Source organism: Pimephales promelas, chromosome 17, assembly GCF_988280905.1.
Source record: "Pimephales promelas chromosome 17, fPimPro1.hap1.1, whole genome shotgun sequence".
NCBI lineage: Eukaryota > Metazoa > Chordata > Actinopteri > Cypriniformes > Leuciscidae > Pimephales > Pimephales promelas.
The window spans coordinates 34333764-34474203 of record NC_142785.1 but is presented as its reverse complement, the minus strand read 5'-3'; the positions used below and the strand labels follow the sequence as shown (position 1 = coordinate 34474203).

Here is a 140440-nt window from a genome sequence, read left to right as displayed (position 1 = left end):
TTCCCTAACCCTAACCATAGTAGCCCTATGGTCTCTACACCTATTGGAGCTTGGTTTGGCCTAGCCTAACTGGATGTAGGCCGACACCTGCCCTTTCCCTAACCCTAACCATAGTAGCCCTATGGTCTCTACACCTATTGGAGCTTGGTTTGGCCTAGCCTAACTGGATGTAGGCCGACACCTGCCCATTCCCTAACCCTAACCATAGTAGCCCTATGGTCTCTACACCTATTGGAGCTTGGTTTGGCCTAGCCTAACTGGATGTAGGCCTACACCTGCCCTTTCCCTAACCCTAACCATAGTAGCCCTATGGTCTCTACACCTATTGGAGCTTGGTTTGGCCTAGCCTAACTGGATGCAGGCCTATACCTGCCCATTCCCTAACCCTAACCATAGTAGCCCTATGGTCTCTACACCTATTGGAGCTTGGTTTGGCCTAGCCTAACTGGATGTAGGCCTATACCTGCCCTTTCCCTAACCTTAACCATAGTAGCCCTGTGGTCTCTACACCTATTGGAGCTTGGTTTGGCCTAGCCTAACTGGATGTAGGCCTACACCTGCCCTTTCCCTAACCCTAACCATAGTAGCCCTATGGTCTCTACACCTATTGGAGCTTGGTTTGGCCTAGCCTAACTGGATGTAGGCCTATACCTGCCCTTTCCCTAACCTTAACCATAGTAGCCCTATGGTCTCTACACCTATTGGAGCTTGGTTTGGCCTAGCCTAACTGGATGTAGGCCGACACCTGCCCTTTCCCTAACCTTAACCATAGTAGCCCTATGGTCTCTACACCTATTGGAGCTTGGTTTGGCCTAGCCTAACTGGATGTAGGCCTATACCTGCCCTTTCCCTAACCCTAACCATAGTAGCCCTATGGTCTCTACACCTATTGGAGCTTGATTTGGCCTAGCCTAACTGGATGTAGGCCTATACCTGCCCTTTCCCTAACCTTAACCATAGTAGCCCTGTGGTCTCTACACCTATTGGAGCTTGGTTTGGCCTAGCCTAACGGGATGTAGGCCTACACCTGCCCTTTCCCTAACCCTAACCATAGTAGCCCTATGGTCTCTACACCTATTGGAGCTTGGTTTGGCCTAGCCTAACTGGATGTAGGCCTATACCTGCCCTTTCCCTAACCTTAACCATAGTAGCCCTGTGGTCTCTACACCTATTGGAGCTTGGTTTGGCCTAGCCTAACGGGATGTAGGCCTACACCTGCCCTTTCCCTAACCCTAACCATAGTAGCCCTATGGTCTCTACACCTATTGGAGCTTGGTTTGGCCTAGCCTAACTGGATGTAGGCCTATACCTGCCCTTTCCCTAACCCTAACCATAGTAGCCCTATGGTCTCTACACCTATTGGAGCTTGGTTTGGCCTAGCCTAACTGGATGTAGGCCTATACCTGCCCTTTCCCTAACCTTAACCATAGTAGCCCTGTGGTCTCTACACCTATTGGAGCTTGGTGGGGCCTAGCCTAACTGGATGTAGGCCTACACCTGCCCTTTCCCTAACCCTAACCATAGTAGCCCTATGGTCTCTACACCTATTGGAGCTTGGTTTGGCCTAGCCTAACTGGATGTAGGCCTATACCTGCCCTTTCCCTAACCTTAACCATAGTAGCCCTATGGTCTCTACACCGATTGGAGCTTGGTTTGGCCTAGCCTAACGGGATGTAGGCCTATACCTGCCCTTTCCCTAACCCCAACCATAGTAGCCCTGTGGTCCTTGCACCTGGTGGAGTTTGGTGGGGCCTAGCCTAACTGGACGAAGCCCTACACCTGCCCTTCCCTAAACCCAACCATAGTAGCCCTGGGGTCCGTACACCTGGTGGGGTTTTTGGTTTTGTCTAGCCTAAGGGGAGGCGGGCCTAGACCTGGCCTTTCCCTAATCCCAACCATAGTAGCCCGGTGGTCTTTACACCGGGTGGAGGTTGGTTTGGCCTAGCTTAATTGCATGGAGGCCTATACAACAGTCATCCTCCACGCCTGTAGTACCGGGTTAGGCCAGTAGGGGCAAATTCGGGAGAAATGTCTCACCAGGATGGTGGGAACCACAACAAAAAAGCATGGGTCCCGGGAGTCGTCGGGGAGTGCATACAAATAAACGGTTCTGATGGTTTTTTTTCCTCCGGAGGGGGATTTCTACCCAGTCCATATAACTCTGGAAATAACAGAGTACTGTACATGAACTTCCAATCTCTGAAGATCCCCAAAAAAAAGTTTTTTGGATCTGAAAGAGTGGGAAGGATGGCCTTGATTCAAGGTCAAGAATAAATAATAAAAAAGAATAAGCACATAATTAAGAGGGAGGACTCTAAGGTGGATTGAGAGTTTGAGTAATTGATTGATCTATGGAGTAGGCGGGTGGAAATAACTAGGAGGGACTTTGTAGAAACTCATACCACGATCGTGAAGACTACACCTAAAGAATATAGGTTGGGACAAGGCCTTCTAGTAGTATCTGCGGCGGACGAGGATATCTTTTTGGTAAGGATGATTTCCGTTTTGGTAGACTGTTTCTCGCAGGCCTTTTTCTGAGTAACCCGGATACCTTGCGGTGTTAACGAAGGGTTGCTTGGGGGAAGGAGGTAAGTGGACAGCCCCCCGGGTCCACTAGGACAGCACGCGGGGGGTGGTCTGAGGCTAACAGACCTTAAATCGGAGCCAAGTCTTCTATGGGTGATTATCACCCCTCATGCAACAGCACATTATGCAACAACATACTGACACACTGACCTTGTTGGCTTGCCTTGGAGTATGGTAGAAGCGGGGAGTTAGACTGGAACGCAATCCAGGAGCCGAGGCATCCAGCGGTTGTTCTGTAATGGGATGATGTCGGTCTGGTCTTGCCTTGGCTCCGAGGGAGAAGAGCTGGTAGAAGCTTGATGTAGGAGCCGAACGTTCCTCATCCGCCAGTTCCGATACCCGCCCGATGGCAGGGGTCTTTTTCTTGGGAGGTAAAGAGAAGAAGACGGGAGGATTGGTTTTTTGGACATCGATAGGAGTATTGTAGGAGCAGGGAGTTGGACTGGAACGCAATTCAGGAGCCGAGGCATCCAGCGGTTGTTCTGTAATGGGATGATGTCGGTCTGGTCTTGCCTTGGCTCCGAGGGAGAAGGTCTGGTAGAAGCTTGGTGTAGGAGCCGAACGTTCCGCATCCGCCAGTTCCGATACCCGCCCGATTGCAAGGGTCCTTTTTGGGTTATTTCTAAAGTAAGGAGGTAGAGAGAAGAAGACGGGAGGATTGGTTTTTTGGACATCGATAAAATTCCAGAACTGGAACCCAACAACAATTGTGATTGTGGATCTGGTCTAATTCGATTAGTAATTGGTTACGGGACACTCGTCTTGGACTGATCATCCAGGATGGGCCGCCTCAGAGGAGGATGTCTGGTGTTTAAAAGGCCGAAACATCCGGTGAATCTGAGGTACACTACTGATGAGAGTGTCCTGAATATTTTCCTTCATGCATCATCTGGGGGAATAGGAAAGTTACCCCGACGTAGATGGGGTCTCCGGGTACACCAGGTAGTGGTCGGGATTGTGCTTCTCTCAGTACCGAAATTGTTTTTCTATAAACCTACCTAGGACGGAAAGGAGGAGGGGGATGGGTAGATCAACTCTATGTGGTAACCTACTCTTACTCTAAACTTAACCATAGTAGCCCTATGGAGTACAAACCTGTTCGGTTTAAACGGTGTAGGCGAAAGCGACTGTAGGCCTTAAATTACTCTTACTCTAAACCTAACCATAGTAGCCCTATGAACTACAAACCCGGTCGATTTAAAACATTATGGGCTAAAACAACTGTAGGCCTTAATCTACTCTTACTCTAAACCTAACCATAGTAGCCCTATGGAGTACAAACCTGGTAACATTATAGGCTAAAAGCAACGGTAGGCCTTAAGTCACTAGCCCTATGGAGTACAAATCTAGAGGGGCAAGCAGTATGACTAAATCAATTCTTATGGAAAAGGGGCAGTCAACGTAATCAGGGGAATTAGTAAAGTCGGCATGATTGAGCGGGACCCCTGTCCAAGTGTAATGGGGTCCACAATCAATCAAACAGCGGAATCACAAAAGCAGGGTGATTCGATACCCACAGGGGAGATAGTCGTTTCCCATTATAAGTCCTGAAGTTCTAACCCGACAGAGTAGTCAGACAAGCGTCGGCCAGTGCTTTTTCCTCAGTCCCGGAACCCTTTTGAAAAACCAGGAGGGGGAAGGGCTGTTGTAATATCCTCAAAAAACCTAACCTTGCCAGAGCCTCGGACATGACATACCGGGGTGTATCCAGTAGCTGGATATTGGGACGAAGGGTTTTTTCTTGAACTAGTTGGAGGAGAAATCATTTGGATTTTGTTTTCAGAAAAAGAAGATAAATCGGAAGCAATGGAAAGAGAGGAAGAACGTAGGAGGGAAGGACGAGGATACGGGAGAAGGAGAGATGAGGGGGAAGAGAGAAGAGAGTGGAGAAGAGGAGACGGTAGAACGGATTCGAGGGAGAGAGGAGAAGGAAGAAGAAGGAGAGAGGAGGCGGATAGGAGGAGAGAATGGAAGGGGAGAGGAGGCAACAGAAACCGAAGAGATACGGGGGACATGGATATGGCTGGAAGAAAAGAATGGAGGAGAAGAACAGAGGAAAGAGGAAGCAGGAGAAGTCCCAGGATGGAGGAAAGAAGAGATGGGAGGAGAACAATGGAGTCGGAGGAAAGGAGCGGAAAGGGAAGAGGAGGGGAAAGAGGAAGGAGGAGAAGTCCCAAGAGGGAGGAAAGAAGAAATTGGAGGAGGACGAGGGAGTCGGAGGAGAGGAGCGGAAGAGAGGAAAGAAGATTTCAAGACGAAAGGAGGAGAGACTGGAGAGGCAGAGGGATGAGGAGAAGAAATGAAGGAAGGATGGAAGGAGGGAGCGGAAGGAGACGCCCGGAAGAAGGAAGATGGAGACGTGGAGGTTGGGAGACAAGGAGGAGGGATGTGGAAGAGGGGAGACCAGCTAGAAGACAGGAGCGAGGAGAAGAAGGAGGAAGAGAGAGGAGCGATAATGGAGAAAGGAGCTTGCGACAGGGTGGTGACAGACAGGAAGGACGAACGGAAGTGATCAGGAAGACAGGCAACCCGGAGTTCCGGAGTACTGTGAGGGCATTCCATGCTTTTCTGAAACTCTATCACTGTAATGTAGAGATGGAAGGGGGCAGGGGAGGCCCACCTGGAAGGTTGATTAGATTGGCGGCGCAGGCCAACAGAGTCCAGCCGGCCTTCCAATCAGTAATGACGGAGGTGGAATTGCAGGGTAATACGAATATGTGGCTTAAGAAGGGGTTGGGGATCCTCGAGAAGCACTATAGTGTGGCCCTAAGTAAGGCAAGCAAGAAAGTGATTGACAGTAATAAGACGGAGTGGAAGGAGGCATGGAAGGTGGCGGTGAAGTGGACCCAGAGGAGATATAAGGGACTAAAGGAAGAGACGATACTGCAGGCGGGGAGATTGATCCAGGATTTGATGGAGACGAAGCCACGGACGGAGATAGAGGAGGAGGGAGAAACTGAGGATGACACGGAAGAGCGGCCTCAGCTTCAGGGGATGCAGAAGGAGACGGAGGGTGGGGAAGAACAACAACAACGGGAGAGGGAGGAGGTGGTTCCAATGGAGGTGGAGCAACCGGGGGAACAATCTCGCGAGGCACCAGCAGGGAGCAAAGAGGAGCAACAGCAGGGGAACAGGGCGGTCACGAAGATCCCGAAGGCCAAAAAGATGTTTTGTTTGGGAAAAGGGGTAGAACGGAGGCCGGCCTTAACCCCATTTGGACCACAGGGGAAGGGAGTGGATCATCAGGTGGTGGAAATAGTGGAGGAGGAGCTAGGAGATTTGTTGATAGAGGAGGTGGGGAGAACCCGAGAAGGGTCAGCAACAACCTCACGGGGAGCAGATAAATGGAAGGATGGAGAAAAGGAAGAATCCCCGGAGGAGTCCCGCTGGAGCACACATATCAGGCATGAGGGGAGAGCGGGAGCTAGAAATTGGTCCCTGGCTACGGTCAGCCCCATAGTATTTATTGGGGATTCGAATTTGGGCAGGTTGCCGAAAACCAGCGCATGGGACATAGAGATACACAGTTTCCCAGGGGCCACCATCACGGACGGGTACACGATCCTGAAGCACAGGACAAAAACAACAGTGGTGGTGGAGCAGGTTGTGTTGGCTTTTGGAGTAAATGACAGGGAGACAGGCAATATAATGTCCATTGGGAAGATACTGGGGAAGATGGTGGAGGCAGCGAAGGAGGCCTTCCCGGAGGCCCGGATAAGGGTCCCGTTGATAAATTTTGATCAGACTCTGCCAGAAAAGGCCAAAAACAACTTAAGCAGCCTGAATAAATGCATTGAGGAGTTGGGATGCAGCATCCCGATGCTCCCTGAAAAAGACTTCAGGGTGGAGGGGGATAAAATTCATTGGAGCCGGACGACCGCAGCAGCGGTATTGCGCCATTGGCAGCAACAGTTAAAATAGAGAGGGGGCGGTTCCAGCAGGGCCCCGGGTTTTCGTTTTTGTATCCAGGTCGGAAGAGGGAGGAAGAGGAAGAGCGAAACAACCACAAAAAAACGGAACAACAAAAGAGAATGTTCAATAAAAGTTCCATAATTAATCTGTCTCAGAGTTTAGTATTGACATCAGCACAATCTACATTATTAGATAAGGGTCTGTCATTTATCCCTTCCCACTTAATGGGGAAGACTGAGAAAGGGCTGTTGCTGGCAGAGCTGGGTGATTTCCATGATAGGATACAGAGGGCAGTATTTTTCGGGTTGAGAGAAGAAACAGGTAGGCAAGTTCGTCCTTTCTGCGAGAAATCGGGCTGGATGCCTCAGCCTCAGCAGTTACCAGGAGAAGTGTGGGACTTTTTCGACAAAAATGTGGCAGCGGTCCAGTTGACGTTATCAAGGGCACAGACTCCGAGGAAAAATTTAACCCAGGGCGAGGTGGAAGCACTAGAGGAATTAGTCTCTAGGCGGGATATAGTGATAAAACCGGCGGATAAGGGGAGTGCAGTGGTCATTATGGATAGGACATGGTATATACAAGAGGGTAAAAGGCAGTTGACAGATGAGTCGTTTTATTCCAAACTAGAGGCTCCCATTTTTTTGGAATCGGTGCCTCGGATTGAGGGAATAGTCAATACCTTGGGAAGGACGGGCTTCATTGGTAAACGTCAGAAAAACTATCTACTAGGGGAAAAGGCACCGAGACCTAGGCGGTTTTACTTACTACCGAAGGTCCATAAGCCGAGGGAGAAATGGCCTAATCCCTTTATGCCACCGGGTCGACCAATAGTGTCAGATTGCGGAAGTGAGAGTTACAGGATTGCGGAATTCATAGATTTTTATTTGAATCCCCTGTCCACGAGGCATGCGAGCTACATCAGGGACACTTATGATTTCTTGGAGAAGGTGAAGGATCTGCGGGTACCTCCAGGGGTGATTCTCTTTTCGTTGGATGTGGAGAGTCTCTATACAAATATTGAGACGCCCTTGGGGTTGAAAGCGGTGCGGGATTGTTTTGATCGATACCCAGATAGTTCCAGACCTGAGAAGGAGATTTTGGAACTCTTGGAGTTAAGTTTGACCTGTAATGATTTCGAGTTCGAGGGGGAATGGTACCTACAGATCAAAGGGACAGCCATGGGTAAAAAGTTTGCGCCGGCATATGCAAACATATATATGGCTCAATGGGAAGAAACGGTTTTTCCCAAATGTGAGAAGAGGCCCTTAGCGTATTTTCGGTTTTTAGACGATGTTTGGGGATTATGGAGTCATGGACAACAGGATTTTGATCGTTTTTTGGGGATACTCAATACGCATCATGACTCGATTAGGGTACAGGCAGTAGTTAAGGAAGAAGCGATTGAGTTTTTGGATACAACGGTGTATAAGGGACCGGATTTTATGTCCACGGGAAGGTTGGATTTCAAGATGTTCTTTAAAGAGACGGATACTCATGCTTTGTTACATCATCAAAGTTATCATCCCAGACATACATTCAGGGGGATAGTATTATCTCAGCTTCTCAGATTTAAGAGAATTTGTTCAAGAGAGGAGGATTTTCAGGACGCGAAACGTACATTGTTCCGTGCGCTTCGAACAAGAGGTTACTCGAGGACAAGGCTTAGAGGGATTTATAAGGAACATTGCCGGATGCAGGTAAACCCGGGGACGGCACCCTCTAGGGAGGATAAGATTTTGGTCCCGACTATTTTTTCATATACTCCAGAGGCGGTAAGGCTAAATAGAGGGATCAGGGACAATTTTAGGGAGACACTGGCGGACATTCCAGAGGGACGAGATATAGCTCTCTTGGCAGCCTACAAAAGGAATAGGAACTTACGGGATTTATTGGTTCACAGTAGACTTCCTAGGCAAAAAGGAAGCAAGCCACCGGCAATAAATAGATCTAGGACCATTAAGGCACGAGGACAATCAAGGGCGTTTGTTCTTCCCAGAATTCCTTTGAGGACCAGGAACTGTATTTATGCGATTCAGTGCAGTAGATGTGGTAAGCATTACGTGGGTCAGACAAAGAACTCCATTAAGACTCGCCTGTACCAGCACAGATATGTGATCAAGAAGGGGGAGAGGAATAATAGCAGACGGGTACTCATTGAGCATTTCAAACAACACGGGTTACACAGCTTGAGAATAAGGGGTCTGGAGCATGATCCTGGGTGGACGCTAAGACAGAGGCTATGCAAAGAATACATCTGGATTGAGAAGTTAAAAGCATGGTTCCCAAATGGTCTGAACGAAAGAAGAGAGATAACATGAAGGAACAAGATCGGGCAGGAGAGGAAGAATGGATTAGAAATAAATAAAAAAATGGTGCATCCTCTCCGATCCCGTTCTGGTCCATTGGCCCAGGGGGGGACCGGAAGAGGAGGATGAACACGGGTTTAAGCAAACCCTTAGGGGGGGCTGGTCCTAAGCAGGTCAGACACCCTCTGGTTCATTCCGTTCGCAGAGATTCATCTTTCGGGATTGTCTGAAGAGCAGAAAAAGGAGGGGTACTCATTGATCGATAACATGAAGGAACAAGATCGGGCAGGAGAGGAAGAATGGATTATAAATAAATAAAAAAAATGGTGCATCCTCTCCGATCCCGTTCTGGTCCATTGGCCCAGGGGGGGACCGGAAGAGGAGGATGAACACGGGTTTAAGCAAACCTTTAGGGGGGTGCTGGTCCTAAGCAGGTCAGACACCCTCTGGTTCATTCCGTTCGCAGAGATTCATCTTTCTGGATTGTCTGAAGAGCAGAAAAAGGAAAGGGATTCAAGGATGGAGGGGATATAGATGTATAGAAAAAACAAAAACAACAACAAAAAACAACAAAAAACAAAAGAAAACAAAAAAGCAAAATAGAGTGGGGAGCATGAGATGATGATAGAGAAGCATTCTTGGAAAATTTTATTCCAGAATTATTTCTCAAATCTGAGCTCGCTTCTTTATGAATATATAAAAAAGAAAGCCCGCCCTTTCCCAACCGGGTAGGTTTTGAACATTATGGCCGAATCAGCTCTGGGCCTGGGCCGACTCTTACCTTGGACCGGATAGTAGGGATTTTATGGGATACAAATCTGGCCGGTTTAAACATTATGGTGAAATTATGGCTAAATCAACTCTAGGCTTTAAATTGCTCTGACTCTAAATCTAACCATAACAGCCTTATGGAGTATTGACTTGACAAGGTTAAACAATAAAAAATAGGGGCTTAAAACAGCTCTAGGCCTTAACTGACTCTTACTCTAAATTTAACTAGAGGAGCCAACGAGGGAATACAAACTGGGCGGGTTGAAGGGCTAAATTAACTTGATGCCTTAACCTACTCTTATTGAACGATTTCAATAACAATGATAATTGCCTTAACCTACCTTTACGCTAAACCTCTAGCCTAATGGGAAGTAGATCTATACCTGCCTTTTCCCTAACCCCAACCATAGTAGCCCTGTGGTCTTTACACCGGGTGCAGTTTGGTTTGGCCTGACCTAACTGGATGTAGGACTACACCTGCCCTTTCCCTAACCCTAACCATAGTAGCCCTATGGTCTCTACACCTATTGGAGCTTGGTTTGGCCTAGCCTAACTGGATGTAGGCCTATACCTGCCCTTTCCCTAACCTTAACCATAGTAGCCCTGTGGTCTCTACACCTATTGGAGCTTGGTGTGGCCTAGCCTAACTGGATGTAGGCCTACACCTGCCCTTTCCCTAACCCTAACCATAGTAGCCCTATGGTCTCTACACCTATTGGAGCTTGGTTTGGCCTAGCCTAACTGGATGTAGGCCGACACCTGCCCTTTCCCTAACCCTAACCATAGTAGCCCTATGGTCTCTACACCTATTGGAGCTTGGTTTGGCCTAGCCTAACTGGATGTAGGCCGACACCTGCCCATTCCCTAACCCTAACCATAGTAGCCCTATGGTCTCTACACCTATTGGAGCTTGGTTTGGCCTAGCCTAACTGGATGTAGGCCTACACCTGCCCTTTCCCTAACCCTAACCATAGTAGCCCTATGGTCTCTACACCTATTGGAGCTTGGTTTGGCCTAGCCTAACTGGATGCAGGCCTATACCTGCCCATTCCCTAACCCTAACCATAGTAGCCCTATGGTCTCTACACCTATTGGAGCTTGGTTTGGCCTAGCCTAACTGGATGTAGGCCTATACCTGCCCTTTCCCTAACCTTAACCATAGTAGCCCTGTGGTCTCTACACCTATTGGAGCTTGGTTTGGCCTAGCCTAACTGGATGTAGGCCTACACCTGCCCTTTCCCTAACCCTAACCATAGTAGCCCTATGGTCTCTACACCTATTGGAGCTTGGTTTGGCCTAGCCTAACTGGATGTAGGCCTATACCTGCCCTTTCCCTAACCTTAACCATAGTAGCCCTATGGTCTCTACACCTATTGGAGCTTGGTTTGGCCTAGCCTAACTGGATGTAGGCCGACACCTGCCCTTTCCCTAACCTTAACCATAGTAGCCCTATGGTCTCTACACCTATTGGAGCTTGGTTTGGCCTAGCCTAACTGGATGTAGGCCTATACCTGCCCTTTCCCTAACCCTAACCATAGTAGCCCTATGGTCTCTACACCTATTGGAGCTTGATTTGGCCTAGCCTAACTGGATGTAGGCCTATACCTGCCCTTTCCCTAACCTTAACCATAGTAGCCCTGTGGTCTCTACACCTATTGGAGCTTGGTTTGGCCTAGCCTAACGGGATGTAGGCCTACACCTGCCCTTTCCCTAACCCTAACCATAGTAGCCCTATGGTCTCTACACCTATTGGAGCTTGGTTTGGCCTAGCCTAACTGGATGTAGGCCTATACCTGCCCTTTCCCTAACCTTAACCATAGTAGCCCTGTGGTCTCTACACCTATTGGAGCTTGGTTTGGCCTAGCCTAACGGGATGTAGGCCTACACCTGCCCTTTCCCTAACCCTAACCATAGTAGCCCTATGGTCTCTACACCTATTGGAGCTTGGTTTGGCCTAGCCTAACTGGATGTAGGCCTATACCTGCCCTTTCCCTAACCCTAACCATAGTAGCCCTATGGTCTCTACACCTATTGGAGCTTGGTTTGGCCTAGCCTAACTGGATGTAGGCCTATACCTGCCCTTTCCCTAACCTTAACCATAGTAGCCCTGTGGTCTCTACACCTATTGGAGCTTGGTGGGGCCTAGCCTAACTGGATGTAGGCCTACACCTGCCCTTTCCCTAACCCTAACCATAGTAGCCCTATGGTCTCTACACCTATTGGAGCTTGGTTTGGCCTAGCCTAACTGGATGTAGGCCTATACCTGCCCTTTCCCTAACCTTAACCATAGTAGCCCTATGGTCTCTACACCGATTGGAGCTTGGTTTGGCCTAGCCTAACGGGATGTAGGCCTATACCTGCCCTTTCCCTAACCCCAACCATAGTAGCCCTGTGGTCCTTGCACCTGGTGGAGTTTGGTGGGGCCTAGCCTAACTGGACGAAGCCCTACACCTGCCCTTCCCTAAACCCAACCATAGTAGCCCTGGGGTCCGTACACCTGGTGGGGTTTTTGGTTTTGTCTAGCCTAAGGGGAGGCGGGCCTAGACCTGGCCTTTCCCTAATCCCAACCATAGTAGCCCGGTGGTCTTTACACCGGGTGGAGGTTGGTTTGGCCTAGCTTAATTGCATGGAGGCCTATACAACAGTCATCCTCCACGCCTGTAGTACCGGGTTAGGCCAGTAGGGGCAAATTCGGGAGAAATGTCTCACCAGGATGGTGGGAACCACAACAAAAAAGCATGGGTCCCGGGAGTCGTCGGGGAGTGCATACAAATAAACGGTTCTGATGGTTTTTTTTCCTCCGGAGGGGGATTTCTACCCAGTCCATATAACTCTGGAAATAACAGAGTACTGTACATGAACTTCCAATCTCTGAAGATCCCCAAAAAAAAGTTTTTTGGATCTGAAAGAGTGGGAAGGATGGCCTTGATTCAAGGTCAAGAATAAATAATAAAAAAGAATAAGCACATAATTAAGAGGGAGGACTCTAAGGTGGATTGAGAGTTTGAGTAATTGATTGATCTATGGAGTAGGCGGGTGGAAATAACTAGGAGGGACTTTGTAGAAACTCATACCACGATCGTGAAGACTACACCTAAAGAATATAGGTTGGGACAAGGCCTTCTAGTAGTATCTGCGGCGGACGAGGATATCTTTTTGGTAAGGATGATTTCCGTTTTGGTAGACTGTTTCTCGCAGGCCTTTTTCTGAGTAACCCGGATACCTTGCGGTGTTAACGAAGGGTTGCTTGGGGGAAGGAGGTAAGTGGACAGCCCCCCGGGTCCACTAGGACAGCACGCGGGGGGTGGTCTGAGGCTAACAGACCTTAAATCGGAGCCAAGTCTTCTATGGGTGATTATCACCCCTCATGCAACAGCACATTATGCAACAACATACTGACACACTGACCTTGTTGGCTTGCCTTGGAGTATGGTAGAAGCGGGGAGTTAGACTGGAACGCAATCCAGGAGCCGAGGCATCCAGCGGTTGTTCTGTAATGGGATGATGTCGGTCTGGTCTTGCCTTGGCTCCGAGGGAGAAGAGCTGGTAGAAGCTTGATGTAGGAGCCGAACGTTCCTCATCCGCCAGTTCCGATACCCGCCCGATGGCAGGGGTCTTTTTCTTGGGAGGTAAAGAGAAGAAGACGGGAGGATTGGTTTTTTGGACATCGATAGGAGTATTGTAGGAGCAGGGAGTTGGACTGGAACGCAATTCAGGAGCCGAGGCATCCAGCGGTTGTTCTGTAATGGGATGATGTCGGTCTGGTCTTGCCTTGGCTCCGAGGGAGAAGGTCTGGTAGAAGCTTGGTGTAGGAGCCGAACGTTCCGCATCCGCCAGTTCCGATACCCGCCCGATTGCAAGGGTCCTTTTTGGGTTATTTCTAAAGTAAGGAGGTAGAGAGAAGAAGACGGGAGGATTGGTTTTTTGGACATCGATAAAATTCCAGAACTGGAACCCAACAACAATTGTGATTGTGGATCTGGTCTAATTCGATTAGTAATTGGTTACGGGACACTCGTCTTGGACTGATCATCCAGGATGGGCCGCCTCAGAGGAGGATGTCTGGTGTTTAAAAGGCCGAAACATCCGGTGAATCTGAGGTACACTACTGATGAGAGTGTCCTGAATATTTTCCTTCATGCATCATCTGGGGGAATAGGAAAGTTACCCCGACGTAGATGGGGTCTCCGGGTACACCAGGTAGTGGTCGGGATTGTGCTTCTCTCAGTACCGAAATTGTTTTTCTATAAACCTACCTAGGACGGAAAGGAGGAGGGGGATGGGTAGATCAACTCTATGTGGTAACCTACTCTTACTCTAAACTTAACCATAGTAGCCCTATGGAGTACAAACCTGTTCGGTTTAAACGGTGTAGGCGAAAGCGACTGTAGGCCTTAAATTACTCTTACTCTAAACCTAACCATAGTAGCCCTATGAACTACAAACCCGGTCGATTTAAAACATTATGGGCTAAAACAACTGTAGGCCTTAATCTACTCTTACTCTAAACCTAACCATAGTAGCCCTATGGAGTACAAACCTGGTAACATTATAGGCTAAAAGCAACGGTAGGCCTTAAGTCACTAGCCCTATGGAGTACAAATCTAGAGGGGCAAGCAGTATGACTAAATCAATTCTTATGGAAAAGGGGCAGTCAACGTAATCAGGGGAATTAGTAAAGTCGGCATGATTGAGCGGGACCCCTGTCCAAGTGTAATGGGGTCCACAATCAATCAAACAGCGGAATCACAAAAGCAGGGTGATTCGATACCCACAGGGGAGATAGTCGTTTCCCATTATAAGTCCTGAAGTTCTAACCCGACAGAGTAGTCAGACAAGCGTCGGCCAGTGCTTTTTCCTCAGTCCCGGAACCCTTTTGAAAAACCAGGAGGGGGAAGGGCTGTTGTAATATCCTCAAAAAACCTAACCCTAACCCTAACCCTAACCCTAACCCTAACCCTAACCCTAACCCTCTTACCCCTCTTACCCCTCTTACCCCTCTTACCCCTCTTACCCCTCTTACCCCTCTTACCCCTCTTACCCCTCTTACCCCTCTTACCCCTCTTACCCCTCTTACCCCTCTTACCCCTCTTACCCCTCTTACCCCTCTTACCCCTCTTACCCCTCTTACCCCTCTTACCCCTCTTACCCCTCTTACCCCTCTTACCCCTCTTACCCCTCTTACCCCTCTATTTTAAAAAAATTTAAATATTTTTAAAAAATTAAAAAAATATTAAAAAATTAAAAAAATATTAATTACTTTTTTGAAATTTAATTAAAAATAAAATAGAAATAAATAAAAATAAATAAAATAAAAACAAAAAAAATGAAATAAAACAAAATAAAATAAAAATACATAGTCAATCAAAAACAAAAAAATTAAATAAAATAAATTAAAATAAAACAAAAATACAATAAAGCCAATCAAAATTATAAATAAAAAAAATTAAGTAAAAAAATAAAAAATAACAAAAAATTAAATGAAACAAACAAAAAATAAAAATACATTGTCAATCAAAAGCATAAAAATAAAACAAATTAAAATAAAACAAAAATAAAAAATAAAAATAAAATACAAAAATATATTAAAAGCCAATCAACACCATAAATAAAAAAAATTTAAATAAAAACAAAAATACATTAAAAGCCAATCGAAAGTATAAATAAAAAATAAAAATAAAAACAAAAAAATGAAATAAAACAAAATAAAAAAAATAAATAAAAAAATATATTAAAAGCCAATCAACAGCATAAATAAAAATAATTTAAAAAAAAATTAAAACAAAAATACATTAAAAGCCAATCAAAAGTATAAATTAAAAAAATAACAATAAAAACAAAAAAAATGAAATAAAACAAAATAAAAAAATAAAATAAAAATACATCGTCAATAAAAAACATAAAAAAAATAAATAAATAAAATAAAACAAAAATACAATAAAACCAATCAAAGCATAAATAAAAAAAATTAAGTAAAAAGAAAAAATAAAATGAAACAAATAAAAAAATAAAAATACATTGTCAATCAAAAGCATAAAAAATAAAACAAATTAAAATAAAACAAAAATACAATAAAGCCAATAAAAAAATAAAAATAAATAAAATAAAAATACATTGACAATCAAAAGCATAAAAAATTAAAATAAAACAAATTAAAATAAAACAAAAATACAATAAAAGCCATTAAAAAGCATTAATAAAAAAATTATATAAAAATAAAAACAAAAAAATAAAACAAAAAAAATAATTTACAAGTAAACTTACAAAGGAAATAGAAATATACAACAGTACTAGAAGAAATCAAAAGAAATTGAAAACAGTATTAAATAAGAGGCAGAGGATGATTGGCAGCTTGATGATGTGGAGCTGGAGAGAGCTGTGACCAAGGCAGGTGCTGACAGAGGGAATCACCACAGAGGAGATAATGGAGGGAATAGTGAGGCAGGACATGGCAGGAAGCCCCAACAATGACACCAGGATGTAGGGCAATAGCACAGTCGATAAAAGGTGGACCTTTGGTAAATGGACCAAGCAGAAGCCAGGGGACAACAAACTGAGATGGAGCCATTACAGAGATGGGGATGTAGGCAGACCTGAAGACCAAAGACAAGACGACTGCACTGCAGGGCAGATGCAGAACCATAGGGGTTGAAGGAATAAGGCAAGACCCCCGATACAGCTTGAATGATAACTGCCCATGGTGGAACTGATAGGTCGACAGAGTGAAAGTTAAGTCCGGGGATTTGCACAAAGACAGACGATCAACAACTAGCCAGAGCTGGTAATACAAAGGTGGACCCGAGGAGCAATGAATGATGAGCCAAAGGGATGCAAGGAGACAGCGGACACAGGCCCCATTAACTAGATGACATGGGTAGAGGAGGCAGAAGGAGCATCAATGAGAGGCTTCATGCTGAGTGGGAAGGACATCAGACTGGACTGTTTAAACAGCTGGAGGGACCGGCCAACACAGGATAATGGGCTTAAAAAAAAACAACATGACAAGTACTTTTTGTTTTTTTTATTTTAATTTGTAAAAATGTTCAAAATGACTTTAAAGTGCAACAAAATACAAGACAAGTTTACAATATAAGAAGGGGCAAACAATGGCATAAAAGGTAACAGATAATATAAGAAACAAGTTTAAAGGTATTTTTTAACAATATAAAAAATGCTTTAAAAATAAAGAACAAAATTCAACCCAGAACAAAATTCAAACAGGCTGAATGAAATAGCAGCATGAGGCACAAATAAAAATGAGCACAAGAACATATGAATCAAAGCAGAAAAAGTATGTAGTAAGACAGCCACTAATGCTAACATACAGAAGACAGTCAGAATATAAACAGGTACATACATTTATAAAATACAGAATACAAAAGGCAGTCAGAATATAAACGTGTACATACATTTACAAAATACAGAAGGCAGACAGAATATAAACATGTACATACATTTATAAATTACAAAATACAGAAGGCAGTCAGAATATAAACAGGTACATACAGGGCCGTATTAAGAGCTCACTGGGCCCCGGGGCTATGAGTTACTGCAGGGCCCCCCCCCCACCACCACTTTAGGTCACCAACTACATGAGCTAAATGTTATATTATTATAGCCTACGAGTCATTTTATCCATGATATACTTCACAGTTAAGTTATGTTACTTTTAACATGATTTTTTTATCATATCAAAATGTATTGACTAAAATTTCATAATTATTGTGACCAATTTCAATATCACCAAAAAATAATAGTAGCTTAAGAAAATAATCTCAAGCTTACTGATGACAAGAGTCACAAATTAAAATAGAACAAAGGCACAATAAATCGACCTATGAAAAACTTAAAGCACTGAATAATATTATATAAAGTAATCAAATATACAATACATGGTTTTCACTATAAATTCAACATTCATTCTTGTTAATTTTGCAAAAGTAATTCAGTCAAATGCAGTAAATTACTTTCTTTCTGATGTTTGATTAACATTATTGACACACATGGCGACAGCAGCTTTATTAGCGGCGTCTGTCACTTTGAGACCTCAGAGTCGGATTCAAGTGCGCTGTGCAAAACCGTCTCAAGTTCACCACAGTCTATGGTTCACCTTGGTCTTAAAACCAGCATTTACAAAATAAATTCTCCCGCTGCTCACTGTGCCTGAGCAGTTTGAAATATTTTGTATCCAAACCACAACGTTTAAAAACGCGTTTAAATGATAAACTTACATCATGATGGCGCAGCAAAATTTAAATATTTCTACCGGATATATTATCGCCAGTCCTTTAGGCGAATATAGAGTTTAATCAAACACAAAAAGCAAAATTATACATCCATCAAGTTAATATTCAAACTTACCGAAAGTTTGTGAGGTCGATGATGACGCTGTGTTTTAAGAATAGACTAGAATGAAGAGAAGAGTAAAGGCGATTTATTGGTTGATATATAACCTCTAATAAGGCGCAGGCAGCAATCATCTATAGGCCTACGTGCAGCAGCAGCTGGTCGGTCGTTCACAAGTTAAATATAGAATAAATATATTTGTCATATCAAATTAAAACCTGACGTTTCAATTTACCATGCCCTGCTCAGAGCCGTTGGCCCTGCTGCCCACGGGGGTTTGATTGACAGGTGGCCTGGCCAATCATAACGCCGAATACGCAACTTTGTCCGACAACAAAGCTGTCAGTCGGTGGACATGAACTTGAAAACGGTAATGTTTAAATTACTTAAATGACAATATTTGAAAGTTGAGACTTTGTTTCATATCAACAGTAAGCTGCCCTGAACTCTCTCTCGTAATCACTCGGTGTAACGTTAGTCTTTGCCCCGCGAAGTATTTTTCACTGCGTGAGCGCATGAGAACATGATGTGCGTGACTCGCGAGAGCCGCCTGGCTCGTGGCCCGTCCGTCACATAGTACCTAAAAAAGGCGGGTCTTTGCGAACGTCTCTATTAATGATAATGATTCCATGATAAGGCAAAGTGCAACTAAATAACAGGGATAATTTGTGGGGGACGTTGCGTGGTAAGGCTTTGGTAATCAGATGGCTTGCAGTATCTGCTCCACAGCCAATCACGGGCCCCCTCCTTGCTTGGGCCCCGGGGCTTAAGCCCCGCCTAGCCCTATGGTTAATGCGGCCGTGGGTACATACATTTACAAAATACAGAAGGCGGACAGAATATTAACAGGTACATACATTTACAAAATACAGAAGGCGGACAGAATATTAACAGGTACATACATTTACAAAATACAGAAGGCGGACAGAATATTAACAGGTACATACATTTTCAAAATACAGAAGGCAGTCGGAATGTAAACGGGTACATACAAAATACAGAAGGCAGTCAGAATATAAACAGGTACATACATTTACAAAATACAGAAGGCAGTCAGAATATAAACAGGTACATACAATTCACAAAATACAGAAGGCAGTCAGAATATAAACAGGTACATACATTTACAAAATACAGAAGGCAGTCGGAATATAAACGGGTACATACAATTTACAAAATACAGAAGGCAGTCAGAATATAAAATGTACTTTTTAAAAATACATAAACGGTAAAGGCAAACCATTTATAATTAATGTACCATTTAAATAAAAAAAAAACAACTGTTTCAGAAAAATAGGAATGGGCATAATACAGCACAATGGCTTACAAGGCAAGGAGCATAAATTAAAGATATTTAGAAAACATTCAATCATAAGAGCCAATAAAACTAAAGTAGGCTTAAGGAAAATGCAAAGACAAGACCAGTGATAAATACAAATGCAAAGGCAAGATATCAAAATACAAATATGGGAAAGAATGCACAGATACAAAAAGGGCCACTGAGACCACGATAAGAACATAAGTGCAGAGAAAACTAAAATAGCATTAAGGCATAAAGGGTATTACAAATTTAATCAAACACCACAAGGAATAAATATGTTAAAATCATCACTACAACAGTGCACAAAAAAGGGACTTAACTGGCAGAGGCCTAAAAGGCAAACTTATACTTGTGAACTTTTTGTTCCATCTTGGAATAGGTTAGACAAGACCATAAAGGGCAACGAACAAAAAGTTTAAATAGAAGTTTGTAAAAAAAAAACAATTTACAAAAGGAAAAAAAGACAGACCAATTGAAATATAGAGGGCATAAAAAAAAATCCTAAAATTTGCTGAAATGCAAAAAACAAGGTTAAATAATACAAAGTAGCAAAAATAAGTCAATTGGATAAAGCTGCTTTAAGAAAAAAATTAAAAGAATAATAAAAAGCATTAACGCGGTTAAGCATGGCAAAGCAAAAAATTGTCAATATAATTTCATGTGTGACATTAATACGAGTCAATCAACAGCATAAATACAAAATCATGCTCCTTTGACACTTTTGTATAGATGTTAATGATGTTAAAAGTAAACTTAATACTTTAAACTTTTTTGTGGTTTCACTTTGTACAGTTTTGTATTCCTGTTTATGAACAAAAAGGCAAAGGAGGATGTAGAGCCAAAACAAAAATCGATAAAAGGATAGGGGGACCTTTGGTGAATGAGCCAGTTACAACTCGGTGGACAACCAACTCAGATGGAGACCTGGGCAGAGACAAGACCACTGCACTGCAGGGCAATAACTGCCCATGGAGGACCTGATAGAGCATCAACCTAACTTTCACTCTGTCGACCTGTCTTTGTGCCAAGCCCCAGACTTATGGCGGAGCTGGTAATCTGAGGCCAAAGGTGGACTCAAGGTGCAAAGGGTAAAATGAAGGATGAACCAAAGGGAGTGGTCAACAACGTAGCCAACAAACACAGGCCACATTAACTAGATGACATGGGTAGAGGAGGGGGGAGGAGCAGCATCAATGAGAGGCTGAGTGTGAAGGACATCGGACAGGATTGTCTATCCTGTGTTGGCCAGTCCCTCCAGCTGTTTAAGTTTTTGTGAGGTTTATAATCTGTTTTTTGCATTTTCAAAATTACTTTAATGGGAACACAAAATAAACAAAGGTTAGGATTCACAAATGGGGTGTTCCAAATTACACAAAGTGGTATATGGGCACAAGTAAAGTCATAAAAGAGTAGCAACACAGATTATGGTCCATATTTGTTTCTATGTTCTGTTTTTTTAAGCCTTTTGTTAACCTAAGTATAAAAAAAACAAAGAAATTAAAATGAAACAAACACAATCAAGTAACAAAATACAAAAAACTAAGTTTACCAATTCAATACAAAGCTTTACAATATAAGAAAGGCAAACAATAGCATAAAAAGCAGACAGAAAATGTTAGAAACCAGTGAAAGATATATAATTTAAAAAAATGGTTTTAAAAAACCTTAAAAAAATAAAATAAAAACCTAAATATACCATAAATGCAAAGACAGACAAAAGGGTCATAAAATAGAAAGGGATAATAAAAAAGGACAAACTTGATCTTAAAATGGAACAAGAGGCGAAACCATAAATACAAAAATTACATTTAGTACAATATAAATAAAAAATAAATAAAAACTGAAAAAATAAATTGTCTTTGTGAGTGGGATACACCCCTATATATTTTAGCTCAAGTAACTTTGATTTGCACCTGCAGTTGATAGACTGATGAGGTGAAAGGTTGAAATCAACCCCAACACAAGTCAAGATCCACAAGTCAAGATCCAAGTCCTTTGACAAGTCCCTTGTCTTTACAAGTCCCACCCACCCAACTCCAACAGTTAAACACTTTAACAGAAGTTAATGAAAATGAATTTTCTTTTTATGTGGAGAACTAAGTACCCCATGAACCCGATAGCCATACCATCAGGGGAAGAACAAAATTTAAACAGGCTGAATGAAATCGCAGCATGAAATACAAATGACCACAATACAAATGACCACAACAACAACAGAGATGAATCAAAGCAGAAAATGGGCATGATAAGACAGCCACTAATGCTAACATACAAGACAGTAAGAGAATAAAAACAAGTGCATAATTATGCAAAAAAGTACAGACAAAACCATTTGATGCAGTTCCTTTCAATACAAAATAGAACAGAGTAAAGCCTTTTTTATGCCCATTCCCATTTTTCTAAAAGCGTTCTATGTCCCTGTCCCATTGACTAAGACAAGGAGCATTAATAAAAGATGGAAGACCTTAAATCATAAACAAAAAATAGGCTTAGGAAAAAAAGGAATGAAATATATACAAAAGATGGGAAAATGCACAAATACAAAAAGGGCCATTGTGACAATAGAAAAAACCTTAAATACATGAGGTGAAGGCATAAATACAACAGCAGCAGTTTCAGGACTATGGTGTTGTACAAAGCAAATTACATAGACCATTTCACAAGATGTAAACACTGGTCCAGAAGCACTTCCTGTTTCAGTTTAACACTACATAAAAGCTGGGATAAAATACAACCAACCGAACATTTAAAACTTTACATGCGAAATAAAGAAAAGTTACAAACTGAAACAGGAAGTGCTTCTGGACCAGTGTTGTTTACATCTTGTGAAATTTTCTATACAGTTTTATAAAGTATAAATAATAAAAGGCATTAATGTAGTGAAGATTTGCAGTGACTGTACGTACAAGAACGCCATGTTCCTTCTCAGTAAGCACACACACTCTCTCTCTGAACAGTAACATTTAAGAAGTTGGAGATATTTAATTTCAGACCATAAAAATGCATCTTTTTTTTGTTTGTTTCAAACATTTATGTACAGAAGAAAAAGATTGCCTGTTGTATTCCCTTACATTTGTCAATGTAATGCATTCAATCAACAGCATAAATACAAAACATTAACATTTATACAAAAGGGAAAAAAGGAGCATGAAGCATTTATGTATAGAAGAAAATGATTGCCTGTTGTATTCCCTTACATTTGTCAATGTAATGCATTCAATCAACAGCATAAATACAAAACATTAACATTTATACAAAAGGGAAAAAAGGAGCATGAAGCATTTATGTATAGAAGAAAATGATTGCCTGTTGTATTCCCTTACATTTGTCAATGTAATACATTCAATCAACAGCATAAATACAAAACATTAACATTTATACAAAAGGGAAAAAAGGAGCATGAAGCAAGGGGCACAAAAAATAGGGACTTTTTAAAAAAAATTATTTTGGCACTTTTGTAAAGACAATATCAAAAATAACATAAGAAATAATGAACAAAGGCCATCATTTGACAATCAAACTTAAATGAGGGATTCAAATACGATACTAGGACAAATCAATATAAATGATGAAAAGGAACACAAAGGCTAAAATTAAGTGGCATAAAGACACTTTTAAACTATTCTGAGAAGCACTATACAACTACAATTGACTAAGACAAATAGGACAAAGGCATATTTACAAGTAGTTTAAAGGGAAAGGTAACAGAGGTATGGAAGTATTAAAAGATTAAATGAATGCAAAGAATAGCAAACAAGCATAATATCATCAGTGCAAATAGACCAGACCAAAAAAAGGTCACAACACAAAATGAGTATTAAGAAAGGGGAAACGGGCTTAAAAATGGTACAAGTGGCCTAGCCATAAATACAAAAGCAAATGTTGTCAAATCAATTTCATGACATTAATAAATTCTCTTTTTCAAAAAGTGCTCCTGTGCTACAGAGACAATAGAAGGCATTATCCACACAAGTCAAACACAAGTCAAGACCCACACAAGTCAAACAAAAGTCAAGACACACACAAGTCAAACACAAGTCAAGACTCACAAGTCAAACAAGTCAAGATCCACAAGTCAAGACCCACACAAGTCATACAAGTCAAGACCAACAAGTCAAGACCCGCACAAGTCAAACAAGTCAAGATCCACAAGTCAAGACCCACACAAGTCAAACAAGTCAAGATCCACAAGTCAAGACCTACACAAGTCATACAAGTCAAGACCCACAAGTCAAGACCCACACAAGTCAAACAAGTCAAGATCCACACAAGTCAAGACTCACAGAAGTCAAACAAGTCAAGATCAACACAAGTCAAGACCCACACAAGTCAAAACTCACAAGTCAAACAAGTAAAGACCCACACAAGTCAAGATCAACACAAGTCAAGACCTCCAGAAGTCAAACACAAGTCAAGACCCCCACAAGTCAAGACCTACAGAAGTCAAACACAAGTCAAGACCCACACAAGTCAAGATCAACACAAGTCAAGACTCACACAAGTCAAACAAGTCAAGATCCACAAGTCAAGACCCACACAAGTCAAGATCCACAAGTCAAGATCCACACAAGTCAAGACCCACAGAAGTCAAACACAAGTCAAGACCAACACAAGTCAAGACCCACACAAGTCAAACACAAGTCAAGACCCACACAAGTCAAGATCAACACAAGTCAAGACCTCCAGAAGTCAAACACAAGTCAAGACCCCCACAAGTCAAGACCCACAGAAGTCAAACACAAGTCAAGACCCACACAAGTCAAGATCAACAGAAGTCAAACACAAGTCAAGAACCACACAAGTCAAGACCCACACAAGTCAAACACAAGTCAAAACTCACACAAGTCAAGATCCACACAAGTCAAGACCCACAGAAGTCAAACACAAGTCAAGACCCACACAAGTCAAACACAAGTCAAGACTCACAAGTCAAACACAAGTCAAGACCCACACAAGTCAAGATCAACAAGTCAAGACCCACACAAGTCAATATCAACACAAGTCAAGACCCACACAAGTCAAGACCCACAAGTCAAGACCCACACAAGTCAAGATCCACAAGTCAAGACCCACACAAGTCAAACAAGTCAAGATCCACAAGTCAAGATCCACAAGTCAAGACCCACACAAGTCGAGATCAACACAAGTCAAGACCCACAAGTCAAGACCCACACAAGTCAAACAAGTCAAGACCCACAGAAGTCACACAAGTCAAAACACACAAGTCAAACAAGTCAAGATCCACAAGTAAAGACCCAAACAAGTCAAGACCCACACAAGTCAACGTCAACACTAGTCAAAACCCACATAAGTCAAACACAAGTCAAGACCCACACAAGTCAAGATCAACACAAGTCAAACACAAGTCAAGACCCACACAAGTCAAACACAAGTCAAGACCCACAAGTCAAGATCAACAAAAGTCAAGATCAACACAAGTCAAGATCCACAAGTCAAGACCCACAGAAGTCAAACACAAGTCAAGACCCACACAAGTCAAACAACAGTCAAGACCCACACAAGTCAAACACAAATCAAGACCCACACAAGTCAAACAAGTCAGGAGCCACACAAGTCAAACACAAGTCAAGACCCACAAGTCAAGATCCACACAAGTCAAGATCCACACAAGTCAAACCCAAGTCAAGACCCACACAAGTTTAACAAGTCAAGACCCACTCAAGTCAAGACCCACAAGTCAAACCCAAGTCAAGACCCACACAAGTTTAACAAGTCAAGACCCACTCAAGTCAAGACCCACAAGTCAAGACCCACACAAGTCAAACCCAAGTCAAGACCCACACAAGTCAAACCCAAGTCAAGACCCACACAAGTCAAACCCAAGTCAAGACCCACACAAGTCAAGACCCACTCAAGTCAAGACCCACTAAGTCAAGACCCACAAGTCAAGACCCACACAAATCAAACAAGATGCACACAAATCAAACCCCATCGGCATAAAATAGTCAATTGGACAGGAACATAGAACAGCATAATTACTAACAATTAAAATAGCATAAATGAGAGATGGATGGAAGACATTAAATCATAAACAAAACAATGGGGAAAAAAATGCAAAGACAAGAAAAAGGAATAAAATAAAAACAAACGATAGGAATTCACAAATATGAAATTGTAAATTTTGTAAAAGTACATGTCACGGGGTGACAAAATCCAACTTTGTCCCTAACAAAGCGGAACTAATGTTCGCCGTGATTGCCTCCCGTCGGAACCAAAAAAAGGAACACCTGGCTAGTTCCAGGGTAGCGCAAAAGTCCACGAAAATGGGGTGATCAGCCGAACATTGTTGGCAGCTGTGCATGGGGGAGTAAAGCTTTGCGATTGGGACATGTTGCGATTGAAGGAGTATAAAAGGAGGAAGTACAGACCAAACGGGGCATTGTTTTGGGAGCGGTGCTCTCAGAGAAAGTGTGAGCCGTGGTGAAGGAAGCGGGGCCGGCGAACGGGCACGGTGCTGTGAGTTGGGAGAAAGAGCAGGCTGATTCAATGAGAAGGAGGTAACCATGGGACAGAAGATGATTTGTGAGATCATGAGTAGTCCAAATCAATTTCCATCCTCCTCTCTTGTGTCTGTGGGACCTCTTGATGTGAATGCCAGTTCAGAAGATGGGCGACAGCCATAAGCCATATGTGCATTTCCCACTGAGTGCTGAATTGTTGAGATGAAGTGATGCACTGTTTGCTGTGTGAACCTAAACCCCTGGATGTCCACTTCTTACCTGAGTTTATCACATTCTGACTGCATAAGAAGAGGCTAACATTGTTGTACTCCAGACGGTTGAGTGTATTTATCTGGCAGCCCACTGCGAAGAGACACGTAGTGAACGCTTAACAGACTGCTTTTCCAGTGAAACCTCCAGCCATAAGTTCTCTGTCTGTCACATAAAGAAGAGGATTACATACCTGTATGCTCACCTGTCTGCTTAGCAGTGAAGTTCCCCCACTATAAGCTCTATGTCTGTAGACCCTGCAAGTGAACTCAATTCAATTTAAGTTTATTTGTATAGTGCTTTTCACAACACTTGTTTCAAAGCAGCTTTACAGAAAGTGCATTACAGAAATGTACATTTAGTTAATCATGTAATATTAAGGGCATAACATATCGCCAACATTGAGTCGTCTCTCCACAGGCGTCGAGTCATCTTTCACAGGTGTTGAGTTGTCTCTTCACAGGCATTTAGTCTTCTCATTGCAGGTGTTGGGGCATCTTAAGTCTCCATGAGAGGCTGGATACAAACTGCAGCTGACGAACGGCATTTTTCTCGGGACAAGTGTCCCGAGATAACAGCAGAAAACAGATGGGAAATAATTAGCATAGCTGATGTTCATAATGATTTCCATTACACAGGAGTAGATGTTAAAAAAACACACTCACAAACTCTCCACAACCCAACCATACGCACAACCCGTTTGACTAAGGCTGTCGAGCCCCACTGTCGCGGTAATGCGTTTCATTGGCAACGGTTCTGTATGGCATACCACCTACCGCAATAACACAATATCTGCCCAACCAACCATCATTCACACAATACACAAGGAAAAGTAATTTCTGTAAATACTATGCAACCTATACAAGTAACCTACAGACTCTTCAAGTTTTAAAGTATTAAAAGCATTCGATCTGATTCAACGGAGGAATAAAAGGTAAGCAGTATGTGAATGCTTGGCTAAAGAGATGAGTCTTTAGTCTAGTTTTAAACTTTGACAGCGAGTCAGAGCGTCAAACCATATCGGGAAGGATATTCCAGAGTTTGAGTGTAAATAATTTAAGTTTGAGCCTAACTTTTATTTCTGGAATATTTACATTAATAAATAACTAATGTTAATTAAAAGCAATTGTCGAACAGTGTCGTTAATAATCCTTAAGCAAGAACTGACCACAGAGAAGTCATCTGAACAAATTGTAAGTACCATTCAAATGCTTAGGATTTAGGGCAGATTTGACTTACTTGACCTAACCTAAGGATAAAAAATAATAATGTTAAAGGTGTTAAAATTAAAGCGCACATACACCGTAAAACATGGCGCCCAATGTGGGGCTTTAACTGTTCAATTCTGGCCAGTAATTGAACAGTTAAGTGCCTTCCAAATAGCATGTGCATGGATATGCATAAGGACTAAAAATTTATTTTCTTTTTTTTGGAAAAAAAAGAAAAAAGATACATCACCAAATAGAAGACGACTAGACAAACTTAGTCGAAAAAAAAGATACTAATCTAGAAAAGATTATTTAACACCCAAAATGGGTCAGATGTGCACATAAGAAATAAGTTGAAGGGTGATTGAAAGTCTAATAAGTCTATTCCAAAGAGGCTAAGCTATGGCAGCAAAAGCCCAGGGAAAATCCAGCATGACTTTTATACAAGCATGTACATGGGGTGAATCACGTATATTAGAATGGCAAAAGATAGCCTTACAGGCAGAGACATCAGTCCAAGAGATGGAACCAGGAGAAACATTCCTTTCAAAGGAGCGACTATGACTTACTAGTCACTAGGTGTGTAACGTCTTGGAGACGTTGTCCGACAGAACAGGTTAGGGTTAGGGTTCAGAACAGCTCCGACGCGCTCATCACTGTTCAGGATCTCGGGAACCTGTGCAGCAACATCAAGAACATGAGCACCAGGAAAGCAGTGAGTGCGCACCTTATCCTTACCTGAGGTAGCACGGACATGACGGATCATGGATGTGCCGATGATCACAGCGTCGTCACGTTCCGACTCGCGAAGAGGGGAGAAACGGTTCCGGGTCGAGATCTCAAAGATCGGGAGGGGCGGCGGAGAGGTTCTAGCTCTGGTCTTGGCTCGTGTCTTCCGCTGTGTGATCCATGGTGTTTCGTGCCAGAGTGAATGAAGCCAGAGATGATCGCGTCCTCCTGGGCAGAGAAACGCATGGAGTAGACAAAGTCAGAGTCAAAGAGTAACTAACCGCTGCCTTGTGAGCATCGGCGTGTGATGTTTCAAGCACTGACCGCCAATCCAGCAGCTCACAGCCCACAGGCATCAAGTCGTCTCTCCACAAGCGTCACTAAACGAGGAACAGACACAGTTTCAATATAATGTTCCACACTAAGCAAATCAATTAAGTTTGGACAACAAAAACTGATTTGGACTTTAACATACTAGTCATGTCTGTAAGTGGGAAGCGGTCCAGACACGATCGTAGCTTCAGGCAATGTGTTGCGTACCATCTCGATCAGGCTCCTGTAGTCCTTCAGAACCTCAGCCTGATGTCGTTCACTCCCACGTTCAGCACAACAGCTCCGACACGCTCATCACCGTTCAGGATCTCAGGAACCTGTGCAGCAACATCAAGAACATGAGCACCAGGAAAGCAGTGAGTGCGCACCTTATCCTTACCTGAGGTAGCACAGACATGACGGACCATGGACGTGCCCATGATCACGGTGGCGTCGCATTCCGACTCGCGAAGAGGGGAGAAGCGGTTCCGGGTCGAGATCTCCAAGACCGGGAGGGGCGGCGGAGAGGTTCTAGCTCTGGTCCTGGCTCGCGTCTTCCGCTGTGTGATCCAGGGTGTTGTGTTGGTGCCGGACTGAATGAAGCCAGAGATGATTGCGTCCTCCTGGGCAAAGAAACGCATGAAGTAGACGAAGTCAGAGTCAAAGAGTAACTAACGACTGACTTGTAAGCATCGGCGTGTGATGTTTCAAGCGCTGACCGCCGATCCAGCAGCTTACAGGCAGAGTCGTCTCTCCACAGGTGTCTCTAAACAAGGAATAGACAGTTTCAAAATAATGTTCCACACTAAGCATATCAATTAAGTTTGGACAACAAAGACTGTGATTTGGCCTTTGACTTACTATTTATAAGGTGTGTGCAAATAATCTACTGAACCTTTCCCGTCCTTGTCTGTACGTGGGAAGCGGCCCAGACACGATGATCGTTGCTTCAGGCGATGTGTTGCGTACCGTCTCGATCAGGCTCCAGTAGAACTTCTTCAGAACCTCAGCCTAATGTCGTTCACTCCCACGTGCAGTACAGCAGCTCCGACAAACTGAAGTTGACGAACGCCATTTTTCTCGGGACAAGCGTCCCGAGATAACAGTAGAAAACAGATGGGAAATAATTATCATAGCTGATGTCCATAATGATTTCCCTTACACAGGAGTAGATTCCAGAGTTTGAGCATAAAGAATTTAAGTTTGAGCCTAACTTTTTTCTGTAATATTTACATTAATAAATAACTAATGCTAATTACAAGTAATCATCTAACAGTGTTAATAAACCTTAAGCAAGAACTGACCACAGAGAAGTCATCTGAACAATTGTAAATACCAATCGAACACTAATGATTTAGGGCAGATTTGACTTACTCGACCTAACCTGAGGATAATAAATAATAAGGTTAAAAGGTGTTAAGATTAAAGCACACACCGTAAAACATGGTGCCCAGCGTGGGGCTTTAACTGTTCAATTCTGGCCAGTAATTGAACAGTTAAGCACCAGCTAAATAGCGTGTGCGTGGATGTGCTTAAAGATTAGAAATTTATTTTCTTTTTTAAAGACAAATCAATTAGAAGACGACTAGTGAAACTTAGTCGAAAAAAAAATCTAGAAAACATTATTTAAAGAAGACCTAGAAAGGGTTAGATGTGCAAGGCTCGTTGCTTCAGGCGATGTGTTGCGTACCGTCTCGATCAGGCTCCTGTAGTCCTTCTTTAGAACCTCAGCCTGATGTCGTTCGCTCCAACATTCAGCACAACAGCTCCGACACGCTCATCACCGTTCAGGATCTCGGGAACCTGTGCAGCAACATCAAGAACATGAGCACCAGGAAAGCAGTGAGTGCACACCTTATCCTTACCCGAGGTAGCACAGACATGACAGACCATGGACGTGCCCATGATCACGGTGGCGTCGCGTTCCGACTCACCAAGAGGGGAGAAGATCTCCAAGACCAGGAGGGGCGGCGGAGAGGTTCTAGCTCTGGTACTGGCTCGTGTCTTCCGCTGTGTGATCCATGGTGTTGTGTCGGTGCCGGAGTGAATGAAACCAGAGATGGTCGCGTCCTCCTGGGCAGAGAAACACATGGAGTATATGAAGTCAGAGTCAAAGAGTAACCAACCACTGACTTGTGAGCATCGGCGTGTGATGTTTCAAGTGCTGACCGCTGATCCAGCAGCTCACAGCCCACAGGCGTCGAGTCGTCTCTCCACAGGCGTCACTAAACGAGGAACAGACACAATTTCAATATAATGTTCCACACTAAGCATATCAATTAAGTTTGGACAACAAAAACTGTGATTTGGACTTTGACTTACTAGTCATGTCTGTAAGTGGGAAGCAGTACAGACACGATCGTTGCTTCAGACAATGTGTTGCGTCTCGATCAGGCTCCTGTAGTCCTTATTTAGAACCTCAGGCTGATGTCGTTCGCACCCACGTTCAGCACAACAGCTCCGACGCGCTCATCACCGTTCAGGATCTCAGGAACCTGTGCAGCAACATCAAGAACATGAGCACCAGGAAAGCAGTGAGCGCGCACCTTATTCTTACCTGAGGTAGCACGGCCATGACGGACCACGGACGTGCCCATGATCACGGTGGCGGCTCGTTCCAACTCGCGAAGAGGGGAGAAGCGGTTCCGGGTTGAGATCTCCAAGACCAGGAGGGGTGGCGGAGAGGTTCTAGCTCTGGTCCTGGCTCGTGTCTTCCGCTGTATGATCCATGGTGTTGTGTCGGTGCCAGAGTGAATGAAGCCAGTGATGATCACGTCCTCCTGGGCAAATAAACACATGGAGTAGATGAAGTCAGTCAAAGAGTAACCAACCACTGACTTGTGAGCATCGGCATGTGATGTTTCAAGCGCTGACCGCCGATCCAGCAGCTCACAGGCAGAGTCGTCTCTCCACAGGCATCGAGTAGTCTCTCCACAGGAGTCACTAAATGAGGAATACACAGTTTCAAGATAACGTTCCACACTAAGCACATCGACTTACTATTTATAAGGTGTGTGCAAATAATCTACTGAACCTTTCCTGTCCTTGTCTGTACATGGGAAGCAGCCCAGACACGATCGTAGCTTCAGGCGATGTGTTGCGTACCGTCTCGATCAGGCTCCTGTAGAACTTCTTCAGAACCTCAGCCTGATGTCGTTCACTCCCACGTGCAATACAGCAGCTCCGACAAACTGAAGTTGATGAACGCCATTTTGCTCGGGACAAGTGTCCCGAGATAACAGCAGAAAACAGATGGGAAATGATTAGCATAGCTGATGTCAATAATGATTTCCCTTACACAGGAGTAGATTCCAGAGTTTGAGCATAAAGAATTTAAGTTTGGGCCTAACTTTTCTTTCTGGAATATTTACATTAATAAATAACTAATGCTAATTACAAGTAATCGTCTAGCAGTGTTGTTAATAAACCTTAAGCAAGAACTGACCACAGAGAAGTCATCTGAACAATTGTAAATACCAATCGAACACTAATGATTCAGGGCAGATTTGACTTTCTCGACCTAACCTGACGATAATAAATAATAAGGTTAAAAGGTGTTAAGATTAAAGCACACACGGTAAAACATGGCACCCAGCATGGGGCTTTAACTGTTCAATTCTGGCCAGTAATTGAACAGTTAAACGCCAGCTAAATAGCGTGTGCGTGGATGTGCTTAAGGATTAGAAATTTATTTTCTTTTTTAAAGATAAATCAATTAGAAGACGACTAGTGAAACTTAGTCGAAAAAAAAAATCTAGAAAAGATTATTTAAAGAAGACCCAGAAAGGGTTAGATGTGAAAGACTCGTTGCTTCAGGCGATGTGTTGCATACCGTCTCGATTAGGCTCCTGTAGTCCTTCAGAACCTCAGCCTGATGTCGTTCGCACCCACGTTCAGCACAACAGCTCCGACACGCTCATCACTGTTCAGGATCTCGGGAACCTGTGCAGCAACATCAAGAACATGAGCACCAGGAAAGCAGTGAGTGCGCACCTTATCCTTACCTGAGGTAGCACAGACATGACGGACCATTGGCGTGCTGATGACCACGGCGTCGTCGCGTTCCGACTCGCAAAGAGGGGAGAAGTGGTTCCGGGTCGAAATCTCCAAGACCGGGAGGGGCGGCGGAGAGGTTCTAGCTCTGGTACTGGCTTGTGTCTTCCACTGTGTGATCCATGGTGTTGTGTCGGTGCTCAACTGAATGAAGCCAGAGATGATCGCGTCCTCCTGGGGAGAGAAACGCATGGAGTAGACGAAGTCAGAGTCAAAGAGTAACTAACCACTGACTTGTGAACGTCGGCTTGGGATGTTTCAAGTGCTGACCGCCGATCCAGCAGCTCACAGGCAGAGTCGTCTCTCCACAAGCGTCACTAAACGAGGAATAGACACAGTTTCAAGATAATGTTCCACACCAAGCATATCAATTAAGTTTGGACAACAAAGACTGTGATTTGGACTTTGACTTACTATTTATTAGGTGTGTGCAAATAATCTACTGAACCTTTCCTGTCCTTGTCTGTACATGGGAAGCGGTCCAGACACGATGATCGTTGCTTCAGGCGATGTGTTGCATACCGTCTCGATCAGGCTCCTGTAGAACTTCTTCAGAACCTCAGCCTGATGTCGTTCACTCCCACGTGCAGTACAGCAGCTCCGACAAACTGAAGTTGACGAACATCATTTTTCTCGGGACAAGCGTCCCGAGATAACAGCAGAAAACAGATGGGAAATAATTAGCATAGCTGATGTCCATAATGATTTCCCTTACACAGGAGTAGATTCCAGAGTTTGAGCATGAGGAATTTAAATTTGAGCCTAACTTTTATTTCTGGAATATTTACATTAACTCTTTCCCCGCCAAACACGGAATTTTCCGGGTTTAATGAAAAAACGCATCTGCGCCAAACACGGAATTTTCCGGGTATCCGTGTTTTAGGTGGTATACGGTAAGGAAGACCCGCGCGCATGTCCTGAATGAGTGCGCAACTCTTTGATCAGAGAAACAGATTGCAATCGTCTCAAACAGTGGAGTAGTGAGAATGTATCAGACAATGCAGAGGTATATGGCTGAAGTACTGGAGGTTAATGGACTCGGAGTCCGATCACTCTTTATTTGATAATTCTGAATCTGATCTGGACGAAGTAGTCAGTGAGAGAGATGCACATGTTGTCACAGAAAGTTCTAGCCATGGACGTGCCGCAGATAGATCGTATAATATTATGACACTATAATATTTATGTGTGTGTGCAGGCATTTATGTGTGGCTGTCTAAATATGAAGGTGTAATTGTCAAATTATTTCTCTCTTTGTGCACATTTACCACATTGTAATATGTATTTGTGTGTGGGGGTGTGTGTGTGTGTGTGTGTGTGTGTGTGTGTGTCTAGGCTTGTTTATTGTAATTCCAATCATTATTCACAGGTAGAACACAGAGAGGCAGAGGTTTTATTGCAAAAGTTACATTTCCCTTACATCCTGGGAAATTTGGTATATTTTACATTTATTTTATGTTTTTAATTTATTTTGGAAAGTTTTATATATGAAGGAAACAACATCTGAATGGATTCTGCTTTTAAATGCACTTGTTTGATAAAAATACCTTTTTTCTCAGTTTTTTGTCCAAAATGTTGTGTTTTTGACAAAACCTACCTCTGTTCAAGAGGCAATAAAAAAAGAACAGATGAAGATAAAATAAAAACGTTTTTTTTGCCTAAAAGCAGAGGCTCAGATCTTTATTTTTATATATATCATCTTCATATATTCATGGAAGAAAATATTCAGCGGGGCATTCAAATTTAGCGAAAATCGTCAAAAACCCTGGCGGTGGCTGGCAACTTTTTTTTAAAACGCTGGCGGGGAAAGAGTTAATAAACAACTAATTCTAATTACAAGTAATCGTCTAACAGTGTTGTTAATAAACCTTAAGCAAGAACTGACCACAGAGAAGTCATCTGAACAATTGTAAATACCATTCGAATGCTAATGATTTAGGGCAGATTTGACTTACTCGACCTAACCTGAGGATAATTAATAAGGTTAAAAGGTGTTAAGATTAAAGCACACACTGTAAAACATGGTGCCCAGCATGGGGCTTTAACTGTTCAATTCTGGCCAGTAATTGAACAGTTAAGCGCCAGCTAAATAGCGTGTGCGTGGATGTGCTTAAGGATTAGAAATTTATTTTCTTTTTTAAAGATAAATCAATTAGAAGACGACTAGTGAAACTTAGTCGAAAAAAAAAATCTAGAAAAGATTATTTAAAGAAGACCCAGAAAGGGTTAGATGTGCAAGGCTCGTTGCTTCAGGCGATGTGTTGCGTACCGTCTCGATCAGGCTCCTGTAGTCCTTCAGAACCTCAGCCTGATGTCGTTCACACCCACGTTCAGCACAACAGCTCCGATGCGCTCATCACCATTCAGGATCTCATGAACCTGTGCAGCAACATCAAGAACATGAGCACCAGGAAAGCAGTGAGTGCGCACCTAATCCTTACCTGAGGTAGCACAGACATGATGGACCATGGACGTGCCCATGATCACGGTGGCGGCGCGTTCCAACTCGCGAAGAGGGGAGAAGCGGTTCCGGGTTGAGATCTCCAAGACCGGGAGGGGCGGCGGAGAGGTTCTAGCTCTGGTCCTGGCTCGTGTTTTCCGCTGTGTGATCCATGGTGTTGTGTCGGTGCCGGAGTGAATGAAGCCAGAGATGATCGCATCCTCCTGGGCAGAGAAACGCATGGAGTAGACGAAGTCAGAGTCAAAGAGCAACTAACCACTGACTTGTGAGCATCGGCGTTTGATGTTTCAAGCGCTGACGCCGATCCAGCAGCTCACAGGCAGAGTCGTCTCTCCACAGGCGTCACTAAACAAGGAATGGACAGTTTCAATATAATGTTCCCCACTAAGCATATCAATTAAGTTTGGACAACAAAGATTGATTTGGACTTTGACTTACTAGTCATGTCTGTACGTGGGAAGAGGTCCAGACATGATGATCGATGCTTCAGGCAATGTGTTATGTACCGTCTCGATCAGGCTCCTGTAGTCCTTCTTCAGAACCTCAGCCTGATGTCGTTCGCTCCCACGTTCAGCACAACAGATCCGACGCGCTCATCACCGTTCAGGATCTCGGGAACCTGTGCAGCAACATCAAGAACATGAGCACCAGGAAAGCAGTGAGTGCGCACCTTATCCTTACCTGAGGTAGCACAGACATGACAGACCATGGACGTGCCCATGATCACGGTGGCGTCGCGTTCCGACTCACCAAGAGGGGAGAAGATCTCCAAGACCAGGAGGGGCGGCGGAGAGGTTCTAGCTCTGGTACTGGCTCGTGTCTTCCGCTGTGTGATCCATGGTGTTGTGTCGGTGCCGGAGTGAATGAAACCAGAGATGGTCGCGTCCTCCTGGGCAGAGAAACACATGGAGTATATGAAGTCAGAGTCAAAGAGTAACCAACCACTGACTTGTGAGCATCGGCGTGTGATGTTTCAAGTGCTGACCGCTGATCCAGCAGCTCACAGCCCACAGGCGTCGAGTCGTCTCTCCACAGGCGTCACTAAACGAGGAACAGACACAATTTCAATATAATGTTCCACACTAAGCATATCAATTAAGTTTGGACAACAAAAACTGTGATTTGGACTTTGACTTACTAGTCATGTCTGTAAGTGGGAAGCAGTACAGACACGATCGTTGCTTCAGGCAATGTGTTGCGTCTCGATCAGGCTCCTGTAGTCCTTATTTAGAACCTCAGGCTGATGTCGTTCGCACCCACGTTCAGCACAACAGCTCCGACGCGCTCATCACCGTTCAGGATCTCAGGAACCTGTGCAGCAACATCAAGAACATGAGCACCAGGAAAGCAGTGAGCGCGCACCTTATTCTTACCTGAGGTAGCACGGCCATGACGGACCACGGACGTGCCCATGATCACGGTGGCGGCTCGTTCCAACTCGCGAAGAGGGGAGAAGCGGTTCCGGGTTGAGATCTCAAAGACCAGGAGGGGTGGCGGAGAGGTTCTAGCTCTGGTCCTGGCTCGTGTCTTCCGCTGTATGATCCATGGTGTTGTGTCGGTGCCAGAGTGAATGAAGCCAGTGATGATCACGTCCTCCTGGGCAAATAAACACATGGAGTAGATGAAGTCAGTCAAAGAGTAACCAACCACTGACTTGTGAGCATCGGCATGTGATGTTTCAAGTGCTGACCGCCGATCCAGCAGCTCACAGGCAGAGTCGTCTCTCCACAGGCATCGAGTAGTCTCTCCACAGGAGTCACTAAATGAGGAATACACAGTTTCAAGATAACGTTCCACACTAAGCACATCGACTTATTATTTATAAGGTGTGTGCAAATAATCTACTGAACCTTTCCTGTCCTTGTCTGTACATGGGAAGCAGCCCAGACACGATCGTAGCTTCAGGCGATGTGTTGCGTACCGTCTCGATCAGGCTCCTGTAGAACTTCTTCAGAACCTCAGCCTGATGTCGTTCACTCCCACGTGCAATACAGCAGCTCCGACAAACTGAAGTTGATGAACGCCATTTTGCTCGGGACAAGTGTCCCGAGATAACAGCAGAAAACAGATGGGAAATGATTAGCATAGCTGATGTCAATAATGATTTCCCTTACACAGGAGTAGATTCCAGAGTTTGAGCATAAAGAATTTAAGTTTGGGCCTAACTTTTCTTTCTGGAATATTTACATTAATAAATAACTAATTCTAATTACAAGTAATCGTCTAGCAGTGTTGTTAATAAACCTTAAGCAAGAACTGACCACAGAGAAGTCATCTGAACAATTGTAAATACCATTCGAATGCTAATGATTTAGGGCAGATTTGACTTACTCGACCTAACCTGAGGATAATTAATAAGGTTAAAAGGTGTTAAGATTAAAGCACACACTGTAAAACATGGTGCCCAGCATGGGGCTTTAACTGTTCAATTCTGGCCAGTAATTGAACAGTTAAGCGCCAGCTAAATAGCGTGTGCGTGGATGTGCTTAAGGATTAGAAATTTATTTTCTTTTTTAAAGATAAATCAATTAGAAGACGACTAGTGAAACTTAGTCGAAAAAAAAAATCTAGAAAAGATTATTTAAAGAAGACCCAGAAAGGGTTAGATGTGCAAGGCTCGTTGCTTCAGGCGATGTGTTGCGTACCGTCTCGATCAGGCTCCTGTAGTCCTTCAGAACCTCAGCCTGTTGTCGTTCACACCCACGTTCAGCACAACAGCTCCGATGCGCTCATCACCATTCAGGATCTCATGAACCTGTGCAGCAACATCAAGAACATGAGCACCAGGAAAGCAGTGAGTGCGCACCTAATCCTTACCTGAGGTAGCACAGACATGATGGACCATGGACGTGCCCATGATCACGGTGGCGGCGCGTTCCAACTCGCGAAGAGGGGAGAAGCGGTTCCGGGTTGAGATCTCCAAGACCGGGAGGGGCGGCGGAGAGGTTCTAGCTCTGGTCCTGGCTCGTGTTTTCCGCTGTGTGATCCATGGTGTTGTGTCGGTGCCGGAGTGAATGAAGCCAGAGATGATCGCATCCTCCTGGGCAGAGAAACGCATGGAGTAGACGAAGTCAGAGTCAAAGAGCAACTAACCACTGACTTGTGAGCATCGGCGTTTGATGTTTCAAGCGCTGACGCCGATCCAGCAGCTCACAGGCAGAGTCGTCTCTCCACAGGCGTCACTAAACAAGGAATGGACAGTTTCAATATAATGTTCCCCACTAAGCATATCAATTAAGTTTGGACAACAAAGATTGATTTGGACTTTGACTTACTAGTCATGTCTGTACGTGGGAAGAGGTCCAGACATGATGATCGATGCTTCAGGCAATGTGTTATGTACCGTCTCGATCAGGCTCCTGTAGTCCTTCTTCAGAACCTCAGCCTGATGTCGTTCGCTCCCACGTTCAGCACAACAGATCCGACGCGCTCATCACCGTTCAGGATCTCGGGAACCTGTGCAGCAACATCAAGAACATGAGCACCAGGAAAGCAGTGAGTGCGCACCTTATCCTTACCTGAGGTAGCACGGACATGATGGACCATGGACGTGCCCATGATCACGGTGGAGTCGCGTTCCGACTCGCTAAGAGGGGAGAAGCGGTTCCGGGTCGAGATCTCCAAGACCGGGAGGGGCGACGGAGAGGTTCTAGCTCTGGTCCTGGCTCGCGTCTTCCGCTGTGTGATCTATGGTGTTGTGTCGGTGCCAGAGTGAATGAAGCCAGAGATGATCGCGTCCTCCTGGGCAGAGAAACGCATGGAGTAGACGAAGTCAGAATCAAGGAGTAACTAACCACTGACTTGAGCATCGGCGTGTGATGTTTCAAGCGCTGACCGCCGATCCAGCAGCTCACAGGCAGAGTCGTCTCTCCACAGGCGTCACTAAACGAGGAATAGACACAGTTTCAATATAATGTTCCACACTAAGCATATCAATTAAGTTTGGACAACAAAGACTGTGATTTGGACTTTGACTTGCTATTTATAAGGTGTGTGCAAATAATCTACTGAACCTTTCCTGTCCTTGTCTGTACGTGGGAAGCGGCCCAGACACGATGATCGTTGCTTCAGGCGATGTGTTGCGTACCGTCTCGATCAGGCTCCAGTAGAACTTCTTCAGAACCTCAGCCTAATGTAGTTCACTCCCACGTGCAATACAGCAGCTCCGACAAACTGAAGTTGACGAACGCCATTTTTCTCGGGACAAGCGTCCCAAGATAACAGCAGAAAACAGATGGGAAATAATTAGCATAGCTGATGTCCATAATGATTTCCCTTACACAGGAGTAGATTCCAGAGTTTGAGCATAAAGAATTTAAGTTGAGCCTAACTTTTATTTCTGGAATATTTACATTAATAAATAACTAATGCTAATTACAAGTAATCGTCTAGCAGTGTTAATAAACCTTAAGCAAGAACTGACCACAGAGAAGTCATCTGAACAATTGTAAATACCAATCGAATGCTAATGATTTAGGGCAGATTTGACTTACTCGACCTAACCTGAGGATAATAAATAATAAGGTTAAAATGTGTTAAGATTAAAGTGCACACCGTAAAACATGGCGCCCAGCGTGGGGCTTTAACTGTTCAATTCTGGCCAGTAATTGAACAGTTAAGCGCCAGCTAAATAGCGTGTGCGTGGATGTGCTTAAGGATTAGAAATTTATTTTCTTTTTTAAAGATAAATCAATTAGAAGACGACTAGTAAAACTTAGTCGGAAAAAAAAAAATCTAGAAAAGATTATTTAAAGAAGACCCAGAAAGTGTTAGATGTGCAAGGCTCGTTACTTCAGGCGATGTGTTGCGTACCGTCTCGATTAGGCTCCTGTAGTCCTTCAGAACCTCAGCCTGATGTCGTTTGCTCCCACGTTCAGCACAACAGCTCCGACGCGCTCATCACCGTTCAGGATCTCGGGAACCTGTGCAGCAACATCAAGAACATGAGCACCAGGAAAGCAGTGAGTGCACACCTTATCCTTACCTGAGGTAGCATGGACATAACGGACCATTGGCGTGCTGATGATCACAGTGGCGTCGCATTCCGATTTGCTAAGAGGGGAGGGGCGGCGGAGAGGTTCTAGCTCTGGTCCTGGCTTGTGTCTTCCACTGTGTGATCCATGGTGTTGTGTCGGTGCTCGACTGAATGAAGCCAGAGATAATCGCGTCCTCCTGGGGAGAGAAACGCATGGAGTAGATGAAGTCAGAGTCAAAGAGTAAAAAAACCACTGACTTGTGAGCATCGGCTTGTGATGTTTCAAGCGCTGACCGCTGATCCAGCAGCTCACAGGCAGAGTCGTCTCTCCACAGGCGTCACTAAACGAGGAATAGACACCGTTTCAAGATAATGTTCCACACTAAGCATATCAATTAAGTTTGGACAACAAAGACTGTGATTTGGACTTTGACTTACTATTTATAAGGTGTGTGCAAATAATCTACTGAACCTTTCCTGTCCTTGTCTGTACGTGGGAAGCGGCCCAGACACGATCGTAGCTTCAGGCGATGTGTTGCGTACCGTCTCGATCAGGCTCCAGTAGAACTTCTTCAGAACCTCAGCCTGATGTCGTTCACTCCCACGTGCAGTACAGCAGCTCCGACAAACTGAAGTTGACAAAAGCCATTTTTCTCGGGACAAGTGTCCCGAGATAACAGCAGAAAACAGATGGGAAATAATTAGCATAGCTGATGTCCATAATGATTTCCCTTACACAGGAGTAGATTCCAGAGTTTGAGCATAAAGAATTTAAGTTTGAGCCTAACTTTTTTCTGGAATATTTACATTAATAAATAACTAATGCTAATTACAAGTAATCGTCTAGCAGTGTTAATAAACCTTAAGCAAGAACTGACCACAGAGAAGTCATCTAAACAAATTGTAAGTACCATTCGAATGCTTATTATTTAGGGCAGATTTGACTTACTCGACCTAACCTGAGGATAATAAATAATAAGGTTAAAGGTGTTAAGATTAAAGCACACACACCGTAAAACATGGCACCCAACGTGGGGCTTTAACTGTTCAATTCTGGCCAGTAATTGAACAGTTAACCACCTGCTAAATAACATGTGCGTGGATATGCTTAAGGATTAGAAATTTGTTTTCTTTTTTTGAAAAAAAAAACAAAAAAAAACCAAAAAAAAAAAACCAAATAGAAGACGACTAGAGAAACTTATTGGAAAAAAAAAATAATAATCTAAAAAAGATTATTTAAAGAAGACCCAGAAAGGGTTAGATGTGCACATAAGAAATAAGTTAAAGAGTGAAGGAAAGACTCTGCCGATTCTGCTGGGGTTAAGTCTATCAGCACAATACAGCCTCGGTCTCTCCCAGAACAGATTCCAATTATTTACAAAGAGCAGTTTCTGTTCATTACACAATAACATCAACCATTCATTTAGTGCAGATAGTCTACTGAACCTTTCCTGTCCTTGTCTGTATGTGGGAAGCGGTCCAGACACAATGATCGTTGCTTCAGGCAATGTGTTGCGTACCGTCTCGATCAGGCTCCTGTAGTCCTTCAGAACGCCGTCTGCCACAGCCTGATGTCGTTCGCTCCCGCGTGCAGTACAACAGCTCTGACGCGCTCGTCACCGTTCAGGATCTCGGGAACCTGTGCAACAACATCAAGAACACAAGCACCAGGAAAGCAGTAAAGAAGAAAATCAAGGATTGATGAATCAATTCAACAGAGCTACTAACACAAAAATAAAAAAAATAATAAAAAAAACACCTACCTGAGAAGGAGGTAACCACGGGACAGAAGATCATTTGTGAGAGATTGTGAGTAGTCCAGCCTCCTCTCTTGTGTCTGTGGGACTTCTTGATGTGAATGCCAGTTCAGAAGATGGGAGACAGCCATATATATGTGTATTTCCCACTGAGTGCTGAATTGTTGAGATGAAGGGATGTGATGCACTGTCTGCTGTGCGAACCTAAACCCGCTGGATGCCCATTTCTTACCTGAGTTTATCACATTCTGACTGCATAAGAAGAGGCTAACACTGTTGTACTCCACAGACCGTTGAGTGCATTTATCTGGCAGCCCACTGTGAAGAGAGACACGTAGTGAACACTTAACCGACTGCTTTGCAGTGAAACCTCCATCCGTAAGTTCTCTGTCTGTCACTTGAAGAGGATTACGTGTCTGTACAAAAAAAAAAAAAAAGGTTTAAAGACCGTATGAAAAACCTAACTTGAACTAATATATATATATATATATATATATATATGCAAAGGAACATAAGTGCTGTAAAAAAGACAATCATAAATTTAAACAAATGTCACATTGAAAAGGACACAAGTACACAAATACAAAATGAAGAAAATGAGCAAAGGATAAAATAAGGTGGCATAAAGACACTTTGAAACCATTCTAAGTAGTAACTAAAATTGACTAAAACAAATAGGACAAATGCATAAATACAAGTAGTTTAAAGGGGAAAGAGAAGAGTTTTGGCAGTATTACTAGATTAAATAAAGGCAAATAATGGCAAACTTGCAGATTGCGATCCACATTCACACATAGTAGCCTACACGGACATTAACAACAACAAACTTCAAGCAAGACCGATTTAAAAAATAATTATAATAATAAATAAAAGTTTAACACAGAGCTCCAAAATTTCACATTGACAATGGACTCACAACTAACACTTTTCACACACACTCACGCCCATTATCTCACACAGAGAAAAAATCAAAGCAAAGACGACACCAAACAGACTGGATAGAGAAGATTACTTTTGATATGGAACAAATTCTCAGCTCTCGGATTGTTAATTTTATTATGAAATTCGAACAATAAATATCGCGGTTTTAAATGTGTCCATCACTGTAGCAGTTCAAGCGGCATGTGAACAGATCAAATCGCTTTAAACACACTAATGATCAATAGGTGCGCGTTAAAATACAGTAACTTACTGAAATCTATGCCTCATACATACTGTAATGTCGACCAATCAGTGTTTTTCAACTGCGGATAAAAGTTCAAGAACAGCCGGAGTGACTACAGTCACATAACGTTACATTTACCTGAAGAAAGACATTTAATGACCATAGCACGCAAGTATACCTGCTCTCTCAAACCCCTCCAAGGTTTAGTGAAGTTGGTAGAGGGAGGTGGTGTCACTTTGTTCTTTGATCAAATCCAGGTCTACATTTGATCCAATCGTCATACTTGGCTCGTTTTGGGATTGACCAAGTCAGGTTTGGGACTTCTGTAAAACAATGAGGTGTGAGAAAGTGCATTAACAACACATTAAAAATAAATGGGTGATCAAAAAAAACCCTCAAGTGCCTGACCTGCATCCTTGCTCAGACCGCCTCCACACACTCACACAGGACTCAAAGGACAGGCTGAAACTACAGCATCAGAGATAGAGAACAGACGAGGGAACTAGGAGACAGCATCTTTGTGAAAGCTCAGAGGATAAATAACTCGGGTTAGCAGACCGGTGCGTAATCCACATTAAACCAGACAAAGTGTCTGAGGTGTGTTTAAATACTGTGGTGATGAGTGTGCTGATCAGGTGCAGGTGAGGATGATGGCTGGGTAATTAAGTGCAGGTGATGAGCAGGAGGAATTCTGGGAATTGCAGTTTTGAGTGACATATAAACTTGTCTTGTCTTGATATGGCTGGACCATGGCTTTATTCTAAACCACATACTCATTGGGTAGGTACTTATTTCCAATTAACTTGACGAGTGCTAAAAGTGTAGGTACTTTATAGCCTGATCACATTAAGTATAAATGATATCTGGACATCTGCCATGTTGACGTTATCCCAAGAGCAACAACTTAAAAGATATGAGCGACAGGTTTAATTCATGTTTCTGTAAATATCTTGATATTGATGAAACTTGCTCTTGTGAAACTTTGTGGTTTTGTTGAAGAATCAAGTGTCCATTTATTTTGTGATTGTACCATAACCAATACATTCATGGTTATTTTAAGATCTTATATTTTTAACCCTACTAATGTGACCCACAGTTTTATGTTCAAAGATTTAGAGACAAAACCCTTTCAAATAAATTAAAATAATTATAATTATAATTATATATATATATATATATATATATATATATAGGAAATGCCATTAATATAAAACTTTGCGCATTGTGTTATACAGTATATAGCTCTTGTCTGTAGGCTATAGTTTTCCTCCCATAGAACGTTTATTATTAATTAACCCCTTGAGTTCTCCTTGTCCGGACTCTGTTGAGTTCCTCCACACCCCCTCAGCGTTGGACATGGCGGAGCGTCTGGTGCTCGGCCTATCACTCGTCAGCAGTGTGGAACCTGTGTTAGGCTGGGTCTATATGTTGCGATCCCTACGGTGATCCCATATGTGTATTCTTCCACGGTACAGCTCCCTGTGGCGAGTCTGTGTCTTTCGCTGTCATTCTGCCATCACTGTTCAGTGTTCCCAGTGTTATCCAAGTCTAACTGAGTGGGTCTTGTGGAACAGCAGTGATTTCTTGGCCTAAGCCTCTTCTGCTAAAAATGTCAGGAGGATCACGAGGCTTTTGTTTAGGCACTGGAAGGTGGCAGCTTTAGTGGCATCTACGTCTGTATTTAAACCCGCGCCGCTGGGTGGAGTGTGAGATGCATATCTCGAACGCCAATGTGCATTGGCTTGTTTTAAAATACTCAAAGACAAAAGGCTGCCTAGCGTGATCCCATTCCAGTCGATGTCTACTACGTCCTCTGTTCCCTCCTTTTCAAGGGATACGCATACGCAACCAGGACGTTACCTAAATGCCTATTTAAGTACAAACAGCGACTTTTGCTGTGACTAACACTGTCAAAAATTAGCCCTATTTTTTGGTTTGATATTTCTGTTAGAATTTCCTGTATACATTTTATTTGAATATTCTGTCTTAAAGATTTTCTCATGAAAATGCCGTGTAAAAAAGGCACGCTTGCAGTTACTTCAAAGATTCATGGCACAGATTTTGGGCGGCTGTGGAAACCGGTTCAGTTTATTAACAGGACCAACAGAGCCTTTGCACTCCTCCAGGATGAGCTTCATGTTCAAGCCCTCCAGGATTTGTCTGGATTGCATAGCCAGATTTTCTCCTGCTGTTAGATGCCAGAAAAGTTCTTTCTCAATCAACGGCCAATTTTTAGTAGCCCCGCATGTTGGTAAAATAACTTTTTCTGGCAAACAACATAATAATTAGCAAATGGTAATATTCAAGTAGATGTTTTCCCAGGGCCAGCTCCCTTTCTCCCTCATTTTTGTTTTAATGATGTTTTATTAACAAAGTTTGGGAGGAGCACGTTCAGATAATTAACACGGGTGGACAGCACTCAACAATCAATGATAAGAGGTGTATATAGACTCAGCAGTCTCACTTCAATCCATTGACAGTTTAGCAGCATCCCTCCACCACTCCTTGTGGTCCTAAATACTGATATAGGGGGGAGTACTCTGGGTTCGGAGCCACTAGTGAAGGTTAGAGTTAGGGTTAGAGTTAGGGTTAGGGTTAGGGTTAGGGGAAAAATGGCATATTACAAATCTTTTTAGTTGTACAAACCTTTAAATACCATTGCCACATTGCTCTGGGTGAATTTGGTTACATCACCACTGACTACCAGAGTAGCCTCTACAATTGTTATTTGTAGCAGTATTAGATTATTTTGATACAGTAAAGCAATTTTCTAAATTTTGATGTTTATATATAGATAATCATAAAAAATAGTACAAAAGGTTCAAGCAGTAAATGATATAGACTAATATATATGTGTAATACTTTGTATATTTTTTTCTATAAATATTTACTCAGTATTAAAGTTTTCTGTTCCTTGGATTTAATTGTGCATTGCTGAATTTTCTTTTTCTTAATATCCATTTTGTCACAGTAAAGATGTTAAAAGGTCTGAATGCTGAACCCTTGTGCTTTTTTATGTGATTCAGAGGAAACCATCGGGGGGAAAGGAGACAAAAGAATAAGAAAGAAGAATAAAAGAAATATATATATATACATATATGTTATTTATGTATATATGTGTACATATACGTATATATATATACATATATATATATATATATATATATATATATATATATGCGTGTGTATATGAAGAGTTCAGATGCAAAATCCTCTAAGTGCCATATGAAATTTTCTTCTAGAATGATAATTTATCAAGCTTGTATATTTAAGTTCAGTGATTTCACTTAAATGGCAATGATAATTACCTATTAATTGTTATTTAAGTGAAATTACTGAACTTAAATATACAAGTTTGATAAAAATCATCATTAAAGAAGAAAATTTCAAATGGCATTTAGAGGCTTTTGCATCTGAACTCTTCATATATATATATATATATATTAAATAGTTAGTTTTTCTCCTAGTTATTTATGTGTGGACATACTGATGATGGATCAAATACATTCTGATGATGGATCAAATATTTTAAGAGACAGAATATGTTTAATTGATATTCTAAACCATCTATAAAATAGTGCATATGAGGGGGTTCATACAACAATTCATATACATAATCCAACACAGAATGTTCATTACAGTTAGGGTTACATATCCTGGAAAAAGAGAGGCTATGTAGAAGATAAATTGCTATAACAATCCCCAGTGTTTTTGCCGCCTTTTTTCTGACCTGCTGGCATGAGTGACAGAGTTTATGAGCCGAGATTGATATTTTGCTACTTACTGAACAAGGCGCTACTAATGAAACGACGAGGTCTGTGAGAACTTACTCAAACTTGACAGTAACAATACAGTCCCCATAACATCTAATTGGGTTCTTTGTATGAAAAATAGCATTGTATAACATGATAACCGAATGTATGCTTGAACACAGCCAGATTAAAATGATACAAAAAACAGCTTTGTTGGTGGTGACCCTTGTTGAATATTACAGCCAGAGAGAGAATGAGCAGGTTTGTTGGAGTGTGAAGCTGCTTGAAGTGAGAGATGGAGATGATCACCAGCTGGTTCAGAAACACAGTGAAAAAAGTTGCTAAAGATATGAAAACGTACAAAACAAAGTACTCCACTTGAGGTTTGATTTCTTTGATGCATGACAGATTGTTGTTCAAAAGTAGTAGTCAGTTTCTTGATTATCTGCATCTGTCATTACCCTGTTAAGCATTTTAAAAATGTATTAGGAATACCACAAGTTTCAAAAATAAGACCACTTCATAGCAACATTTTGTAGCTGTGGGAGGATTTTCACGCTTGTTCAGTTTTGTGGATTTATTTATATTAAATGAAACCTGGCCACATCATACACAGGAGGGTTGATGCTTTGGTTTAAAACACCCATAAGTTAAATATTCAAACGCATGGGGATGTTTATTCTTATGGCCAAACAAAAAATGAATTCAGATTTTTCTTTAAATTTACATCACACAGTCAGTTTGGTTTGGTTACTATCCAGGTTGCTTGAGCAATTCATATGAGCTACAATAATTATAGACTGTTAGTCACCTATAAATGTTAGTTATAGGAAAATCTCTGTGTACTACCTGCCAACATTTTTACTGCCATTTTGTGAACTACTTTACAGTCCTCACTCTACAGACTATCTTCCACTGATGATCAAGCCATTTTAAATGTGCAAACACAAGAAGTATATTTGACAATGACTTGTGCAATGACTCTGTTTCAAAACCTGCTCCAATCGAGCCTCCTCAAGATGTGGAAAAGAGGGCGTGACGCCCGGAACGCACAAGAGCCGGACATATTGTCAGACAACTAGTATTGACCTGGCCTTGGTAGGACTTGTCACATTGATTCACTCAATCAGCGTTTCAACCGTGGAAAGACGTCAGTTAAACAGCTTGTAATCAATGTCATCGCTAACCCTAACTCTAGAGAGGAGCATTTTGCTAAATATATACACCATATTACATATGCATTATAATCTTAATGTTCTTCAATATTTAATGCATATTTGAATAAATCTGGCAAGTTTTTATGACTGCCACCATTTAAATGTTTATATTTCATATAATCTTCTTATTATAAAAATAAATAAAAGTGTAATTTAAGTGTTTGTATAGCTACAAAACAGTTCATTATTACCTTCATATTAGGCTAATGAAGCCTATTGGCTACAACTAGACTCCCATAGTTTACAGCATTAGTTCAGAGATTTGATTCCCTTGAGAAAAACTGCCATTTATTGTAACTGATATCCAAAATAATCAATATTGAATCGAATCGTAATTGAAATCGAATCGAATTGCAAGCTTGTGAATCGAAATCAAAATGGAATTGTGAAATTTGTCTCAATACCCAGCCCTAGTGCTTACGACGGGATCATTTTCTGTTGTAGATTCCATTTATATAGGGTTCGGATACCACCCATTTTTGGATAACAATAACAAATAAAATAAAACAGAAATAAAAAGGGAAAAGTACTACACTGCCCACCTTTAACCTAAGGGTTACCGTAACCCCAGAGCCCGTCCGACCTTTTCTGCTGCAACTCATATTGCTGTCAGAAATAATAGTGTACACAACTACAAATTAATTTAAGTTATTTATGCACTTAAAAGTACTTCCTCCAAAGGACAGTCACCTGAGAGGGTTTCTACACTGGCCTGTGCAAAACCAACAAACGGGTATTACAGAGTGTTGCACTTTCTGTCCTTTTGATGTAAAGTTAGAAAAAGGACATTTACTGCACATATTTCAGCCACCAGTTCCTTGGGAACAGGTAAAAGTGTTGATGTATTACGTAAAACCGTACAAAAGAGGAGGAAACAATGGCATTACAATGAACTACACTAGGAAAACATTTCATAAATAACAGATTGCAAAATATTTTTACATTGACTTGTGAAGGTGAAAACTGCCTAACTTAAAGCAATTCATCACTACTCAATTTGCATCCGTTGAAATGAGTAGCTTGTAAATAATTTGTAAATAATTTGTTGCTGTATTAAAATAAGTATGCCTATAATCCAAATGGCTGGTAATTTAAAACTCATTTACCAGTAATGAGGGTGTTGCTGTTACGAGTCCCTGGCTTTTGGTCTAAGGACGAGCTGCCTCCAGCGATACCCTCCACCATGGGTCGGTTCACATTAACCCATGGCCCAGCTCTTAGGGTTAGGCTCCCCAAAACACATTGCATTGGTTAGAGGTTTCAGAATAGTTGGAAAAAATAGTTTCAAATATAAAAAAAAACAGGGCAAATTTTCTAAAGAAAAATGAAGAAAGGGTGTAAATAAATACCTTTTGATTAACTTTAACAAATACAAATCAATCTGCTTTCAGTCAGTCTCATCCAGAAACCACTTTCAACTACTGGCAAAGTGCAGCCAAACATGTACACCCATGGGCATAACCATTAGACTAATACTCAAGCAGGTAACCCCAAATGAGCTTCACCAAAAAAAAAAAATTAACATCAGTTTTATTCGATATTTGTGTTTCCCCTAATCAACAAAAATTATTTTTATATATATATTATAATTAATAAAATATGTATTTAACAATCATGTAATTTCATTTTTAAAACAACAAATGATCCCCTTAATCCTCCACACTTGGTCTCTCCCACCCTACCCATGATGCACAACTGCACAGATATAACCTTTCATTTCAGAAGTTGATCTGGGTTTTTAACTGGATCCAGCAGGTCCTAATCAATATTAATATATAACATAGTTATGGAAGAAACAAAGCTTTTTTAAACTCTGAATCAATTGAACCAAATGCTTCACAAAATAATTCACAGTTGCAAAGTTCTCAGAACGGCCACAAGATGGCCTGCTTGTCAAAATGGTTTATCCAATGAAAACGAATAGCAAATTATTAAATACCATTAAATATTAAATAATGGTGTTCCTTAATTAAATGCTTGTTTTGTGTGTTATTAGGCACTGGTTAGAAAACTAGGTCAATCAGATGAGTGAAATATTCTCATTTTTTTATTAATTCATTAAAAATGAACCTAAATTATAAAACTGACAAGATCAGGTAAAACCATTATATTTCATGATTTAGGGTTGGAGTGAGATAATATCAAGCAGCATAACGAGCAGTTTTGTACAGCTGAAAATAAAAGGACGACTCTGGAAGACTTGCACATTCTCATTACAGATGACCCTTGTTGTGTTCATGTGTTGTGTAATGAAACTTGTGTGAGAACGGAAGTGAAAGAGTAAACCAGAAGGATGAAGTTCACTACGTCTGTAGTGTCTAGTACATCTGATACAGCCGTGTCTGCTCTTGAGTTTAAGTACTAAATTACTAAATGAGAGGGTTTAATGAGACACTGATATATCCAGTTTAATAACTTTAGTCCCTTCTCCGTGAGGTCTTCAGTTTGCATGAAGACACTGAAGAAAACAGCAACAAAATATTCAGAGCCTTGTGGGAATCATGTGATGCAGGACATCAGATGACAATGATTTCTCTCTAATGAAAATCACATTTTTAATGTTGTTTATATGTTTATGTGGTGTTTAAAATATGCTTTAAGACAAATCATGATCAATTTCATCAGTCAACACCATTGTTAATATTTTTTCTCCTTAAAACTGCAGTTTAACAAAAGCACCATTGAAATTGTACCTGTATGGACGTCACAAGCATGTTGTAGCCAATCCCGTCGCGAGGGGGGCGGAGCTTTACCATATCATTATCTATTCTCTGAAGCAGGGGAGTCTCGAGAGAAGCGGGTTATTATCCAAGTGTGTGTTTCTGTTGATATGACAGCTCGGGTACATTTAGCAATATAGCGGGAGAATTATGAACATGATTTATATTACGATGTTATGATGAACTATATGCCTTTCTCCACTGACGTTCTCAGTTGTTCAAAGTGTTTCTAAAAATACAGATTGTTAGAAGGCAGCAGTGGCGCCTCCAGAAATTTTTCGTAGGGGTGGCCAGATGGGGCCAGTTAAAATCTTGGGGTGGCACACCAAAACTACAGTATAAACCATAATGTAATTGTAATAAACCAGCCTGTAGAAAACTATCAGAAAGACTTAAGGAAACTCCTACTGATATACTTTGGTTTATTGTGTAATATTTAATGTTATGATATTAGTAGGGCCCAACTAATATATATTACATTGTATATAATGATATATATTATATGATATATAAGGGTCCTTGCCCCACAGCAAATTTCCAGATACTTACATAATTGTGATGAATTTAATCATTTTTAAGTTATTAGTTTGCAGTGTAAGATTACAGTTAACACCTTTAAATATTACATAAATGTATTATGAATTTTTAATACACTTAATGTATACATCAGCAGCAAAAAGTAATTCTTGAAAAAATCTGCACAGTAATTTTATAAAATCTAAATATGTTAATAAAAACAAATTACTATTAGTTCTCTTTTAAAATTCAATCAGGCAATCATGTCACAATTTTATATTTATATATTAATGTCAAGAATTCAGAAGTGCATAGCCTAAACTACAAATAAATTATATACAATTAAATTATGCTTATTTAAAATGTATTGAGCAGGCTAGGTATAACAAAATATATTGGCTTTTAATAATATTTCAGTGCGCAAACCCATGATTGAGCCCGTTCTTGCATGATGAAAAACATCGCGGGTGCAGAATGATGTGCTCAAAGCAACATGGAGTCACAGTGTGCAGCAGCACTGCGCTTCATAAATGTGCATTTAAAAGCTCATGTCACAAATCGAAGAAATGTTGAGCGCACAAATCCAAGTGCGATTTGTTCCTTCACAGTTATTGTGCGTTTGATGCCGAATCCTTGTGATATGTATGTGTGATCGGTAGTGAGTCGCTTAAAAACAGCAACAAACTCCAAGAAAATAAAGTAATTTTATGCGAATATACAGACTTTTATCTACAGATCATGCATTTATAACGTGAATATATCGTATTGGAGAGAGTTTTACCGTGCATCCAAGAGGCGCGCGTGCTGTTTGAATATGAATGGAGAATGATGACAGTCGCAGAGGAGGGAAAACGAGTTTATACTTTAACGATGTAAATATACTTCTGTCCCTCACATTAAGCTATGGAATGACTTCAGATGACTTTGTCACCCAAACTGACGTGAAAAAAGCGGGAGGCGCCGAAAAGCGCGCTGTTTGCATCCCTGCCTGTCCAAACGTGGCAAAAACACACCTAAAAGCTGCTGTACCATTTGGCACTTAAAAAGCACGTCACGACACATAAATTCCCCGTCTTCTTTTACTTAAGAATATTTTTGACTTATTTATAAAATGCATAACTGATGCTACAAAAATTAATACTGGCCATTGGGGTGGCCAATGGGGTGGCCAGGAGTCGGCCAGGGGTGGCCATGGCCACCCCTGGCCACCCCCTGGTGGCGCCATTGGAAGGCAGCTGTCTGCAACACATTATTAGCAGTTTGATAAAGAGCGATACATAAAACGCATTCCCATTCTGATACATCGACTTTGTAGACGACCCTGTATAATTTTTTTTTGGTTCGTCTATTAAAATGAATGCGCTGTCGATTTATTTCACAAAAGACGCGACAGCAGAATCTATACATCTCAATTCTCCAGCTGCAGTCGTCTCTGAGCGAAAACAGTTCAGCGCTCTTTGATAACGTGATGATTACGTCCCTGCAGATCACCTGTCCATCATCGTATAAAGCCCGCCCTGGCAATTTGATTGGTACGATCATTTTTTGACTGATCATAATTACTCCTCAATGGATCGAGTCCAGACTGAACTTCCTGACCGAAAAATGTTGTGGGCGGAGTTCGAGCTGCCATCCAGGCTAGAAAGAAATGTCTCTTTACACAAACTTTGTTGGAGTAGCAATAAGGGAGTGAATAATGTGTGTGTTGGTTCAGTACAAAAACAGCAGTTTTCCAATAGCTCACCACATGGAGTAATTTAGAAAGTTTGATAAGAAAGTTATGATGCTGACCCTGCAAAACTCTTCAGGAGCTCAAACATAGTACAATACACTTATGGAACAAACAAACAGCAGATTCAACACTTTGCAGGGAGAGGTTGTGTTTTTCCTGTGCTTTAAAAAATATTCTAAACTGAGAATTACAGTAACTGATAACTTTGGGCAAGGAGTAGCCACTAACACCAACCAGTGGCATGGCATTTGCCACACACACACACACACACACACACACACACACACACACACACACAAACACAGAGGAATGTGAAATGTTTGCAGAAAAATCTATTCTGGGCCAAAAGACAGACAGAGAAAAGGAGGCAGCTAAAAAATGCCTTGAGGTGTCTGAACAAAAAAAACATTTGTGGTTTTCAAGTCTGATTCCTGTCATTTCTTTTTGCTGCTTTACAGCTTTTCATTCCTTTGGTTAAAACTATACGAAGGGGATGTTTTAACCTGAGGGAAACTCCTCTAAAATCAGGTGAATCAATAGTATTGTTTATATACTCAGTCAAGCTCAGGTACGTGTGGCTATTTTCTCTCTCGGGAGAGAGACGCTCATTCTCAGACGCGGGCCGGTCCTGCGGTTTGACGTCACTCACTGTACAGCGGACGGGGGACCAATGTGGGAATGAGTGAAACTCACTGTAGCTCTTACAGCTGTTCACGGTTGGATCTGTTCGCTTCTATTATGCTTTAAAGGTGCAGTGTGTATTTTTAGTGGCATCCACCGGTTCGGTTTCTGAGGCAGCAGAGAATAGCCAGAGTAAGCCAAGAGTGTGTAACATTGTCACTGTTTCTGAACCACAGTCTATTATAAACCACATCATGGTTAAAGTTTACAAAGCCATAGTCAGGTGAGGATCAAGGGTCTTAATATATAATATAATTACAGTAATCAGCTGATTGTCTCACAAACACAACCAGCACATTTTTCCCCACAGAGCAAACCCATAATACAGCGAGGGAGAAGAACTACATGAAACTATGCAACTATATATATTTTTTAGCTGGATAATTGCTGTTACTGTGTCTGAGCTAAACTCGACGCGTCCGCATGAGTCCAAAGGGGCATTTCTGTTAATAGATACTCCAATGTTTTACACAGTGCACCTTTAAGACACAGAGCATATTGGTTATTAATTGTCTGACAAATACGGTCTTTCATGAATTATTCCCCTTTGTTGTAAGTGAGTCAGTTATGTCTATGGTCTCACAAGGACTCGAGTGTGTGACAGAATAGTTGCCTTCACTTTTTGTTAAAATTCCCCACCAACCACTAACCTCAGTCTCCCTCTTCATTTCTGAGGTTCACCTCTCTAGTAATCTTGATTTTACTTCTATCTTGACATTGTGTACAAAGAACAGTGTGACTTTTCTTCCTATGCTATCTTCCTCATTTGTAATTCATTTAGGATAAAATAATTAGCTGAATGATTAAATGTAAAATTATCAATGTTAAAAACAGGAGCTGATCAAATTTTAATTATTAGGGTTACAATCGGATTAATCATAAAAAAATGTGATGTTACACTTAAATGGAGGAAGCATTTGGAATCAAAAACTGATTCGCCTGAATGGTGCAATATCGTAAAAACTGGTAACATGCAAAAGTTTGATATTTCCACCTTATTTAACCAATAAACACTAGTTTTGTTGGTATAAGTAGATTCAGTAATGTGGAATAATGTATGAGTTTTTCAGTCAAAGGGGTTTATATTACAGCTCTCTTCTTATCTGATGTGGTGGTGGCCTGTTTTTACTTGCAAGGAAAAACGGTTCCTCGGAGACTGTGGAGAGCGGTTGTGCTATTCTAGATCTGCTCTGACCATACACACATGCTCCACCCTTTGCACACAGCCCACATGAACCACGCCGGGCCCTGAGACCTCACAGAGCTGAACCTGTCCTTCAGCTAGAAATTCCTTTCTGTCACATTATAAGCTATCGATGAAAAGCAAAAGAGATTGTGTGTGTTGTACCTAAGCTTGCATCTCCACACACTGAGCTTAGATGTTCAACTTGATGCGAGTGAATGGAGGCGTGGGGCCATCGCTCTGAAATCTGCCCAGCTGCGTGTGGGTGGGAGGGTGAGGTCAGTTCGGGAACATCGTCTGTACCGCATACAGGAGGGGTTCTGCGTAAATGAGCATGTTAGAGTTTCACTGGCGCTCTAAATAGCAGACGCACAGTAATAAACAGCTGATTAGCCGCTACAGAAGCAGGTTCTTCCTCCTCGAGGCCCGATGCTAAGTGCTAGCAGATGACGGGACGGCACAGGAGTTAGGCAGACCTAGAGCAGATACAATGAAAAAGAGAGTTAGGCAGTGCCTACTACTAAGTGTTCCAGGGCCATCCCTGAGGGTTATGTGTATTCCTGGACTCTAGACACTAATTAGTACTTACAGATTTAGATGCAACTTAAAAACTCTGTGGAGAAAACAGTTCTGGCATTGCTGGGTTCAAGTGCTCTTTTGCAACAGCACTGCGAGAGATCTTAGTTCACCCGTCCCTTATGTTAAGACGTTCAGATATCCACTCACGTATAGTACCACTACAGCACCCGTTTATTATTCGTCAGATAAAATCTTCACGACAGAAAACACATCAAGAATTTAAGATAAGGTTAGATTTTTATACAGTATAAGAATTTTATTAATCCCCTAAGGGCAATTTTAAAGTTGTATTACAAGAGACTATATGTTATAAGAGACTATATGTTGTAAGACTATAATAACAAACTGGCCTGAGAGAGTATAAATATAATTAGGAAATGACTCATTTAAATCCTTGTGTCTTTGAGATCTCAGCAGTGGGTAGAAGGAAAGATTATCTGAAGATACAAAACCAGCCCAGAAACATCTGTTAGCTCATTTCCCTCAAAACAAACACACATACAATATATACAGTTGAAAACACTTGCTATGTGTCTCAAGGCAATCCCTCACTTCAACTCAATTATCATTTCTAACTTTACATTTTTAACAAAAAAATTAACATGTGTACATCACTTTTGACTTACTTAGCAATCAGTCAAAAATATTAATTGTTCAGTACTGCTTAAGGAAGATATGTAATACATTTTTAGCATAACGTTTCAATAACGTCACAAAGATCTTCAACAGATTAACTTTTCTGCTCACCAGCCACTATGGCTAGTGGTTTTCCAAAGTTAATAGCCACTAGGAATTTTCACTGGCCACTATTTTGACTTGGATAATATGGGGGAAACTGCCATACATATATGTTTTAATATTAACTCATAATTTGGCAAAAGGTATATATAAGCTCTTTCCCTGGCAACATTTTGTAAAAAAGTTGCCCGCCATCGGCAGCGTTTTTTACCATTTTCACACAAGTTTCATTGCCCCCAGAACATTTAGAAAAATGAACATTTTATTCTAGCTTCATGCATTCCCTTTTTATCAACACTTGAATGTGGGTAAGTGTAATAAACTACATTTTGAGAATAAGCTGTAAAAAAAAAAAAACACATTTTTGTCAAAGAATCCATCCAGATCAGATTCAGAGGAGGATCAAACACAGATGGAGTGGATCAAGTGCATCAACACCTTCACAGTCCTGTATCTCGTCCTGAGTCTACATTTCATTCAGTAACATTAGGAAGTTTTGATGTATATGTTGTTTAATGTTGATGGTCGTGTTATTTCACAAATGCATCTGCTTAGATATGCTATCGCTTGTTTCTGCTTCTTCTTCACCTGTGTTTTGATCCAGAGATTCAGTACTCTTTCAAAAGTTCATACCCCATCATACAACTGAGAAAACACAGAAAGCCGGAAATTTCCGTCAATTGCAGTGGACTCTATGGCAGGTGCTTTAAGACACCAATATTCACAATCCCATGCTAAAATTCAAGCCCTGTGACGACAACAATATTCATCTGGAGCAAATGAAATGAGTGAGTGAAGAGAGGCGGGTTTGTGTGTAACTCGCTGTCGGAGAGACGAGAGAGACATAAAGTGCAGCTGGTCTCGTGTGTATTGAAGGAGCTGCAGATATTTCAGCATCGATATGTATTGAGAAATCTATATTTTTGACAAAAATCTATTTATTACATATAATTTCCAAACGGCCAAATAGTCTAGTTTGAGTGACTGCTGAAGTTGGTGGGTGTTAATGTCAAACCCTCATCCTCTAATATCTCAGCAATCTTCTTCATCAAGTCTGAGTCGCATCATAAGAATGTTCTCTCTTCGATCAGGCTAACTGATTTATTCATCAGCATGTCTTTGTTTTCCGCAAACTTGTAGCCAAACAGAGTCATGGTGGGGCCGCACACTTGCTGCACCAGCTGAACCAGTTTGAAGGGAATGTTGAACCTCCATTTCTCCACCTGTTCAGAGGAGTTTTTCTGTGTGGAATAAACCCCACTGACCTCCTTAGATGCCTGAGTATTGTGTTGGATCCACTCTTCCACCGTTGCGCTGAAGGGAATGCCTATAAAGCTGTACATCTCTGTAGCTTTGTGCATTGGGAATCGTGCAATATCCTCGTAGCGCACTAGCATGTAGCGTCCGCGAAGCCATGGTGGCTGTTTGAGTCCAATCTCAGCAGACATACGGATGTTGTCGCAGTTTCCTTTGAGTTTTCTCACTTCGTCCTCATCCACTGGAAGATCTTCGCCCACGGCCCACCTCTTCCAGATCTTGTACTTGCTGGAGAAGGCAACCATTCGAGAGGCGAGGACGGCGCGAGGGTCCCTGACCAGCTGGATGAACTTCATGTCGAGTCTGGGATCCTCGGCTAGCGGACGTAGCGTCTCTAGCTGTCGCACGCGGACGGATTTAATGGCGTGATGCTCCTTCTGCTTGCAGGACTGAGCGGCCAGCGTAAGGTTTAGCGGCCCGCAGCGCCGCACGCGACAGTGGTAGCGCTCGAACCCTTTCCTCACGAATGGCGTGCAGACCGGATCCTCACACAGCGACTGGCTGGACTCGCGGCGGAAGAGCGAAGCCGTCACATGATCCTGCGGCGCCGGCTCGATGAAGCTCTCCAACAGCGAGAACTCACAGAGGAACAGCTGATGCAGAACGTCCCGGTACGCCGGCCCAGCGACTGAGGCGTTCGTCCCGCCAGACTCGACCGATAGCATGCGCTCCACGTGCCACAGCGGCTCGAACAGGTAAAACATGTTTGATCCGTGCTGGTTGAAGAACTCCCCAACGAAAGAGGAGCCCGTGCGAGTGGTGGCCAGCAGGAGAATGTGTTTCTGTCCTCCCGATGCAGACGCTGGAGACGAGCTCTGTTGGGTGGACCAGGTCGAGTTCTCCAGAAGACGGTCCTCGTGCTGGTCTGCCGAGGCGTTGTGTGGAGCGGACAGAGACGGGCCGAACAGAATCGGGGTTAGCTGTGTGCTCAGTTTATCAGACACTCTGAAAGAGACAGAAGAAACCAGGATAGTTGCTATTAGTGCTAAAGGATCAGGTCACCTAAAAATGATCATTCTGTCATCATTTACTCTGCCTCTGGTCCTTCTCTGCATATATGACTTTCTCTCTTCTGCAAAGATATTTTTTTTGTCCATATGATAACCTGTTTGTTTGGTTCCCAACAGCCTGAAAATATCATGTTTTGCACAGAAGATTGAAAGTCAAATGGGTTTGGAACCACGTGATGAGACAGAATGATCATTTTGGGGTGAAATATCCCTTTAAAGTCCCTGTAAAGTCAAAATTAAGTATGTGTTCTGAGTTTGTGACACCACAGAAAAATGTGTTATTAGCCATCCAGCCAGATTTGAATGATAAAAAAACCGGCAAGTACATAAAATGAGCAGTTATCTCTGTTCTCAAACGCTGGGGGCGTGTCCGCTGGCTGCGTGGAAACCACGCCCACTCACGGGAAAGCTGTCAACGGTGATATTAGCTGATTAGCTTTTGGAGACGGGAGATCGTCGTTTCGGCCCCGTTCACCAGTAACAGCGGATTATCAGTGAATCCAAGTTGTCTCTGAGGAAAGTTTGTAAAACTATCCCGTGTAAAATGATCACTACAGAGGCGGGTGTTGGCGGTGATCCTCAGCTCTTCATCAAGGTTGGTGCTCTAAAAACCTCTTCTTGATATGATCGTTTTTAGCGAATTTAAATAAAGATAACGATCTGTTTAGTACATGATCGCATTCAGGTAGTAGTCAATGTATTTCTGTGTTGAAGGCATAGCTAGCTAGAAAACTGTAGGCTCAGCTGTAGTAACTAATATACTGACAGTCACTCGCGATTGAGCGGTAAATGCGAATGTGCTCGGGGAGTGTCAGACTCTGTGCGTCATCAAATAGGGGCGTGTCCAGGAGCTCATGGGCTCCAGTGCGTCATCGAGCCCTGTTTTAGCCCCGCCCAAACAATCCGTAAAATAGCAATGGTGAAAAACTGTTCAACGGTCTAACTCCACATTTCAGTACTTCACAGTTCACAGTCTTTGTAATGTTTTAGCAATACATATGCAACATTTATAATGTGTTTAGAACTTTTTTGTAGAATTGCCTTTACAGGGATTTTAATGTTTCGTCTCTTCTCAAAGAAACAATCTCTCCAACAATAGAAATTGAAAATTGATTAACACCAGACTGATTTTAAAGTGCTCTTTCACTGTCATTCACACATACAGAAGAATAGAGGATATTGAGAGAAGCACCTACTTTGAGATAATGTTGTTTTCCTTTTCTATGATGACCAGAGTCACAATAAAGATGACAGAAATGGTATATTTAATGTGCATTCTTGTGTGTGATTGTGTTCAGCAGGTGTATCACTCTCAAATCATTCCATCTTCTCCTCTGAACTGACTCTGAAATAAAACACACAACACATGTGTCATGATTCCTGTCTGAAGGACTTTAAGGTTGGAGTTACTCTTGTGTTTAGTTCCTCTATCCGTTGTTTGTTACCATTGCAACCCTGATTAGTTCTTAATGGCTGCTTTTCAGTGCGTGTACTTCAGCGATCTTGTGTCCTCGTGTTCTGGTACTACATTATCGAAGTTCAAATCCAATACTGAAGAACGGAAATACAGAGGACGCATGAAAGAACCCGGATGAGTTCTTGACGATCAAGGATGCGTTGAATGCAGACTTGACAGAATCGAACCGTTAAAAATCCCAGAAGACACTGCAGGCGGCCCACGTACGGAAACCTGTGAGCTTTAAGTATTTACGTGACGGCTCATGAAAGTAAATATGTGTCTGTTTTTCTTAATTTTAATAGGCTAAAGTGATGACCTGAAGAAAGACTGCAGTATTTTTATGAGCATATTAAAAAGAATCTTAACATTGACGAAGCATATGTCATGCATAATCTACGTATATCATCAATACACCGCATCAAATCATATGAAATAAATGTTCAATAGGTTGTGATGTTAGTTTGTGATGTTATGTTGTATTTATTGTGCTTTGGTTGATAACTGCTCTTCATAAGATGAGTTGAGGATCACCGCACATCTCGGTTCTCGTTCGGTGTCCTCGAGTGACTCTTTCGCTCTCTTGGATTTGAGAAGCAGCCAACTGTTCCCTCAAGCGTGTCTTGTTTTCTTTATCTTCATGTTAGTTTACCTGATGTGTGTATAACCCTGTGTTTTAGTCAGTCATTGCCTTTGGTGTTTGCAATCGTGTTCCTGCTCAGATTGTGTTCTCACTCCCTGCTTAGATTGTCTTTATGTTTTTCTTCAATGAACTTCTGTTGCTTTTAGATCCTCACCTCATCCTTGCCACTGCTGTAACAACATGAGTTATGACAAACACGCTGATCTTAAGTTATTAAACCTTCTACTTCATACCCATAAAGGCATAATCTGAATCAAACGTATATGATATTTATTATTTGACTGATCAATGCCTGCTGAGAGACAGTATTGCAGCAGTTGTGGATAGTCCATGTCTGGTAGTTTGTGTTTTTCTTACACATGTTGTCAGTAGTAGTGGGTAATTCATTTAATGTCATTATGTCTCTCAAGACATGGACAGAATATGTACAGTAGTTGCTAAGGTGTTCATCTGCATTGCTTTGGTGTTGCTATAGGCAGCCATTACTGTCGATGATTTACTGTGCATAATTTACTGTGCATAATTTGAGATGTCTTCACAGCAGTAGAGAAGAGTTACACAAAATAAATATTGCTCTAGAAGCAAAAGACAAAAAAAGTAGTAATAATAATAGTGGCTATTGTTTTATATAGACCACTAATAATATCAAATTCATAGACAATTGGAATAGTTGTTGGGGCAAGCCTGACCTGTTGAAAAGAGATAGCTCTTCTCTCTAGTAATATGGCTTTTATTATTAGTGCTCAAACATGACAATCTGGGGCTCAGGTCAGGAAGCAGACAGACTGGCTAAACCAACCGTGCCAGGGTTAGGGTTAGGGTTAGGGTTAGGGTTAGGGTTAACCCTGCCAGCGGCCTCGCGCCACTGAGGTCAGATAAATCACATCACATACAGACTCTTTCCCATAGATATCATCACATTGGGGCTGCGTTCCAAACCGCATACTTCCCTACTATTTAGCATGGGAAAAAGAATGAATGAATCCAAAAGAGTAGGCGAGAATTACCTGGGTACTAATTATCGCGAAATTCGGACGTACGCATTCCTAAAGTGTGTTCGAATATGCCTACTTTCTTACTATATAGTAGGCGAAAACAGTGCGTGAAAGAAGCAGTACGTTCGAAACATCACTATTCATAAAAGAGTAGGTGAGAAGTTCCCGGATGGCTTACTGCTTCCGCACAGATTTTTGAGTGCTTTTCCACGGGTACTCATGATACTCATCTATCCCAGGAGGCCACGCGAGAGGATACGTCATTATCAATATCGAGGAGATCAGCGATGCGAGGGGGGTTTTCAAATGTGAGCACGGTTCCTTGTGTTTAAATCGGATGTGTCAAACTTCTTTAGAGTAAACGTTTTAACTGTTGAAGGTCTAAAGGAGTTAGACAGTATAATATAGTTGTGATTTTGCTGTAAACACGTTTTATTCTGTATGGCTAACAGGGGAGCTCCAGTAACCGTAAAGTTACGTTTCTAAAGTGGATTTACATAACCATACATCTTAAACACGCTTATTTAAAATGTCTATTTACATCAGGAAGGAAAATATTGTATAAGTATTGCAGGTGAGCACAGATCCCAACATGAAAAATACATGTGTGTGCTATTATGTAGGATAATTCACTGTTGTCAACACTGCTTACATTAGACAAATATGTGCTGTAAATAAACACATCTATAAAGTAACTAAACATGATATATATTTAATTTGTCCCTTATTGGTGTTGATATATTGAGGAACATTTAAGTTGGATTAAAAGTGAGTTAACACATCAACCTCAGCATGTAAATGCAGTGTTGAGCTCGTAATGTGAATCTGTCTGTATGTTACAGGGACAGAAGAACACGCGTGTGTTTATCCCGTGGAGACGCTCATGATGCTGAATGCTGTCATCAAAGGCTTTGAGTGAGTATACTACAGAAATGGATATCAAAATCTATTAAATGTTAAGTTGTAGTTTATTTGAATGATTGTAATTTCAAACTGAGAAATGACAACACTTTTCTGAGTCTTGATTTCTGCATTTGCTGCAGAGCTTTTGTGGTGGAGCAGGACCTGCAAGGAAAAATGATGGCAGCATTTGTTGGGGAAAAAGGGTTTTAGGGATTTTACTAAAATATAAAGTAAGGCTATTTTTAATACATAGATCAAATGACATTGTGCTGTTAAAATGACTGCTTTTGTGTAATGTTTGTGAGCATTTTTGTAGGATCTGAAATGTCTGCAGACTGGTGTGAGCACTGAGGATGAGGAGCCCAGAGCTGAATCCTGGAAGTGGTGCCATGGATGAGTCCCTCCATCTCTCCGCCTGCCCTTACGAGTCCCTCCATCGCTCCGCCTGCCCTTACGAGACCCCCCCTTCTCTCCACCTGCCCTTACGAGTCCCTCCATCGCTCCGCCTGCCCTTACGAGACCCCCCCTTCTCTCCACCTGCCCTTACGAGTCCCTCCATCGCTCCGCCTGCCCTTACGAGTCCCTCCATCGCTCCGCCTGCCCTTACGAGACCCCCCCTTCTCTCCACCTGCCCTTACGAGTCCCTCCATCGCTCCGCCTGCCCTTACGAGACCCCCCCTTCTCTCCACCTGCCCTTACGAGTCCCTCCATCGCTCCGCCTGCCCTTACGAGACCCCCCCTTCTCTCCACCTGCCCTTATGAGTCCCTCCATCTCTCCGCCTGCCCTTGCGAGTCCCTCCATCTCTCCACCTGCCCTTACGAGTCCCTCCATCGCTCCGCCTGCCCTTACGAGTCCCCCCATCTCTCCGCCTGCCCTTACGAGTCCCTCCATCTCTCCGCCTGCCCTTACGAGTCCCTCCATCGCTCCGCCTGCCCTTGCGAGTCCCTCCATCTCTCCGCCCGCCCTTACGAGACCCTCCATCTCTCCACCTGCCCTTACGAGTCCCTCCATCTCTCCGCCTGCCCTTACGAGTCCCTCCATCTCTCCTCCTGCCCTTACGAGTCCCTCCATCTCTCCGCCTGCCCTTACGAGTCCCTCCATCTCTCCGCCTGCCCTTACGAGTCCCTCCATCTCTCCTCCTGCCCTTACGAGTCCCTCCATCTCTCCGCCTGCCCTTACGAGTCCCTCCATCACTCCGCCTGCCCTTGCGAGTCCCTCCATCTCTCCGCCCGCCCTTAAGAGACCCTCCATCTCTCCGCCCGCCCTTACGAGTCCCTCCATCTCTCCACCTGCCCTTACGAGTCCCTCCATCTCTCCGCCTGCCCTTACGAGTCCCTCCATCTCTCCTCCTGCCCTTACGAGTCCCTCCATCTCTCCGCCTGCCCTTACGAGTCCCTCCATCTCTCCGCCTGCCCTTACGAGTCCCTCCATCTCTCCGCCTGCCCTTACGAGTCCCTCCATCTCTCCGCCTGCCCTTACGAGTCCCTCCATCTCTCCGCCTGCCCTTGCGAGTCCCTCCATCTCTCCGCCTGCCCTTACGAGTCCCTCCATCTCTCCGCCTGCCCTTACGAGTCCCCCCATCGCTCCGCCTGCCCTTACGACTCCCCCCTTCTCTCTGCCCACCCTTACGAGTCCCCCCATCTCTCTGCCCACCCTTACGAGTCCCCCCATCTCTCTGCCCACCCTTACGAGTCCCCCCATCTCTCCGCCTGCCCTTACGAGTCCCCCCTTCTCTCCACCTGCCCTTACGAGTCCCTCCATCTCTCTGCCCACCCTTACGAGTCCCCCCATCTCTCCGCCTGCCCTTACGAGTCCCCCCTTCTCTCCACCTGCCCTTACGAGTCCCTCCATCTCTCTGCCCACCCTTACGAGTCCCCCCATCGCTCCGCCTGCCCTTACGAGTCCCCCCATCTCTCTGCCCACCCTTACGAGTCCCCCCATCTCTCTGCCCACCCTTACGAGTCCCCCCATCTCTCCGCCTGCCCTTACGAGTCCCCCCATCTCTCTGCCCACCCTTACGAGTCCCTCCATCTCTCCGCCTGCCCTTGCGAGTCCCCCCATCTCTCCGCCTGCCCTTACGAGTCCCTCCATCTCTCTGCCCACCCTTACGAGTCCCCCCATCGCTCCGCCTGCCCTTACGAGTCCCCCCATCTCTCTGCCCACCCTTACGAGTCCCCCCATCTCTCTGCCCACCCTTACGAGTCCCTCCATCTCTCCGCCTGCCCTTACGAGTCCCCCCATCTCTCTGCCCACCCTTACGAGTCCCTCCATCTCTCCGCCTGCCCTTGCGAGTCCCTCCATCTCTCCGCCTGCCCTTACGAGTCCCTCCATCTCTCCGCCTGCCCTTACGAGTCCCTCCATCTCTCCGCCTGCCCTTACGAGTCCCCCCATCGCTCCGCCTGCCCTTACGAGTCCCCCCTTCTCTCCGCCTGCCCTTACGAGTCCCTCCATCTCTCCGCCTGCCCTTACGAGTCCCTCCATCTCTCCGCCTGCCCTTGTGAGTCCCTCCATCTCTCCGCCTGCCCTTACGAGTCCCTCCATCTCTCCGCCTGCCCTTACGAGTCCCTCCATCTCTCCGCCTGCCCTTACGAGTCCCCCCATCGCTCCGCCTGCCCTTACGAGTCCCCCCTTCTCTCTGCCCACCCTTACGAGTCCCCCCTTCTCTCCACCTGCCCTTCCGAGTCCCCCCATCTCTCTGCCCACCCTTACGAGTCCCTCCATCTCTCCGCCTGCCCTTACGAGTCCCCCCATCTCTCTGCCCACCCTTACGAGTCCCCCCATCTCTCCACCTGCCCTTACGAGTCCCCCCATCGCTCCGCCTGCCCTTACGAGTCCCCCCATCGCTCCGCCTGCCCTTACGAGTCCCCCCATCTCTCCGCCTGCCCTTACGAGTCCCCCCATCTCTCTGCCCACCCTTACGAGTCCCTCCATCTCTCCGCCTGCCCTTACGAGTCCCCCCATCTCTCTGCCCACCCTTACGAGTCCCTCCATCTCTCTGCCCACCCTTACGAGTCCCTCCATCTCTCCGCCCGCCCTTACGAGTCCCTCCATCTCTCCGCCTGCCCTTACGAGACCCTCCATCGCTCCGCCTGCCCTTACGAGTCCCTCCATCTCTCCGCCTGCCCTTACGAGTCCCCCCATCTCTCCGCCCACCCTTACGAGTCCCTCCATCTCTCCGCCCACCCTTACGAGTCCCTCCATCTCTCCGCCCACCCTTACGAGTCCCTCCATCTCTCCGCCTGCCCTTACGAGTCCCCCCATCTCTCTGCCCACCCTTACGAGTCCCTCCATCTCTCCGCCCGCCCTTACGAGTCCCTCCATCTCTCCGCCTGCCCTTACGAGTCCCTCCATCTCTCCGCCCACCCTTACGAGTCCCCCCATCTCTCCACCTGCCCTTACGAGTCCCCCCATCGCTCCGCCTGCCCTTACGAGTCCCCCCATCGCTCCGCCTGCCCTTACGAGTCCCCCCATCTCTCTGCCCACTCTTACGAGTCCCTCCATCTCTCCACCTGCCCTTACGAGTCCCCCCATCTCTCTGCTCACCCTTACGAGTCCCTCCATCTCTCCGCCTGCCCTTACGAGTCCCCCCATCTCTCTGCCCACCCTTACGAGTCCCTCCATCTCTCCGCCCACCCTTACGAGTCCCTCCATCTCTCCGCCTGCCCTTACGAGACCCTCCATCGCTCCGCCTGCCCTTACGAGTCCCCCCATCTCTCTGCCCACCCTTACGAGTACCTCCATCTCTCCGCCTGCCCTTACGAGTCCCCCCATCTCTCTGCCCACCCTTACGAGTACCTCCATCTCTCCGCCCACCCTTACGAGTCCCTCCATCTCTCTGCCCACCCTTACGAGACCCCCCATCGCTCCGCCTGCCCTTACGAGTCCCTCCATCTCTCTGCCCACCCTTACGAGTCCCCCCATCGCTCCGCCTGCCCTTACGAGTCCCCCCATCTCTCTGCCCACCCTTACGAGTCCCTCCATCTCTCCGCCTGCCCTTACGAGTCCCCCCATCTCTCTGCCCACCCTTACGAGTCCCTCCATCTCTCCGCCTGCCCTTACGAGTCCCCCCATCTCTCTGCCCACCCTTACGAGTCCCTCCATCTCTCTGCCCACCCTTACGAGACCCCCCATCGCTCCGCCTGCCCTTACGAGTCCCTCCATCTCTCTGCCCACCCTTACGAGTCCCCCCATCGCTCCGCCTGCCCTTACGAGTCCCCCCATCTCTCCGCCAGCCCTTACGAGTCCCCCCTTCTCTCCACCTGCCCTTACGAGTCCCCCCATCTCTCTGCCCACCCTTACGAGTCCCCCCATCGCTCCGCCCGCCCTTACGAGTCCCCCCATCTCTCCGCCTGCCCTTACGAGTCCCCCCATCTCTCCGCCTGCCCTTACGAGTCCCCCCATCTCTCCGCCTGCCCTTACGAGTCCCCCCATCTCTCCGCCTGCCCTTACGAGTCCCCCCTTCTCTCCACCCGCCCTTCCGAGTCCCCCCATCTCTCCGCCTGCCCTTACGAGTCCCCCCTTCTCTCTGCCCACCCTTACGAGTCCCTCCATCTCTCCGCCTGCCCTTACGAGTCCCCCCATCTCTCTGCCCACCCTTACGAGTCCCTCCATCTCTCCGCCTGCCCTTACGAGTCCCTCCATCTCTTCGCCTGCCCTTACGAGTCCCCCCTTCTCTCCACCTGCCCTTACGAGTCCCTCCATCTCTCCGCCTGCCCTTACGAGTCCCCCCTTCTCTCCGCCTGCCCTTACGAGTCCCTCCATCTCTCCGCCTGCCCTTACGAGTCCCTCCATCTCTCTGCCCACCCTTACGAGTCCCTCCATCTCTCTGCCCACCCTTACGAGACCCCCCATCGCTCCGCCTGCCCTTACGAGTCCCTCCATCTCTCTGCCCACCCTTACGAGTCCCCCCATCGCTCCGCCTGCCCTTACGAGTCCCCCCATCTCTCCGCCCACCCTTACGAGTCCCCCCATCGCTCCGCCTGCCCTTACGAGTCCCTCCATCTCTCCGCCTGCCCTTACGAGTCCCCCCATCGCTCCGCCTGCCCTTACGAGTCCCCCCATCTCTCCGCCAGCCCTTACGAGTCCCCCCTTCTCTCCACCTGCCCTTACGAGTCCCCCCATCTCTCTGCCCACCCTTACGAGTCCCCCCATCGCTCCGCCCGCCCTTACGAGTCCCCCCATCTCTCCGCCTGCCCTTACGAGTCCCCCCATCTCTCCGCCTGCCCTTACGAGTCCCCCCATCTCTCCGCCTGCCCTTACGAGTCCCCCCATCTCTCCGCCTGCCCTTACGAGTCCCCCCTTCTCTCCACCCGCCCTTCCGAGTCCCCCCATCTCTCCGCCTGCCCTTACGAGTCCCCCCTTCTCTCTGCCCACCCTTACGAGTCCCTCCATCTCTCCGCCTGCCCTTACGAGTCCCCCCATCTCTCTGCCCACCCTTACGAGTCCCTCCATCTCTCCACCTGCCCTTACGAGTCCCTCCATCTCTCCGCCTGCCCTTACGAGTCCCTCCATCTCTTCGCCTGCCCTTACGAGTCCCCCCTTCTCTCCACCTGCCCTTACGAGTCCCTCCATCTCTCCGCCTGCCCTTACGAGTCCCCCCTTCTCTCCGCCTGCCCTTACGAGTCCCTCCATCTCTCCGCCTGCCCTTACGAGTCCCTCCATCTCTCTGCCCACCCTTACGAGTCCCTCCATCTCTCTGCCCACCCTTACGAGACCCCCCATCGCTCCGCCTGCCCTTACGAGTCCCTCCATCTCTCTGCCCACCCTTACGAGTCCCCCCATCGCTCCGCCTGCCCTTACGAGTCCCCCCATCTCTCTGCCCACCCTTACGAGTCCCCCCATCGCTCCGCCTGCCCTTACGAGTCCCTCCATCTCTCCGCCTGCCCTTACGAGTCCCCCCATCGCTCCGCCTGCCCTTACGAGTCCCTCCATCTCTCTGCCCACCCTTACGAGTCCCCCCATCGCTCCGCCTGCCCTTACGAGTCCCTCCATCGCTCCGCCTGCCCTTACGAGACCCCCCATCGCTCCGCCTGCCCTTACGAGTCCCCCCATCGCTCCGCCTGCCCTTACGAGTCCCTCCATCGCTCCGCCTGCCCTTACGAGACCCCCCATCGCTCCGCCTGCCCTTACGAGTCCCCCCATCGCTCCGCCTGCCCTTACGAGTCCCTCCATCTCTCCGCCTGCCCTTACGAGTCCCCCCATCTCTCCGCCTGCCCTTACGAGTCCCCCCATCTCTCTGCCCACCCTTTTGAGTCCCTCCATCTCTCCGCCTGCCCTTACGAGTCCCCCCATCTCTCTGCCCACCCTTTTGAGTCCCTCCATCTCTCCACCTGCCCTTCCGAGTCCCCCCATCTCTCCGCCTGCCCTTACGAGTCCCCCCATCTCTCTGCCCACCCTTTTGAGTCCCTCCATCTCTCCACCTGCCCTTCCGAGTCCCCCCATCTCTCCGCCTGCCCTTACGAGTCCCCCCATCTCTCTGCCCACCCTTCCGAGTCCCCCCATCTCTCCGCCTGCCCTTACGAGTCCCCCCATCTCTCTGCCCACCCTTACGAGTCCCTCCATCTCTCCGCCTGCCCTTACGAGTCCCCCCATCTCTCTGCCCACCCTTACGAGTCCCTCCATCTCTCCGCCTGCCCTTACGAGTCCCCCCATCTCTCTGCCCACCCTTACGAGTCCCCCCATCTCTCCGCCTGCCCTTACGAGTCCCCCCATCTCTCTGCCCACCCTTACGAGTCCCTCCATCTCTCCGCCTGCCCTTACGAGCCCCCCCATCTCTCTGCCCACCCTTACGAGTCCCTCCATCTCTCCGCCTGCCCTTACGAGTCCCCCCATCTCTCTGCCCACCCTTACGAGACCCCCCATCGCTCCGCCTGCCCTTACGAGTCCCTCCATCTCTCTGCCCACCCTTACGAGTCCCCCCATCGCTCCGCCTGCCCTTACGAGTCCCCCCATCTCTCCGCCTGCCCTTACGAGTCCCCCCTTCTCTCCACCTGCCCTTCCGAGTCCCCCCATCTCTCCGCCTGCCCTTACGAGTCCCCCCATCTCTCTGCCCACCCTTACGAGTCCCTCCATCTCTCCGCCTGCCCTTACGAGTCCCCCCATCTCTCTGCCCACCCTTACGAGTCCCTCCATCTCTCCACCTGCCCTTACGAGTCCCCCCTTCTCTCCACCTGCCCTTCCGAGTCCCCCCATCTCTCCGCCTGCCCTTACGAGTCCCCCCATCTCTCTGCCCACCCTTACGAGTCCCTCCATCTCTCCACCTGCCCTTCCGAGTCCCCCCATCGCTCCGCCTGCCCTTACGAGTCCCCCCATCTCTCCACCTGCCCTTACGAGTCCCCCCATCTCTCCGCCTGCCCTTACGAGTCCCCCCTTCTCTCCACCTGCCCTTCCGAGTCCCTCCATCTCTCCGCCCGCCCTTACGAGACCCCCCATCGCTCCGCCTGCCCTTACGAGTCCCTCCATCTCTCCACCTGCCCTTACGAGTCCCTCCATCTCTCCGCCTGCCCTTACGAGTCCCTCCATCTCTCCGCCTGCCCTTACGAGTCCCTCCATCGCTCCGCCTGCCCTTACGAGTCCCTCCATCTCTCCACCTGCCCTTACGAGTCCCTCCATCTCTCCGCCTGCCCTTACGAGTCCCTCCATCTCTCCGCCTGCCCTTACGAGTCCCTCCATCTCTCCACCTGCCCTTATTGCCTCAGATTGTGAAGTGCAGCGCAGCAACAAGTTCTGGGACGAAGGCACAGTGCCCTCTGGTGAATGAGAATGGGAACTACTGTGTTGAGTCGGCAGTAGGATGTGGTGTTCAGCGCCTGTAAATACATGCTTGTAGTTTGAATAAAGCTTTGTTTCATGTGTTGTTGACTTGTATATGCATTTGTTTATTGTGATGGTTACTTTTATTTGTTCTTTTACTCATTTATTCATGTCTCTTATTGTTGTCAGTATTTAAAATTTTCATTCTGACGTAATATTAATTTTTAAGGAGTGATACATTTTTTGAGAATAAAATCAACAGTTTTCTCCAAAAGAGATCTACAGGTACAGGAACAGACACAGGCTCGGGTACAGGAACAGACACCGGCTCGGGTACAGGAATAGACACCGGCTCGGGTACAGGAACAGACACCGGCTCGGGTACAGGAACAGACACCGGCTCGGGTACAGGAACAGACACCGGCTCGGGTACAGGAACAGACACCGGCTCGGGTACAGGAACAGACACCGGCTCGGGTACAGGAACAGACACCAGCTCGGAACAGACACCGGCTCGGGTACAGGAACAGACACCGGCTCGGGTACAGGAACAGACACCGGCTCGGGTACAGGAACAGACACCGGCTCGGGAACAGGAACTGACACCGGCTCAGGTACAGGAACAGTCTGTGCATCGGCAGAGGTGACGTGATGCGTAGGCTCGGCAGGGCTAACGTGAAGAAGCTGAGGAATGTCGTGAAGAAGCTCAGGCATGTCGTGAAGAAGCTCAGGCATGTGGTGAAGAACCTCAGGCATGTCGTGAAGAACCTCAGGCATGTCGTGAAGAAGCTCTGGCATGTGGTGAAGAACCTCAGGCATGTGGTGAAGAACCTCAGGCATGTCGTGAAGAAGCTCTGGCATGTGGTGAAGAAGCTCAGGCATGTCGTGAAGAACCTCAGGCATGTGGTGAAGAAGCTCAGGCATGTCGTGAAGAAGCTCAGGCATGTGGTGAAGAACCTCAGGCATGTCGTGAAGAACCTCAGGCATGTCGTGAAGAACCTCAGGCATGTCGTGAAGAACCTCAGGCATGTGGTGAAGAAGCTCAGGCATGTGGTGAAGAAGCTCAGGCATGTGGTGAAGAAGCTCAGGCATGTCGTGAAGAAGCTCTGGCATGTGGTGAAGAACCTCAGGCATGTGGTGAAGAACCTCAGGCATGTCGTGAAGAAGCTCTGGCATGTGGTGAAGAACCTCAGGCATGTGGTGAAGAAGCTCAGGCATGTCGTGAAGAACCTCAGGCATGTGGTGAAGAAGCTCAGGCATGTCGTGAAGAAGCTCTGGCATGTGGTGAAGAACCTCAGGCATGTCGTGAAGAACCTCAGGCATGTCGTGAAGAACCTCAGGCATGTGGTGAAGAAGCTCAGGCATGTGGTGAAGAAGCTCAGGCGTGCCACGGAAGGAAGCTTTCCAGACATCTGGAGAGTGGCTCTCTCCAGTCCAGACCGGAGAGATCGGGGAGCTCCCTCGGGTCGACCTCCTTAGCCCCCAGCCGGTAACACATCTTAATCGCCTCATCATCCAGAGAGCAGGAGGCAGCGAGAGGAACAAACTCACACGAATCCAAATGCAAGCACTATTTTAACTCTCTAGGTTCGCCCGTATCGCCGCCGATACCAGATCACTTTTTTTCTTATCAGTGCAAAAGAGACTCAAATTACTCTGTTGATTTTGATCTTACATGTAAGAGTTACACATCATTCAAAACTGTTAAATGTCTTCTTTTATTTGTGTTCACACATTTCAAAAACAAAATGTTGTTTTTTGTAAAATAAAGAAAATAAACATGATGCGCGTTCTCCCGTCTCTCTCAATTTGAAGTTCATTCTGAAACGCATAACATAACATAAACTGATCTTTAAGTCAGCAAATACTTGCCAAGACACAAAACCCACACCGTAACATAGCCCCTCCCCTATGGGCGGATCCCGGGAAATTGCAGGAAAATTGCCAGAACGCCTTCCTTGTGAACGCAAACATGACCCGGGATTGTTACCGGCATCGATGCCGGGTTGGGGACCTAGTAACATTGCCGGGATCAGTCCAGGAACGCGCGCTGTGTGAGCAAAAGCCAGGACCAATGCCGTAAGGGGTGATGCCTCATAGTGATGCCGTTGCGCTTAGAAGAAAGTTTGTGTTCGTCATCAACAAAGAAAGGACGAACTGAAACGAAGCAGAGACCAGGAGCTCCGCGCTGAAGCTGAGATCGTTCACCAGCTGTGGAACGGTATGCGCGTGTACATGTTTTCAACGCGTAGGTGACACGTCTCATCCTGAAGTCACGAGTCTTTCCGGGATCTTTATGGGTTGTGTGTGAACGCACTCACAGATCCCGGCAAATCACTGGCTGTGTGAATGAACCCAAATCAACGAAATCCCGGGACAAATGCCGGGTCACATTATCCGTGTATTTGTGTAATTCCGTGTATTTTCCATAATCTCTGTGTGAAAGGGCCTATATACAGGACAACACTCATTTATTACACTTAACAGCAACTGGGGTAGAAATGCTGACGCTGACGTGAAATCGCCTGAATATCCTCTAATATCTGAGCTGATCTTTGTTGAGCCATACAAGTGTCACAATAATAAACCCAAAGGATCTAAATGCCACAGTCTTCTTTATTAATGCAGGAACTGTGTTCAATTGTTCAATAAGCTGAACAAATGTAAACTGAAACAGAAACTAACGTGAATAATTGACATATGAATTATCCAAAAGCCTTTCTTAACATTTCATGTCTGCACATAGATGGAGTAAATTTGCAATTATACCAGTAAACACCAGGGGCGGCTCGCCCATAGAGGGCGCTGGGGCGCCGCCCTCCCTCCGACCTGTCTGTCTGTTTTTTTTTAAATATATATTATAATTTATAATTTTGAAAAATAATCTGTGTTAATTATATGATAATAATGGTTTTACTTTGAAAAGTGTTATGAACTCACCAGAATGATATTTGCATTCACTTTCGTTACTTTTATCATGTTGGTGTAGTAGTATAGCCAATAGGCTGTCTTCTCAGGGCGCCAGTTTGCTCAGCCCCACAGTGCTGGAATTTAAGCCAATGGTTCCCCGGTTGCTATGCAAAAAAGTTTATATTTCGCCAATCAGCGCCGTCAAATTTTATGGTTTAGGGGCGCTGAAAATATCGCCCACAGTATCAGATTAGGGGAGTGCACCGTGCACGCGCACCACGGGACATTTTTTTTACAGCGCCAGTGACGTCGAGTGGAAATAATGTAAAGTTAGTCGTGGGAATTGACCTGTCTGTCTCTGTCACTCACTCACTCACTCACTCACTCACTCACACATAAACACTGTTTCACACACATTTGATATTAAAATAGTTATAGGAATATTAATACCTGTGTGTTTGCTTTGTTTTTGATGTTTTTAAGTTCTGAGCTAGATTACTGTGTTTCATACTAGTTAAAATCAACTTTCTTCTCATACTTGGGTGTTACAATCAAGAACGTTGTCCCACCCTCTTTTTCAGAGCCTTTTCTCTCTCTCTTTCTCTAGTATCAACACATTGTTATCCATTATCCAATTGTCAATTTGTCAAAAATATGTAGTCTACAGCTGGGGATTGATTAAACTAGATTGTTGTATTACCTATTATTTTTTGTATTACCTATATATAATTTATCAATATTATGCGTTTGCACTTTTTCTGTCAGCACACAGAGCATAATAAACATGCAACTTGTTCATTATCATTAACTGTCAAACAAATTATTATTATTGTATTATTTGACCATTGGTATTGACTGGTTTAAGTTATTTTATTGGTATAGGTAAGGGCATGGCCTAAGGCCTAAAATGCACCAGAATGCAGGAAATCACATCTACTAAATTCAAAATTTTCTGGGGGGAACCCCCAGACCCCCCTCTTATTCAGCCCCCCCTACAATAATTTTCACCAGCCGCCACTGGTAAACACCTCAGGATATCATGGCAGACACTTAAAGTTTCAGACAGAGTAAATCTAGTTTATTATTTGGAGAAATAAATATGATTATGTAAGATTGCAGTTGCACTATGACTATAAAAGAGTTTAGCATTGACCAAACCCCTCTGAGAGAGCGCTGTAAAGTTTGTTTACTTCTCATGAAGAGCGAGCGGTTTACAAATACAGAGACAGAAAAAACAAATTTTGTAAATTAAAAACTTTAAAGCAAAAGTTATAATTCAAGACTAATGAGGAAACAACAAACGAGTTTTACAGAAGCACTAAATGCAGCAGCCTCAGTATTCGACTCCACACGTCTCACACACACTCACGCTTCCGGCATTACACATCAGGAATTATCGTATCAGATTCAAAAAATTAATTACTTAATAATATTAACATTATGTTTTAAAAAAAAAACTCAAATTATATACTATTTTTGTATCTTAAATTTTCCTTTCTAAAATTCCCTAACTGTTTATATCCGTTCGGCAGGATCACGGTTAGTATAATTCACTTCATATCATATTTACATGAAGCGCAAGAATTCCCCAAATCTACAATATATTTACTTGAATGAAGCACTTAGATTTGAATGTAGTCAATAATAATAATAATAATAATAATAATAACAAAATTTAGTTCAAGGTTCTCTGATGTGGGTATTGCAGCTAAACAAATTAAATATTAGTTAATAAGTGTTATAATAGTTTTCCACTGAACTCACGAACCCCAGTCTGGGAAAGCCTGATGTCAGGTAATTTCACGTTATTGATCAAATAAAGAAAGAAATATTTCATTTCTTTTTCTTTTTATATTTGTCACACTCTCCCTCAGTCTCCACTGTCGAGTCGTTGCCATGGTTTCTGGTTAGTTTAGTACATTAGCAAACACTACACCAACACAACAGCATAAGAGTAAAAGATCATCTGAGTTATGAATAAAGTTTGTCCTTAGGCTACTAAAGCGCCAGTTCATCACAACTAAACCTCCAACACTCAGGAATCTGAACATTAGATCAGCGTTCAGACATAACCTGTGATAATAACAGTGAGAGACACTGTCCAGCAACAGATGGTGTTTAAGAAACAAGTTCTGTCCTGTGTGTGTGTGTGTGTGTGTGTGTGTGTGTGTGTGTGTGTGTGTGTGTGTGTGTGTGTGTGTGTGTGTGTGTGTGTGTGTGTGTGTGTGTGTGTGTGTTCACCTCAGTGTGTGTTCACTCTTTTCTCACACCATGAATTCAAAATCCAGACTACTGACTGTCATCAAGCAACATCAACTCAAAGCGCTGGAGGATTGATCCCCTCACATCAGTGTCACATTCCACACACACACACGAGACACTCAATCACACACACACACACACACACACACACACACACACACTAGAGAGACTGGCTGACAGAATACATGATATATCTGATAAAAAACATCCTCCGCTTCAGACTCTTTTCAGCAAATCTCCAGTAAATGCAGATATTATTGGTGACGGATATTATACGATATGATTATATATTCTGATATATAATAATAATAGTGCAGGAATAATGCAGTCGCGACACTGTTAGCCTACTATATCACTGAAAATTCAAAAACATGTTATTATATATCGGTGACAGACAGAAAATCATTCATGACAGTCAGCACACATCTGATGATGATGAAGAAGATGATGAAGATACTGTACCGTTTTTTTGATGGAAATACAGTCTCCAGATCACGGTGTGTAAAATTCAATGTTCAATAGTTTTAAAACATGCGAATTCATCATTCAATAATCATTGGCGGCCGGCGTTTTAACATATTAAAACTATTAAATGAAGAAATGAGCAAAACACAGGTCTGAAACTGGAATACAAATAAAACTCCCAAATATGAGCGGATCGACATGCATTTGGTTTAAAATGCAAACGGTTTGCTTTGATTGAGATTGCGATTCACATTAAACGCGAGAGAGAGAGAGGGAGGCAAAGAGAGAGAGAGAGAGAGAGAGAGAGAGAGACGCATGTCACGTGAGCCATGACGTCAGCGAGTCTACTTCTACACAAACGCCATGCACTTATTCATGATTTATTTTATTAGCTTCTTTCTCTAATCACAACGACAGCAAAATTGAATAAGTATTTCCTCGTGGAAATAATAAAAGATAATTCAATCATTGTTTCAACAAGATGTCTGTGTCTGATTATTGCGGGACTGCTGAAAAGAGGACTCCTCATATTTAAATAAAACAACGGCTTTCATTATTAGATTACATGTGAATCGATTTATAAACTATATTTAGTCCAATTGTATCTTTATCATAATACATACAGATGAATTAAAAACTAAAGGTATAATAGAATTTTCGAATTATAAATGATGTTAGCTTTGCTGATTAATGACTGATGTAAAGAAAGACTATTTTAAAATACACCCACAGTTTTACACCCATAAATCAAAAGGAAAGCAGTGAAAATACTGGGTGTTTGCAGTGTTTGTAAATTATTTAAAAAATAATTTTTAAATGATTGTTCTTTCTTAACAGTAGCAGATAGTGCTTTATTTATTTGTCTTTTCCCTCTGGTGATTCTGGTGGTGAATGAATATTAAAAATTAAATAAACAAGCGGAACATGATTAACAGTTAACAAAACAACTTCAAGACCCACAGTGCATTGCGCGGGTGTTGCGTGACGTCACTCTGGAAGGTTCCGGAAGTTGTTTTACCGTGTGTTGCGTCAGTGGTGAAGACGCATCTCGAAGGTGAAATCAGATAACAGAACAACTGGTGAGTTTTACTTTGAAACGTAATGTTTTACATGAATTACAGTGTAAATATCTGCGATAATGCTCCTCTGGAGTTGATCGCCATTAAACAACAACAAGAAGAAAATGTAAATTTTGTTCTCAGGAATGTTTTACAAACGAGCCACTGGACTCATATTTGGCAATTCTAACATTCACACTATTGAACATTAGTTTGTAGTTGAATAATACTTTTATTGTCCTGTCTTGCCGTTTATACAGATTGTATTTACTCTGTGTCTTGTCAGCTCTTACTTTGGTCTTAATCTAGTCCAGACTAAAATACACGTTTTTGATGTTTTAACTGAAAACCACTTTTCTTAAATTAAGTCAGTGCCAATGTTTTGTCCCAAGATGCACACAAGTAATGTTTTTTTTTTTGTTTTTTTTAATCTGAGGCATGTTTATAAAAGCTACTTAAATGTCCAAATTGAACTAAGGTTTAACCCGGGCCTGATGTCTGCGCGTTTAACACAGGTTAGCAGACAGTGATGCTGGTCTCACGGCTGTCATGCCTGCGCTCGGCTCCTGTGGCTGGGCTCCGGTCAGCGCTCGGTCAGACTCCGTTCGCCCTGCGCAGCTCCTGTCGGCCCCTGATGAGACCCACACAGGTATTGTCCTCACCTAGACTGACACACACACACGCAGTCCAGAGCCAGCCATGGTTTTAAATGTGGTGTTGTGTCCAATCAGGGTTATTCCACCAAGACGAGACTGGGCTTCCGGCGGAGCAAGACTTCCAGAGAGCAGTTTCAGGAGGCGGCGTTCGAACCCGCTACTGACACCGCTATTAAAAGTGAATTCTGTTCACGTGTTCTTCTGTTAGGATTCACTTGTTTTTATTGCCGTTGTTCAGCCCTGGTGTAAAACATCCGTCTCAGGAGATCTGATCGCAGCCGGACTCTCTCGTCGTTAGGCTCGTTAGAGAGGAGACACCTGTGCAGTTTCAGATACAGTTCACAGCTGTATTTATAGAGCTTGGGATCGGATCAGCTGAGACGGATGTTAGTACCAGTCTGTGCTGCGTTTCCCAAAAGCATCGTAAGCCTAAGTAGGTCGTAGAAGCACCGCCACTAATGCATCTACGATCAGCTTTTGCGTAACGAGGCCCTGATCTGATTCTGTAACGAACGCATCCTTCAATGTCTAATCCCACAAACTCTAAAGAGTGAAAGATGTGTGTGTGAGTGTTGTGTGTTCTCCGCAGTGCACACCATGGGCCGCGTGATGCTGGCGGGAGGCGCCGCGGTGGGACTGGGAGCGCTGTGCTATTACGGCTTCGGGATGTCCAACGAGATGGGAGCCATAGAGAAAGCAGTGTAAGAGTCACTTGCACATCCTAACACTATAAGGGCAGGATTCGTTCTTCACAACGATCTCCGTTCAGACCGATCCGCCAAAACGACTAGAAACGTGCAACACACGTGATGTCACTGGTTTCACACATACACGTTTTTGTAGTTAACATGGAGACGATAGCAGGATCATTTGCAGTTTGAATAACCCTGTTCTCAAAAGTTTGCTTCTTTAGGGCCCAAAACACTGCTGTTGTGTAAAAGAAGTCAATGCTTATGCAGCTAAAATAGAAAACACAAAACGGCCCCTAGATCTCGTCATGCCAGCAGAAAGGAAAGATGTGATGAACGTGATGACGAAGCTCTCGTTGAGACTGACGAACTGAAGCTGTGTTTGCAGGATCTGGCCTCAGTACGTGAAGGACAGGATCCACTCCACATACATGTATTTCTCTGGAAGTGTGTGTTTGACGGCTCTGTCCGCGGTGGCCGTAAGCAGAACGCCGGCGCTCATGGGACTCATGATGAGGGGCTCCTGGATGGTACGCAACAGATCTTATGAATTAACAAACTTTTTATTCTTTGCCTTTCATGAAATCCCCATTTTAGCCTGATTCTGCATGTAGAGGGGGAACCGATAAAACACAGACCTGACACACTCATTATACAGACACTTGCATATTAAAATATGGCCCTGAGAAAAAATAAGAGTTGAGGGTCATCCATAATCTAACCCGATATCACAACAAGGGAGAAACGCGGAAGAACATTTGAAAGGTCTAATAATAATATTTCCATTACATTGATGAGCGAGCAGTGCCATCTCTGAACACACACCGCTCAGGTCAACAGTAATGCCGGTATAGTTACTTTTCTGAGTGTTCTGTGAGTTGTACATCAGTGGTTCCCTAACCCGTCCTGGACCGAGCCGTCCTGACCCATGTGATGATCAGCTGAACCTGGTGTGATAGATTAGCCAGCAGTGTTGGGCTCCTCCAGGACCGCTTTGGGAACCGCCGCTCTACATCATCAGAAGAACCCGTCGCCGTGTTGGTGGTCAGACGTACGGCAGAGCCCTAGTGTGCACAGATATTTCATCGGATGAAGACGTGCGCACACACTCTGCTGGTACGAGTATATCAAACATGTCCATACTTTGAAACTTGTTCGCTCCGGTCCGTATAGGAGCGATATGACCCGCGGGATGAGCGTTGTTGAACTCATCGCGGCGTAACGCCCAGACACCGCTCTCATGCGCACATGTTTGAATTCTCCGCAGTGATTGGACTGAACCAGGTCTTTCTCATGAATGAACCGGCGCTACACAGACCGATCGCTTTATCACATCAGTTCAGAACACGGACCGTCTGTCATTCACCGAGCGCCGGTTTACGTAGAACAAGCCTATTATATCCAGGGTCATCTGACTTAGAATCATGCCACAGCCAATCACACGCTCTGAGGGCACTGCTACCTCACATTCAGCCAATCACACGCTCCGAGGGCACTGCTACCTCACATTCAGCCAATCACACGCTCCGAGGGCACTGCTACCTCACATTCAGCCAATCACACGCTCCGAGGGCACTGCTACCTCACATTCTGCCAATCACACGCTCCGAGGGCACTGCTACCTCACATTCTGCCAATCACACGCTCCGAGGGCACTGCTACCTCACATTCTGCCAATCACACGCTCCGAGGGCACTGCTACCTCACATTCCCGCACGTTGGCTCGACTTTGCTTTTCAACCCTGAAGAACGAAATTGTACAAAATTTCCACGTATTGTAACATGTATGAGTGCTTTGTGTTTTCATGTGCAGCCTGTACAAACCTGTTCACATCTCAAAAACTTGCTTTGGGGTTTCATAACCCTTAAAATAGATTTTTCGTGACAGCGATCCCTTCTGCCAGCACACACACCGTCTGGCGTACTCGTATTACACACTGTTGTAATGATCCAGCCTGTAGTTTCATAGGAATGTGGAAAGTTTAAGTGGCGTTTCGTGTATTTTGCAGAAATGCTAGATTGGTAGGATGTCTTGATCAGTGCTGTGACTAACGTGTGCTGTCCACAGGCTATCGGTGCGACGTTCGCTGCTATGATTGGCGCAGGAATGTTGGTGAGGTCGATCTCGTACGAGCACAGTCCCGTGCCCAAACACCTGGCCTGGGCCCTGCACGCAGGTACAGTCACTGCCGGTCACTGACCCCTAGAGGGCGCTGTGGGCTGTGTTCAGGTTAATGCTGCAGAACACTTCAGGCAAATAAACATCTCTCCTGTGTGGACGAACAGCTCGTCACATGACCCTCCTGAAGTGGCAGAGCAGTGTGTTCCTGTGTCACATGACTAATGAAGTGTATTCCTGTCACATGACTCTAATGAAGTGTATTCCTGTCACATGACTCTAATGAAGTGTTTTGCTGTGTGTCACATGACGCTGCTGAACTGGCACTGAAGTGCTTCCCTGTGTGCAGGTGTGATGGGGGCCGTGGTGGCCCCGCTGACGCTGCTGGGCGGACCCCTGGTGATGCGAGCCGCCTGGTATACCGCAGGCATTGTGGGAGGTTTGTCGACGGTGGCCATGTGTGCTCCCAGCGAGAAGTTCCTGAGCATGGGCGGCCCGCTGGCCGTGGGCTTCGGGGTGGTGTTCGCCTCGTCTCTGGGTACGGTTCACTGGCGCTGGACTCCACCAGAGCCGGTTGGGAGCTGGTGTCTGCGCGCCAACCCGTTCGTTGTGTTTCGACAGCCAAAGAACCGGTTCTCGGCCGGGAAAACTGGTCCCAAAGCGGCACCAAGTCTTTGCTGGACTAGAACCGTTCTTTACCCCGTCATGCTTACGTCAGGGGCTGGGGCGGGTTTAGATGTGTCCTGAACATCTTTTCTGACCATAATAAAGGATCGCAAAGCCAGGAGAAACATTTGCAGAAACACGATGGAGTCCGCCTTTGTAATCGTTATGCTTGAAGTTAACGCAAGCGTTTCTATTTTTGTAATTTTTTATTGAAGACATTATAAGCAAAGAAGAAAAGTCACAATATAGAACAAATAAATGGAAAGAAAAAAGACACAAGACAGGGGTACATAACTAATCAGAAAAGAGTACATAGCAAACGAAAAGATTAAAAGACTTACATATTTCAATTGTTTTTAAAGCACGAGATAATCCGAAAGTAATGTTTTACTTGCAAGCGTTTCTAGCTAAGACGTATGGCGACGTACACAGTGACGTAACGACGTCGTTCCCTGGGCGCTCTAGTCAGTGGAAAAACAAACAGCTTCTGAACGGGTTCGCAAGTTGAACCCACTCCGAACCAGCACCAGTTCCCAACCAGTTCTTGTTTTGGGTATGTGTTTCCTCGAGAGGATCTGACCTCTGCTGTCCTCCACAGGCTCCATGTTCCTGCCGCCCACCTCCGCGCTCGGGGCCGGGCTCTACTCCGTGGCCGTCTACGGGGGACTGCTGCTGTTCAGCATGTTTCTGCTGTACGACACACAGAAGGTCATCAAGCGTGCCGAGACACACCCTCTCTACGGCGTTCAGAAATATGACCCCATTAATGCGTAAGTGTCATCTGAGGAAGAACACGTCTCTTTCATGACGTCACACGAACCGCATCCGCTCACGTGTCTCTCTCTTGCAGGTGCATGGGCATTTACATGGACACGCTCAACATCTTCATGCGGCTTGTGATGATCCTGGCCAACGGCGGGAACAAGCGGAAGTAGTTCAACCGGACGAGGCGAGACCACATGAGATTGGACTGGAGAAGATGGAGCTGAATATCGTTAATGTTGCATTCATTTGTTTAAAAGCAGAAAAACTTCGGATTGTGTTCAACTGAATCGCATGTCAGACAGTAAAAGGACAGTGATTTAATGATGCGGGTTAGTGCAGATCTTCTGAGTTCAGCATTCGGTGGAATTACAACAATATTTCTGTCTATTTATTTTACAAATTAGCTCCCAGCACAGCAATGCTCGTTTCACGGTGATTCTTGTGTTCTGAAAGTTTGGCACTCGTGGTTCAATAAACTTTAATTGCATTTGCAATTTACTACATCTTAATTGTTCAGTTTACTGCTTTGCAACAGACATCGAGCGCCACTTTACGAGACAATTTACCAACATCACGCAGGGCTATTTTGTCTTTGGGACAGTGTTATCTAGGGGTGGAACGATATCGCAATACCAGAATGCAACAATCTGTATTTTGTACAAATTTACCCATGAAAATGTTTGTGTCAGAAAATGTGCATTAGTGTCAGTACTACATTAAACTAATATATAATGTTGACTATAATGTATAATAATGCTATGGGTGGGTAATTGTGTGTCCTGGTAATGCCAAATGTCTGGTGTAACCAGTGAAAAATGGCCGACGTTATTTGAAATAACCAACTCCAATCCCATTCATCTACACACCCAGCGTAATACCAAATGTAGCATTTTAATCAATTTGCACAACAGTATGTGTTTTAACGTTTACTTTACGTTTTGGAGTGTATCTTGCAGCCCTCGTGAGATCTAAAGACATTAGAAATATCGCTGGACTTTATAGCAGAATGATGTTGAATCCCCAAACTTCAGATTCAGATATGCTCCCAAACATTAATCTCATATTATGTTAGTTTACCCTTTCATTGGTTTCCTTGAGACAAATTCAGTGTTTTCTGATCTCATCGATTAAGACCTATAATCCAGATTACGATGGTGTGTTTGGGACAGATCCACACATCTGTGATAGTGAAGGCATCTGTGCATCGACAGACATTCGTGTTTTATCTGTGCTCTACCAGCGGCAGACGACAGTGAGATTAACGATTAATCCTCTCGGCCGCCTGATCTGTATTCGGATGCTGATTAGATCCTGAACGGAGCGGACGGGAACATCAGCACAGGTCACAGGTGCAACTTACTTTAAAAAAACAGGGAATATTCAATTGAGACTGCAAGTCCCATTCACTGCCAAAACACTTCAACTCCATTAATATGCAGTTACTGTCAGTATCCACAGGTCTGCTAAAACAAAAAAGGAGTAGCCTCAAAAACAGATGCTTTGCCAGCTGGAGGATTCGTGTGATGGTGCAGTTTCTGGGACAGACCAGCAGAGGGAGATTCACACAATATCACGAAACACACACTGCTCTCTCACACACACACACACGCTGCAGATCACACACACTCTCTCACACACACACTGCAGATCACACACACACTCTCACACACACGCTGCAGATCCTGCTCTAGTCTGGAACAATACAGGTACACATATACAAACTCAGCAAAAAAAAAAAGCAAATGTCCCTTTTACCTTACTGTATTTTAAAGGTAATTTTATAAAATCCTAATTTGATAAGGTTAGATTAGGTTAGAATATTTTGATACGGATGAACCATAAACAATTATTGCACATGCACCTGAGAAACCGTCCTTAAGACACCGACCGTTTACGAGCTGTAAATGACTACAGACAATAAAGAGATGCTTTTACTGACTGAAGAACACCAGAAAAACGATGTTGTTGTTTTCTCAGTATGACCGAAGATGCAAAAGAAAAGAAAGTATCAGTATTTCTGAAAAATATTGACCAAACCTTCATTCCCGAAACTGTTCCTTTTGTTGTTACAGCCTTTCCCAAAATGGATTAAATTCATTACTTCTCAATATTCTACAAACAATACCCCATGATGATAACGTGAAAGAAGTTTGTTTAATATCTTTGCTAATTTATAGAAATATATATATATATATATGATGAGTTCAGATGCAAAAGCCTCTAAAGTGCCATTTGAAATTTTCTTCTAGAATGATCATTTTTATCAAGCTTGTATATTTAAGTTCAGTAATTTCACTTAAATGGCAATGATGATTACCTATTAATTGTTATTTAAGTGAAATTACTAAACTTAAATATACAAGTTTGATAAAAATCATAATTAAAGTAGAACATTTCAAATGGCATTTAGAGGCTTTTGCATCTGAACTCTTCATATATATATATATATATATATATATCAGTAAGGCAGGAGACGGAGAACCCGATGGTCACCGGCAGAGCTCCAATGTTTCTCTGTGGAGAGAGAAGACCATCCGACGGCAGTGACTCCTCAGTAAAGGCACATGACAGCCCGTCTGGAACAGTAAATGGATGTAAGAAGAGGATCTGGGAGTGCAAGCGGGTGAGGACATGTGGAGGAGGTCAGGGGAAAGGTTATGAATGACTTTACAGTTTTTTGTACACCCAGATGTCATTTTTCACAACTCTAGACACAAAACTCACAACCAATTCTCAATTCAAAACTCCAACCCACTTCTCAATTGCTTGGATACAATACTCATAAAACTTCATTCAACAAAAATCACCTTTTTTTAATATGACAACTTAACATCACAGTACTAGTATTTCAAAAGGCAATTCACACATTACATTTCAAATGAGTGTCTATTCATTTCCTTACAATGATCTAACTATAAATTGATTATGGATTACGACTTTATGGAGTTGGGTTTATCATAGTTTATGGAGTTGGATTTATCATAGTTTATGGAGTTGGATTTATCATACTGAACGTTCCGACGAGAGCCACGGTGAATGCATTTCCGACGAGACAAGTGTAAACTGTCCGTGTGTGAAAGCAGAGCTGGTGATGGTGGATCATGTAGATATAAACGAAACCTCAGAAGCTCAGCAGAAGAAGAGTGGAGCAGTGCAGTCGATGGATGAGGAACCAAAGACAGGACTGTCCAGGCCAGCAGAAACCACACATACTTAATCCACACAGTTAAAGAAACCAGGGATTAGCAGCAGCAAAGACACGCCAGCGTTCCCTCAACCCACTGACACTGATCTCTGAACGGCACGACGCTCAAACGGGTGTAGCATCACACTCGAAAACACTTTTCAAAAGCTGTTATTGGTGGCAAAGGTGCTTCAAAAAAGCCTGTGAATACTTATAAATAAATATGCTAAGATTTCAAACAAACATCTTTCATACTGTCATTATGGGATATTGTTTGTAGAATTTTGAGGAAAATAATCAATGTAATCCTTTTTGGAATAAGGCTGTAACATAACAATGTGGAAAAAATGAAGCGCTGTGAATCCTTCAGTATATTTATACACATGCATAACAGACACATCAACACCAAACTATTAACTCAACGCTGCTAAAAGATATCTAGTATGTTTCCCAGTGTGCTGTCACAAACAATAAAGACCTTTAAGTAAACTGAATGTTTTAAATAAACCAGAAGATATAAACAGAACAGTGTATTTACATGAGAAGGAAATCAAATAAAACCAGTCCAGTAAATGAACAGACGGTCTGTAAAGTAAGGAGAATCAATAGAGAAAGAATGACAATGAAAATAAATAAATAAAAACTTATCTGATCAGTTCAAGGTTGTATACGAGTGATTCTCTGCGTAAGGATAGAATTACTACAATTAAAGTTGAAAGAGTCAATGTTTAGGATGATGTCCAAGTCCCGCTGATGATGAAACAAAAACTAGAAAAATCGTCCTTCGAGAGCTCCTCAAATAATCCAAGAAAAACAAGATATCCCACAGAGTCTAATCCTAGGACTCGGATATTTGATAATCCACAATCCATCGAAACCACTTGATGTCCATATAAGTAGAGCCTTAACAACTCGTACAGATAATCACCCCGATATAAAGAAAAAACAGCTACAAAAGAAATCTAGCATTCGCTACAGAGCCCACACACACATTATAGACAACATAAAGAAACAAAACTTACATGATTGAACTGGAACCAGGATGAACAACGCATTCTCATCCTCTAGCGTCATCTAGAACGCCATGACAAACGGCGCTATACTACGCACATGGCACCCGTTATCGTTAACGCGCTGTGATGGTTAGGTTTAGGTGGGGGCAGGGTAGGGTAGTCTCATATTACGCGAAAGGATTTATGACGCCTTGGGTTCGCGTGAATATTAACGATAACGGGTGCCATGTGCGTCGTATAGCGCCGTTTTGTCATATAGCGTTCTATGAGACGCTACAGGATGAGAACGGGATGAAACCAGGACGGAAACATGCTTCCCTCTTCCAAACAAACTGTGTTCTTCTATGCCACTACTAATTTAAATTTATAACGCCCATGCACCCCCTAGTGGTGAGTATAATACAAAAACTAGGGTAATGGCCTTTAGCAACACACTTATGTTTTTATAGATTGTTGTTCATTGGCGTTTTTACTGCAAAGCGCCTTGTGCACCTTTTGGCTGTTGTAAGGCGCTCTACAAATAAAATTGGATTAATTGAATTAAACATTACACTCATCTCTTCAGACACCAATGATCCTAAAGTCAACGACAATCATGCAGCAAACATACAATTCATGATTGCCATATACAAAACATAATACACAAAAATGTTCACATGCTTCAATAAATTAATTAAAATCAGTACATGTATTATTAAATAAACCTGCCTAGATCAAGTCAAGTCAGCTTTATTTCTACAGCTCGTTTTACAACACCGAGTGTTTCAAGCCAGCATTACGGAGATAACAGGGAAATGATCTAGAAGAAAACAGCGTCAGTCCAGATTAAGTAAGCTCAGTGATGGGTCATTTCTGTTCATTAGTCATTAATTTAGTTCATTTGTCGATACAGCAGCGCTGGAGAAAACCGCGATGTCATCGTCCGGCTCAGTGCAGTCAGTCGATGCAGATCAATAATAATGTTGAATATTATATTAAGAAATCAACGTACCTTCTCTAAAGACAGCAAATGCATACAGTAAAACTGTACAACTTTCCTGCAGCTCTAGACATGCTGAACAGTGAACACTACCTGTGACGTACGGACTGAGACGGTCGGATCCACGCGCAGAACTTTACTAGAACTTGAGCTGGGCGATATATCGAATATGTGCGATGTATCGTTATATTTTTTGAAACGATATGGAATGAGGCAATACCGTTTATATCGATACAGTAGTTTGATATGAGCACATCTGAAAAATAGCGGAGGTTGCAGTGTGAGCTGCTGCAGTGAAAGTAGCTAGGCTACGTAGTACAATTTGTCCTAAACATGACACAAGCTTATATTAATTGCGTCAAAATCACTTTGATATATATTTTGATATAAATGCTCTGACAGACACTGTTGCTGACTGACAGATATACTTGCGCTGTTTAATGCGTTTGAGATGTGGTGCTTTCCTCAGTGCTCAACTTACATTTCACATATTCTCCATCTGTAAATGTTAGAAAGTAAAGCAAATATGTCCATTTCACAACAAATATGTCCATGTCAGAAGAGGACGAGCTTCTGCAAGTGAATCTCCGCTAAAATTCATGCTTCCTTGAACGAGCGCCGGCGCGCGCATGCGCGTGAATAGTACTACGTAGTACGCAATAATTCTGACTAAAAGAAACATATTGCTAAAATATTTGTTGTTGGAGAAAATAAATGTGCCATATGTGGAATTTTAAACCTACAAGTATATATTTTTAATGAAAGTGAAAGTGATTATAATGGGGTAATCAAATGCAGGCTAATATAATTAGTTTGTGCTTTTGTTTTTGTTTTTATTTTCATTTTTAGTTTAGCTTTTAGTCAATATAAAAACAAAAGCTTTTTGCACATAATATATTGCATAGCCTATATTATATTTGTTTCCATATCCTTCAATATCAACATTGTTTGTAGGATATCATTGGGCCGAATGTGAATATACTGTATATATATATATATATATATATTTTTTTTTTTTTTTTTTTTTAATATAAAGATTTTCTTTATCTAAATAGAAAACGTAGAAAGTACCGAGATATATATCGTATATCGCCATTTGACCAAAAAATATCGAGATATGATTTTTTGGCCATATCGCCCAGCCCTACTTGAACATAAGCCGGAATCAACCAGGCACAAAAATAAACAAGGCCAATCCAATCACGCGTGGGTCGAGGCAGGCAGCACAGGTTCGTGAACAGTCCAGGATACAGACAAGGGTCAAGGGTCAAGACAAAGAGTCCAGGGATACACAGAGAAACAGAACAGGGATAAATGCTCAGAAATGCACGTTTACAGTGTAACTAGACTTCGCAAAGGACACAGGGTTTAAATAAGGAACTCAGTTACCAACAATGAAACACAGCTGAACATAATGAGTCCGAGGTGAAAACATAACACAAAGAGAGAGTGCCCTCCTGTGGCTCTCGAGGGCACTACAGCTACCATACTACTCTTATATATTTCTCTGGCAAAAATGATAAGAATAGTATGATAATTTGTTATTATGCAGTTCTGAATTCAGAAAGCCTGAAGAGTTTGGTTTCCTCTTGGCTGATGGGGTTTGTAGTCCTACGCCAGAGTAATGTAGTCTCTATATTTACTGCCTTCTCCACCATTACATACACATTGTTAAATCTCTAAATTCTGACTGATTAAAACATGAACACCACCGTGAACAGCTACAGTTAATGAATAATATTACTAGACAGAAGATTCGCTCCTAATACTGATGCTATGTTGAGAGGGATGTCTTTTATTAAATTGCTGTTTCTGCCAGGGTTAGGGTTAGTCGTTCAACAGTCATTCTTCAGGAGGAGCGATGTACGATCACGGACGGCATGTGAACTGATCATGTTCCTCGGTGAGCTTCGATTCGTCCTGCGCTGAGAATAGAAGCTGCGACCTGATGATTCTGTCACAGTAAATAAAGGAAACCTCATGTTTTATATTTAAGGGCATTAATAAGAAGCTCCACCGAGCCACTGAAACTGCAGCGAGATCCAGCTTCACGCAGAAAGCCATCGGTGTGTTTAGAGTAAAGCTGAAGCGTTTCTGTTCTTCCTGCAACTCTATATAGCGGAGCGATTCTCGTGATGTTCTGCGTGACGTGTGTGTGTGTGTGTGTGTGTGTGTGTGTGTGTGTGTGTGTGTGTGTGTGAACAAACACCTAACCCCGCACCCTGGAATAGCTCAGAGCCAGATGTGCTTTCCCAGCAGCTGCAGCTCATGATCACAGCAGAATGAGGACGGGTTACAGGTTCGGTCCTTCCATTTCTCTTGGTCCGAAGTCACAGAACAAACGGCCCATACAGAACCCTGAGAGCAGGAGCTGCGGTGTGTGTGTGTGTGTGGTCAACAACAACTTGTTATAAACTAACCTAATGCTTTCTTTGTGTGTGTGTGTGTGTGTGTGTGTGTGTGTGTGTTGTTCCAGGTCTCAGGCATGAGCTGCAGTGAGTCACAGGATTACTGCGTCTGCTTCTCCTGCGCTCTCTCTCTCTCTCTCTCTCTCTCACACACACACACACACACACACACACACACCTCTAAAGACGTCTTCAGATGGGCAGCGGCTGCTTCTTCACTCACTCTCTCTCTCTACAGAATGAGGAATAAACAGACTTTACTTCTTCTGCTGTCTCTCTGTGTGTGTACGGGTGAGTGATTGTGTTTCTGAGAGAATACTTTAATCAGGTTCAGATCTCTGAGAGTCTCTATAATCCTTTAAGTATAATGGACTGAGCAGAGCTACTGGGTTACTTTAATATACACCTTTAACTTTAAACAGCACAATTTACAATGGAACTATTGTTTTATGTTTAGAGTATTTATCTAAAACGCATGTAATTCTCACGTACTAAGACTGAGTTTCAATAGAATTGTTCTGAATAGATTCTGTGTCCGTGATTCGTCTGCATGCTGTCAATCTAACAAAGACATCACAACCTACACTGTTTTTTGAGTGAACATCCTGATGTTCAACACTGGAAGTGTATGTCTGTGTTATTTGATGCTGAGTTTGAAGTATCTGTGTTTTCAGGCAAATCTGATTTCGCACCGTATTTCTATGATAATGGATCTGGCAGCAACAACGGAAACATGGCGCTGTTCAGTATCGCTGAAGACACGGCTGTGGGTGAGTGTTCAAGCACACCTCTGTAGGAACATCTAATACTAGATGAGACTGACCTCTGATCATGCGGACTTCATATTTGTGTTCAGAAGTGTATTTCTCCATTTTCATGATATCAGATATTTAGCTCATTGTAATGCGACATGAGTGACAGTGACAGTGGGTTTGGGGTCGTAGTGTATGAACACATCTGGACTGCTTCTCCACAGGGACTCATGTGTACACGCTGAATGGCTCCGACCCAGAAGGGGAACCCGTGACCTATGGCATGACCTTTGATAAGGGATCCAGAGAGTGTTTCAGTGTTGAGCCCAAATCAGGGAATGTGACGCTCGTGGAAAGTCTGGACAGAGAGGTGAGTGTGTGTCATTACTACGGCACAATATAAGGACATAAATCAGGAGGAATAGCAGCTGACGTCTGAGATTTGTGGTAATAATTAAACTTGTTTTGATTGTTCAGGTTCAGGATGAGATCGCCGCATGCGTGACCATCACAGATGGAAGAAACAAGGTCAAAAACACCATTACAATAAGATTGAATTACAGACTAACTTCTTAAAGAGGATGAGCATCATTGTTTGTATGTTCAGCTGTTAGTGGCATGTCCGTTTCAGTCGCGGTCAGTCATTGGTCAGTTTAACTATAAAGAGTGAACCATTGTCAGACCGATCGCATCTCACCCGAAGAGGTGCATGTTGGGTAGAAACTGGAGACGTCACAGTGGCAAAAGATCAACGATGACGACAGCGGTTTCACAAATCCATACTTTTATAAAAGTAAAAACTTTTCTTTAATGTAATTTTATTGTGTATTAACATAAAACTGATAAAAAATTACATTCTGGTGCTGTATTAAGCAGTAGAGAAAGTTTTGAATGAAAAGTGTTGCTACATGTAAACGTCTAAACAAACGTGTTTGTAAAAAGTTACAGTTATCTAATCTCTTCATCAGCGATTGAGAACACAAGCGCCACAAACGCCATGAACGCCACGAACGGCACAAACGCCCATCTAATCTCTTCACCTGCGACAGAGAACACAAGCGCCACAAACGCCATGAACGCCACGAATGCCACGAACACCACAAAGCCAAAAACGGCAGGAACGCCACGAGCGCCACAAACACCACAAACACCGCAAACGCCACAAATGCCACAGACACGACGAACGCCACGGATGCCAAACGTCACGAATGCCATGAACGCCACCAATGTCACGAACGCCACAAACACCACGGACGCCACCAACGTCACAAACGTCACGAGAATGATGACAAGAAGAAGCGAATCTCCTGATCAGGAGTCACACCCTGTGTCACAACACCGATGTGTGTGAACAGCACGGCTCCTGCTTATGCTCATGTTTATTCTTTTGCTTATGTTTGTAACAATCTGCGTTTAACTCTTTGTTTTTCACAGATATCACTATAAACGCACAAGGGGATCTTTAGAATGTCAGCAATAATCAGAAAAATACACTTCAATCCTAACACATTCTAAATATTTTCTATATCAAATAACCATGCTCAAACACAAATGCATGGAAGTTTTTTGAAACACACAAATCTTCCCAAAACAAATCTTCAGACGGCGCTGAAGATCACAAAAAAAAAAATAATAATAACAAACAAAAAAAAAACACATAGGCCTATCAATCCATTAATTTGCTTGACGCGCTGAGCGCGGTCCCTTGCGTGCAACCCCACAATTTCCCCACTTCTCTGTCCCAGTTCATACACTTTATCCAAAACAAATGTCCAGTTTGGCTCAAGATCGCGCTACAGTCTTTCCAACCAAATATACAGTCCGTTCGCGAGAAATTATCCTCTGTTGGCTCCGTGACAAAAAACGTAATCCACAAACAAAGTGAAAAACTAGAGCCTTGACTCTTTGGTGTTCCACTCAAAAAAATGAAAAAGTAAAGTCAGATCTCACCAGCTCTGTAGATCGTCGGACAATGATAACTCACACAGTTATGAACTTGAGTCCAAGCACGTCCTCTTGCTGGAAATCCAGGTGGTTAAAATATATTTTGTCCCATTAAATCCATTACTTGACGAATCGGTTGGAATCTCTCAGCCCATAAGGAAAGCTTTACTCTTTAACGCTGCAGCAAACAACACTGGCACGCCATTTCCCCAAACACACCTCACCACCATTAAAACACTTAGGTGCCCAGTAATGGGTAATCAAGAGCGTCCTCAACCTTAAAGGGATATCCCCCAATATTAGCAAAATACACAGTAGACACTAATATTACACAAGAATACATTTGAACCATATACATGACATTCATCATTCATCATACGTGAACATTATCCATAAAGCCATGTAATACGTTCTGTGATCTAATGACAGCTAATATCTCAAAGAAACCTTTACATTAATGTGATTATGTTACATTTTTATACTTATTCTTATTCGTTTGGCTGTAGGAATGTTTTTAGAAATAATCGTTCATTTAGGATTTTGTTAATTAATTATTATTTAGTCCCATAGTCCTCTGCATATTATTGTGTTTAATGTGCTTTCATATTTATAATAATTTAATTGACAATGCATATCCAATTTTTCAGATCAAATTTACTTTATACCTTGTTTCTTCAGGTGGTAGAAAATGTTCGAGTGTTTATCACAGATGTTAATGACGAAAAGCCTGAGTTTTTAAATCGACCCTTTATAGTGGATGTCCCTGAGGTGAGAGTGAAATCAGTTTGGAAATGAATATATATATGTGTGTGTGTGTGCGTGTGTGTGTTATAAAACACAGTCCACATGATTGTGATCTGTGTTGAAGGACATTCCCTCGGGCAGCAGCTTCTACAGAGTCCAGGCCGTCGACAGAGACATCGGCTCCGGGGGAAGTGTTTCCTACTTCCTGCAGGTGAAGATAAACTACTTCCTGACCTAGAGTACTTCCTGTGGCGTCAGTGTCACCATAGACATAATAGCGAGTAGACGCCCTATCGACCGCTGCTGCCGACTGGTGCGGACGAGCCGTGGAGCCGCCGTCGTAGACCGGTCACCCGCTCCGCTCAGTGTAATCTGTTTGGGTTAGGGTTAGGTTAGGTTATCTGTTTTTTTTTGTTTTTGTTTTTGTTTTTTTGCTGCAAAGGTCATACATGTAGCTATGATACAGGACACATGGTACAAATACACAAAATACAACCAATGTTAAATCTCATTTGTGAAAAGTAATCCCCCGAGCCCTATTTGCGATGGTTCGCCGATTTGAGCAGGAATATGATGAATATGATGAATATGATGAATATGATGAATATGATGAATATGATGAATATGATGAATATGATGAATATGCTGCACAGTGCTCTGGCATCTTAACTGCTTCTACGCAATGCTAATAGGAGTATGACCGGTTAAAGATGGCGGCCGCATTTCTTGCACCCAGCGGCCAATAGGGCGTCTAGCTCTATATTATGTCTATGAGTGTCACTCGTTCTCAGGGGAATGAGTTTAAAATAATGACCACTGAGGATGAGATTCGACTGTGGGTCGAGGACAGTCGTGTGGGACGCTGGCGAACAGACCCTGACACTAAAGGGCCATCAGAAACTGTTCTGCTACTGGATTAAATTTCAATTACATTTAGGCAGGTGGCTTAGCCTGGCTTACGCACACACACACACACACTTCTATTTTTTTAAACAATCCTCTTCATCATTCCTGATATAATTAGTGTACACTCAGCTTTTATGAGCTCAAATGAATAGAAAGACTAGAAGGAATTACATTACTCATACACTACACATACATTACTCATACACTACACATACATTACTCATACACTACTCATACACTACATATACACTAAACATGCATTACTCATACACTACTCATACACTACTCATACACTACTCATACACTACATATACACTAAACATGCATTACTCATACACTACTCATACACTACTCATACACTACTCATACACTACATATACACTACTCATCCACGAACAGCGGCAGGCAGAATCTACGCAGGGTTAAAACACTAGATGTTTGGGTGTAAACAATGCAGAAAGTGCATCAGTGTTGCTCTGAGAAACCAGATTCTTCATCAAGCGTACTTCACGATCAGGTTGTTTCAGAGATCACCTGTGTCACGCTCATCGTCACTGTCACCTGAGTTCTCCCTCGTTACCATGGTTTCTAATTAGTTTGGCACCCGTTCCCTGTTCTGCTGGTCTCTCAGTCCTGTGGTTATAGCTCTAGGTGTTCATTAAAGCCTCTTGTAAATAGTTTGTTCTGCGTCACACATCTCGTTCTTGTTGGATCATCTACACGCACACCGTGACAAGCAGCTTGTAGTGGCGGTTCAGTGTGTGCCATTTGAGTTTTAGTCATCTGTCGGACTCGGAACTGATTGGTCTAAAACGGTTGAGTTTAAACACAAACTGACTGTAATCTTGAGAGACTGGTTATATATTTCAGGAAAGAAATCTTCACCAGTTGTCGTTTCGTTTGCAGTCCAGCAGTAAGTTCAGCATCGACGGTCACAGTGGCGTTCTGCGCGTCAGACCCGGTGAATCGCTGGATTACGAACTCGCCAGGACTCATTTTGTCACTGTTGTTGCAAAGGTGAGCCGCAGAATCCTGCTTTATGGTGTTTGCTTTGATCTTTCATAAATGCCTTTATGTTGTAAAAATGAAGTTCAAAGATGAGCAGAAGTTCCTCGGATCGTCGTTTCCCATGTGGTCCTTTAATTGAGTAAGTGTCCGATCATCTGTGTGTTTCGGTCTGTCTCAGGACGGAGGAGGTAAATATCATGGGAAATACCAGGTCATGACCTCGACAGCCATCGTAACCATCAATGTCCTTGACATCCAGGATTCTCCTCCAGTGTTTGTTGGGACTCCGTATTTTGGATTTGTCTATGAAGTCTCTGTACCAGTAAGTATGACACTGTTTCATATACTGTATATTTCAACAGTCCTCCCTGAGCTTTTATGCCAATGTTCTGTCTTTTTGTCCAGGGTTCAGAGATATTCACTGTTTTTGCCAAAGACGGGGACCAGAACAACCCCAATCCCGTCCATTACTCCGTCCTCAATGGTCAGCTGCGTTTACTGCTTCAGTGCTGAACGTCTGCGTTCATGTTCTCTAGTTCAATTTATTTACCAAGTTCTGTCTTAATAATGCTGTGATGTTAATAATGTTGTGCAGATTGTGCTAAACTAAGAGCATCATAGATTCAGTAATACTTAGAAAGTTCATCTAAATCGATCGTACGCCGTCTGTGTCTTCTTCTTCTGTTGGCCAAAGGCAGCGACGGCTTCTTCATCATCAACAGCACCAGTGGGACGATCAGCCTGACGTCATTTCCAGTACAGCTGAGGAATGAGTTATACGAGTTAAAAGTCAAGGTTGGCTGTAGTTATAATATGAATATCAGTAAAGATTAAGTATGAATTACATGCATGACATAACCCGTTCTTCACGTTAAACCAAGGCTTCAGAGGTTGGGCCTGACCGTGGGTTTGTGGACTTCTCGGTGACCACAGTCACGATTCGTGTGGTGGACCTGAACAACCACCCGCCCACCTTCTACGGCGAGAGCGGGCCCCAGAGCCGCTTCGAGCTGACCATGTACGAACACCCGCCGGAGGGAGAGATCCTCCGAGGCCTGAAGATCACGGTCAACGACTCGGACCAGGTGACGCAGCCGACACCAAACATTGGTCACTCGAGAGACATGCCAATCAGTGGAGAACGCCCCTGCACACCAATCCACTCTCTCTCTCTCACACACACACACACACAACCTAGCCCGTCTGCGTCTAAGTTTTTTTCAGAAGTTTCTCCTAATGAACAGTGTTCTGTGGATGTTGTCAGTGTTAATATACCGTAACCTTTGACCTCTGCCGTGTCACTCAGGGAGCGAACGCTAAGTTCCGGCTGTTTCTGGCGGGACCGTCTCGAGTTCTGCGTGTGGTTCCTCAGACGGTTCTCAACGAAGCCCAAGTCACCGTCATCGTGGAAAACTCAACCGCCATCGACTACGAGAAATACCAGTTCTTAACATTCAAGGTCTGATCCCGATCCTCCTCTTGCTCGCGCGCCCGTCGCTGTGTGTTCAGAGTCTGAGTGTTTGATCCTGTGTTCCAGCTGCTGGCGGTCGAGATCGACACTCCGGAGCGCTTCAGTGCCACCGCGGACATCGTGATCAATCTTCTGGACACCAACGACAACGTTCCAAAGTTCTCCTCAGAGTTTTACATCGCCAGGATCCCGGAAAACTCCCCTGGAGGATCCGACGTCGTCTCCGTGACCGTGAGCCGCGTGTGAATGATGTTTAGGCTTTACCAAGACGTGAACCCTGAGTGCTAACTGTAGGCAGTGTCTCTGCTGCTTTGCTCCAACAAACGCTTCATAATCAGGGCAATATTTCAGCTCCAGGTCTTATATTGAGGGTTTTCATGCATTCTGTGTCCACGTTTGATGCGCTTGTGGTGTTTTACAGGCCGCCGACCCCGACTCAGGGCTCTGGGGTGAAGTGAAATACTCCATCTACGGCTCTGGTGCAGATCTGTGAGTATCTCTCAACAATGAACACTGTGGCTTCAGATGCGCGATTCAGAGCTCCAATATCAGAGACGTTCGGCCTTTACGTAACATTTGTTCCGTCATCTGTTTGGATTAATCTTTTGTTAATAATATATGTCACTCTTCAAACATTTGCTTGCGATTTCTGCACTAAAGTTACCTAAGAATGAGGATTCGGTGGCCAATCTGACGCAGAATGGGACCAGACCCCAGCGTGTGTGCTGTTAGCGTCAGGTCAGAGAGTGGCTCTCCCAGTGTTTACGAGGCCAGTAAAGGACTAAAGGACGAGCACAGGACAGCTTACAGACAGACTCTAGTGAGGGAGATGCTAATCTTATTATGGGATTGGAGGAGTAAAAATAGCATCTCCACACCCGCGAGTGAGTCAGGCACAATTAGCGCGCGATGTGACAGCTGGAGGCAGAACACACACAGATAATGCAAAACCTGTCAATTTATGCTTTGATTCTTCCCCAGTACAGAAGGCAAATTATAATGGTGTGAAAAATATCAGGTTTCTGTCTGACTGTTAATTTTCACACTGAGAACTAAAAAAACAGCTGCTTAAAATCCAGATTAAATGACAAGTTCTTATAACGGCTTCAAACCTGCATGTTTATTTTGGATCTTCTATATTTTTATCCATCATTACCACACTGAAATGTTTCTTGTTCAGTGCCGGATGGTATTCATCTCATTTTTTTGGAAACTTCTCGTGAGTTAGAGACGTTAACTACCTCATAGTTTTCAATAAAGTCTTGTGATTATTTGTCTGTTCCAGGTTTCTCATTCACCCCACGTCTGGCATCATTTACACGCAGCCCTGGGCCTCCTTAGATGCTGAAGTCAAGTCCAAATATAATTTCTATGTAAAAGCTGAAGACACTGAGGGGAAATACAGCCTTGCAGAGGTTTTCGTCACTGTGCTCGACCAAAATGACCATCGGCCTGAGTTCAACCAGAACTTCCTGGAAAAGACCATGATCATCGGGGCGCCGGTGCAAATACAGGTTTGTATCATTTCATATCATTTACATTTCTTCATTTAGCTGACGCTTTTATCCAAAGCGACTTACAATTGCTATATATATATGTCAGAGGTCGCACGCCTCTGGAGCAACTAGGGGTTAAGTGTCTTGCTCAGGGACACATTGGATTCGAACCCGGGTCTCTCACACCAAAGGCATGTGTCTTATCCACTGCGCCAACACCACCCCCTAGTTGTAGTTTTCGTTCTTTAACTAAATTGGCCCCCATACTAGATTAGACGAATCTCTCATTGTTCCAGAGGCATGAACTCCCATGATCCCAGGGAGCCAGATTAGACGTCAGTAATGGAGTAAATGTGAATGATTGAGGCTTGACTCCGGTGTGTGTTCAGGCTGTGGATGAGGACGCAGAGGAACCCAATAACATCATTGAATATTCCATCATGAAAGCCGATCCAGACGACATCTTCGACATTAACTCGTCCACGGGAGAGATTAAGCTCAAGCCGTACATCAGGTCTATGGAGATCGTGCAGAACATCACCAGACAGAAGGACTGCAGGTGGTCAGTTCTGGTCCAGGCCCGGGATCGAGGCTCTCCGTCCTTCAGCACCACAGCGGTCGTGAACATCGACATCACCGAGCCGGTGAGACCAGGGTCGGGGTCAGTGTGTGTTCAGTTGTGTTTGTGAAGAATATCACATTACTGCCATGTACAGCACTTTGGGGTATGATGCGAATGCCTTGATACTGGAATCTGGAGTGTGTATATACAGTTGTTTTATTGCATCAACCACAGAACTTCTTCATGTTGTGTACATTATTTACAACCCTTTCTTGAAATATTTCTTTTCACAGAATGGGCTCAAAGGGCCCATGGCCATGTTTCTAATGCAGAGCCGAGAGAATCCACTGAAAGCCCTTGGCCTGGCGGTCGGCTTCATCTCTGTTATGGTTTTGGTCACAGTTTTGATCTCCACTCTTCTGTTCTTTCGCAACACAAAGTCCAATAGGATCAGGCCAGCTCGCCGCATCATTCGCAGGAGGGCCAAAGAGCCTCAGCACTGGAGCTTCAGGCCAGCGTTCGGACACGACCGCAACCATGATGAGGATGATGAAGACACGAGTGACAAGCCCAAGGGAAACAACGGCAGCTCCAGAACCAAGCGACCCATTCCCAGTGCTCCAGTCCTCCCTCCTCCTCCTCCAGCAGCGACTGGGCCGACCGGGCCTCAGCGGAACCAGCGGGGCCATCAGCGGGACTCAGTGTCCGGGCCGACCGGGCCTCGGCGGGACCATCAGCGGGACCAGCGGGACGTGCCCTCAGTGTCCGGGTCCATCAGTCGCACAGACGGCGCCGGCATCAGCTCTGCTCTCGTTTCGGAGCTGAAAATGAGAATAGAACAGAAAATTATTGAGGCAAATCGAGGTTATTATTACTGACACACTGACGCAATCCACATGGGTTACGTGTGTGTTTGATGGACCGAACGCTTGATGTCACAAGCAGCTCTTGAAGAATGTTTATTTATTATTGTGTGAAAGTGCTAAAGTGTTTCTGTTTTTCAACATGGCGTACAGTCTTTATAATTATATGATCTGGCTTGTATTCTAAAAAAAAAAGTCATAAAAATGCTAAGTAACTTGCTAATACCGGTCTATGCACATATGTGTCTGTAAGCAGAAAGCGTTTCAGTAATGTACACCTCAGACCTGCTGCTCTTAGAGCCGTTCATGCTTTAGTTCTGGTGATTAGCTCCATACTGCCATCTTTAGGTTTCATTCCATTCAGTCTAAACTAAACCTATCTAATCCCCCAAACGACACTCTCCGTCCATCGTTATTCGATAGATTTACATCCGGCTGTCTGGCTGCATTTCTTCTTTGAACAACTTCTGCCTTGAGGATCTTCAGTGAAAGTTTATGGCTGTACAGACATCTGAAACCAGACTCTCTCATCTAGTTATTGCTTTTTGTTATTACTATTTTTTATTGTTTTGTAAAGAATTTTTCACTGATATTTTGAAAGTGATTTAAAAGCAGATAAAAATCCATGTGCTATGTGTACGGCATATCAAAATGTCAAGTGTGTTTATTATGTGAACTCTGTGCTTTTAATCCATTTAGAAATAAAACATTTTTAAGGTGTTATTTAAAAATGAAAAAATAAAATGAAAAAATTGTCTAATGTCTTCTTCCTAATATTCAATTGTTAATGCTAAATTCTCTAATTTGTTAAACATTTGTATTTAAGGCAACTTCAAAAAATAAGGTAAAACTGATTTAGGTACAAGTGATTTATCATTGAACACATTTTTAGCAGTGCAACAATATGCTAAAGTTGAAGAGTAAATCAGAGCCTGTCTGACACACACACTGCCCGTCACAAACACACACACTGCCTGTCACAAACACACACACAGACACCGGGATCGGGTCGGACATCGGGATCGGTTCGGAAACAGTGATCGGGTCGGATACAGGGATCTTGATACAGAGATCGGGTCGGACACAATGATCCGGTCGGACACAGGGATCGGGTCAGACACAGAGATTGGGTCGGACACAGGGATCGGGTCGGACACAGGGATCGGGTCGGACACAGAGATTGGGTCGGACACAGGGATCGGGTCGGACACAGGGATCGGGTCGGACACAAGGATCCAGTCAGACACAGAGATCGGGTCGGACACAAGGATCCGGTCAGACACAGGGATCGGGTCGGACACAGGGATCGGGTCGGACACAAGGATCCAGTCAGAGACAGGGATCAGGTCGAACAAAGAGATCGGGTCGGACACAGAGATTGGGTCAGACACAGGGATCGGGTCGGACACAGGGATCGGGTCGAACACAGGGATCGAGTCGGACACAGGGATCGGGTCGAACACAGAGATTGGGTCGGACACAGAGATCGCGTCAGACACAGGGATCAGGTTGGACACAGAGATCGGGTCGGACACAGAGATCCGGTCGGACAAAGAGATCCGGTCAGACACAGGGATCCAGTTGGACATAGAGATCAGGTCGGACACAAGGATCAGGTTGGACACAGAGATCGGGTCAGACACAGAGATCCAGTCAGACACAGGGATCCGGTTGGACAGAGGAATCCAGTCGGACACAGAGATCAGGTCGGACACAAGGATCCGATCGGTTACAGGGATCAGGTCGGACACAGGGATTGGGCCACACACAAGGATCGGGTTGGACAAAGGGATCCGGTCGGACACAGGGATCCGGTGGGACACAGGGAATTGGTCGGACACAGAGATCGGGTCGGACCCAAGTAAGAGCACAGACAGAGCCATGAGGAAGACGGCCATAGTGTTCTGAAAACACCTGATCTCTGTCTTCGACCTGCTTCCTGTGTCTGACCGGATCCTTGTGTCCGACCCGATCCCTGTTTCCGACCCCCTGTTTCCGACCCCCTGTGTCCGACCGGATCCTTGTGTCCGACCCGATCCCTGTGTCCAACCCCCTGTGTCTGACCGGATCAGGTCGAACACAGAGATCGGGTCGGACATAGGTATCGGGTCTGACACAGAGATCAGGTCGGACACAGGGATCGGGTCGGACACAAGGATCGGGTCGGACACAGGGATCGGGTCGGACACAGAGATCGGGTCGGACACAGAGATCCGGTCGGACAAAGAGATCCGGTCGGACACAGGGATCCAGTTGGACACAGGGATCCAGTTGGACACAGGGATCCAGTCAGACACAGGGATCCGGTAGGACAGAGGAATCCAGTCGGACACAGGGAACAGGTCGGACACAAGGATCCGATCGGACACAGGGATCGGGTCGGACACAGGGATTGGGTCAGACACAAGGATCGGGTTGGACAAAGGGATCCGGTGGGACACAGGGATCCAGTCGGACACAGTGATCAGGTCGGACACAAGGATCGGATCGGACACAGGGATCGGGTCGGACACAGGGATCAGGCCGAACACAGAGATCGGGTCGGACACAGAGATCAGGTCGGACACAGAGATCCGGTCAGACAAAGAGATCCGGTCGGACACAGGGATCCAGTCGGACACAGGGATCCGGTCGGACAGAGGAATCCAGTCGGACACAGAGATCAGGTCGGACATAAGGATCCGATCGGACACAGGGATAGGGTCGGACATAGGGATTGGGTCAGACACAAGGATCGGGTTGGACACAGGGATCGGGTTGGACACAGGGATCTGGTCGGACACAGGGATCTGGTCGGACACGGGGATCCGGTGGGACACAGGGATCTGGTCGGACAGAGGAATCCAGTCGGACACAGAGATCAGGTCGGACATAAGGATCCGATCGGACACAGGGATAGGGTCGGACATAGGGATTGGGTCAGACACAAGGATCGGGTTGGACACAGGGATCGGGTTGGACACAGGGATCTGGTCGGACACAGGGATCTGGTCGGACACGGGGATCCGGTGGGACACAGGGATCCGGTCGGACAGAGGAATCCAGTCGGACACAGAGATCAGGTCGGACATAAGGATCCGATCGGACACAGGGATAGGGTCGGACATAGGGATTGGGTCAGACACAAGGATCGGGTTGGACACAGGGATCGGGTTGGACACAGGGATCTGGTCGGACACAGGGATCTGGTCGGACACGGGGATCCGGTGGGACACAGGGAATTGGTCGGACACAGGGCTCGGGTCGGACACAAGGAAGAGCACAGATAGAGCCGTGAGGAAGACGGCCATAGTGTTCTGAAAACACTCATTGAGTGCTTTATCTGTGGTCCTGCTTCACTTAAGCTCATTACCCTTAATCTATCCTGACGCAGTGGATCAGGGAGCAAATGATGCTTAGACACAATCCTGTGTTATTTCACAGGCGCTTACCAGCAATAAATAATGAACATGTTCAAATTAAATTACTTTTGTTCAATTGCTGTGCGGTAATGAATTACTGAAGTTTTAATAAAACAAGATAAAGCAAGTGTTAAGAAATATTAATTCTCTAAATCCTTCTCTCAATCATTTAAATAGCTTTTATACAGAATTACATTTGGGATCTCAGACATTAAACACACGGCAGCTCCGTGCGGTTCACTGGATCTATGGAGTAAATCCTATTATCCTTAATGCTCAAACTTCAACTTAAGTTTGAAAATATTGCTTTGAGCATTCAGACGAATTAGGAATAGAACGGTTAATGTGCATCGTACGTTTTCAGGTGCAAGACTTCAGATATCAAGAACCATATTTAAAAAAATGTTTTATTCAGTAATTTTCTTAAACACAAAATATTTCAGTACATAGAGACATCAACAAATTCTTGATTTGACAGATTATAAGTACAGTTTTAGGGTTAAAGTGGAAAACACTCACCCAAGATAACAGTACAAAGAAAAACACTTAAAAAGAAAAAGTTTAAGGATGTATGTCACTAACCTTCTCTTGGCAGTCCAAACAGAAAGTCTTATGCTCTCACTTTCACATCAGACAGATGGGTATTATGTGTTGTATAAAGATATTTCACTGTATTCAATATGCATGATGAATTCATCAATGATAAACATTTCATTGGAAAAATGCATGACAAAAATAAAAAACAAAGACATTATTTCATTCCCTTTTTGAACAGTGAACTTTCTCTAAACTGGTTTGTTCCCTTTCGGGGCTGAGGAAGGTCAACATGCTTTCAAACACATGAAACTTAGTTTGGATGAACAGAAGTACTCGTTGAGCTGTCCCTCGGACCGGGCCATGGGTTTGGATCAACAGAAGTACTCGTTGAGCTGTCCCTCGGACCGGGCCATGGGTTTGGATCAACAGAAGTACTCGTTGAGCTGTCCCTCGGACCGGGCCATGGGTCTGGATCAACAGAAGTACTCGTTGAGCTGTCCCTCGGACCGGGCCATGGGTTTGGATCAACAGAAGTACTCGTTGAGCTGTCCCTCGGACCGGGCCATGGGTCTGGATCAACAGAAGTACTCGTTGAGCTGTCCCTCGGACCGGGCCATGGGTTTGGATCAACAGAAGTACTCGTTGAGCTGTCCCTCGGCCCGGGCCATGGGTCTGGATCAACAGAAGTACTCGTTGAGCTGTCCCTCGGACCGGGCCATGGGTCTGGATCAACAGAAGTACTCGTTGAGCTGTCCCTCGGACCGGGCCATGGGTTTGGATCAACAGAAGTACTCGTTGGGCTGTCCCTCGGTCCGGGCCGTGGCTGCCGAGTCGAGGCTGGAGCGGGCTGACAGCAGGCGGTTGGACTCGTCCGGGTTCAGTCTGCTGAGGTATTCCCCCTCCATGCCTTTAGCTTTGGTGCCTGGAGACAGAGTCTCAAACGTCACATAGGAATCCTGAATGTCTTTGGCCTTGCGTCCCAGCAGTTTCTGCAGCCTCTTCTTCAGCGCCCCACAGCACACGATCAGGGTCAGAGGAACCGCGATGACGCAGGCGACAGTGATCACCACCACGTTAATGAGCTTCTGTGTGCCGCTGGCACTGGCCGCCTCGTCCGTGGAGAAAATCACACACTGCTCTTTCTTAGGGATGAGGCCTTTCACACACACACACGCTATGTACTTGGTTTTGGGCACGAGGCCTTCGATCGTGATGCGATTCTTGCCGGGTCCGACATTAATGCGCCGCATATCTCGCTCACCGAAGACGGCGTACAGAACGCTAAAGGACGTGGTGTTGGTGGCTGTGGGCGCTCGCCAGTTCAGGGATACGGTGTGGTCGGTGTCGCCGATCACTTTGACTGACCGAACGACTCGGCGCTCGGGGACCTGCTGTAGAGAAGAAACATCGGCCTCAAGGTTCCTCAACACGTCTTTCTGAAGTTCCTCGACACTGTCGGCCTCTGTGCTGGCTGCCGGTGCCGCCGTGGCGTTCGCTTTGGGAGCATCATCAGAAACGCTGTAGCTTTCGACCCGGATAGACTGTGTGTTTTTTGGTCCATTTAGAGGCTCAATAATGGGCACGGCGGCCGACGTGGCAGGAGGCACGTATCTGGCCACGAGTTTCTCTTGATACGCCGCACGACCAAATCCACCATTCTTCTTTCCGTAGCTTTTTTTGGCGACCGTTTCGTCGATTTGCCACGTATCAGAAATGACGAGTGAGATGATGGCATCGGCACTCCCGACAAAGTTCGTGGCTCTGCAAACATATTTCCCTGAATCTCGATAGGAAACAGCAGGAACGCTGAGAATGGACCAGATGATGCCCTCTTTAGAGACTTCCTGTTGAACTATAGGATAAAAGAAAACACAATGACATTAGCATGAGTTCTAGTTGTGCATTTACACATAACAGCGATCACAACTAATTTCACTTGCACGTTTGCGTCTCTTATTGCTTGAGCAGCGGATTCCATTTATTTATTAGCAGTTAAAGCACGCCTGGGCGGCGCATTCACTTAGCAGGAGCAATAAACCCAGGCAGACACGAGACGAGAGCGAGCGTACCGGTGCCGTTCATGGGCTTGCCGTCGGCCCGGGACCAGGCAAGCTCCGGGATGGGCACTCCGATGGTCCCGCAGCGCAGAAGCACGTTGTTCCCGATGGAGCTGCGGACCCTGGCGACGGCCGTGTGCACGCGGGGAACCTGGCACTTGCGGAGCTCAGCGTCCGAGAAGAGGACTCCTGACAGGCTCTCCGGCTCGGCACAGCGCAGGCCTGTGTCGATCAGCGCCACCGAGGACGAAGGAAACTTCTGGAACTGCACCATCTCAAACAGACGACAGTCACACTGCCAGGGGTTGTCGTGAAGACCTGCACAAAGAACAGACACTTACGTCTATGTTTTCCTATTGGCTAATGACTAAGACTCAAATGATCAGACTGTAGGAACAAACTCACCCAGAATCATTTTGGAATTCTCTGTATCTGGAGGAGGTTTCAGAGAGAACCATGACGTCAGAACCTCGGCCGGGACGGTAGCAAGACTGTTGCTGGACAGATCCAGATAGGTCAAGTTTTTGATGTAAATGGTTGCCTCAGCTGGGATGCTGCTGATTTTATTGTTGTGCAAATCCAGAAGCCGAAGGCTGGGCATGTCCGTCAAACATTCCCATGGAAATGAAGTGAGAAGATTCCCATCCATCCGTAGTTCATCCAAGGCATAGAGTCCTCGGAAGCTGTCGGCGCTGAGGGAGGAGAGCGAGTTGAAGGATATCCAGAGGTACTCCAGGTTAATGAGGTAGAGAAAGGTATCGCTGGCCACACGGCTGATGGACGTCTTCTCGATGCGCAGTTTGGAGGTGTCCGAGGGAAAGTTGTTTGGGATGACAGTGAGGTCAGGGCCATTACACAGGACACTCCTACAGAAACACAGCACAGAGATGTGTTTATGACAGCCACGTCCTTATGGTCAACAACAAACAAGAATTATCCACTTTTATTTACAATTACAGTAGTCAATCAACAATGATACGCTGTGCACTATTTTGGGTTTACTTTTATTGTTTATTATCATCATCATCATCATCATCATCATCACACTGTGTGCAGAGACCTGAAACACTGCGACGGAGGAGATTAAAAAGCACGCGCGCGTTAATCCAATGACTACATGAAGAGCAGGCTCAATCTGGCATGTCAATACTCTGCAGACCACGGTCCATATGAACCCTTTCTACAGTAACACCTGCGTTCAGTAAATGACAGAGTCCGTGTGAAATACCTTGACTTGGAGCCGTCGCTCAGTTTGTGGTAGAAGCAGCTGCACTGAGCAGGACAGGAGCCGCAGATCGAGGGGAGAACACACAGCGCCAGCGCCAAACCCCAAAACATCTTCCCTGCCTCCGGTTCTCTCTCGCTGTGATCCTGAGTCTGTTATTCCTGCAGCATCTCTGCGTCTCTCCAGCTTCTGCTCGCTCTGCTCCGAATCCCCAGATAAAAGGGATAGAGCAGATTAGAGGAAGACCTTGGGTATTTTCATTTACACGATTATTCCTTCCTGGAAGCCCATAGGCTGCGCGGTTGCCTTTTGTATATACACAGAACAGAGACGTTCCTTTTTGATTGGAGGGTTAATTTTAGACCTGGGATTGGACAGAAGTTTGTGAATTCACAGCATCGTATCGGTGATCGGCTTTCTTTTATTCTATTTTTACCACACGGCCAGGAAGCCATGCAGTGGGGAGAACTGTATTTTTTATGATGTTGCTTTTCAAAGATTACTTAAATTGAAAATATTTTGTAATAGATATATTAAATAAAAACATGACACATGCAAAAGTGTTTTGTTTGTTTGACCTTTGACTTCAAATCCATGCATCAAAACGTCAATTCAACTCAATGATGCACTTTAGCAGGAATTTTCACTTCAGCAAAAACAGTGTTTGTGGTGCATTAAAATGAAGATCATATTAATTTTTCTGTTTTTCGAATACATCTGCTTTACACACAGATCTGGTTAAAATGGTTAGATAACATGAATATCTTTACTGTCTGTTTGGTCTACATCGCTTACATGATTAAAACAAAAATGCAGATGGTGATACATTAAAATATTAACAGTGTCGTGTGTGTATGTCGTGAGGAACACCTGGTGGCAGTATGGAGTCTTTTTACTGTCTCACACTGAAATACATTCATGTGCATATAGTCTTCAGAACATAATATTTAATATTATATAATAATATAATATAATTAATATAAATAACATAATATAACATATATAATAAAATATAATATAATACTGTATATAGCATGATACTAGTAGCCTCTATTTGCTCCACATTCTGTCCTTTAAACCAATAATGGAGATCCACACCATTCATCATATTTAAATTATTAATTAACTCGTTTATTAAACAGATCCAAGTGTAGAGAACTAGTTTCTGATTTCTGATTTCTCAGGTTCACTCAGATTGCACATTTTAATCATTCGTTTTATAGAAACTCTTATCAGTGGAAAACAACAGGGGAAAGCTTTGTTCTTTGGAGAGTCTCTGTCCGCTAAAATGAGATTATTACAGTGAACCCATTTCATTCGACTTTTGTACAATGTACGCATATTATTTCCCAATGGCATTAACATCTGAAATCTAAGAACAAAGAATTAGTTATTAGTTATAGTTAATTAGTTACAGAATTAGTTTCCTAAATGCAACCTTTGATTTGAATTTAACAGTCTCGTTTAGAAGTGTGTCCACAAAATACAGACACAGTAGACTGATTCTGGCACTTTGATCTCAAGCAAAAAGGGGTTCGTTTAGGTTTAGTGTTAGTTTAGATTATGTCAGGTTGAGGGATGAAGATGAAGATGAAGCTGCAGAATATAAACTACTTCTAGGAAGCTATGTCTACATACTTTTTATTTTATTTTTGGTGGAAGTACAACTTTTTGAGGATTTGAATTTCATGTCCCTTTAAACCTTAAAAATAAATATAATAATATAACGTGGCCATAGCAAATCTATATGACAAGCTCAACTACAGTATATGTGTTGAGGATTTGATGTTCGAGCGTGTGTTCATTGTGTGTGTGTGTGTGTGTGTGTGTGTGTGTGTGTGTGTGTGTGTGTGTGTGTGTGTGTGTGTGTGTGTGTGTGTGTGTGTGTGTGTGTGTGTGTGTGTGTGTGTGTGTGTGTGTGTGTGTGTGTGTTCCTCTTCGCTGTTCTCGGACGCATGACTGAGGAGAATGAGCGCAACAGCTTTTGTTTCACAAACTTCTGCGGCATTAAAAATTAAAACATTCCTGCGGGGATTTCAGAGGCTTTAAATCTCACACACACTTTCACAAGCAAAGACACACACATATAAACTCGGGCACTGCGATCGGACAGCTGTGAGAAACTGCTGAAAATGGCTTCATACGCGTTACCGGAGGGTTTCAGTGATTTCGACATGTTCGCCTTCGGATCCGCGTTGCTGGTCGGCGGTGAGTGACGCTGATCGATCAATCAATCAATCAATCAATCAGTCGATTAATCGATCCATTGATGCTGGATAGTCCTTCAACGACGAACGTATTGATAAACATAACTGATAACAGTTCTGGATTGATTAGTGAAGGCTGGTTTATCGATTACTGAGAGCTGGTCTTGCTATCCTCTGCTAGTGTGTTCACAAAACCTGTGCATAGATTTACACGAATCTGTTGATCATTTATTTAAAAAAGAAACCTATGTAAATGAACTTTTCTGAAAGTTTCTGTCAGTACAGTGATGGTACAATCTGATCTGGATGATGACGTCACCGTTTCCTGCAGAACTGCTGTATAGATGAAATGAACTAATTCAATAATTGATGATCTTTACAGTGAAACACTGAACTGACTGAGCTGAAGCATCTCAGTTATCTCTGTAAAGCTGCTCTCACACACTCGTATAACGTATAAGCGTTATAGAAATAAAGCTGACTTGACGTGGTTATTATTATTAGTACTTTTTCTGTTCTTCTAACAGCATTATGTATGATTATTCTCTGTTTATTGCTGTGCACACAGACAGTACGGTCTGAATATCTGAATATTTTCCTCCAGGCCTTCTCGGCTTCTTCCTGAACCTGATCTCAGTGCTGGCGTTCCTCCGAGTGCGAGAGATACAGACGCCCAATAACTTCTTCATCTTTAACCTGGCAGTGGCGGATCTGAGCCTCAATATCAACGGGCTGGTGGCGGCGTACGCCAGTTATCTGAGGTACCGGCTCAAAAAAAAAACTCATTCAGATTAAAATCTCTTTTACAAGAGTGACGTGGCCTAGATAGCAGCTACAATAACATAGACATACAAACACACATCAAAACACAAAAACTACTGCATCAATTCAGAACATCAATTGTATTTGTATCTCTCTAAAGTGTAATGCGTAATTTGAAGGCCAAACCCGGAGCAGTCCCTCCGTATGTGAATGGTTATGTTAGACGAGTGGAGGGATGCTGGAGTGAGCTGAGACTGTGTTAATTATCTGAACGTGCTCCTCCCAAACCCTGTTAATAAAACATCATATATGTTGAAAACCAGTGTGTATTTGTGTTTTTCCTGACCTCTGACCTCTCACAGATACTGGCCGTTCGGGTCCGAGGGCTGCCAGATTCACGGGTTTCAGGGAATGGTCTCGATTCTCGCCTCCATCAGTTTTCTGGGTGCCATTGCTTGGGACAGATATCACCTGTACTGCACCAGTGAGTAAATCTCCCATCCAGAGAAGCGTTACTGGATTATCCTTCAGTGTTCATGGTCCTTTCCTTGAAGCCTTGAGTTCAGTGTGTTCAGTGACCCGCTGTTAGTCGGTATATGAGTGAGTGGAGTGTGTTTGCAGAGCAGAAGATGTTTTGGAGCACATCTGGAACCATCAGCGCCCTCATCTGGATCCTGGCCGTCTTCTGGGCCGCTCTGCCACTGCCTGCTATTGGCTGGGGAGTGTTTGACTTTGAGCCAATGAGAACCTGCTGCACACTGGACTACACAATCGGAGACAGGTGACACTCACACACCTGACACACACACACACATCACACACCTCACACACCTGACTCACACACACACACCTCACACACACACACACACCTCACACACCTGACTCACACACACACACACCTGACTCACACACCTGACTCACACACACACACACCTGACTCACACACCTGACTCACACACACACACACCTGACTCACACACCTGACTCACACACCTGAAGCGTTTGCTGTAGCTCATAGCAAAGCACAACAAGCCTGAAAACATTGCTAAGAACACTGAAATGGCTGATTAGCGTATCTGCGGTGGCGTAATTGATGATGTTCTCTGCTCTGTTCTTCAGGAATTACATCAGCTACATGCTGACCATCACTGTTCTCTATTTAGCGTTCCCCGTTCTCATCATGCAATCCTCCTACAACGGCATCTATGCACATTTCAAAAAGACACACCACTTTAAGGTACTCGCACACTCTCAAAGGAAATCAAACCCAATCATTGTAGTTTTAAAAGAACTGGCTTTTTATATTCTCCTTAGCTGTAGATCAGGATCTCATCGTGTGTTTTAAGGTCTCAGTCTTGCATTGAAAGATTGCTGGTGTCGGACCCGACAGTGAATGCATGAGTGGCTCTTTGTCTTTGTCCTGTAGTTTAACACCGGCTTGCCGCTGAAGATGCTGTTGTTCTGCTGGGGTCCGTATGTTCTGATGTGCACATACGCCTGCTTCGAGAACGCCAGTCTCGTTTCACCCAAGCTCAGGATGGTAAGAGGACCGCCATCTTCTCTTCTCTTAATCTGCTCAGTTCAGAATCTCAGTCTTCTTCTTGTAAATCCTGCAGGTTCTCCCGGTGCTCGCAAAGACGTCTCCGATCTTCCACGCCGCCATGTACGCATACGGTAACGAGTTCTACCGCGGGGGAATCTGGCAGTTCCTCACGGGACAGAAACCTGCGGACAAGAAGAAATAAGAGTCCTCCGTCCGCCCATGAAATATTGTATTCAGAAGAATCTACACGCGTTCACACATGATGATGTTTATGTCGAATCAGTGCCTAACACATTTGGAGATGTTTGTCCAGAATTTCCCTGAATTATTAATTGAACACTGAAATACGGTTCGAAGCCTGAAGAGTGAGAGATGACTTACAATTCCCACAATTCATTCAGGACATTCATTATTGATGCCTTACTGTCTCTGTTGCCTTATGGGTCAGTATTCATGTGTGAATCTATAGCTGCGTTTACATGGACCCTTTTAATCGGATTGACGGCTCAATCGGACTAAAAACCCGTCACGTGAACACCTTGATCGATCCGATTGAGCTCGATCCGACTAGAATTTCGATCGGATTGAAAGGGGTGCTTTACTCCTTTAGTAGGGAGAACAGAGAGAACATGTAAACACTTGATCGGATTGAAAACTGAAACTGTGCAATGACGTTGAAATAGCGTAATGACGAATGACGCACGGAACGAGCTGTTCTTCCGGTTGAATAAAGTGTCATATAAACCAATGTTTTGTTATTAAAACAATTCTCATTTCCCTCAGTGTCTGTGAAGCGAAGCAGGACAACGTCCCACCAGTGCTTGTTTTACATTCTCCTCCACGGGCGCGGGGTTTTACTGCGTGATAAATACACTCCGCACGGCAAAACGGTTCATGCTCGTCGTCTCCAAATCATGGCCAGAGACGGACACAAATTAAAAAGACGGATAAAAAAGTCTGTTGTTTAAAACAAATACAGTTATGCTTATGCGCGACCAGTGGTATATCCCTGCAGTGCCCATGCCAAAAAATCAATTCCGATTTGAATTTTGTGACTATAAACGCGCACATCAACCCGATCACTTTATTTATCATTCATGTAAACACCTTGATCGGATCATCAGTCGTATTGATTTCAATCTGATTGTGTCCATGTAAACGTAGCTTATGAAGACAGAGGATTTTTCTAGCCAAAGCTTGAATGAACCGCTAATAACAAATGGGCCTTTCTTTGTAAATCCACAGAATAAACGTGAGGCTTAAGACGGTTGTCTCAGTTTCTTTAGGGGTCCTTCAGGGGACTGATGCACATCACAGGCTCATTCTTCTTCACTGGTTTCATTCACAAACACTCACTATACGCTCTCGTTCCTCTACATGAGTGAGTTTGGGGTGCTAATGTCTGAGTGATGCAGGTGCTTTTATTGAAGTTCATTTTCCAGGTTGAGAGATCTTCATGGATGGTTTCAGTGGTTAGCTCAGGTCTCTGAACAGTGGCTAATATTCAACATGCACATTTAGGATTAAGAGATCTGCAGGCTTTTGTAATCTTCAGTAATTCCTCTGCACAAGGAGCTGCTCTCATATCGGCAGATTTGGGTTTGTGACGCATGTTTGTTTCCCAAAGCGGATCAGGATCATTAATGCGCCGGTCACAGGGTTAGGGTTAGGGTTCACATGCTGACCAACGGCTCTCAGAATACCTCCTCTTCCACACACACACACACACACACAACACAACAGTGCAGAGCTGAAACCCTCCTCTTCCTCACACACACACACACACACACAGAAGACTGCAGGGTCTGAGCAGACGAACACACACTCGTCAGAGAGTCGGAGAACTGCGGGGTCTCGAACACACACTCGTCAGAGACTGCAGGGTTAGGACTTCTGTTTCATGTTAATCATGTTTGGTTCACAGGTGGAGATCTGAACCCATTCAGCTGCGCAGTTTCAAGATCTTTTGCGATTTATAGATTTCATTTCTGGAAGAGAGGTGTTCGTTCTCTGAATCACACACTTGAGAAACGATCTAAGATCAGATGTAGTCCTCTTTCTCCACCACGGTTTATAAATGAGGGGATTTAACATGAGCTGAGAGACAAACAACATTGACTAAAAACAACTTAACTTTTTTTAAAAATAGACAAAGCAGATGGCGCTAATTTGGGATAAGAACTGTCTTCTTTCCAGATATTTGCTCTTTAAGCTGTTGTGGAGATATTTAAAGGTTTTCCTAACAGTGGTTTTGTCGGCTCGGATGAAGCTGCGATGATGCAACAGCTTGAGCTCTAGTTCACACGGCTCTGGGTCACGACCCTCACTCTCGGCTCTATCTCGGCTCTATCTCGGCTCTATCTCGGCTCTATCTCGGTCTGTACGCTGACACTGACCCCGTAAACCGGATTAACTCCACGACTCTTCTCAGAAACAGCCTTGGAAATAGACATTGAAGAGCGTAAACACTCCAGTAAAAACCTTCACACGGTCCTGAAGCTCTAGATTAGATCACAGGGATGAAGATTTGGCCAGTTTCTCTAAGCAAAGCTGACAGACACTTCCTATCACAGGGCAGATTTAACACAACATTTACATTTAATCATTTATCCAAAGAGATTTACAAACGAGGAGAGCAATAGAAGCGGTTAATCCAACAAAAGCGCAACAATATGCAAGTGCTGTGTATAGAAATAGAGTAGAAGTATTATTATTAATGGCTCAAGTGCTGGAGAAAAAGATCTTTAAGCGTTTCTTGAAAAGCAGCTCAATTGTGGTCAGTGTGATTAAGTTTATAAGAAACGCCATCAGTGACGGGAAAATGCTGTGAGGTTACGCAACATCTGTAAGAGTCCAGTTAGGTTTATTTAAGTATATATTGCAGATGTGTCTCGAGGATAAAGGTCAGTTAATTTAATCATTAACTCTGTGCAACAACCATTCATTAATACAGAACAACTTTCACATGAGTCTATACTGTCACTACAACACATTCACTCATAATTGGTATTCATCTTTACATGTGGCCCGGATTATTCTCCCAAAAAATGAATGCCATTCCACATAAAAGTTTGGGAGAATGTGCATTTAATGATCCTATTACTGATACTAGATAATGTAATAATATGTATATCACTCCGGTGGCAGCTTCTTTTCAGCATTTGAGCTAAACCGGTTTACCTTTATCACATGTGAACCTTACTTGTAATCCTGAGCAAAGATTTGACATTTAAGAAGATTTAAGCAGCAACGAAATTATAGCAGCAACACACAGAAGCAACACTAATCAGTTATTGCAGATCATGTCATTCTTAACAGACGCCGAACACACGCTTGTTCCTGACTGATGGCGCCATCTGGCGGCTGAACTGCGCACTGCACACAAACACTGATCACTGAACTACAGCTGAGATCGATACACTAACACTGATTCCCAGTGTCTGTTGGCTTCACCTTTTCTTGGACACCTCAGCGCAAATTGTGAGATAGAGTTAAAGGACAGATAAAACCCCCTTACCTTTCCTTTCCCTAGGCTGTGTATTGTGCTGTGTCTTTTGAAACACGGCACGTGTAAAGCGGTCCTCGCTCTGCAGTTCATCAACAGCTTCATTGTGTTTCATTCATTCATCGACATGTTACGGTGGCCGAGAGGTGCAAAACAAATCACAATTATGAAAACAAAAAAACAAGTCAGAAAACACAACGACAATTCAGAAAACAAAATAACAATTCAGAAAACACAACAACAAATCTGAAAACAAATTAACAAATCAGAAAACACAACGACAAATCTGAAAACAAATTAACAAGTCAGAAAACACAATGACAAGTTAGACAAAACGGAAAAGGTAGGTATATGTGGCGAATGGAATACTGATCGCTGATTTGACGAGACATCTGTCAATCAAGACATAGAGAAAGTACAGCAGACTGCGCCTGCGGCAGAAGAAAGATTGATTCGCATGTGTATGTGTAAATATTAGCTGTCTATTTAGCCGGCTAATTTAGTGATATTATGGAGAACAATACTTTTCAAATTAAAATCTTCCTACCACTATTAGAAAACGCAACTCCTTTAAGCTTGCGTTCGGTTATCCACTGGACCGCACTGCCTAGTTCAAAGTAAACTAGTGAAACAACTGAAACCAGCGCTATTTTGTTCTCTATTTGTTCTTACTGACCGAGAAACCGCTTCAGATGATTCAGTGACAGAACGGTCCGAACGAATCCGAATCGTTTCCTACTGTTATGCACGCGCGCTTGGCCAATTCGTGAAAAGGAGATAGGAATCGAACCAACGAATGATTAATATCGCTGGTTCAGTCGACAGAAATACGGGACACACATATTAACTGCTGAAATATTCGGACTGAAAACGTTTTTCTCAGATCAGTCGGAGCGCTCGTGGTACACACACAGTGCGTATACAGCTGCACGCGCCACTGCGGCCACGCGCATATAAAACCAAATTTAGCTGCACCACCAGAAAATAGGAGGGGGAGGTTGGAGTGCTCTCGGGCCGCATGAAGATGATTGGCGGGCTGCCTAGACGATACAGCTAATATTTACACATGCACACACGAATCGATCTTTCTTCTGCCTGTATGTCTTGATTGACAGATGTCTCGTCCAATCAGCGATCAGTATTCCATTCGCCACATATACCTACCTTTTCCGTTTTGTCTGACTTGTCGTTGTGTTTTCTGACTTGTTAATTTGTTTTCAGATTTGTTTTTGTGTTTTCTGACTTGTTAATTTGTTTTCAGATTTGTTTTTGTGTTTTCTGAATTGTTATTTTGTTTTCTGAATTGTCGTTGTGTTTTCTGACTTGTTTTTTTGTTTTTATAATTGTGATTTGTTTTGCACCTCTCGGCCACCATAACATGTCGATAAAAGAGGGGTTTAATAAAATTGCCGGTAAGATATATTGATAGGGTTAGATATATTATAGACATATTGACACATGAACATTTTTTTTTTCTTTCAAAAAGAAGATTTCACTTAGAGCTCTTACTATACAATACAGTACATGTTAAGAATTCTTTTCTTTTTTTAATTGTTATTATTCTGTTAATCTTATGATAAGAGTCCCTGGAGTCATTGGAACAAGAAAGTCCTTTCACAGCCATAATGTTCAGGCATACATGTGAGATGATTGTTATTTTCTGTGAGATTAATAGTAACATTAACAGATATCACACACACACTCCGTGTGTAGAGCCAACACTATCTCACGACCAATGCGGTGTGTATGCAGGAGCAGCGCGCGCTATTGCTTTCACACGTGCTGCGTTTGCAGTGCGCAACTGATCTACGGCTGTACCACAATCACAACATTTATTCTCTATTTTTTATTTCAAATCAATATTTTTAGCCTACATCCATTGTGTCGCGTTGTTGTCTACTGTGTGCACGCACCGCTCCTGGAGCGCTAATCTGTGTGGGAAACACACACACACCGCAAACGGAGAATGCGCGAAACAGGCGTTAGCATAAACCACAACAAACAAAGTTAAGTCTGACACATAGAAAGGGATTCGTCTTTGGGAGAAAAAGAAGAAATGACATTTGGAAAAACTTTTATTTTATCGTGTGTGTGTGTGTGTAGGCTACACTTCTAACATGTTTGGTTGGTAAAATAAATATGAAGAGTTCAGATGCAAAAGCCTCTAAGTGCCATTTGAAATTTTCTTCTAAAATTATAATTTTTATCAAGCTTGTATATTTAAGTTCAGTAATTTCACTTAAATGGCAACAAAGATTACCTTTTAATTGTCATTTAAGTGAAATTACTGAACTTAAATACACAAGCTTGATAAAAATGGTCATTCTAGAACAAAATTTCAAATGGCATTTAGAGGCTTTTCCATCTGAACTCTTCATATGTTGTAAATTCAAATCAGAGCGTCTTCCCGAATGGATGTATTAATTCTTGAGTCTATAAGGTACCAATAATATAAGAAGATAATAAGAAGATATGGTTGTTTGAAATGGGTTTGGCTAAAACAAAATGTTGGTTACTAGGTAGGCTACTTACATATTGACTGGGTTAAAAATAATTGCATACTAAAAAGAGACTAAAATACAATTTTCTTTGACTAAAAGACGTCGATTAAAACTAGACTAGATTAAAAAGAGCATGAACGTGACTAAAACCAATAAAAACTAAAATGTCAGCTTGACACAAAGACTAGACTAACACTAAAATTAAAACTGGCCGCCAAAAACAAAACTAGCTCCTCTATCTCTGCTGGGGTCTGCCCAATTTCTCAGCATTTCTCCAGTATTGCCAGTGGGTGGAGTCAGACTCTAATCAGGTTCAGTTCCTCTATAAACGTTTTCTCAATCAGTCTACATCCTAATGTAATGCAACGTAATTTAACATTAAACACAATATGCACGACGTATAAGTTCCGCATTTGACGTAAGGATGCTCGTCCATTTCCGGTTGTGGAGATTAAAGCGGTGGAAACCGAGAAAACGGGATTATGGCAGAGACTTCAATATTTACTGTCCTCCCGTCTTTGAAACGAAACGTACATACGTTTAGATGTAATTGTATATATAGTTATGTTTATTTAATATAATTTTAAAAAGAAGCATAAACACAACGAGGGGTGTCTGTTTTATTTGTTTTTGTGACTAACGTTTCTTTAGTATAACCATGGAGTATAAAATTCAATATAGTACATTCTCGGTATTGCATTGGACTCTACGATCGGCGGAAGTTATCGAGCATCCTTACAACTTCACCGGAAATACCGCCGTGCATAGAGCCCATTACACACTAGGCTACCAAGCCTTCGGCTTTCCCTAATTTTCTCAAAAACACATAAAATCACGTAATTTCAACATATTCCCTCTTATTTCAGCGATATGCAAAGCATGCTGGGAACTAACAAGCACCGCAGTTTCCGTTAATGCTAATCAAATCATTCACGTAATCCAACCCAAAAAGATGAAGTAAACTTTAATTTGACATATTTAAGCAGACTGAACACAATCAAATTAAGTTTGAACAAAATGTATAGCAATTTGCTTAAGATAATTTGAACAAAATTTATTTTTATTGCTACTAACCGAAATACTAACAGAAATGAAAAACTTTGCCTTTACATTAACTGAGGCCATGCACCTTGCCACCTTCTTCACACACCATCTTCATCCAATACGTTTTGGAAATAGTGTTTTTTATCGCAAAATTAAATGCTTTACATAGTTTAACGATTAAAGTGGAAAATTATACAGGTTAGGTTAATTAAACGCAATACAATAGTGTTTTGGTGGTAAAAGAATATATATAGGCCTAGAGTAGCCTATAAAGAATATCTGTGTGTGTGTGTGTGTGTGTGTGTGTGTGTGTGTGTGTGTGTGTGTGTGTGTGTGTGTGTGTGTGTGTGTGTGTGTGTGTGTGTTACTTGAACAAAAGTCACTGTAAGCAGTTCTGCAAAAAAAAAAAATAATAATAATAATAATGACGTCATTGCCCGGCTCAGTTCAGCTCTCATACAGCAGCGTCAGACAGACAATCATGATCATATTTTTCTGACTGGTTGTCATTGGTATTTCTCTGTTTTCTTTTTCTTTCAACTCAGTTCAATGCAGTGCTGTTTCTTTTCTTGCAATAAAAACACAATAAAGTCAATCAATAATACAAGTGAATTTCAATTATTTAATATCACGTTTCACAAAAATAGTCGAATAAAAAGAAACTAACAATTCTAATTGTGTTCCATCAAGAAAACCCTTAATATAGATTTTATCCTGATCTGACTGGAAACCCTGGCGCTCATATAATGTGCATTTCTGGTTTTGTTCATGCATTTATTATTTGCATTTATTATTTATTATTTATATTCGGTTATTATAAGACGAGCTTTGATGAACTATTGTTCTTGCTGTTGTTTGTCCAGTGAGAGCTCGTCCGAGCACTGTTTTCTTCATCATGTGAGGATGACTCTGATTGGTCAGTTTTAGGACGGCCGCAGCTGATGACCAGCGGGCGGGCACGCGCGCGCGCGCCACCTGGACAGAACACAGACAGAGGAAGTAAGAGGAAACTGATATTGGCACACTTGTTAATTTGTGCTCCTAGCAAGCCTACTATTTCTGGTGGAAAGAAAACTGATGTGAATGACCACAGGTGACAGACATTGCGCGCGCACGAGAGAGCGAAAACTCAATACGCGCGTAACAGGAATGTCAATGAAAAAAGGCTCAGTAGAAATGGAAACGCAAGATGCAAAGCTCAGGACTGTGAAGAGAGAAGACTAGCACGTCACCAGCCGACAGACCAGAGCAAAGCAACCCGAGCGCGCGCGCCGGACACCGGGAAAGTTCGTGCGTAAACAGCAGAAGCGTCGCTGCACATAAAGGGCATGAAAAGACATTGTGAAGGACATTTCTCCTGATGGAAACAGGCATGGAGTCTGCTGGTTCGGCTGGGTCTGCTGGGCTGGCTCAGTCAGCCGCACTAAAGTTGTCTGAGATGGGCGAAAGAAGTAAACAGCTGGGCAGCGCGTTGCGCGACCCGGAGCGGCAGAGACGCGTCATTCTGGTGATAGTTTGCGTCGCGCTTCTGCTGGACAACATGCTTTACATGGTGATCGTTCCCATCATCCCCGATTATCTGACAGATTTGGAGAACGCGCAAGCTTTGCGCAGCACGCACGCCAACTCTTCCCTGAGCAGAGCCACCCGGGAGAACCTGGACATCCAGATCGGGGTGTTGTTCGCGTCCAAGGCCATCCTGCAGCTCCTGGTCAACCCGTTCACCGGCACCTTCATCGACCGCGTCGGGTACGACATCCCGCTGCTGATCGGACTCCTGGTCATGTTCGTCTCCACCTGTATCTTCGCGTTCGCGGAGAACTACTGGACGCTGTTCTGCGCGCGCAGTCTGCAGGGCTTCGGCTCGGCGTTCGCGGACACGTCGGGGATCGCGATGATCGCGGACAAATACACGGAGGAGGCGGAGAGGAGTCGCGCGCTCGGCATCGCGCTCGCCTTCATCTCGTTCGGGAGCCTCGTGGCGCCTCCGTTCGGCGGGATCCTGTACGAGTTCGCAGGCAAACGGGTCCCGTTCATGGTTCTGGCCTCCGTGTGCTTGGCGGACAGCGTTCTGGTCTTGACCGTGATCAAACCTTTCTCTGACAGGACGCGCGAGAACATGCCGGTCGGGACGCCCATCCACCGGCTCATGATTGACCCGTACATCGCCGTGGTGGCGGGCGCGCTGACCGTGTGCAACATCCCGCTGGCGTTCCTGGAGCCCACCATCTCCCGCTGGATGGAGAGCACGATGAACGCCAGTGAGTGGGAGATGGGGCTCGTCTGGCTGCCCGCGTTCCTGCCGCACGTGCTGGGCGTGTACGTCACTGTCCGGTTAGCCGCGAAGTTCCCGGACCTGCAGTGGTTCTACGGGGCCCTCGGGATGGTGATTATAGGGGCCAGCTCGTGCACTGTCCCCGCATGCAGGAGCTTCGGCCAGCTGATGGTCCCGCTTTGCGGAATCTGCTTCGGCATCGCGCTGGTGGACACGGCGCTCCTGCCGACGCTCGCGTTCCTGGTGGACGTGCGTCACGTGTCCGTGTACGGGAGCGTGTACGCCATCGCGGACATCTCCTACTGCGTCGCGTACGCGCTCGGGCCTGTGGTCGCGGGGCAGATCGTGCACCACCTGGGCTTCGTGCAGCTGAACCTGGGCATGGGTCTGGTGAACGTGCTGTACGCGCCCGCGTTGCTGATGCTGCGCTCCGTGTGCCAGATGAGGCCGTCGCGCTCCGAGAGCGACGCGCTGCTAGAGGACGCGCCCGCGGGCCTGTACCACACCATCCGACTGGAGGAGCGCCGACGCGCGCGGAAGGGCCTGTGCGTCACGGCGACCAACGCGCTTCCCGTGGACGAGAACGGGCTCTTCGCGCGCTCCAAATCCTGCTCGGAGGAATCATCCGGACCCGAGTTTACTTAACGAAGCTCTCTCACACACACACACACACACACACACACACACACACACACACACACACACACACACACACACACACACACACACACACACACACACACACACACACACACACTAAACTCTCAACTGAACCATCCTGATCTCGTGAAATGCGCATCTATAGCACGCATTGTGTTTATCGTGTAATTTATAATACGCGACAATTAGTTTTGCGTGCATATGATGTGTCTGGCGCGCAATATTGAGTTATTTATCTGACAGAAGTGTTTCTGCTTTCCTCGTCTTTTATGATATAAAGGGTTGTCTCTAAACGCCAGTGTCTCTGTAGTGTGTAGAAGATGTTGATGTAACTGCACAAAACCCGAATAAAAGAGTGCTCATATTTCCCTACACATGCCTTTTTATTGACTGAATCAATAACTATGACATGAATCAGCTTTTAAATGTTTTTTTTTTAGGATCTTTAAATTTTAATTTTAATTAAAAAGTTCTTCAAAAAGATTCTTGTAAAATAATATATTTTAACGACGGTCGAGGGATTTGAGTTTGTTTGAATTTGTGTGGTTTTCATTTCATTGAATTGAATTTCCTATATTTAATTCAATTAAATTACAAATAAAATAAAATATTTTAATTTAAAGTCAATTTTAATAGTAACAAGTTAAAATAAAAATATCCCCCCACCCCCATATTTTCAATGACGAAAAATACAAATAGATGCACCGTCCATCATCTAACATGATAAAAACAAACTGTTTAATAATCAGCATTTACTTTGATTGCATAAACAAAATCAGAAAATATAGCAGACAGCATCAAAAATGTGTCGAATAAAACATAAATTGTCGGAAGGGATGAAAGAGCAGCAGCACCTCTGTAAACAGCTGGAGGAGCATCAGTGTGTGTGTGTGTGTGTGTCGGGAACGGGTGGGCGGAGTCGCGGACACACACACACACACACACACACTGACCATGTCCGCGCGCCCGCTGAAACACACTTGCAGCTGCTGGAGCGACACACACTGATGGAGGTGAGCGGATCTCTATACTCTCTAGAACTTCTGTAAAATAGTTTATAAAGGAAGGGTTTGTATTTGAAATCTTGTATTAGTGGCATAGTTTTCCTACAGTACTTCTGCGCGTCTGTCACTGCACACCTGAAGCTGCCAGTTCATGTACCATGTGCATGTTTTCTGTCACGCGCGTCAGTGTTTTATCATCATATTCATCTTCATATTCATCTTCATCATCATCATCATCAACGACAGATCGTCCCTCTTATAGCGACTATAAAAGAGCGAGAAACATTTGTCTCAATTTTCATATTGTCATATTCTCCTACACCACTTCCCTCAATCAATTAAACTAAATTAAAATGAAATTGAACAAAACACTAATGATTCCCACTTCTGGTGAACTTTATGAAAGCGTTCAGGTCCATCCATCACACTAAACAACCGGTCGTTGCAATCTGTAATAGAAATGTGTCTAAATATTATATTTTAGAGAATGTGGCCATTTTCCATTTATAGCTCAAATGTAATGATGATGTCACCGTGTTTCGTGGTGATTGACAGGAATCAAACATCTGTTATGCGGGGTTATGTTAACTCGGGGTTATTATTCAGTTGTCTTGAGAGAACCAAATGACTGAAATGCCATTTAAACTTATTATTATTCATTTTTCTGAGATTAAAATGTCTGACTCTAACTCCTAACTCGGCTCAGACCCCAGACTTCAGATATCTATTCTAACTGATTTACGGTTTTCCCAAAAATCACGACTAAAACTCAGGAAAATCCCATTGACTTCCATTGCATGATCAAATGAGCCAAGACTGGTCAAACTAAACTGTCCAAATTAAAATTTACAGTGCAGAAGCTCATTAGACTCAACTGTTGAAAAGTTCGTTGAGACAGATTTAAAGTTGGTTTGAGAAAGCCGGACCAGAGTTTGAAGAAAACTGAGGAAGTTTCAAAAGCTTTAAGTTTATAGTAGTTTGAACTTTAAAGAGATAGATAGATAGATAGATAGATAGATAGATAGATAGATAGATAGATAGATAGATAGATAGATAGATAGATAGATAGATAGATAGATAGATAGATAGATAGATAGATAGATAGATAGATAGATATTTCTGACAGGATGAATGTACAAATGATTTTGAAATGTACATTTTCTACAATTTTTAAGCAGGTAACTATAAAGAAAGAAAATCTCAAATGCTATCATTCATAAATGTAAATACAATTTAAAAAGAAAAATGCTGTTTCTGAACAGACAATATAGGGGACAAAACCAAAACACTGGTTTTGGTTTTGGGTTAATTATTTAAAAAATTATTAAGTTAGATTCGACTTTTTTTTACACAAGCGACACACACATCTCTGCCACAAATGAACACTTAAAGACCCACCATTTCTGCACTGCTGCTCTCCTGTGATATCTGCTCTTCTGCAGGAGCTGCCGAAACTGCCGGTCCCGGATCTGAAGCTCTCGCTGGACTCGTACCTGCGGTCCGTGAAACACCTGGTGTCCGACACACAGTTCGGGAAGACCAGAGCCGCGGTGGAGGCGTTCGGGAGAGCGGGAGGAGTCGGAGAGACACTGCAGGAACAGCTGAGGGAGAAGAGGGAAAACACTGAGAACTGGGTACACACACACACACACACACACATCAAAGCACGACACCACAATAATCTATCACTCATTCACTCACAAAACACACACATTTATTATTATATTCCCATTAAAACTGAAGGATCACCAGTAGCTGCTCTGGGAATATGGATCGCCAGATTAGCAGCTCGTGATCAATAACAGCACTTTATTAAAAATGATGTTTGATTGAGTCTGTCTTCAGGTTCATCAGCACTCATGTGTGTGTGTGTGTGTGTCTCAGGTGTACGACGTGTGGCTGGACGACATGTATCTGAAGAACCGACTCGCTCTGCCTGTGAACTCCAGTCCGGCGCTCGTCTTCCCCAAACAACCATTCAGACACTATAGAGACTCTCTCACGTCAGTAAACAGCACACACACATTAGGATTGAGGGATTCGATGTGTCTGTTTGGATCAGATGTAGACACACACACACACACACACACACACACACACACAGATGTGACTCTGATGCTCGTCTCTTGTGTTTGTGCAGATTTGCTGCTCGCCTCATTCTGGGTGTTTCTCAGTACAAGACTCTGGTGGACGGGTAACTCTTCCCTGACTTCAGCAGTGCATGACGAGTGTGTGTGTCAGCAGTGCATGACGAGTGTGTGTGTCAGCAGTGCATGACGAGTGTGTGTGTGTGTGTGTTGCAGGAAGGCTCAGCTGGATGGTCATCTCTGCATGGATCAGTACCAGCGTCTCTTCAGCTCCTCCAGACGGGCCGGACTCCAGCGCGACACACTCGTCACAGCAGACGGAGCGCACGTCATCGTGGCCTGCAGGAGTCAGGTGTGTGTGTGTGTGTGTGTGTGTTTGTCGTGTTACGCCTGTGTTTGTTTGCTGAGATGACAGTCAAGAAAAGGCCATAGCTGGTCCTGATTCTGCCAGAATCTCTGAAGGACATCAGTCGCCTTCATCTGATCCAGTTAATCACAGTCCGACCCAAACCAGCAGCAGTCCATCGACACACACTCTTCAGCAGTCCATCGACACACACTCTTCAGCAGTCCATCGACACACACTCTTCAGCAGTCCATCGACACACACTCTTCAGCAGCACATCGACACACACTCTTCAGCAGCACAGCGACACACACTCTTCAGCAGTCCATCGACACACACTCTTCAGCAGTCCATCGACACACACTCTTCAGCAGTCCATCGACACACACTCTTCAGCAGTCCATCGACACACACTCTTCAGCAGCACAGCGACACACACTCTTCAGCAGTCCATCGACACACACTCTTCAGCAGTCCATCGACACACACTCTTCAGCAGTCCATCGACACACACTCTTCAGCAGCACATCGACACACACTCTTCAGCAGCACAGCGACACACACTCTTCAGCAGTCCATCGACACACACTCTTCAGCAGTCCATCGACACACACTCTTCAGCAGTCCATCGACACACACTCTTCAGCAGTCCATCGACACACACTCTTCAGCAGCACAGCGACACACACTCTTCAGCAGCACAGCGACACACACTCTTCAGCAGTCCATCGACACACACTCTTCAGCAGCACATCGACACACACTCTTCAGCAGTCCATCGACACACACTCTTCAGCAGTCCATCGACACACACTCTTCAGCAGTCCATCGACACACACTCTTCAGCAGTCCATCGACACACACTCTTCAGCAGTTCATCGACACACACTCTTCAGCAGTCCATCGACACACACTCTTCAGCAGTTCATCGACACACACTCTTCAGCAGCACAGCGACACACACTCTTCAGCAGTCCATCGACACACACTCTTCAGCAGCACAGCGACACACACTCTTCAGCAGTCCATCGACACACACTCTTCAGCAGTCCATCGACACACACTCTTCAGCAGTCCATCGACACACACTCTTCAGCAGTTCATCGACACACACTCTTCAGCAGCACAGCGACACACACTCTTCAGCAGTTCATCGACACACACTCTTCAGCAGTCCATCGACACACACTCTTCAGCAGTTCATCGACACACACTCTTCAGCAGTCCATCGACACACACTCTTCAGCAGTCCATCGACACACACTCTTCAGCAGTTCATCGACACACACTCTTCAGCAGCACAGCGACACACACTCTTCAGCAGCACAGCGACACACACTCTTCAGCAGTCCATCGACACACACTCTTCAGCAGTTCATCGACACACACTCTTCAGCAGTTCATCGACACACACTCTTCAGCAGCACAGCGACACACACTCTTCAGCAGCACAGCGACACACACTCTTCAGCAGTTCATCGACACACACTCTTCAGCAGCACAGCGACACACACTCTTCAGCAGTCCATCGACACACACTCTTCAGCAGCACAGCGACACACACTCTTCAGCAGTCCATCGACACACACTCTTCAGCAGTCCATCGACACACACTCTTCAGCAGTCCATCGACACACACTCTTCAGCAGTTCATCGACACACACTCTTCAGCAGCACAGCGACACACACTCTTCAGCAGTTCATCGACACACACTCTTCAGCAGTCCATCGACACACACTCTTCAGCAGTTCATCGACACACACTCTTCAGCAGTCCATCGACACACACTCTTCAGCAGTCCATCGACACACACTCTTCAGCAGTCCATCGACACACACTCTTCAGCAGTCCATCGACACACACTCTTCAGCAGTCCATCGACACACACTCTTCAGCAGTTCATCGACACACACTCTTCAGCAGCACAGCGACACACACTCTTCAGCAGCACAGCGACACACACTCTTCAGCAGTCCATCGACACACACTCTTCAGCAGTTCATCGACACACACTCTTCAGCAGTTCATCGACACACACTCTTCAGCAGTCCATCGACACACACTCTTCAGCAGTCCATCGACACACACTCTTCAGCAGTCCATCGACACACACTCTTCAGCAGTCCATCGACACACACTCTTCAGCAGTCCATCGACACACACTCTTCAGCAGTCCATCGACACACACTCTTCAGCAGTCCATCGACACACACTCTTCAGCAGTCCATCGACACACACTCTTCAGCAGTCCATCGACACACACTCTTCAGCAGTCCATCGACACACACTCTTCAGCAGTTCATCGACACACACTCTTCAGCAGTTCATCGACACACACTCTTCAGCAGCACAGCGACACACACTCTTCAGCAGTTCATCGACACACACTCTTCAGCAGTCCATCGACACACACTCTTCAGCAGTCCATCGACACACACTCTTCAGCAGTCCATCGACACACACTCTTCAGCAGTTCATCGACACACACTCTTCAGCAGTTCATCGACACACACTCTTCAGCAGCACAGCGACACACACTCTTCAGCAGTTCATCGACACACACTCTTCAGCAGTCCATCGACACACACTCTTCAGCAGTCCATCGACACACACTCTTCAGCAGTCCATCGACACACACTCTTCAGCAGTCCATCGACACACACTCTTCAGCAGTCCATCGACACACACTCTTCAGCAGTCCATCGACACACACTCTTCAGCAGTCCATCGACACACACTCTTCAGCAGTCCATCGACACACACTCTTCAGCAGTCCATCGACACACACTCTTCAGCAGTTCATCGACACACACTCTTCAGCAGTTCATCGACACACACTCTTCAGCAGCACAGCGACACACACTCTTCAGCAGTTCATCGACACACACTCTTCAGCAGTCCATCGACACACACTCTTCAGCAGTCCATCGACACACACTCTTCAGCAGTCCATCGACACACACTCTTCAGCAGTTCATCGACACACACTCTTCAGCAGTTCATCGACACACACTCTTCAGCAGCACAGCGACACACACTCTTCAGCAGTTCATCGACACACACTCTTCAGCAGTCCATCGACACACACTCTTCAGCAGTCCATCGACACACACTCTTCAGCAGTCCATCGACACACACTCTTCAGCAGTCCATCGACACACACTCTTCAGCAGTTCATCGACACACACTCTTCAGCAGTCCATCGACACACACTCTTCAGCAGTTCATCGACACACACTCTTCAGCAGTTCATCGACACACACTCTTCAGCAGTCCATCGACACACACTCTTCAGCAGTTCATCGACACACACTCTTCAGCAGCACAGCGACACACACTCTTCAGCAGTTCATCGACACACACTCTTCAGCAGTCCATCGACACACACTCTTCAGCAGTCCATCGACACACACTCTTCAGCAGTTCATCGACACACACTCTTCAGCAGTTCATCGACACACACTCTTCAGCAGCACAGCGACACACACTCTTCAGCAGTCCATCGACACACACTCTTCAGCAGCACAGCGACACACACTCTTCAGCAGTTCATCGACACACACTCTTCAGCAGTCCATCGACACACACTCTTCAGCAGTTCATCGACACACACTCTTCAGCAGTTCATCGACACACACTCTTCAGCAGTTCATCGACACACACTCTTCAGCAGCACAGCGACACACACTCTTCAGCAGTCCATCGACACACACTCTTCAGCAGTTCATCGACACACACTCTTCAGCAGTCCATCGACACACACTCTTCAGCAGTCCATCGACACACACTCTTCAGCAGCACAGCGACACACACTCTTCAGCAGTTCATCGACACACACTCTTCAGCAGTCCATCGACACACACTCTTCAGCAGTCCATCGACACACACTCTTCAGCAGTTCATCGACACACACTCTTCAGCAGTCCATCGACACACACTCTTCAGCAGTCCATCGACACACACTCTTCAGCAGTCCATCGACACACACTCTTCAGCAGCACAGCGACACACACTCTTCAGCAGTCCATCGACACACACTCTTCAGCAGTTCATCGACACACACTCTTCAGCAGTTCATCGACACACACTCTTCAGCAGTCCATCGACACACACTCTTCAGCAGTCCATCGACACACACTCTTCAGCAGTCCATCGACACACACTCTTCAGCAGTCCATCGACACACACTCTTCAGCAGTCCATCGACACACACTCTTCAGCAGTTCATCGACACACACTCTTCAGCAGTTCATCGACACACACTCTTCAGCAGTTCATCGACACACACTCTTCAGCAGTCCATCGACACACACTCTTCAGCAGTCCATCGACACACACTCTTCAGCAGTCCATCGACACACACTCTTCAGCAGCACAGCGACACACACTCTTCAGCAGCACAGCGACACACACTCTTCAGCAGTCCATCGACACACACTCTTCAGCAGTTCATCGACACACACTCTTCAGCAGTCCATCGACACACACTCTTCAGCAGTCCATCGACACACACTCTTCAGCAGTCCATCGACACACACTCTTCAGCAGTCCATCGACACACACTCTTCAGCAGTTCATCGACACACACTCTTCAGCAGTTCATCGACACACACTCTTCAGCAGTTCATCGACACACACTCTTCAGCAGTCCATCGACACACACTCTTCAGCAGCACAGCGACACACACTCTTCAGCAGCACAGCGACACACACTCTTCAGCAGTCCATCGACACACACTCTTCAGCAGTCCATCGACACACACTCTTCAGCAGTCCATCGACACACACTCTTCAGCAGTCCATCGACACACACTCTTCAGCAGTCCATCGACACACACTCTTCAGCAGTTCATCGACACACACTCTTCAGCAGTTCATCGACACACACTCTTCAGCAGTCCATCGACACACACTCTTCAGCAGCACAGCGACACACACTCTTCAGCAGCACAGCGACACACACTCTTCAGCAGCACAGCGACACACACTCTTCAGCAGTTCATCGACACACACTCTTCAGCAGTCCATCGACACACACTCTTCAGCAGTCCATCGACACACACTCTTCAGCGACTCCCTCTCTGCAGACGTCCAGCTGGGCGAGCGAGCGGTCGTTTACCTGGAAATGAGTCCCTAAGGAAAACTCAATAACCCAATCAGAGCAGTGGAGCCGCTGTGTGTGTCCCCGCTGTGTGTGTCCGTCACGCTGAGATCACGACTGCACTAGACCAGCCGTTTCACTGAACAAACAAGAACACTGTGCTGGTTAGGTCACATGACATCCAATAAAACACAACGCTAACTGTCCTTTAATTAGCACATGTGGACCCGCGTCAGGATGAACCCGTGTCTCCTTCATGTTCTCAGTTCTTCGTGCTGAACCTGACTGAAGGATCCTGTCGGCTGAACGAGGCTGATGTTCAGGCTCAGCTGCAGTGGATCTACGAGCAGACGCAGACGCAGACGCAGCCGGCCGTGGGACTGCTGACCGCTGACGGACGGGCGGATTGGGCTTCAGCCAGAGAACAGCTGCTCAAAGGTCCAACACAACACCGCATGAGCCGTTTCCACTGTCGGGCTGCGAGTGCGAGCCAGCCGCGCTTCCACCGTCACCCGGGCCTCGAGCGGGCCTCCTCAGGGCCAACCATCCCTTGGTCCAAAGCGGCCGGATCGGGCTCGAGTTACGGACAGAGGAGTTATCCCGAGTCGGTAGCGCCGGATGATCCCATACCAGCTAACATCAGCATTACAGACTTTTAAAATCATCTCAACTCACTTTCATGTTTGAGTCCATTCTGTTTGTGGGTTCTGATCACTGTATAAGGCAGAAATATTTATACAGCGATGCAAAAGACTGCGTGCTAACCATTACCATATAAACATGGTGAATATGACCGCTTGACGAAATCAGACAAATCATTAGACCATCACAATCATGTTTTTACAGACTGTCAGATCATATTTAGCTCGGCATGTGTCATAAAATAAGTTTTTCTCGAGAGCGTCCTCTGTTTCTCTGACTGCAGCTGTATTGTTTGGGAGATAGTGCTAAAGCTCATCAGGTCGTATTTTTGGAGGCATATTGGTAGAAATGATCATTCTTTCTAAATGTGATGTAAACACACGTCCTGAAGCTGTGAAACAGACGCGACTCCGTAAGTAGGTAGTGTGTCCTCTTTATTTTATCAAACTACTTTATTTCTGTGTGACTAATGTCCAATCTTGACACAAATTAATTCATTATGGTCAGTGCCAATAATATGCCTGTGGTAAAACATCGATGCTCGGGTTTTAAATCTCAATTAAACAACAAAAATGCCAGTAAAAGGTTGCTTTCATCACGTTTGTTTTGCGATCTCGCTAGTTTTCAGTGATTTCTTTCTGATTAGTTTCTGATAAAACATACATTAGTGGGCGATGTGTGTGTGTGTGGTTGTTCAGAGAGGCGTTACGGGTGTGTTTTAGAGCTTCAGGCCCGACGGTGGAAACGCGGCAGGTTTTGGACTCGGCGCTCCAGACCCGTATAAAGCCCACCAGCACCGGCCCCACCGTGGAAACACGGCTAGGAACACAGTAAACTCTCAGGCTGCTTTCAGTGCTTTTGCCAAAGTTCACAGCTAACTAGAAGGTGAAATCCAGTTTGCCATGATCAGACAGCATTTCAATTTGTGTAAAATCTGCCACGCAGATCCAGTGAGCCGAGAGTCCGTGGAGCTGATGGAGAGCTGCATGTGTGTCGTGTGCCTGGATGATCCGGCGGGACTCGATCCCAGCGACGCCAACAGAGCTTCACTGATGCTGCACGGCGGAGGACAGGAGAAGAACGGGGCCAACCGCTGGTACAACAAACCCCTGCAGGTACGACGACCACAGAGAGGACTAGTCTATCGGGGAAGGGAAGTCACCTTTATATAGAGAGACTCGACAGAGCAGCTCGAGTGTGGGATGCGTTTCCTCTGATCTTCTTAAGCGAAACGGAGCCACTGTGGCTAAAGTGCTGGACAAGAGAGTCATTTCTGTCACGATCGGGTTCTTTTAAGCGATCCGGGATGCTGGCGAGGACAAACTGATCAGGAAGATTATTGATAAAGTGATCTTTAGTGGCAGAAGGGATATATTTATAACTCAGAGTCGACTTTGCAACCTTGGCTAAATTAAGTATGCATAAGATTAGATAATGATCTGAGATGTCATCGCTCTGCTGCAGACTCAGCATCTATCCCATGTGATAATATTAAACCTAGAGGTCCTGACACGTGTTGTCTAACTCCAATAGAGTTCAGATTGTCTTTAAATGCCCATTTATCCTGATCTACATGGATATTAAAACAGCAACACCTTCCTCTTGGCCTCTCAGACGGGGTTCATGCTTACAGCAGTGATCTTGGGGGTGGACTCATTTAAAGTAACGTAATCGTTTGGTTTTAGCCAGGCTTCTGTCATACACAGCACATCAATAAGCACTTCTGAAGAAAGGGATCGAATATTCAGCAACCCAAGCTGTTTCATGTCTTCATCTGCATTATTACACACGCGAGACAGCCCTGGTCAGTCCGTGTCCGTGTGCCGGGAGATTCTTCTGCAAAAGCTGCATGAACTGAGAAATGGAAGCATTGAGATGAAATGGAAGTGTGTGTGTGTTTTGTTTCAGTTCGTGATTGGTGCCGATGGTGTGTGTGGGGTGGTGTGTGAGCACTCGCCGCTCGAGGGCATCGTTCTGGTGGAGTGCACTGAACACGTCCTCAAACACATGTACGTCCTCAACACTAACTCAACATCTGTCTGGAGCTCAAGGAGGAAGATGAGAAGATTCTCTTTTGATTTCTTCTCTAAGCTATATTTATTAATTATGTTTAAGACACGTTTCAGCCAGGTGATGCAACAATAACCTTAAATGAACAACTTACCAATGAAAGGTTATGAATGAACTCTGCAGACGGAGCAGCTCCTGTAAGCCGGTCTCCGGTCGGAGTGTGTCTGAACTTCCTCATCCGCGCAGATTACTGTGGAAATGTTCGTCTGGGATCCGGAGTGCGCTGGCCTCCGCCGCTGACCACCTGCAGAGGTGAGGAACACACACACACACACACACACACACACACCTGTAGAAGGAGACCATCACAGAACTGGTTCTTCATTCCTCCTGTAGGCTGGTGATGGATCTGGACATGAGTGTTTTCACTTTCACTGCTCACGGGAAGGAGTGGATCAAGCAGCAGAAGATGAGTCCCGACGCCTACATTCAGCTGGCTCTACAGCTGGCCTTCTACAGGTACACACACTCCTGTTTGCCACTCTCTGCTGGACTGTCACGACCTCGTCTCGTCGTGTGTGTGTGTGTGCAGATCTCACAGAAGACCCGTCTCCACCTACGAGAGCGCTTCTCTCCGCCGCTTCCGCAAGGGACGCGTGGACAACATCCGCTCGGCGACTCCCGAGGCACTGGCGTTCGCCAAGGCGATGACAGACGGCAGAGCGTCCACTCAGGTCACACACATTTACTTGCTTTACTATCTGCCATAAACACAACAATATCTGGGATTAAACTCACACTTTCATTCCAGGACAGCGAGAAGATGGAGAAACTGCGAGCGGCTGTAGAAGCGCAGACACACATCACAGCTCTGGTGAGTTACGCATTTGCTAAAGTAACTCTGATATTTTGATGTAAATATAAAAGTGAAGTGTGCTGTGATGCCGTAAGTGGCGTTTGCTGGCCCGCAGGTCGTCGCAGGGATGGGGATGGACAATCACTTACTAGGACTACGAGAAATGGCCAAAGAGATGAAAATGGAGACGCCAGACATTTTCTCTGATGAAACGTACCACATCAGTAACCATTTCATCCTGTCCACCAGTCAGGTAGGAGGAGAACACTATAAGCACAACAACTTCCAGCACGAACTTCTTTCACGGTATTGTTTGTAGAATTTTGTGGAAAATAATTAATTTACTCTATTTTGGAAGGTTTTAACATAACAAAATGTGGAAAAACAAACATAACAAAATGTGTATATATACATATATGTGTGTGTGTGATGTTTGTCCTTTCAGGTCCCTACGACAGAGGAGATGTTTTGTTGCTACGGTCCAGTGGTTGCCGACGGTTACGGCGTGTGCTACAACCCGCAGGCCGACCGCGTGCTGTTCTGTGTGTCCAGTTCCAGGGAGAGCTCAGAAACATGCTCAGGGCTGTTGGTTCGGGAGCTGGACGCCGGGCTGAGGGACATGATGCTCCTGTGCGGACCGCAGACTACAGCGGCAGGCCGTCCGAGACCACAGTGAAGAACTACAGTGGCAGATCCACACTGACACAACAGACCTTCGCTCGATGACTGTAACGTGAAGAACAGATCACTTCACAGACATGTCATTTTTCACATTCAGGTTAGATAAAGCTTTAAGTTTAGGTTTAACTTTAGTTCTTAACCAGACACAATGTTTAGTGTGATTGGAGGAAACGCTGATAAAAAAATATTTTAAAGGAATTACTGTCTGTGGACATTAGATTTTAATATATTATATTTATTATGCTATAATAAAACAGCTATTAACCAGTACTCTACATTATTGCTGTAAAAAATATTCTATTTAAAACAGTACTTAGATTATATTTCCATTTTATTAATATGTTAAAAGTGCAATAACACCGACAGAATGTTCACACTACTTTCTGAATCAATCAGTGTCTCTGACCGAAGCCACAAATAAAACTAATGTCATCCATCCATCATATTAGCATCTTGATATTTACATAGCTTTTAAAATAGTTAAAAACTAAAGAACGTATAAGTTTAGATGTTAGTTGGTAGTCTCTAAAAGAACACTTTAATGCTGCTAATATCACTACGACTAGTCAAACACACACACACACACACACACAAATAATACCTGTAAAATATCCTTCATGATGGCTGCTGCGAGAAACGATGCATTAAAAGAACTTAAACATACATAATCTCAGATAACTGCATATGAATATAAAGAAGATCCAGTGTGTGTATTACAGTGTGTGGATGTACTATGTATTTTGTGTCTATGTAATATATATATATATATATTTGTGCAATAAATTCAGTAAACGTTCAATGTTAAATTCTGTGAGATAGATTAAGTATATTTGCTCTAGAGACATATAATATGAGAGATATGCATTAATATTCCTCATCAATATGAACTTCTGACTTACATGTATCTGTTGCTGTAAATACTGTCCTGGTTCTTGTTCATCTTGTTTGTAGTTTACGGTGTGTGTTGATGTCTGATGGAGACTGAATAAAGAGTCAGTGCGCAGAAAAATGTACTTTTGTAAGTTCAATGCATTGTCCTCATGTATAATGTTCCCCGCTGAATGTGAATGTATTATTGTGTGTTAATAACTGATGCAGATTCAGAGCTGTCAGTCCAGCCCGTTCTCATCTAACTGACCAGACGTCAACATCCGACGCTTTAGGGCACCCTTTATAGTGTCAGTTAGATGACGCTCTCCTAGTGGTCTAACCCTAACCCAACCCTAACCCAACCCTAACCCAACCCTTACCCTAACCTAACCCTTACCCTAACCTAACCCTAACCCAACCCAACCCTAACCCAACCCTTACCCTAACCCTTACCCTACCCCAGACCTAAACCTACCCGCGTCATCTACCTGATGTTAAAGGGTGGCCTAAAGCGTCAGATGTTGACGTCTTGGGATGAGAATGTGTTGGTCTGTCGTATGAGATATTAATAAATCCAAAAATAAACTTAAATCAATAAACCGGATTTTATTATATAACTGATAAAGGTCTAAAGTGCCACGAGACAATAACTGGTGCTCACTTTCAGAGAGAAACTTCTAGAACATCAGCTGAAACACACACACACACACACACACACACACACACTCACACTCACACACACACACACACACTCACACTCTCTCTCTCTCTCTCTCACACACTAACACTCTCTCTCTCACACACACACTCTCTCTCTCTCTCTCTCACACACACACACATATTTTCCACAAGTACAATCTTTAAAAAAAATCAGAAAGCGGTTTTCACAGCGATGACCCATTCCTGGTTCCCAAAGTAGCTTTCAGCGATCAGTTAAAAGATGAAAATGAAAAGAACCAATTTAATTCTTAGTGTATTCTTAGGAATATTATAATAATATAAAGACCATTTTTCCACCATAAAGAATGGGCGGATGTGAAAGGTTCTTCATCGATAACTGGCTTTATCTTTAGGAGTGAAACGATCCTCTCGGGAATCATATTCAGCTCCTGACATTTATAAAGATAAAATGATTGTGAATGCGACAGCATTGTTCCCTCGTTCTTAAAATCTTTCAATTAAAGCAGAGCAGAAAAATGTTTTTATTATAAAGTGCTTCTCATAATGAGCGAAGTGGCATTTCTGAGGAAGATGTCAGTCCTCGTCTTCCTCTCGCACACGGGTTTAAGAGCCTAATTGGCCGAGGAAGAGAGACTCGTTGGCTAATGATCCTGAAAACATGGCAGTCGAGGAGGACTCTCCGTTCTCCATAATGAAGCAAACTTTAGTTAAAGTGGCAGAACCGGCTGAACGTCGTTTACTCACATCTATGGAGCCGCGGGAACGGCTCTCCTCTCCGGAAATGAAGCGATCGGACAGAAAGGAGAGATGATGGAGGAGAGCAGATGTCCTCAAACCCGGACCTTCATCACGAAGAGGAAGACGAGCAGCGAGAGCGGTGACTCTTCTGATAATGTTGACGGACGTGATCATGTGCCGTCCGTCACGGGGAAATCTGACGCATGAAATCACTGTTGAGCAGCTTCTGTTCAAGGCTATGGGGTCAAAGGTCAGCAGTGTTTCATTCAGCGTCTTCATATGATTTTAAGTCGAGTCATCTTCATCTATATAGAGCTCTTACCAACACAGATGTTCCACAGCAGCCTTTAGAGATAACAGGAGATTACAGTCACAGAGTTTAGGCTTTACAGCAGATCTACAATATTGATTCACTTCCGTTGTAAAGATCATTAGTTATTAATTTAGGGGCCGCTTTATAACACGACACCGCTCTAACAGAAAACTCTTAAATTCTCTAATCACAAACTTTAAAAACCTAACCTGTGAGGCCGCTGAGGGCGAGCGCTTTATATCTTCAGTCGTCTTTATATCCACGGCACTGGAGCAATAATACACTCGATTCCCCGTCAGGAGAGCTCACACCTCGTCCAGCTCGGCTCACGGTTCCCACACCGGAGATCTGCAGACGACAGACACGGACTGGAGGCCAAACCAGGATATCTGCTGATTTTTAGATCAATAAGCAATTTAGTTTGATCCAGGACAGGTTTGGTGTCGGCCTGATGGATGACGAGTCTCGCCTGCAGATGTTGAACATGAGCAGGAATATTCCCGGCACACTCGCTGACCACAACAACTAACTGGACGACAGTATTCGAGTATCTGACGGCTGACGAGCGATTATTACGGATCTCAACGTTAAGAAAATCACAGATCGTCTCTGCACAGCAAACTAAAGAGGACATTACACACATCACAGGTTCACTCGATCTGTGTGTGAATGATCTGAATCTGCACCAGATTCCCTCAGATAATGCTTCAGATCTCAGAGGAAAGCCTCTCTCTGTTCTGGACCGACTCGCAGGTTTGACTAGCGTGCTCGACTCGAGGAATCGCAGCAGTTTTGTGCGGTTAACATCTTCACAGCCGATCTGAGCCCGTAGAGGTCACGACCTCACAGGCGTCACGTGTTGAGTCTCAGACACTGAACGAACATCTCGGAGGTGTCCTGCGTTAGCCTGGACTGAGCGGTCACTGCTTTATTGCTCTCCTCATTTGTAAATCGCTTTGGATAAAAGCGTCCGCTAAATGATTAAATGTAAAAAATGTACATGTCCTGATCAAGTGAAATCACAAGAGTCGTCCTGCTGGGAAATTTATCAGATAAAATGGAGTTATTGTTTTCCCTTTAAAGAATCTACTGAAGCAGATCTGTGTCTATTTTCAGCTGTTTGACCTGAAGACAGTCTTGCGCTCAGACTCACATTTGCACTTCAAATGCAGCAGAAACTGAATTAATGCAAAATGAAGAAATGAAATGGGGTGTTTCTGCCCTTCAGGAAACAGAATTCCCAGAGTCTCTCCGATCCATTCGAACATCCCTCTCTCCATGTGTCTGATGAAAGGAAATGAATGCATGTTGCCCCGAGGCCTTCACAATAAGAAGAAAAACATGATTATTTGTAAAGTTATGAGAGAGGAATCACTAAACGATGCACAATAATTCGTGGCACTCGAAGGCTTGATGTCAGTCACTTGTTGTCAAGAGCAGAGACGCTCGTCTGAAAACACAGAAAGTAAGTGCCGTGAGAGAACATGTATTCGCATGTGGCCGTGACTTCAACACCGTATCACATGACTGTCATCTCTTTGGGATTCAGTGAAGTACGCTGGCTCCATGCATATAGTCGAGCGTTGAGCATTAAGCTATGTTTGTGTCACGTCACTTGATGGATGAAAGCTGTTTGTCTGCAGATATTGTACAGGATCGAGTCCTAAAGCGAGGAGCGGGTCCAGTGTGTGACAGCTCTCTGACGAGCCCCTGGAGCTCCTGCTGACAGACAGGGCCTGAGTGCGGAGCTGCACCGTGAGGCCCTGGGCACCTGTCATCGAGCTGCGCCGTGAGGCCTCGTCTCTGCCAGACTGACAGCTGGTTTGGGGGTGCTGGAAACACTTCTCTATTACCCACAATGCCTTTTTCACCGCTGTTACACTCACTACCTCACAAGAACTGTGTGTCGTTTTCACATTTCCCCAGCAGATGTGTGTAGATTTAATCAAACTCCTCTTTAACATGATCAAGGACCAAAACCCCACGAAATACACAGACAGCTGCTGTGGAGGCTTTGAACTCGGAGCCAGAGAAACTCGAGCATGTGTTCCTCTCCGGAGACGCTGCTGACAGATGATGGAAACCAGAGACAACCACAAACAACCACAAACAACCACAAACACACAGAAGGTGAATAAAGTCACACTCCTCTTCTGAGAATACAGTCTCACTCCTCTTCTGGTGTCACTCCTCTTCTGAGAATACAGTCTCACTCCTCTTCTGGTGTCACTCCTCTTCTGAGAATACAGTCTCACTCCTCTTCTGGTGTCACTCCTCTTCTGGCGTCACTCCTCTTCTGATGTCACTCCTCTTCTGGTGTCGCTCCTCTTCTGAGAATACAGTGTCACTCCTCTTCTGGCGTCACTCCTCTTCTGGGGTCACTCCTCTTCTGATGTCGCTCCTCTTCTGGTGTCGCTCCTCTTCTGGTGTCACTCCTCTTCTGGTGTCACTCCTCTTCTGTGAATACAGTGTCACTCCTCTTCTGGTTTCACTCCTCTTCTGGCGTCACTCCTCTTCTGGTGTCGCTCCTCTTCTGTGAATACAGTGTCACTCCTCTTCTGGCGTCACTCCTCTTCTGGTGTCACTCCTCTTCTGGTTTCACTCCTCTTCTGGTGTCACTCCTCTTCTGGCGTCACTCCTCTTCTGGCGTCACTCCTTTTCTGGTGTCACTCCTCTTCTGGTTTCACTCCTCTTCTGGTGTCACTCCTCTTCTGGCGTCACTCCTCTTCTGGTGTCACTCCTCTTCTGTGAATACAGTGTCACTCCTCTTCTGGTGTCACTCCTCTTCTGGTGTCGCTCCTCTTCTGTGAATACAGTGTCACTCCTCTTCTGGTGTCACTCCTCTTCTGTGAATACAGTGTCACTCCTCTTCTGTGAATACAGTGTCACTCCTCTTCTGGTGTCGCTCCTCTTCTGTGAATACAGTGTCACTCCTCTTCTGGTGTCGCTCCTCTTCTGTGAATACAGTGTCACTCCTCTTCTGGTGTCACTCCTCTTCTGGTGTCACTCCTCTTCTGGTGTCACTCCTCTTCTAGTGTCACTCCTCTTGTGGTGTCACTCCCCTTCTAGTGTCACTCCTCTTCTGGTGTCACTCCTCTTCTGGTGTCACTCCTCTTCTGGTGTCACTCCTCTTCTGGTGTCACTCCTCTTCTAGTGTCACTCCTCTTCTGGTGTCACTCCTCTTCTGGTGTCACTCCTCTTCTGGTGTCACTCCACTTCTGGTGTCACTCCTCTTCTGGTGTCACTCCTCTTCTGGTGTCACTCCTCTTCTGGTGTCACTCCTCTTCTAGTGTCACTCCTCTTCTGGTGTCACTCCTCTTCTAGTGTCACTCCTCTTCTGGTGTCACTCCTCTTCTGGTGTCACTCCTCTTCTGGTGTCACTCCTCTTCTGGTGTCACTCCTCTTGTGGTGTCACTCCTCTTCTGGTGTCACTCCTCTTCTGGTGTCACTCCTCTTCTGGTGTCACTCCTCTTCTGGTGTCACTCCTCTTGTGGTGTCACTCCTCTTGTGGTGTCACTCCTCTTCTGGTGTCACTCCTCTTCTAGTGTCACTCCTCTTCTGGTGTCACTCCTCTTCTGGTGTCACTCCTCTTCTGTGAATACAGTATCACTCCTCTTCTGGTGTCACTCCTCTTCTGGTGTCACTCCTCTTCTGGTGTCACTCCTCTTCTGGTGTCACTCCTCTTCTGGTGTAACTCCTCTTCTGTGTCACTGCTCTTCTGGTGTCACTCCTCTTCTGGTGTCACTCCTCTTCTGGTGTCACTCCTCTTCTGGTGTCACTCCTCTTCTGGTGTCACTCCTCTTCTGGTGTCACTCCTCTTCTGGTGTCACTCCTCTTCTGGTGTCACTCCTCTTGTGGTGTCACTCCTCTTCTGGTGTCACTCCTCTTCTAGTGTCACTCCTCTTCTGGTGTCACTCCTCTTCTGGTGTCACTCCTCTTCTGGTGTCACTCCTCTTCTGTGAATACAGTATCACTCCTCTTCTGGTGTCACTCCTCTTCTGGTGTCACTCCTCTTCTGGTGTCACTCCTCTTCTGGTGTCACTCCTCTTCTGGTGTCACTCCTCTTCTGGTGTCACTCCTCTTCTGGTGTAACTCCTCTTCTGTGTCACTGCTCTTCTGGTGTCACTCCTCTTCTGGTGTCACTCCTCTTCTGAGAATACAGTATCACTCCTCTTCTGGTGTCACTCCTCTTCTGGTGTCACTCCTCTTCTTGTGTAACTCCTCTTCTGTGTCACTGCTCTTCTGGTGTCGCTCCTCTTCTGGTGTCACTCCTCTTCTGAGAATACAGTATCACTCCTCTTCTGGTGTCACTCCTCTTCTGGTGTCACTCCTCTTCTTGTGTAACTCCTCTTCTGTGTCACTGCTCTTCTGGTGTCGCTCCTCTTCTGGTGTCACTCCTCTTCTGAGAATACAGTATCACTCCTCTTCTGGTGTCACTCCTCTTCTGGTGTCACTCCTCTTCTTGTGTAACTCCTCTTCTGTGTCACTGCTCTTCTGGTGTCGCTCCTCTTCTGGTGTCACTCCTCTTCTGAGAATACAGTATCACTCCTCTTCTGGTGTCACTCCTCTTCTGGTGTCACTCCTCTTCTGGTGTCACTCCTCTTCTTGTGTAACTCCTCTTCTGTGTCACTGCTCTTCTGGTGTC

General features: G+C 44.5%; 7 protein-coding genes and 1 pseudogene across 10 annotated transcripts; 5 read left to right on the top strand and 3 right to left on the bottom strand.

Moving 5' to 3' along the window:
* Positions 1-46130: 46130 nt before the first annotated feature.
* LOC120487375 (trace amine-associated receptor 7c-like) lies at positions 46131-47295 on the bottom strand (annotated as a pseudogene).
* Positions 47296-56358: 9063 nt separating this feature from the next.
* chst3b (carbohydrate sulfotransferase 3b) lies at positions 56359-75760 on the bottom strand. The gene is made up of 3 exons (XM_039683339.2): positions 75463-75760; positions 59275-59423; positions 56359-58013 (listed from the first exon to the last, which is right to left on the bottom strand). The coding sequence occupies exons 2-3, from the start codon at positions 59352-59354 to the stop codon at positions 56816-56818; spliced, it is 1278 nt and encodes a 425-aa protein (XP_039539273.1). The 5' UTR covers positions 59355-59423; positions 75463-75760; the 3' UTR covers positions 56359-56815.
* A 1284-nt stretch (positions 75761-77044) lies between these two features.
* On the top strand, positions 77045-81921 carry ghitm (growth hormone inducible transmembrane protein). Its single transcript, XM_039683343.2, has 8 exons — positions 77045-77172; positions 77255-77357; positions 77769-77880; positions 78257-78398; positions 79937-80045; positions 80337-80525; positions 81252-81423; positions 81504-81921. The coding sequence occupies exons 1-8, from the start codon at positions 77053-77055 to the stop codon at positions 81586-81588; spliced, it is 1032 nt and encodes a 343-aa protein (XP_039539277.2). The 5' UTR covers positions 77045-77052; the 3' UTR covers positions 81589-81921.
* A 7234-nt stretch (positions 81922-89155) lies between these two features.
* LOC120487108 (cadherin-related family member 1a) lies at positions 89156-99486 on the top strand. The gene is made up of 17 exons (XM_039683319.2): positions 89156-89293; positions 89677-89772; positions 89979-90124; positions 90232-90282; positions 92377-92466; positions 92567-92653; positions 94255-94365; positions 94535-94678; positions 94762-94840; positions 95051-95151; positions 95238-95441; positions 95663-95815; positions 95894-96058; positions 96249-96316; positions 97113-97341; positions 97713-97967; positions 98179-99486. Exons 1-17 carry the CDS (start codon positions 89242-89244, stop codon positions 98761-98763), a joined length of 2616 nt encoding a protein of 871 aa, XP_039539253.1. The 5' UTR covers positions 89156-89241; the 3' UTR covers positions 98764-99486.
* A 3055-nt stretch (positions 99487-102541) lies between these two features.
* lrit1b (leucine-rich repeat, immunoglobulin-like and transmembrane domains 1b) lies at positions 102542-123004 on the bottom strand. 3 transcript variants are annotated; one of them, XM_039683328.2, is made up of 5 exons: positions 122868-123004; positions 105972-106166; positions 105149-105609; positions 104756-105061; positions 102542-104538 (listed from the first exon to the last, which is right to left on the bottom strand). In XM_039683328.2, the coding sequence occupies exons 2-5, from the start codon at positions 106079-106081 to the stop codon at positions 103466-103468; spliced, it is 1950 nt and encodes a 649-aa protein (XP_039539262.1). In that variant the 5' UTR covers positions 106082-106166; positions 122868-123004; the 3' UTR covers positions 102542-103465. The 3 variants fall into 3 exon arrangements, with proteins under 3 accessions (XP_039539262.1, XP_088978593.1, XP_088978592.1); XM_089122467.1 differs by lacking the exon at positions 122868-123004 and adding an exon at positions 113998-114296; XM_089122466.1 differs by lacking the exon at positions 122868-123004 and adding an exon at positions 109284-109375.
* On the top strand, positions 107883-111745 carry rgrb (retinal G protein coupled receptor b). The gene is made up of 7 exons (XM_039683349.2): positions 107883-108176; positions 108780-108936; positions 109300-109421; positions 109559-109718; positions 110057-110174; positions 110364-110477; positions 110554-111745. Exons 1-7 carry the CDS (start codon positions 108101-108103, stop codon positions 110680-110682), a joined length of 876 nt encoding a protein of 291 aa, XP_039539283.1. The 5' UTR covers positions 107883-108100; the 3' UTR covers positions 110683-111745.
* slc18a3b (solute carrier family 18 member 3b) lies at positions 118511-120837 on the top strand. Its single transcript, XM_039683332.2, has one exon. It carries the CDS (start codon positions 118891-118893, stop codon positions 120448-120450), a length of 1560 nt encoding a protein of 519 aa, XP_039539266.1. The 5' UTR covers positions 118511-118890; the 3' UTR covers positions 120451-120837.
* On the top strand, positions 121135-133188 carry chatb (choline O-acetyltransferase b). Of its 2 annotated transcripts, XM_039683330.2 has the most exons (14): positions 121142-121478; positions 122912-123103; positions 123354-123472; positions 123610-123663; positions 123773-123908; positions 129271-129442; positions 130592-130761; positions 131555-131655; positions 131840-131968; positions 132053-132175; positions 132249-132390; positions 132468-132530; positions 132628-132765; positions 132958-133188. In XM_039683330.2, exons 1-14 carry the CDS (start codon positions 121269-121271, stop codon positions 133186-133188), a joined length of 1980 nt encoding a protein of 659 aa, XP_039539264.2. In that variant the 5' UTR covers positions 121142-121268. The 2 variants fall into 2 exon arrangements, with proteins under 2 accessions (XP_088978591.1, XP_039539264.2); XM_089122465.1 differs by lacking the exon at positions 132958-133188 and having other exon boundaries at positions 121135-121478; positions 132473-132530; positions 132628-132761.
* The last annotated feature ends 7252 nt before the right edge of the window (positions 133189-140440 follow it).

Excerpts from the sequence above, each read along its gene's own strand:
- chatb (XM_039683330.2), top strand. The coding sequence starts at position 121,269 with ATGTGTCGAATAAAACATAAATTGTCGGAAGGGATGAAAGAGCAGCAG. Across the intron at positions 131,969-132,052 it reads GCCGCTGACCACCTGCAGAG|GCTGGTGATGGATCTGGACA; the intron begins GTGAGGAACACA and ends TTCCTCCTGTAG. Across the intron at positions 132,531-132,627 it reads AGACACACATCACAGCTCTG|GTCGTCGCAGGGATGGGGAT; the intron begins GTGAGTTACGCA and ends GCTGGCCCGCAG.
- ghitm (XM_039683343.2), top strand. The coding sequence starts at position 77,053 with ATGCTGGTCTCACGGCTGTCATGCCTGCGCTCGGCTCCTGTGGCTGGG. Across the intron at positions 77,358-77,768 it reads TACTGACACCGCTATTAAAA|TGCACACCATGGGCCGCGTG; the intron begins GTGAATTCTGTT and ends TGTTCTCCGCAG. Across the intron at positions 78,399-79,936 it reads TGATGAGGGGCTCCTGGATG|GCTATCGGTGCGACGTTCGC; the intron begins GTACGCAACAGA and ends TGCTGTCCACAG.
- lrit1b (XM_039683328.2), bottom strand. The coding sequence starts at position 106,081 with ATGTTTTGGGGTTTGGCGCTGGCGCTGTGTGTTCTCCCCTCGATCTGC. Across the intron at positions 105,062-105,148 it reads GAATTCCAAAATGATTCTGG|GTCTTCACGACAACCCCTGG; the intron begins GTGAGTTTGTTC and ends TTCTTTGTGCAG. Across the intron at positions 104,539-104,755 it reads CAAGCCCATGAACGGCACCG|TTCAACAGGAAGTCTCTAAA; the intron begins GTACGCTCGCTC and ends TTTATCCTATAG.
- rgrb (XM_039683349.2), top strand. The coding sequence starts at position 108,101 with ATGGCTTCATACGCGTTACCGGAGGGTTTCAGTGATTTCGACATGTTC. Across the intron at positions 108,937-109,299 it reads GCGTACGCCAGTTATCTGAG|ATACTGGCCGTTCGGGTCCG; the intron begins GTACCGGCTCAA and ends GACCTCTCACAG. Across the intron at positions 109,719-110,056 it reads GACTACACAATCGGAGACAG|GAATTACATCAGCTACATGC; the intron begins GTGACACTCACA and ends TCTGTTCTTCAG.
- slc18a3b (XM_039683332.2), top strand. The coding sequence starts at position 118,891 with ATGGAAACAGGCATGGAGTCTGCTGGTTCGGCTGGGTCTGCTGGGCTG.
- chst3b (XM_039683339.2), bottom strand. The coding sequence starts at position 59,354 with ATGCACATTAAATATACCATTTCTGTCATCTTTATTGTGACTCTGGTC. Across the intron at positions 58,014-59,274 it reads GAAAACAACATTATCTCAAA|AGTGTCTGATAAACTGAGCA; the intron begins GTAGGTGCTTCT and ends TGTCTCTTTCAG.
- LOC120487108 (XM_039683319.2), top strand. The coding sequence starts at position 89,242 with ATGAGGAATAAACAGACTTTACTTCTTCTGCTGTCTCTCTGTGTGTGT. Across the intron at positions 89,773-89,978 it reads CGCTGAAGACACGGCTGTGG|GGACTCATGTGTACACGCTG; the intron begins GTGAGTGTTCAA and ends GCTTCTCCACAG. Across the intron at positions 96,059-96,248 it reads CCGACGTCGTCTCCGTGACC|GCCGCCGACCCCGACTCAGG; the intron begins GTGAGCCGCGTG and ends GGTGTTTTACAG.